Here is a 121,896-nt window from a genome sequence, read left to right as displayed (position 1 = left end):
AGCAACAGCTTGAATCATTACCTGCAGCTGCTCCAGGGCTCATTTATCCCCCACTCAGTTATTTAAAAAAAAAAAAAAAAAAAAAAAAGCATGTCCACAGACTTCTAGCTACAAATACCCCCACACTCCATTGAAAAAGAAGTAGCTTTAACTCCCCCCTCTCTCCCTCCCTTCCACCCGCACAGACTTCTAGTTACATGTACCTGATCCATCAACCCCAGAGGAGAACTCCTTCCCAGGGGGCTGTGCCTGTCTGCCTTTGCAGTTGCACAGTGAGCGCAGAGGGTCAAAGGTCATGCCCTGTGTCCAATCGCATTGCAGCACAGCCCCCTGGGAAGGAGTTCTCCTCTGGGGTTGATGGATCAGGTACATGTAACTAGAAGTCTGTGCGGGTGGAAGGGAGGGAGAGAGGGGGGAGTTAAAGTTACTTCTTTTTCAATGGAGTGCGGGGCTCCGATTGGGAGCAATAGGTGCAATCTCCCCCTGGGAGTTGGTGCCATAGGCAGACTGCGTAGTCTGTGTATAGGGAGCGGCAGCACTGAAAGCAGCCCTGACAGAAGCTCAGTACCCGCAGAGCAATGGAGTTACTTGTACACAGCTCTATACCCGCCTCCGCCCCCACCAAACCCCTTCTCTCTCTCTCTCTCTCCCTGGCTCCCACTAAACGTGTTACGGTACCGCCATAGCGGGTTCGCTTATCCCGGAATAAACCATACGCACAGTTATTCACTTGTTACCTGGGAGGGCCGGGAGCCGTAATGTTACAAGAAGCACACTCCGGCAGGTTGGTTTGTCCCGCCCAACTGCCCCCTCTCCTCCCCCCGCCCTGTCAGCGCCTCCCTGTCCCACATCGCTTCCATCCCAGAGCCCTGTTCCTTTCCCTCTAGGCTGTTCATGGAGTTTGACGTGCGAGTGTGGCCCCGGGTGGGTGGATTCGGCCGGTACACCCGGCTCCTTGCCGCTGCCACATGGCTGCCCAATGTTGCCCTGGCGATGGGCTTCTTCTCCGAGCTCATGTACACTGCTGTCCCCAGCTACCAGTGCCAGGGAGTATCCGGGGACCCCTGCCCTGGCAACAGCAGCTGGGAGAACTCGAGCAACCAGTCCCAGCACTGCCCTGGAGGCTGGCACTTCCAAGCTCAGGGCTGGCTGAACAGCAACATTGTAACCCAGGTGAGGGGTCGGGGTACCAGGAGGGCAGTACTAGGGGAGAGGGTACCAGGAGGGCAATACTAGGGGACAGGGTACCGGGAGGGCAGTACTAGGGGACAGGGTACCGGGAGGGCAGTACCAGGGGACAGGGTAACTGGAGGGCAGTACTAGGGGAGAGGGTACCAGGAGGGCAGTACCAAGGGACACTGTACCAGGAGGGCAGTACCAAGGGACACTGTACCGGGAGGGACAGGGTACCGGGAGGGCAATACTAGGGGAGAGGGTACCGGGAGGGCAATACTAGGGGAGAGGGTACCAGGAGGGTAGTACTAGGGGACAGGGTACCGGGAGGGTAGTACTAGGGGACAGGGTACCGGGAGGGCAGTACCAGGGGACAGGGTAACTGGAGGGCAGTACTAGGGGAGAGGGTACCAGGAGGGCAGTACTAGGGGAGAGGGTACCAGGAGGGTAGTACTAGGGGACAGGGTACCGGGAGGGCAGTACTAGGGGACAGGGTACCGGGAGGGCAGTACTAGGGGACAGGGTACCGGGAGGGCAGTACCAGGGGACAGGGTAACTGGAGGGCAGTACTAGGGGAGAGGGTACCAGGAGGGCAGTACCAAGGGACACTGTACCAGGAGGGCAGTACCAAGGGACACTGTACCGGGAGGGACAGGGTACCGGGAGGGCAGTACTAGGGGAGAGGGTACCGGGAGGGCAGTACCAGGGGACAGGGTACCGGGAGTGCGGTACCAGGGGACAGGGTACCGGGAGGGCGGTACCAGGAGACAGGGTACCGGGAGGGCAGTACTAGGGGAGAGGGTACCGGGAGGGCAATATCAGGGGATAACGACACGTAAGCTGTCATTGGGCACATTATATGCAGCGTGTGCCGCCCAGGTTGGAAACATATGGTGCAGCTGCCCGACTGCTTTATTCCCTCTGGGGTCTATTTTGCTGCGGATTGCTGTTGGCTGGCAAGAGAATGCAACCTGTTGTACATTTATGGGTACGGTATGTGCTGCTAGGGGCCCAGCAATGCCAGCACTGGCTTACAGCTTGGTGTCAGGAGTAGCACATTCCCCCAGCTCCCCCTCCATTGTAATGGAAACACTCATCTGCCTCTGTACATGAATTTGGCACTTGTATCACAAAGGTCCCACCCTGGAAAAGTGGGCAAATGGTTCTGCACCTGTCACATGCATTTGTTTATTCTTTATATCTTTTTTTCTCCTAATACAGCACTGCACATAACATGTGGCTACCTTTAATGGCCTGGCCATGGGACATTTGGTCCGCTTCTATCAGTCTACAATTTTTCTTTAGGCTGAGAGAAGCGGATTCACTCCCTTAAAGGAGAAGGAAAGTCATTTTGACTTTTTACTACCAATAGATTTGCCACATTAGTGCCACCTAAAACTATATATTTATTCTGCAGAAGGCATTACCGTACCTGAGTAGAGAGCCCTAGAAGCTTTCTCTGTTTGCTTAAGACAGCAGCTGCCATTTTAAGTAGCTTCCTGCTGCAGCTCTAGCCATTATAGCTTAGATCACACATTCCTAAGGGAGGGGGGAGGGAGTACTTAGCATTCTTATGGGAGGGGGAGCAGGAGAGAACTGAGCAGACTCTGGCCCAGGGAATTAAGGATTTCTCTGAGAGGAAGTCAGATACCTGGACAACATGTTTACAAAAAACGAAAGAAGAAATCTTGTGTTTCTTTTGATAGAGGACTCAGTGCAGCGTCTCTGTGAGTGATTATGACTGTATTTACATAGACCTTTCTGATAAAGCTTTTTACCTTTCCTTCTCCTTTAAGCAGTTCCATTTACGTGCACACAGCTTTGTGAAAGTACACAAAAGCAGATGTTCTTGGCCCGACCTCCACTCCTCAGGCAGAAGCTGTACTTTCTCATGGAGCCGATCCACTTCTCTCAGCCTGAAGAAAAAACACAGGTTGAAAGAAGAGGAGCAAATGCTCTGTGTGCCAAGGACCTAAGTCTATACTGCATACTTGGGGGACAGGGGAAGTATGGTATAGCTGGTATTTTACCGGCCTGACTAGTAAAATGATGCTTGATTCCAATGCTAGCAATAGGGAAAAAGATAAATATGTAGGAAGGCTGGTATTTTTTCCAGAAAAGGTGGCAACTATAAGGTCAGCAGTGACAAGTAGAACCACCTTTGCTTTTTCTCTCCCAAACCCTTGCCTGAGAGCAGAATAACAGAATTAAATGAGCACTAAAGCGTAACAGAATTAGGCAATTTACAATCCTTGTATTGTGAATTTTACTATATATATATATATATATATATATATATATATATATATATATATGGATAGATATATATATATATATATATATATAGTAAAATTCACAATACAAAGATATTTACCGATTCATCAGGGTAGATATCAGTATCAGCTTCTGTTATACACATGATCTCACATTCTGCTAATGTTTTGATAATTTCCTCCTGACTAATCATGTTACCCATTTGTGTTGCCCTTCTGACAGTGGGAACTGCTTTGTGACAGACAGTGGAAGGTGCCACTGGAAAAGATCTCCTACCTGGTTGGCTGGCTTCTTGGATACATTATCTTTGGGTGTATCTGTGACAGGTATTACAGCATGGAAATGTTAACATTAGAAAAACTGATTTGGTATTGTTTGTATGCTTGAATGTATTGGTATTTAAAAGATGATGCCTTTTTTTTCCTTATTATTATTGATCTGCTCCCACTAATACATTCCCCATCCGTTCCTGTGGAGCACCAGCACAATAAGGCCGTGTTTGTAGCTTGCACTCACATTACAAGGTGGCCAACATACTCTCATTATACACAACCCTTGGTGAAAGATGTGCACCATGACACTGTGTGCCGGGTGCTGTATAGTGGGCTCTTGCACATTCTTGAAAATAGGGCTTGGCCAAAATCTGTATGTGAATGGCATTAATGACTGAGAAAAAAAATGGTAGAGAGATGAAGTCTTGAAAATAAAATGTTTCACTTGCCTTCAAGAGGATGTTATAGATAGAGCTCTGTTGCACCTCTAATATTCACTAGTCTCAGGCTTGAGTCCTCCAAGACTCACTAAGCAAAGATGTGACAGCTCTAGGACTTGCCAGATTAGATATAACATGTCAAGTACGCACGTAAGGCAAGACCCCTTGGCCTGGGATATATTCAGTAGCATACCTGGCACCCCTATTAGAGTTTATTAGTGAAATATCACTTTTTGCCCATCAATATGAAACAAATAAACCGACAGGACAGCTGCTGTAGAATGAGCTACCATTACAGGTATACTGTATGGATATAATTGTGTGGCTACAGCTCCATGTACTCTGGCATTTCATTGAGCTATTTCCATCTTACAGATTGGGCCGACGTGCTGCCTTCATTGGGGCACTGGTGATGGCGCTGCCCCTCGGAGTAGCTGTAACCTTCACTTCCAGTTACTTCAGCTTCTTGCCCCTCAGGGCAGGATTTGGGGCAGCTCTTGCTGGCATGTTCCTATCCTTCTACATTTCAAGTAAGTGCAAGATATCAGTGTTTTGCTATTGGATTGTTTAGTGATATACACATTAGGAAGCAGGAAAATGTATGTAAATGTGAGCAGCTGTCCATGATATACTGGTCATGTATACAAAAAATGTTTAAGCATGGACTTATTTGTTATTCTTGTGTTGTGAAGCTTTAAAATAACACAAAAGAGGGTGGGAAACTCAGTAATGGAGCAGACTTCTTACAAGTTTCTCTTGAATTTCATCCTCTGATCTTACCCAGCTACCCCTCACCCCCAGGCAATATGTATTTTGGCTCTTTGACAATTATTGTTTGCTTTCCTCTCTAACCTTTCCCTGGCGGCTCTGGATTATTTGCTCTGGGAGGCTCCATCCCTGTGTGACGTTGCACTGTTTGTTGGCTTTTGGCAACAACTTTGTGACAAATATGTGAAATTGTGAGTGGTGGGAGCACTTCACTTGCCTGAACACTGTAGAGCACTTTCTGAAATCTTATAACAGCCTTTCAAGCCATGTCAAAGTTTCATCCTTCTTTGCAGTGTGTAGGTCCTAGGTTTTTTTAACCTCTTGCTTAGCAGCCACTCGGAACTAGCTCTCCCTGCCGGTACACTCTCTTAAAGGGCCTGTTCACCCAACAATTAACTTTTAGTATGAAGTTGAGAGCAATATTCCAAGACAAATTTGCAGTTGCCCTTCATTTTTTATTATTTTTCTTTTTGTATATATTTAGCTTCTTGTTCAACTCTCCAGTTTGGTATTTCAGCACCTATCTGGTTGCTTGGGTCTCATTTACCCTAGCAATCATGCAGTTGTTTTAAAGAGAGACTGTAATATGAAAAGAAGAGGGCCTAATTAGAAAGATAACTAATAAAAATTAACAATAAGAATAGTTTTTTGGCTGCCATGATCAGTGACCCCATTTGAAAGCTAAAAAGAGTCAGAAGTAGATAACTGAAATACTATACTTAATAAGAAATGAAGAACGATTGCTAAAAATTGGCCATTCTGTAACATACTAAAAGCTAAGTTACTACTAAGGTGAACTACTACTTTAATTCTTCAGACTATAGCTTTTTGTGCTTGGATATCATTTTATCCATATCTGTGTGAAGCTTTTTGTCATATCTGTTTTTGTCTTTTGTTTCCTCCAAGCTGGACATGCTATTGACTCACTGGTAGGTGGCACTGTTGCTTCTGCCTTTACATTGAAGTATTTTTTTGCAGGAGTGGGGCAGGTGTCCAGCCTATGGCATTCTAGCTGTTTGATGTAACAATAGCTAGAGGAAAGCAGATTCGACATTCCTGTTGAATTGTGCGCTGAAACATTTGCTCTGGGTCAGTCAAAATGATCTGAATCTCTCAAAAGACAGAACCAACTTTTAGATAATAACTTCTCTAATATCAAACTTTCCTTTTCTCAAGGGGTAGAACTGTGCAGTCCTAGTCAGCGCCTGATGGTGACAATGATTGGTGGCTTCTTTTGGGTGGCTGGAGAGCTGCTGTTACCAGGTATGGCGGTTTTGTGCTCAGACTGGAGGGTTCTACAAGGCTCCATCACTGGGACATTGATGCTGCTTGGAGTTTACTGGTGGTGAGTGTCTGTAGTTTTACTATACAGTCCTACTGCCAATGGAATTTATTTTCTAAAATTGCATCAGTGCAGACTGATCAAAACTAGTTGCTGATTGGTTAGTTATTAGTAATTGCACAGCCTTATTAACTAAGGCTTGTGCCACATTGGGCTGATTCTCAGCCTGTGCATAAATGCAGGGTAAGAATCCGCTCTGCTGGGCTCCACTTGCTGCTGTGTCTGCACCATGAGGCATTGCGTTTTCCTGGGTGCAGACACATGGAGCAGATTTTGGCATGGACATACATGAGTATGCATAATTGCAGCAAAATACCCTCTGACCGCACCCAGGCCAACCCAACACAGTGACTTTTGGTGGAGACACAGGAGCAAGTGCAGGCCAGTGGATCAGTTTATTCTCACCATGGGTTTATATGCGGGCCAAAAATCAGCCAATGTGGCATTAGCCAAAGGACATCTGTATATCCAGTAACCTTTTTAAAGGTATGACCACCTTTCTTTTTGTTCTGTTATTTTGAGCCAATGCCCTGAATTATCAGAACTGCAGCTCCTATTAACTTCTTTATCTCTGTGGCTAATTTGTCACATACAGGGGCATTTCAGAGCCCCAGACTGCCCGAGTTGACCCTCCCAATGCCGAACCCCTCACCCCACTGTGCTCAGAAAATCAGTGTTAGAAAGGGTCAAGGTGGGGCTGCATCATTAGTGCAGAGTCTTACACAGTTTCTAAAAGGAGATGTATTACTTGACCCCAGGATGTCAGGTCTACAATGCCAAACACACTCCAACATATTATCAAGCATTATGGGACATGTGGTGTATCTATATCAGGGTGGGTTGATGAAGCAATACTGTTAAACATTTGTCAAACTCCAGTTGTTGCACGTGGATCCTCCTATGATTATCCTGACTGTCTTTGGCATGCTTGGCTCTCTGTTCATACTGTCATTGCCAGAGGCATTCAACTATTATTTTCTAGCAATTTATGCTTAAACAGCACTAAACTTAATTTATAATGTATCATATTAAGCAACTGAACTGTAATCTGACAGCTCAATAACAAACATTTCACTGTTATGGTGATTATAACCTCTAGTTAAGGTTACACCACCTACTAGAGAGAGGTTTATGTCATCTTTAAATAGGTCCAGTTGTCTCTGCAACCATATGTGGTTAAGGCTAATGTCCCACAGAGAGATTTAGTCTCCCACAATAGATCTCTGCTACTGCAGGTGACTTATCTCTCAGAAATGCCTTTCCACTGGCAACAAAAGGAATCGCTGGTGGAAAGGCCTTTGCATCATTTAGGCTTTCCGAAATCAAATGGATTTGCCTGCAGGAGGAAACTTTGCGCGACTTTAGAAAGCTGAAGTGCAAAGGCATTTCAAAGAAATTAGTCGCCCTCAGTAGCAGAGATCTATCATGGGCGATTAATCTCTCGGGGGGACATTAGCCTTAATGTGCATCTTAATTTATACAGATGAAAAACATTTTGCCTGATATGCGTTTAAAAAAAAACTGTATTTTTCACAGTTTTGGATATATTTGTTTATATTTACATATTTGTCAGGGCCCCTAATACCATGCAGAGAAGAGGCTCAGCAAATGAACAATGAAATTTATCAAGTGCCTAGTTGTATATTTTCAAATAATTGTGAGAAAATATATTTTTGGCAGGATTGGGCTGTAAATTTACTACACTGTAAGCGTAGCTGATTATTATATCTATTCCCCCCTTTAGTGGACACACACTCTATCCAGAATCACCCCGCTGGCTCCTTGCCACTCAGCAGGTGGAACAATGCAAGTCTGAACTTCATATGTTTGCAAGGGCCAATGGGATAAACATAGGCGAAGATGCCTCTGGTCAGGACCATGTTTTTACAGGTATTACAACTCTGCACACAGCAGTATCATAATGGCTGCCCTTTCCTATTCATCATGTGTCACCACTTATGTTTCTCTGATTATCATAGAGATTGACTCTTTGTGTGAAGGCTTTCCTCGTCCGCAGTATTACAGCATTTGCAGCATATTTGGGACACGTTTAATCTGGAGAAATGCACTGATCCTTGGCTTTACAGCGTAAGCCTATAAATACATAATCTCAACATTTTTTAAGCACACTGTATATATTCTACCTTACTGTCCCACTTCTTAGATACACATTTATATGTAATAAAAGGCACAGAGTTTGCCTAGGTGAAGTAAACAAAGACATCTTTATTTTTAAACATGATGTAAACAGCGCGGTTAGGGGTCATTTACAACTGTAAGTGCAGTTCTCATTCACTTGAATCAAAGACACACTTTCTATGGCAGATGCTTATGCTGGTACCCCCAGTGGGAAAATAATAAGTCAGCATTACTTCCCATCATCAGCCAAAGAGCACATGTGTGATCCATATACAGAATGCCCTGTGTGCCATAGGCTTTGCATATTAGAACACCACACAACACTCTCTTCATATATATATATATATATATATATATATATATATTTATATACAGTGGAGGAAATAATTATTTGACCCCTCACTGATTTTGTAAGTTTGTCCAATGACAAAGAAATGAAAAGTCTCAGAACAGTATCATTTCAATGGTAGGTTTATTTTAACAGTGGCAGATAGCACATCAAAAGGAAAATCGAAAAAATAACTTTAAATAAAAGATAGCAACTGATTTGCATTTCATTGAGTGAAATAAGTTTTTGAACCCTCTAACAAAAAAAGACTTAATACTTAGTGGAAAAACCCTTGTTTGCAAGCACAGAGGTCAAACGTTTCTTGTAATTGATGACCAAGTTTGCGCACATTTTAGGAGGAATATTGGTCCACTCCTCTTTGCAGATCATCTCTAAATCCCTAAGGTTTCGAGGCTGTCTCTGTGCAACTCTGAGCTTGAGCTCCCTCCATAGGTTTTCTATTGGATTAAGGTCCGGAGACTGACTAGGCCACTCCATGACCTTAATGTGCTTCTTCTTGAGCCACTCCTTTGTTGCCTTTGCTGTATGTTTTTGGTCATTGTCGTGCTGGAACACCCATCCACGACCCATTTTCAGTTTCCTGGCAGAGGGAAGGAGGTTGTCGTTTAGGATTTCACGATACATGGCTCCGTCCATTTTCCCGTTAATGCGAATAAGTTGTCCTGTGCCCTTAGCAGAAAAACACCCCCAAAGCAAAATGTTTCCACCCCCCCATGCTTGACGGTGGGGACGGTGTTTTGGGGGTCATAGGCAGCATTTTTCTTCCTCCAAACACAGCGAGTTGAGTTAATGCCAAAGAGCTCTATTTTGGTCTCATCAGACCACAGCACCTTCTCCCAGTCACTCACAGAATCATTCAGGTGTTCATTGGCAAACTTCAGACGGGCCTGCACATGTGCCTTCTTGAGCAGGGGGACCTTGCGAGCCCTGCAGGATTTTAATCCATTGCGGTGTAATGTGTTTCCAATGGTTTTCTTGGTGACTGTGGTCCCTGCTAATTTGAGGTCATTAACTAACTCCTCCCGTGTAGTTCTAGGATGCTTTTTCACCTTTCTCAGAATCATTGACACCCCACGAGGTGAGATCTTGCGTGGAGCCCCAGAGCGAGGTCGATTGATGGTCATTTTGTGCTCCTTCCATTTTCGAACAATCGCACCAACAGTTGTCACCTTCTCTCCCAGCTTCTTGCTAATGGTTTTGTAGCCCATTCCAGCCTTGTGCAGGTCTACAATTTTAATGAGGTTGACTAATTGAGTAGAAGTGTCTAACCACTCTGTGGGAGCCAGAACTCCTAATGGTTGGTAGGGGTTCAAAAACTTATTTCACTCAATGAAATGCAAATCAGTTGCTATCTTTTATTTAAAGTTATTTTTTCGATTTTCCTTTTGATGTGCTATCTGCCACTGTTAAAATAAACCTACCATTGAAATGATACTGTTCTGAGACTTTTCATTTCTTTGTCATTGGACAAACTTACAAAATCAGTGAGGGGTCAAATAATTATTTCCTCCACTGTATATATACAGAATTAACCTTGATTATTTTAATTTTGGATGATTTTAGGTGCATTCCAACCACTTTTTCTGTCTACCTTTTCTGACTTTTCACTGCTGCATACCGTCAGCAGTGTATCTTCTCTCTAACTCTCATTCCCTTTGTAGGTTTATTGGGTGTGGTATCAGGCCATGCTTTGCTCGGAACCTACAGGTTTTTGGTCCCTACATTCCATATTTTCTACAGGCTGGAAGTGAGATTGTCGCATGCATATTGATTTGCATCTGTGTGAGCCACTGTGGGCGGCGATCTGTTCTCCTACTTTTTACCATCCTGACTGGGTTTTGCTCCCTGCTCCTTCTTGCTCTCACGCAATGTAAGACAACATGTTTTTTTATGCTTATTCTTTTTCTCCCTATATTATATGGGCTTTTTCCTGACACTATGTTTTTTTCAAGTAGATCTTTTTATTGAAGCTTCCATTGTGATATCAGTGGTGGGCTCCCTATGTTCCCATGCTGTGGTGATGCTGAGTGTTTTTTATGCTTGCGAGGTGCTTCCAACTGTTATTAGGTGAGTAAGTCTTTTTCTGAACTTACAGCATGTCTTTTTAGATATTGCTGCAACTTTTTCGTAGTTTGTCCTAATGTAATCTTTCATTTCCCATTTAATGTTCCCTTGTATAGCCAATAAAAATCTATCTCTGTTTTTCTCTGTACAGGGGTTCAGGCTTGGGTTTGATCATGGGAATAAATATGTTGGGCCGTGCTTCCCTTCCATTCATTGAACTTCAACACAAGTCAGGGTACTTCCTGTACCATGTTGTTCTGTCGTCCTTCTGTATTCTCTCAGTGCTCAGTCTCCTCCTATTGCCAGAGACCAAGAGAAAGAGCCTTCCCGAAACTTTAAGACATGGTGAGAACCTGCGCCGACCTCCTTTGCTCCTCCATCCTACTCAAGATACTTTGCCACTTCTTAAACATGGCAAAAAACGTGCTGACTACAACCCTGATAGCTATGCCCGACTGGCAAGCTCCACCAAGAAAATGATCAGGAGTGACACGACAGGTTCCACATGTGGAGAGGAAAACAAAGCTTTGAGCAGTGACTGAACAATAGAACCGGCAATGAGCCTAAGCCAGGCACTATGCACTAAAGACTGTAAAGCAGCTGAATGTAGTGAAGAAAGTGATGCTGCCCATAAGACCAATAGGGAGCAAATAATCCAAACATGGTGTCCTATTAGCACAGGGGTTATTCTTTTTCAAAGCCATCAGAGAAAACAAGGATTTCAAAAAGAAGATATTTTTCAGCAATAAAAACCTTTATTATAAGTATAAAACTTTAGATTATGATGGAGTGCTAAGCACTTTACATTCTACCACCAACGCTTGGGTACCAATCAGCTAGGAAGATGACTAGCTCACCCTGTCCATATTTGTGCCTATGTCTGTGCCGTAACACTTCTCCCTCACTAACTGATCCATACTGGGACCTTCCATACTTCTCCCACTCTCTGTCTCCTTCCTGCTCTTCCAGAAATTTGCTTTACATCATTTGTAATTTGGAGCTTAAATCGCTTCCTTCTCCATTTGTTTTGCACCGAGGCATCTTTGTCTCATTCTCACATCCTAATTTTATCCAATCTGTGTAATTTTTAACATTCTGCTCATTTTAACACTCAATGCCATAGCACAGACCATAAGGCATGACTAGATATAGTTCGCATTTCCAAGGAATACTAAGAGTTGGACCAAAGAAATTGCGGACAATCAGTGGTGACATATATCCAACTTACTGACAGATAATTACAGACCTGATTGGTTACACCAAATTTGTGTGACTAGAGTAAGCAAGGAAGACTTACATTGGCAAGGGCCATTAAAAGTTTGGACAATCCCTTCTATAATGCCTTTGGCACAGGCAGGAGTATCCTTTGGTGGACTAAGTCAATCCTTTTTTAATGCAATGTGATCACATGTGATGTGGTTTAGATTAGGAGGGGTTTATAGTGCTGCTGTAAATTGGGTTTCTAAAAGTAAACAGTTTGGTCCCTGTTTTTTGGACCATAAACTTCTACTGAAGTGTCCTTTTTTTACAGAGCCATCTTGTTCCTTCTTGGCTTGCAGATAATTTAAATCAAATGTATAAAATGTATAAAAATATGTCATAAAAGTCTTTATATAAACTGTATGTTAGGTATGAGAGAGATGTTACCAGTTGGCAAAGTGTTATATTACCCACTCACAAATCTTCTGTGTTAAAACTGAACATGTGACAAATTATGTCTTATAATGGCATTCTCTTCGGGATGCTAGAACAGTCATTGATGCCCATACATGTCTGCCAGCCGGCGGAAGCGTGGCCCCCATTCCTGCAGATAGTCATATTCCTGGTCACTGTCCTCTTCACTGGACAATATGGAGCTGAGAGTTCCAGCCACCGACCCCTCCCCTTCATAGTCATAAATGAGAGCTGTGTCATATGGGGGAACACTTGGGTCTGAGTCAGCAGCTTGCAGTCCCTGTATAGAGAACATTTAAGAACATGTTCTTATTATGTCCTGGTGGCATTTGTTTAATCATAAGGTAGTAGAGACACTTACGTCATGTATAAAGTCTGCTATATCCGAAGGCCGATCAGTTGGTCTGCGAGGATAGCGCGGTAGAGTCTGATTGTAGGGGGTATCCCTGCGGATTGGTGGTTTTAGCCTGGGGGATGGAGGAACTGACAACCCAGGGTTCCTCAGCCGGATTATGTCATAACCATCCTATAGGGGAAAAAAAAACTGGTTCATGGCCATCAGTCTGTGTAATGGGCCACTTATTCCTTGTGCCACAATAATAATATCATACAAAGAAGTCAGTGGAGCCCTTGGGCTGACTGTGGTCAATAATAGTCTCTTGGAGGAGCATATCTGGCATGCAGTGGTATATTCCTGACCCAAATACTGAAATTTAACAGCTGAATTGGTCATTTGGGGTTGAGGCAATGAGTAGCAATTATTTCCAAAGCCATTACACAAACCATACCTGGTCTTCTTCTCCTCCACCTTGTTCATCGTAGTTAAAAATATTATCTCTCACATCATCCTCAGAGTCAGCAAGTAGGCCTTTGTGTACATCTCCACTTCTGGAACAGCGGAACAGGAGCAGTAACAGAACCAACACTGAATGAGAGCAAGCAAAATATAATATGTATATAATATGCATATGGACTTAAAGGCACACAAAAATCTAACGGTACTCACATTCAAGTGCTATTAAAATGACTAGGCTATTAAGTTGCTTATGTGCAACATGATTAATTTTAATACATGTTAAAGTGCCTTATTGTAAAATAATATGGTGACTGGTTGGTTTGTCCATTGGTTGGGGGGTGGGGTTAATAGCAGTATCTCTGACTCCTGTATTTAGAATGTTTAGTGACTTATGGGGTTATGTAACTCACAACTCTTCTCTACCTTTAACTCTCTGCTGTCCCCTCCTCCGCCCCCTCCGTGTGCTTCGGTCACTGCTCAAGCTATTGCTGAGCACTTTAAAAATAAAATTAACACCATCCGAAGTGACATTGCACAACTAAATCCCCATAACCATTCCCCTCCCTCCCCACACGCTACCCAGTCTCTTCTTGGCTCCTTCTCCCCAGTGACTGAAGAGGAAGTCTCAAAACTGCTGTCTTCCTCTCACCTTACTACCTGCCCGCTTGATCCCATTCCTACCAAACTTCTATGCAATGCCAACCCCTGTCTTATCAAAGCCTTAACTCATCTATTCAATCTCTCGCTCTCTACTGGAATCTTTCCCTCCCAACTGAAACATGCACTGGTAACCCCTATTCTGAAAAAACCCTCCCTTGATCCCTCCAATACTACTACCTATCTCTATGCTCCCATTCATCTCCAAACTGCTTGAGCGCCTAGTATACAACCGACTGACGCTATTCCTCTCTGACAATAACCTCCTGGATCCCCTACAATCTGGTTTTAGACAACAACACTCCACCGAAACTGCTCTAACCCGACTAACAAATTACCTCCTTTCGGCTAAAGCCAAAAAACACTACTCGCTACTAATACTTCTCGATCTCTTTGCTGCTTTTGACATTGTGGATCACCCTCTTCTCCTCCAGACTCTCCGCTCTCTTGGCCTTCGTGACACTGCCTTATCCTGGTTTTCATCTTATCTCTCAGATCGATCCTTCAGTGTCTCTTACAATGGGGAATCATCTTCTCCCTTGCCTCTTTCTGTCGGGGTTCCCCAAGGCTCTGTCCTGGGCCGCTTACTATTATCTCTCTATACGTCCTCATCTGGCAAACTAATCAATTCTTTTGGCTTTCAGTACCACCTCTATGCTGATGATACTCAGATCTATCTTTCCTCTCCTGATCTCAACCCAGAGCTTCTAACTCGCGTCTCTTCCTGCCTGTCCGCTATCTCCACTTGGATGTCCCAACGTTACCTTAAATTAAACCTCTCTAAAACTGAACTGGTTCTCTTTTCCCCCATCCAACGCCCACATTGTTCCCGAGGTATCCCATCTTCCCAGGCCCGGTGCCTTGGGGTTATCCTTGATTCTGCCCTGTCCTTCACTCCTCATATCCAATCACTTATCAAATCATGTCACTTTCACCTAAGAAATATCTCCAAAATCCGATCATTTATCACCGAAGATGCTGCCAAAATTCTTATTCACTCTCTTATAATATCTCGCCTGGACTACTGTAACTCCCTATTAATTGGCCTTCCCCTCCAAAGACTGTCCCCTCTCCAGTCCATAATGAATACTGCTGCCAGGCTCATACACCTCTCCAACCGCTCCTCCTCTGCCATCCCACTCTGCCAATCCCTGCACTGGCTTCCCCTACCATCCAGGATAAAATTCAAACTATTGACCCTCACATTTAAAGCAGTCCATAACTCTGCCCCACCCTACATCTCTGAACTCATCTCTAGGTACCATCCAACCCGCTTGTTACGCTCCTCTACTGACCTGCTCCTCAACTCCTCTCTCATTCCCTCCTCACTCGCATTCAAGACTTTGCAAGGGCTGCCCCCCTTCTCTGGAATTCGCTCCCACAAACTGTCAGACTTTCTCCCAATCTCTCTGCCTTCAAGAGATCTCTAAAAACACATTTATTCAGAGAAGCTTACCCTAATCTAGTTTAGCAACACCCTGTGCCACACCTCTCACAACTCTGGTCATGCCCATTCCCACACCTTGTGTCTCAACCCTTCTCCTTGTAGATTGTAAGCTCTTTTGGGCAGGGCTCTCTTCACCTCTTGTATCGTTTATTGATTGCTTTATATGTTACTCTGTATGTCCAATGTATGAAACCCACTTATTGTACAGCGCTGCGGAATATGTTGGCGCTTTATAAATAAATGTTAATGTAATGTAATAAAAGGCACTAACTTTGCCCAGGAGCAGTAACCCAGTGCAACAAATCAGCAAGTAGCATTTACAGGTCACCTGTTTGAAAACAAACATCTTATTGTTTTCTATGGGTCACTGCTCCTGACCCTCATATAAAGGTGATATTGCTGTCTACCCATTTACTGTTTTGAGCAGGGCCCCTTCTGTAGCCCTTGTTGGCTAAATTATTGCAAGATCCCTGTTAATAAATTATTGTAAAGTGCTTTGCAACCTGCTGGCGCTATAAAAATAGATCTTGATGATACTTTGGAGTCAGAACAACTTTTCTAGAACTTCTGCCATAGAAAATGTTCTAGTAAATGGAATCAATGTGATATTAATGCTGTACTTACCCAACAGGAGGGCGATGCTGCTCATGATTATGATGAGAGCACTGAGGCTTATGCCTGTTCCAGAGCCAAACAGTGCCACAGCATTACCCTTGCAGGTACCCAAAGCATCACACATGCACACAGACACATTCAGGAACTGGACTTGAGCGAGAGGAGGGTTCCCAGAGTCTGACACCCAGAAGGGCAGGGTGTAAACCCCTTCTTGCACATCTGCGATAAGCTGGAGTAGCGCATGAGTATCTGAATAATGGAGATACAATTCATAGTGTATGACTGGAAGTGTGATGTTGATCCCTGCCCAGCAGAAGATAAATGAATAGCCTAGAACCAGGTTGGGGCTACCAAGTTACATGCATGCTACTGTATATTCGCTGCTTACTAGTAGATGACATAGTGTATACAGAGCTGCTCTACTATCTCTTCTTTGGTAATAAATACTTACCATTGACAGGGCTAAGACTCCAGTTACTTGTAAGCTCTGTGAATGATGTGTCCAACTGAAAGTGGAATGGATGGGCTTGTGGGGGCATATCCTCATCACTGGCAGTCAGCAGCATACCACTGCCTGGCTGGGAGTTCTTGCACATATCTCCCAAGTGTGGCAGGAGGACTGGGGCATGGTCATTCACTTCCTGCACTTCCACAGACAGAATCCCAGTAGAATTTAGTGGGGGAACAGCTGCAAATAATGAAGCCCATTTTATCACATGCGCACCAAAAGCAACCATAGCAAACAGCTACTGCATTTGTGTGTTATGTTTCCAGTAAGAGTAACATGAATATTACAGTAATTTGTGTGTCAAAACATTAATACAGTATATAAAGTCAACTGTTTCATAAAGATAATGAGCTAGGAAGAACCAGTAGAGCTAGTGGCATAATAATGTGACATTTGTACCCAGACAATAACCCACAATAACACATTTTTGTTACTAGACTCATGAAAGCTTATTGGTGGTTGGTTGTTCTGGCTTACTGCATTGATGCAAAAGGCACCCATGTTATCTAATGGGGATCAGTAGCTAGAATCATTTCAAAGTTACCATTGTCAGTAGCAGCAATAAGAGCTGTATACCATCCTCGCTGCAGGAAAGGAGATTTTCTATCTAGTGCGTATCTTGCACGGAGCTGCCCAGAATTTTCATCCAGACTTAACCAATTTGCTGGATCAGAAACCACAGAATATCTGCCAAGAAAAAAATAGTTTAGATCAGTTGCCTAGAACCAGTAAACAGAAATATTTATTAAACTGTATTTAAGCCTTAATATGTCAGTTTCATTATATAGAACTTACAAACTCTCATCTTACATCTTCCTGGTTAAAACATAAATTAAAATGCATAAGCTAAGCACATTATTGGTACCATCTAGTGTCCAATGGCCCCCTTGTGGCTGCTTCTAGGGTAGAACATAAATTACTCGACTCTTTACACTCAGTCTGGTATATACTGACCACTTGCAAGACAGATGCTGGGAGCCAGATGTACAAGCAATGTCTTTATTTAGCTGCCAGTTGACAGAATGCAATATCAAAATCAATGCATAGAGTGATCCCAAAAACACTGTCCTGGCCTAAAAGACCACTTATAAATGCTCCATATCCCCATATGTAATACAAGGAACTAAGTTTGCCCAGGTGCAGTAACCCATGGCAACCAAGATTTTTACTTTTAAACAGGTGAGCTCTTGGTTGCAAAAGGTTTAATGGCTTGTAGAAAACTTCAAACCTTTGATTACAGGAATCTCCTATGTGTAACTGTGTTAAGACCTTAGGGGGCCAATGCTGAGAAAGAGAAGAAATACTGTTTATAGTTATAGCTGTTGTTTTATGATGTTACATATATGAATATGTTTCATGGTAATTAGAATCTCTTATTTATTGATAACAAACTGGAAAACCCACAAGTTTGCATGCACACAACTCTCACCTGATTTTTTGTGTTTGCTTGCTATCTGGGTCAACTGCTGTATATACAGTGATATCACTCCCTGCAGCCAACCTCTCTTTCACTCTCACCACCTTGGGGTTCTCAGAGAAAACTGGCGGCTCATTTAGATTTTTCACAGTGATGTTAACCTGGGTCTGGGAGCGACTTGGGCGAGGGGCTGAGGGGCTGAGCTCTGCCTCGTTCTCAACAGATATAGTCAATTGGTAGAATTCTTGCTCCTCATGGTCCAATGGCTGCAAGCAGAGGTAAGTTTGGAAGGAGTTATTGGCTTAAAGTTTGTATTTATAGAACTGTTATGTGATATTCAGTTTGTTGATGGGAGGATTAGAACATTTCTAACCTGCATCTGACCCTAACCTTCTGCTTGCCAATCAAACCCTGAAGACTGCCTCCTCTTTTAATCTGCACCCAACCTGCTCCAGTAATGTCACAAATAGGCATGGTTGGAATGGTGACATTACTGGTGGGAAGGGAGCTGCATGCATGAATCATTTACTTAATGGTGCTGTATGCTAGCTCATCCCATCCAATGCACAACTGCATCAGTATTCCCTTTTTTACTTCTAGCCCTTCCTGATTTTCCCATGTTCTACTCTATGCATTTCTCTTCCAGAAAAAAATGCAGATTTGATTTAACATAGACCGCCCCTACTCATACAAATAATTTAGCTATATGGCCAAGGGGCTTGCATCTTTTGGCAGTTCAGTCTTGTAACCTTTGTATGATTTCATTTACCTTGACTAGAGACAATATTCCGTCATTTGTCTGGGGATCTGTTCGGATAGAGAATGCTCGCTTAATGTCTCCTTTGGTGATGAAGTACCGCACTTTCCAGTTGACGGAGCCTGGAAGGTCTTTGTCTGTAACATTCACCCTCCCAATGTCTAAATTGCTTCTGTTCTCTGGCACTTCCATGGAAAACTGAAAACGGAATATACAAGGGTTTAAAATACTTAATACATAGACATATTAAGGAATATTTATGTATAACATTTTGAAATGCATCCATTTATACAGTATATTAATCTATGAATGAAGTGACTGAAAAATGTGCCTGACATACATGGGAACTCATATATAAATAGGTGTCAAAAGGAAAAACAGTAACAGTAACATGTATTAAAACTTAATAATAATACACAAAGCAATAAACACTAGTACAGCCATGGACTTATCATGGCTTCCCATTAAACAAAGAATATCTTACAAACTCCTTCTCTTAACCTTCAACCCCTCCATTCCTCAGCTCCTCACTACATCTCTTCCCTTGTGTCTCCGTACGTTCCTGGCTGACTCTTTAGCTTTGCCCTGCACTGGTAAAAGTTGTGTGTGTGTTTCAGAAACACTACTACAATTTATAGAAATATCCTGGTGTGTAGCCATGGGGGCGGCCATTCAAAAGGAGAAAAGGCACAGGTTATATAGCAGATAACAGATAAACCCTGTAGAATACAATGGTGTCTTATCTGTTATCTGCTATGTAACCTGTGCCTTTTCTTCTTTTTCCAGCTTGAATGGCTGCCCCTGTGGATACACATAGTAACATAGTAACATAGTAAGTTGGGTTGAAAAAAGACATACGTCCATCAAGTTCAACCATAATGCCTATATATAACCTGCCTAACTACTAGTTGATCACAGCAGCTTATTTATATAAACTATAGTAGTGTTCCTGGAGCAAACACCCAAGTTTTACCAGTGCAGGGCAACAGTATATTATATTTGAATTACTTTAAAACACTTTAATTTTGTGGTGTTACTGTTCCTTTAAAGACTACCTTTTGGAGCACTCGCCCAGCACCTGAACTGGGAAGTGGCACATATATTGCAGTGTCCACCCACTGTAACCTACAGCACTTATATTTTCCTATTTGTGTCTGTAAGTTACCCTCCCATCTAGATTGTAAGCTCTATGGGGCAGAGACCCCCATCATCTTGTGTCTTTGACTTATTGTAACTGTACCTTATTTATTTGTATTTATTGTTACACTTACATAAGTACCGCTTTATAAATAAAGACATACATACTGACAAACAGCAATATATCATTACATTTTATTTGCATAAAGGTTTATGGATGACATTTTTACCTCCTGCATAAATTCTGGAGGATTGTCATTTATGTCCTCAATGGTGATTACAGCTCTGGCAGTGTTGGTTAACCCTTCACCTAACATATCAGCCACTTGGATAGTTAAATTATAGAATCCAACCACCTGGGGAAGACATAAAATTGGAAATATTGAGTGAAATTTTGCCACTCACTCCATAGAGACAATGACCGAGTATCCCAGATTTCTAAGGGCTTTAGAAAGGGACAGGCCACTTCTGCTTGAACCTTAACCAAATGCAGTACCTCTCTGTCCAGTCCCACTTGAACAGTTCTGATTTCCCCTGTATTCTGGTTTATGCTGAACATTTCTGGAGTATCCTGCTGGATTATGGAGTATTTAAGTTCTGCGTTGTCTGTCCTCGGGTCATCTGCATCTGTGGCTTCTACTTTTAGAACAAAGGTACCTTCAAAAAGAACATTTTAAAGTGTTACTACTTTGATTAGTCCTCTCCATTATTTAGTATTTTCTTGGATTTTGAATTTACCTGGTATAGCTCCCTCTGCCAAATGCCCAGTAAACACTTCTTGCACAAACACTGGCCGATTGTCATTCTGATCCAAGACTACAATCTCTAACTTAGTGGGGTCCTCAAGGGTTAACCCTACTTCATCCACTGCAAATGCTTGAAGCTTGGTGGTAAAAAAAGGAGGAAGAAACAGAAGAGGGTGTAACTATCAGGCTCTTAGGAAACCTTTCTTTATGTAGTAATTTCTAAATTAATAACTTCTGTTTCCCTTCACTGCACAGTGCCTCGGTGGGGTGGGGAGTCAAGATACAAATTATTGTGTGTCTTTTACTATCTCAGCATTATGGCCCTGCATGGTGCAATCATTTAATACAAACATACAACCGAAATCCATGAGCAAGGCACCATCAATACATTTGTGCTTCACTGCCCAAGATTGCTCTCATTCTATTTATGGTTTATGTAATAGCACCCAGGGCAGGCACTATGTAAATGATGCCCTCACTGTGTGCTTATATAAGGTTATTGTTCTGTTTAGCCAATCTTTCTGTAAATTCCTTTTTGTAACATTCCTTTAAAACACTGTGTACAATCCAACATAGAGGTTTGGTTGTTTTAGACTATAAATAGGTCTACTCTATTACAAAATAATGTCATATGTTAGGTCTTTCAACCACAAAACGTAACCGAGGTGGAATAGAATGTTTAGCAGACAGTAAAATTAGCAATGGATACCTTGAATCGTTCAGTCTTCTCACGGTCCAGAACGGCATTGAGGGATACCTCCCCTGTGTTTTTGTTGATAGTGAAGATTCCCCGAGGTTCTTCATCCACCCCTGGCCCTTTAATGCTGTATATTACTCTGCCGTGGTGCTGCTTGTCTGATTTCAACTGAGAGATGAGCACAAACATATCAGTGAATAAGTAAAGCATGGCTGCCTAATATAAAAGCATAAAGATATCAGCAATCGCATACTCTCCAGTTCCTTCTTCTCAGAAGCCACATTTAACTATCTTTTACAGGATATTTATGGTTGTTTGCTTATTATATGGCATTAACTATGTTCCAGTTGATGTAATTATTTAACCCTTTCTGTTCTGTTTGTGACTTTTGGAACAATGTAGTAGAAATCATTTCATTTAGGCCTATGAATCAGCTTCTGCTATGGGTAAAGGTGTAGTAGAGTGAAAAAGCCTTTAACTTTTTGTTTGGCTTTTCTACTGTGCATGCACAAGCGACGTGAAGAAGGAAGAGGATTGCTTGCACGCAGGTTCCCCTGGGCCGGTGCAGTTTTCTGCTAACAGAAGCACCAGCCCAGGGTACAATCACCCCCACTGGCACCTCCAGTTATTGTACCTTTCCTTCTCCTTTAATTTATGTTTTTTATATTAATAGCAGGTAAACAGGTAGCATTTACAGGCTAGTTGTTTGAAAGCAAACATTTGATTGGTTGCTGTATGTTGCTAACTCTGTAGCAAACTCTTGAGTCCATTTTTTTGCAGTACTTCTAAAGGTACACTAAACAACCTTATATTTGAAATATAGGCAGCAGATGTTAGTTACATACCTGTACGAGAAGCATAGGTAACCTCCTGAAGTTCTCTGGCACGCTTATTGGTGGAATCACCCAGGCTCTTTTAACCCGGTGCCCCTTGCCAGTTTCTCTGCCACGCTGTCTCCAGGGAAAGAACACAGGGGTTTCTGGAGCCTGCTTATCCAAAACCATTAAGCTATGCAACTGCAAGGGAAACACAGAGGAAATCATCAGTTGTGTGAGGACTTGAGTTGTTAGCATGGTAATATGAAAACTGGCTATGGAAGGTCAGTCAGTTTGGTTAATTCCTACCTAATTTGTCATCTGTTCAAGTCTTTGACCAAAATCACCTGCCTCTGATGCTCTGATCCTGAGGTGACTATTTGGTGGTCCATTTAGTCAATGCTTGAATTGTGTGTATACAAACAACGAAAGAATACACAACTGCTGAGTAATTGGATCATGGTGTGTATTTTCGATTTTGGATACTAGTGTGCATAGCTAAACCGCCCTCTGACCTGCACTTTTAGTTACTGAGTTAACAGCCAATCTGGTGGTGAGAAATAATATAAATATGAATTTTAATAGAATTCAGTTAAAAGTGAAGCCAAATGTATAGGATATTGGGAAACTCAGTTCTGCATCTGTTATTTCCAGTAGCCCTCCAAAAGGCATTGTACTAGGCTTATAACTCCCTAATAAGCTCCTCTGTATCAGGTTTCAGAGCCACCTGGCAGGGAAGTGACAGAAGCACATAGAAAAATCTTCACTGGGCCACTTAAAAACAGCATATGGAACAGCATACATCTTATGTTCACCAGACGTATGATGATTATTATATTAACATGAGTTTTATATATATTTCTGTGTTTAATGTGTCTGCATGTATGTCTGCTGAACTGAAGGGACAAGGGGAATTACACTACAACAACATTGTTATGGCAGATTACGCCACCCTGTCTCATGTTACATAACCATGTGCAGTTCTCAATGGACACTTGTGAGAACACCTGGGCCATGCCAATCACTCAGTCCTCACTGAGATGTCTAGCAGAGACCTGACAGGTGTGGCCAGTGCACAAATACTGGGACCAAGTCTCGGCTAAGCAATGTCCCGCCTTGGTAGGTATCTGGAGAATGATATTTGGGAGATGCACAAAGATATTTCTAACTGCATGTGTCGGACAGGCCTAATTACCCCTAATCCTGTGTTGGTTTCTGATGAAACAGTGAATGACAGTTGCCCTCCAAAAGGTTCCCCATCTCTGCCTCCTTTTTAGTAACTGGAAAATGATCCCCTGTTCACAAGTATTGCTTTTGGGGTACATACATTTAAAACAAATAAGGGTGTGCTTTTAGTGAAATTTAGAGAGATCACTTCTGCTAAGGCAAGTAAAATGGCAGACCCTACTTACATAAATACAACTATATCAGAGGGAAAGTCTTTGTTTCAAATACTAAAACATTTAGGGTAAGATAAATGAAAGATAAGCACTGTTTAATGGCCTAGGTACCGCACCACCACTAAACCCATGCCACGAGATGATGGATTTTATCTCTATAACAGAGATGAATATTAAAGAAAATACCTGTGTAGGGAACACAAGAATGAGCTCGTATTCACAGCAAGTGAGTAACTTAGCGTCTATAAAGTAAATGTGGCCTTGGAACTGCTCAAATAACTGCAGGATTGCTGAGAAAGGACTGAAATGCTGCAAGAAAGCCTGGCATTGCAAAATCTCCACTTCCTGTTTATGTTGATAAAAAAAATAAAGCAACTTTTGTATATTGGCATTACTGAGCCCTTTAATGCCACATAAAGGCATTTTTAGCATTCAAAGTATGACTACAACAAGGCTGAATTAGGCCTCTAGAACATGGAGCTGAAGCTGATGATTTCTTTCTCCACTCTTCAATACCTTTAAAGCACAGGGGTTCAAGTTCCCTTTCTTGGTCCATAACCATCATCATTAATGCCTTAATTCAGCACGAGCCTGATAACCAAGGGGTGCTGAGGTCTGCGAGTCGTTTGGGTAGATCACTGATGTAACCTAAAATTATATCCTGCATCTAACAAACATGCATTATTCTAGTGAGGGCCCTTATTGCAGGATAGAGAAAGTCTCCCCTGCCTCCCAGTGTAGTGCACTGTTCCAGCTCTGCCTCATTACTCTCATTACTAGACAACAGTTGTTTAAATTAACCGAGATTTGTTCACACAGAATACAATTTACAGCACTGACCCACGGAAATTCTGCATATTTTTTTGCCACAAGTGCTCTGTAAATGAGCATGAAGTGGTGTGACTTTGCTCATTTGGCAAATGCCCCCTATTATATATTATTATACTGAATTTACAAGCATGCAATGAGAGGGCATGCAAGATATATTTGTACATGTTTCCATATCTTAGTAGAATGCAAGCTATGTCACCCATTGAGGGAACTCGTTCATCGAGTAGCTGGTGCTAAAAATCTTAACAGGGACCCTTCCATTGACAGTTTTAGGGAACAGGATTCATTTGATGTGTGTGAACATGGCATGTACAGAAGTAGTACATGAGGTATGCACAAGTTTTGAGCTCAGAGGTTTGAGTATAACTATTATATACACAGCCACAAACATTAGTTCTGCCCGCAAAAAAAAGTAAGCTCAGCATAAAGGCAAGTTATAAAGAACGAATACCAATGGGTAAACAGGTGTTGGTATGCACAAGCTAACATGGGCTGTGTATGAGCATGGGTACTAAAGGCTGTGCAGTGACATGGCTGAGCCCCTTCAGGCGAGTGAGAGGAGTGTAGTTTTCCGAGTCACTGGGCTCTAAGTAGCTCTACTTATTACTACCCCTACTGATCATCCCATCAATGTGATTCGATGGCTTGAACCTCACGGTGGGCATATTGGGCAAAGATATGCTCGTTTGTTTAGAATCTTTAAGTGTATCATTACCTTTAGACTGTAAATTCCAGCAATGCTAGGAGTCTAAGCAATGTTTTGATATTTTTTATGGTCCAAATATAGTTATAAGTTATTTGTAAATGTAATTGTAATTTGAAGCAGTGTTAAAAGCACTTGAAACCATGCGTTAGAAGTCAGCGTTTCTGCATTTCTGCTACACTGTTTCAGCAGTCAAAATCAGCAGTGCAAAAATATCAGTGGTCAGATAGACACTGCTGACAACAGCAATTACATTAATAATGTTGTGATCATTGGGCATTTCTAATAAATATATACAGTGGAGGAAATAATTATTTGACCCCTCACTGATTTTGTAAGTTTGTCCAATGACAAAGAAATGAAAAGTCTCAGAACAGTATCATTTCAATGGTAGGTTTATTTTAACAGTGGCAGATAGCACATCAAAAGGAAAATCGAAAAAATAACTTTAAATAAAAGATAGCAACTGATTTGCATTTCATTGAGTGAAATAAGTTTTTGAACCCTCTAACAAAAAAAGACTTAATACTTAGTGGAAAAACCCTTGTTTGCAAGCACAGAGGTCAAACGTTTCTTGTAATTGATGACCAAGTTTGCGCACATTTTAGGAGGAATGTTGGTCCACTCCTCTTTGCAGATCATCTCTAAATCCCTAAGGTTTCGAGGCTGTCTCTGTGCAACTCTAAGCTTGAGCTCCCTCCATAGGTTTTCTATTGGATTAAGGTCCGGAGACTGACTAGGCCACTCCATGACCTTAATGTGCTTCTTCTTGAGCCACTCCTTTGTTGCCTTTGCTGTATGTTTTGGGTCATTGTCGTGCTGGAACACCCATCCACAACCCATTTTCAGTTTCCTGGCAGAGGGAAGGAGGTTGTCGTTCAGGATTTCACGATACATGGCTCCGTTCCATTTTCCCGTTAATGCGAATAAGTTGTCCTGTGCCCTTAGCAGAAAAACACCCCCAAAGCAAAATGTTTCCACCCCCATGCTTGACGGTGGGGACGGTGTTTTGGGGGTCATAGGCAGCATTTTTCTTCCTCCAAACACAGCGAGTTGAGTTAATGCCAAAGAGCTCTATTTTGGTCTCATCAGACCACAGCGCCTTCTCCCAGTCACTCACAGAATCATTCAGGTGTTCATTGGCAAACTTCAGACGGGCCTGCACATGTGCCTTCTTGAGCAGGGGGACCTTGCCCTGCAGGATTTTAATCCATTGCGGTGTAATGTGTTTCCAATGGTTTTCTTGGTGACTGTGGTCCCTGCTAACTTGAGGTCATTAACTAACTCCTCCCGTGTAGTTCTAGGATGCTTTTTCACCTTTCTCAGAATCATTGACACCCCACAAGGTGAGATCTTGCGTGGAGCCCCAGAGTGAGGTCGATTGATGGTCATTTTGTGCTCCTTCCATTTTCGAACGATCGCACCAACAGTTGTCACCTTCTCTCCCAGCTTCTTGCTAATGGTTTTGTAGCCCATTCCAGCCTTGTGCAGGTCTACAATTTTGTCTCTGACATCCTTGGACAGCTCTTTGGTCTTTCCCATGTTGGAGAGTTTGGAGTCTGCTTGATTGATTGATTCTGTGGACAGGTGTCTTTTATACAGGTGACTAGTTAAGACAGGTGTCCTTAATGAGGTTGACTAATTGAGTAGAAGTGTCTAACCACTCTGTGGGAGCCAGAACTCTTAATGGTTGGTAGGGGTTCAAAAACTTATTTCACTCAATGAAATGCAAATCAGTTGCTATCTTTTATTTAAAGTTATTTTTTCGATTTTCCTTTTGATGTGCTATCTGCCACTGTTAAAATAAACCTACCATTGAAATGATACTGTTCTGAGACTTTTAATTTCTTTGTCATTGGACAAACTTACAAAATCAGTGAGGGGTCAAATAATTATTTCCTCCACTGTATATTTCCAAGGTGCTAAGAATGATATTTTCTTCAATTAGGCAACATTGTATAAATGGGTTTACAACCTATTAAATAAACTTAATGCTATAAATATAAAGAATCATAGCAAGTGGAAAGTGTTTTTTTTTTACTGATGCCTTTTCCATATAGACAGCTGGAGCAGCCCCAGCAGTGCTAATACATTGGGCAGAGGCAGAGCTAATGTGCATTATGCAAATACTTCCCTGGATTGGAACATTTCACTCTTCGGTGACCAAGAAGTCTGCAGCCATGGGCAGGTGTTAAAGTGGAGTGCAGTAATTGATTATCCAGCTGCCCTGAGTGGGAGGTTTAACTTGCACTAAGCAGTCCCCTGTGACCCGGAATGTACCAGCTGCTGCTCCTCCCCACCCTCTATTCCCTTGGCATGGTCCTGTTACAGGAGTCAGAGGAATTTACCTCATTCCAAACAAGAAAGGTTCTGAGGAATGCACTGCGCCAAATGGCAGAACGGTGGGGGGGGAGTTATTTATACAAATGTAAACTGGCATTACTTACACAGAATTCAGTACACATCTTCCATAAACACACAGCGCATTCCCACATCTGCCATTGGAACAAAAACCTGCACGTCATGTTTATTTTTTATTGTATTCTTCTTTAAAGGGAAGCTACCACTTTGGTAAACAATAGTTTATGCCTTTTACTTACTGCAAATATTTATATTGCCTTTGCCATGGGGGTCATCCCTTATTGTGCATTGGGTCCTGACCAGTCCCTGCCCCATTCATGGGCAGTGTCTTTGATACAGAGCCTGTTGCAGGTTCCAAAAGGCTATGGCACACTTCATCATCATCATCATCATTTATTTATATGGATTATATTTAAACAAAAGGCTACTGCCACACGGGAAAGATTTATCGCTATGCTTTAAAAAGCTTATTGTTGTGCTTGCACCCGCGGTCAATGTGTCTACCTGTGCACAGGCACACAGAGTGGATTTCCATGCGTAACTGCATACGCCAGATGTTTTGCACAGAAATCCGCTCCATGTGTCGGCACCAGGGCTGATGAAATGACTCTGGATGCAGGCATAGCAATACGTTTTTTGAAGTGTACGGGACAAATTCTTGGCCCGTGTTTATCACCAGGCTGAGAATCCGCCATGTGTGGCAGGAGCCTAAGGGTTACAGAATAAAAAAGTAGGATTAGTGCTTTGACAACAGGACTCTCAGGGAGAATTACAGCGGTCAAAATGCCTCTCCCGACATGCTTCTTCTTCCTGTTCAGAAGAATGGGAGACACTGTGCCCATGGCGGTCCCTGGCAAACATCAGTGTCTGTCATTTGAATTCATTTGCATGGGAAGTGGTAAATGGGGTGGAAGAGAGTTCTCCTTGAGTGCACTGTAGTGTTTAAAATGCCAGGCGTGCCACAGCCCTTGGGTTTAGGGATATATTTCTTTATCTCCATCATGCTTGCCTCTGCCCTAATATGAAAGTGTAAAGTCTCTGCTAATGATTTACCTTTCTCAACACTCTCATTCTGCTAATGACTATATTAACATTTAAAGGGCCACTGTGCCTTCATTATGTATTTTCTTGTTGCATTTGTCTAACATTACAATTTGAATATTTTATTATTTACCTACAGAGGTTTCTCCTCTGGATTTGATAAAGTAGTTAATAGCTAATTGTGTATTGAATCATTGGCTTGCTAGCACTGACTGATCAAACTAGCTGGCCACAACTTTCTCTGTCGCTACCCTTAGCTCTCCTATTGCTTTTACCCTTCACCCTACAAAAAGCCAGAAGGGTAACATAACTGGTATGTACGGTGTGTGGCCAGCTAAACCGCTCCATACTGCGCTCTTGGTATTCCAAAACCTGAATAGAGTGTTACCATAAATCTATGCCAACATAGTTAATCTCTATAACTAAGCACAATTTTGCTCAAAAATCTAAGAATTCTTAGCTTTGTCCTGCTTGCGCTATTAAGCTTATGTCATGCAGAGCAAATCCAAGCTGTCCATCTACAGCTCATATCTGCTCACCTTCAAATGTGCACATTAATCTACTGTGATGGACTAGTTCAGCCGCTAACCTGTTACATGCTGGTATTCTAACAAACACCCAATGAGGAAACTGTGTTGATGTTATATCAGAAACAGCTATAGAAAAGTCTTTAGAGTGGTGAATAACTACTACGGTGAGTAGGCCACACTGATTCTGCGGGTAATACAACCACTAAGCAGGCAGTTAAAGGACAAGGTTAATATATATTAAAAGTAAGTATAAAGGCATTCTTTTTAAGTACTTACTGCATATCTAAATTCCCAGATCCCTGCTTGCTTCTCTGAGATATGGTGCTGGCAGCCTACAGCAGTGTGAAGACTACAGTGACATCACTGAAATCTATCTCCCCTTCCTGTAAGCTGCCAGCGGCAGCCTTCAGTAGCAATGCACATGTGTGTAACTTGATCCTGTCTCCTGTTCTGAGCTACACATGCCCACCAGCCAATCAGAAGCAGATCTGCCAGAGGGATGGGGGGAGGGAATGAAACACATGTGCAGTATGAAGCAAGGAGGGAAAGGAAGGGAGAATACCTTTTAAAAGATGGCCGCCTGTTCAAAAAAACAGATGGAAAATCTGTGTGACTGAGTAAATATTTGATTAGGAGACAATAGGAGGACTATTGGGCAGTATGCTGTTTAAATTTTGACTTGCATTCTCCTTTAATGCTCTATGTGGCACAGTTGGGGCACCTCTCACCTGAAAATGTATTTCTAACAGCCTGAATACATCTCATATGATATATAGCTGTCTTCCCCTATGAGTGCTTTCTCTGTCAGTGTGTCCCTGCTATGCTGTAACATACCATAAGTTACGGACTGCCCCATAGCACAAAACATACGGTAAGTAACAAGCTACATAATAAGATTCTGCATGCAATCCAGTAGAAGCAGGGCTGTGAACCTCTCCTGCAGTTGTTTTTAAATTGCAACTTCCAGCATCCTCCACCAGCTTTTGCTAAATTATATTGCTGATGAACACAACAACACAAGTTACTAAACATAAGTACAATCACTAGCAGCAGAGCATGACTGTTAGGAACAACACGTTGTTTGCACAAACACAAACATTTGCAATAAGGGCACATTACATATAGTAAAATATGGGCCCCTTGGAGGATCCATGTTTGATTTAACTGTCCAAGAGAGGATACCTCATTGCTGAGGCATTTCCTTGTCCATTTTCTACAACATTTTATGGTGGTGAGGGCAGGGTGGTGGGCAGTGGGAATGTTATTAGCTGAGGGATGATATTTTCCCAAGGCCGCTGCCAAGGAGTCTGGAATAGACTCAGTTCTGATATACAGTGCATAAGACGTGGTGTACGAATGTCTGGGAATGTGCACAGCTTCTTAACATTACACAGAGCTGCAGCACTCTGTAAATACTCTACATATGTAAATCCACCAGCACTGAGAATTTAGCTCTGTGGTTACAGGAGCAATATACACCTACGGTCAACAGCCCAGTAAATGTTTGTAAATAAAGTCTTATAGCATCTTATAAGCATCTGTCAATCAAATTCAAACAGTTAATCAAATGTTTCCAGTTAAGATTCTATCTGATACAGAGGATACTGACAAGATTCCATTTAAAGCCCTAAATTGTTCCAAAGAAGAAAAATTCTTTCTTACTGATTGCAGAAATGCAATTAGATCAGTCCCTGAAGTATTAATACTGTACCATTGTATCACTTGCTTAAAAGGCATTCCAGCCTTTCTTCAGACTCTCATTGTACCTGCGAGTACAACATTATAATAAAACCTCCTTTCTTTATCTCTAATTTTGAGGGACACCCTCTTGTCCTCTTGAAATATCTACTTGTGAATAAAAAAAGTAATTTTAAGGTACTGCTTCATATTTAAGCATAAAGTTATTCTTCTCCTTCAAGCAACTCTTTTCCAGTACTCATCTTGGCCAGCCTATTTTCACAAATAAAATATCATTTTAATTAAATTGATATAAAGTGTACATACAGTATGATTTTATTGAATACTAGTTGTCTCTTATTGAATGCAGGTGTAGTATGCTAGGGATGCAACAAATCCAGGATTCGGTTTGGGATTTGGCCATTTTCAGTTACATAAACACGCCTTGCCCTCGTTAAACCTCTAATTTGACATATGTAAATTAGGGTTCAGATTTGGTTCGGTATTTGGCAAAATTCTTTAGAAAGGATTCAGGTTCAGCCAAATCTGAAAAGCTTAGATTTTGGCTACAGCTGGCTACACACAAGCTAAGTAGCAGGATATTTGACTATTTATCTCTCAGGATATTTGGCTACGCAAAAGGATAGTTGAATCATTTGGCAGAATAGTGGGGACAACAGATCACAGTCTGCCAATGACCTATAACACAAAGCTAAACATCATGGAAAACAATTATGTTACTACAAGTGAACCACCATGTAACATCTATTATATTAATGGCTATGGAAGCCTGATTTTTTATACATTTTGAAACCTATAAAGCTACTCATGCATCTTCTAATTTGGATCACTGCATTTATTCTAGTCCTTACTAGGATTTAAGGGTCAAGTATTACCTTGTTCTGCAGACCTTAGCATAGTTGGCAACATCTGAAAACAATTTCAAGACAGACTCAAGGACATAAGGGGTCAGAGTGTGGTGTACACATCACACGGAATGATTCCTACAGTTGTTCAACCTTTATATTAACTTTTATTATGCTATAGAAGCTTCCTGCCTAAAACTGAAAATGCTGTTTGGTTGTTGGGGCTCACTGATCCCACTGTAAGGGTTTCAAACTTAATTGTCATTGCTATTTTTAATTGCTTATCTTTCTTATCCAGATGAGAATAAAATTTTAAGTCTGAGAAACCACCAAATAGCAAACTGCAAATTGTCAAGTGTCCGTACAGGCACAGATAAAATGGTGTAAAATAAACTGCTTGTTTGGTAGCCTGCTATTCCTGAATGCATAATGGTTGGTCTGGGCAGGTTATGAAAATATAATCTGCTGATTTGCCATGTCAGCCTGTGTGTGGTGCTTTGGCACATATGTAAGTAAAGAGGAGCTTCTCTTCATGTCTTGTTGTTCCAATCATTTGCGTTCTTTGAGCAAACAATTAGAATAATAGGAATGTGGCCATACCATGTGGGACCTCTCGTTTTCTCTCTGTCCATTTAGCGCATGGTCCGTTTAGGGGATCGGCCTGTAAATGGACACCCATAGAACACTGATGGCTATATCATTTACAAGTTGACAACAATGTTAAATACCTCTTTATTTTTACTAACAATGATGTAACAGAGGAAGCAGACCCCCTTGGCCCTCGTAGGGACCTGTGGGTGACGTGATGGTGTGGGCTAGGAGGGGCTGGGGGGGTGGACAGAAACATTTTACAGAGGGCCCAGGCCCACTTAGTTACACCACTGTTTACTATCTATAGGTTACAGAATGAAAGCTGAAAATGGAAATTCTTTTTTGGACAAATTGGCTTAAACACTTGTCTGCAATTTGTCAGTTTTATGAACTGAGGAAATGACAAAAATACCCTGGTACATACAGTGGGGAATATAAAATGGGCAGGCTTCTGCCGTGAGTTTTCTTAATTTGGGACAGCAAACAGGGTGTCATGTAGTCCTACATACAAATCAAGTGTAAAAAGCATAGCTAACATAACAGAGACTACATAGTTGCACCCAAAAGGCATTCATAAACTCCAAAATGTTTATTTTGGTATGATGAAGCAGGATTGCACCTGGCCAGTATTTTACCAACCTGTCTTCTAAAAATGATGCTTGCTGCCAATGTTATTAATAGGACAGAAAGTTAAAAATATAGGAAGGTCAGTATTTTTTCTCCAGAAAAGGTAGTAACCCTAAGTAGGAGCTCAGCAAAAGCATCTGTTGATCTTCTGTCTTTTTGCTGGTTACAGGATTCAGATTTTGGGTATTTCTAAAGTAAGGCAAATTGTTCCTGGTGGACTAATTACAAGTAGGAAATTTATTATTCAACATGCTTCGGGGGTGCAATGATTTCTATTTATGCCACTGACTAAAGTGTATTTTCTCATGCATAGTGCTAGTAATGTTGTTTTCCTGTTGGTCATACAAGACACAAAGTATAAGGTTGCAACTTCAGAGAAATATAAGAAAGGGTCTTCTCAGCATCATTTTAATGCATTATCATACCTTGGACCTCACCCCTAAGTACCAAATATTCTCAGTCTCACAAGTGAGTAGAGGATGTGGTTTCCAGCCCTCCTCCCAAAGGGGTATGCCAGAAATGTCCAGCTGTCAGCCTCTCATATTTATAAGGCTGAGTAGTATGGATGGTAAATGGGTGTGTGTGGGGGGGGGGGGGGGGGTTGGGCTGGAGTAAGTTGGGAGAATATAAAACAACAATAAACTATAATTATGATTAATGGTTATCCAGACAGCTCTAAAAGGTAGGGATGCCATTTGCTATAGTGCCCTGTGCATACAAACAATGTTTCTTATTTAAGGCACATCAGTTGTTTTGGACTAAAACTGACCTCATTCTTCCCCAAGTCACACCCTCCTGAACCCCCACTTAGTGATATATAGAATTGTTTAGCAGTGAGCACAACTTGCTATAATATTTCTTGCAGCAGTGTAATGGTTGTGTGCATGGGCGAATGCCATAAACAATAGTTCACCATAGCACAGTGCAAGAGACATTCCGCATGCAATAAAAAGATACATGGAACTGTGGTTTAGAACATTCTATAATAATTCAGCTCTGTGGGTTACTTGCTAAGGATCCATGGGCATATACTCTGCACCTGGTTGGTTGGCAAGCTAAGATTAACATGGGGCTTAAAGGGCTGTGGATTAATATGTGGCCGGGCTTTGCTTGACACATGCAGATAAGGTTTTTAGGAGTTGATATGTTAAAGGGACAATTAATGAGTAGGGCAAAGAAGGCATTTGGGTACAAATGATACCCATCCTGCAGCTGGGGTTGTGCAGGTTGGACATCCTTGAATTCCATTAACCCCATGCTGGGGGGCCCTATCTATACATTTGTGTTTCACTGCAGCTCTGCTTCATGGCAGTATCCCAGAGTTCATAGTGGAAAGGTCAGCTCTTGTTAGTCACAGACAAAAGTGTGTGGCATCCATCTCTCCCCATGTCTAAAAAGAGCCACATTGGGGCCTTGCTGAGTCACAAACAAAACATTCCTCACATTTCATGCCTGTCACACATTCCTCTTGACAGTGTGTGTGTATTTATTAGGGAGGCATGATGGGTACCATGAAATAAATAGAATTCTTATCTCTAGAAGCATCACTGCTCATGATCCAACCATGACCAACAGATTCACCCCTCCCTGTACCTAACATCTGAGCCTTAGTGCCTCTCCTGCTGCTATTCAGAGATGAAATCTCACAGGTAACACATAGTATGTGCCCTTATAAGCTGAGGGTAGCCTGGCTAATACATACAGGTTTTGCATTTTGTGAAATATTTTTACTAACTTATTAACACAGCACAATAACAAGTTAAACCATAAAGAATCAATTTGCAACTGAAACCCTTTTTCTGTAAAAATGCATAATATTAACATGCTTTGTAAAATCCATATCTCAGGCAAATTCAAGATCGCTCTTCCCAATGCTATATGCAGCAGAGTATTCAGGAAATCGGCCCTTGATTTGATAATTACACAGCAATGCATGTGTAGCCATTTACAGGTTACGTCTCTAGATTATCTGTATAAGCACCATGGGGATTGTTTCATTTGAAGTTCGGTTTTACACTGCAAAACTTGTTGTGAGTCCTCTCATTTATAAAACCTAATTCCTAAGACCATGTACTAGCCTTCTTTTTAAATTCTGTGACTACCTGTAGGAAATCCTTTGTCGTCTGCACCTGGTAGTCTGGAAAGCTGAGCTATGGGGAAATTTACAGAGTTGTCCATTAATGAGTGGCCATCAACAGCTACGTATCCTACAGACTAAAATTGCAATGTACAGAAATGCAACATGCTTGTACTGTAGGTAGGACAAGCCTGATAAACATTCTGGGGGATTTGAACAAACGGTTGTCTCTCTCTTTTTATTTTCATATCAAGTTAGCTGGGAGACATGAAAAAATATAATATTTACTTGATAGGAAATTTTCCGTTTTTAAATTTTGTATAGAGAAATAAGATTATCAGTGTGTTGCCACACCTACCCTTGTACAAGTCACTCTGCACTTGGGTTGCCTTACCTTTTCAGGAAAAAAAAGAAGTGCAATGCATGATGGGGATTGTGCCACTACCTAAGCCCGTGAGTAGCCTATTGCAGGACTGGAGCTACTAATGTTCAGAATCAGTGTGGACCATTGCTCAATAGCATAATGATGGCATCCCTGTGAATTTTCATTACATTTACCCAGAGAACTGGCCAGTAGCACATTCAGCAATAATTAGTATAGGGGAGGAAGGGCATGGGATTTAGGGCCATGTATTTATAAGCTGTGCTCTTTCCACACAGTTAATAAGTGAGTGTCTGTACCAGAACCACAGCAGCTGTAAACCAGGCTTTCAACTGTAACAAAACCCATACACTCTTCCCTGGCCGAGCTCTGATCTCATTGCATTTGTGCATTCTTTTACATCATCTTCTTTAGTCTCAGGCTCTAGGAGTGACAAGGAGAACACTTTGATCTCAGTAGTGAGGGGCAGTAAAGCTTCAGTAATTTGGCACTAGGCATAAGCAATACTGGGCCCCACAGCAAAAACCTTTTTACGGGCTACCCATCCCCAAACTTTAAGGAATATTATTTGTTCTGCACACATACAGAAAATAAGCATTAGTCAGGGCTCCCACTAGCACCCTGTATCTCACAACCCCCAAGCAGTTGATGAGACTGTTCTCTAATCCTAAATTTGGCCATACATGTACCCACCATGGGGTTTGGTCATTTAGTCTATCACTGGTGTCTGCCAAGGATTTCCCAGCACTCCCCGTGTGCGCGCACTTGCGTACATGTGAGGGCAGGGGGAAGCGGTAGGGGCGAGGTGGCCACCCGGGTCGCCTAGGGTGCCCGGCCGGCTTGGCCTGCCTCTGGGCTTTATCCTACAATTTCAGTCTGAATGTTAGTTTTAGATTGTTGCATTTAAACGTATGTTATCCAAACGTTCGTTGGATTAAGACTAAAATCTGAATGTATATGGCCAGCTTTAGTCCCTGAGTACTGGTTACTGTAATGCTACCTGACATTAAATAGGGAAGGTTCAGAAGGTTACTAGTCACTGCTCAACTGCCTAGAACCAAATGGGGCTGGTGTGTAACACCCTGGGAACTAATTGTCCTAAGATGACTTGCATCCTGATTATTGCATTTCAACATGGGAGAAAACAGGGCCGGTTCATATATTGCCAGACTTCTTGAAAAAAAACTGGACTGGCTATATCCATTATCATTATTATTATTATCCTTGCTGGGTGCTAACTATTGTTTGACGTCTTAAAAAAAAGGACTGGCAGGTTCAAAAGCCAGAGTTATTATCTGGCAAACAAACATGACTGGTGCAGACATTACTGGGGTAGAAAATATTCCTGGACTACCAGGAAACAAAAAATACCAGTTCAGAAAAATCTGGGGTACACCTTATTGGTGGATGACTTGGAAATAAACAGGGCAGGCTGTTGCTGTGTAGATGCACTAATGTAGGATGGCTTAACGGCAAATGATGATAAGAAGTATTTATGGTCAGTGGCACACTACGCACTTTCTCCACCTTTCTGGGCAGGCAAAGTAAAGGCTAAATACTCCCACTGGCCTGTGTACACACACAGAGTGGATTTTGGCACAAAAAACACATACTTTTCTGTTTTAACACCCACAAATCATTGCTGTGCCTGTTATCTGGGCTGGCTTTTTTGTTGTTTTTGTTTCCCCTCAAGCTGTACATTCATCATCATCCGCTGCATTATATTTAATATAAATTTGTGTGTGTATATATTGCCCAATGGATTTGTTTAAACTGTTTCTATAAATATCTGGCCGATCTCTGACAAAATATTGTTCAGGCTGGTTGTTGATTTGGACCAATACTCAGGCCAATAAACTGCATACTTGGTCTGGAGCAGAAGCCATGTCAACCCAGGTATAGCCAGATTTTAATTTATGAACCGAGTGGAGCGTATACATTCTCAAGCAGGCTCGTTTTTTATCTCCATTAGTGGCAGCTAACTCTTTTAAAGAACTACCAATGTGACATATTGCTCCTCTGAGATTATTTCTCTGGAAATAAGAGAGAGTTCTTTAAAAATGAAAATAGCAATAAAAAGTATATTCCACAACCTATTATATTATACAGGCATTTGGAGTTGTTGAGTTGGGGAAATAATGGAGAATTATCTGCTCACATTTCAGTACATTTTCATCCATGTATGCTCTCAATTCAAAATTCACTAACAACAGGCCAAAATAAAAAACTAGTTTCCAAGGATGATATTGATTACTTTCCAATGAAAAACATAGAGAACTGTATATCTGATGTTTTTAAAAGTAACCTTTTACCAGCAACGCAGTGCACACAGTTCTAAGCCACTTATGCCATCCACCCTTCAGTACTATGGGATGTGTTGCCCATAGAGAAATAATCAATAGAGAAAGATAAACAACAGCGCTGAGTGTGTAACAAATCTTAATTATCTGCCACCTTAAGTCTGTGAAGTTATAAAAAGAGCAAATGTTAGCACTTTCTGACACTGCCTGCGTCTGGGAAACATTTTACATTCCCCCTTTGTGTTTATGACTGACACTGTAGGTGTTAGAATTGACCCTATTTTATACAAACGGATCAGGATAAAAACAAACACTGGCACTTCCTCTAGACTGTTAGTGAAATCTTTCGTCCATAAAGAAAAGATCAGAAAGTATTGATTTGCAAGAGAAATTCAGATGATGGACAGCCATTCTACGGCTCACTGTAGCTAGGGGAGTTGGATGAGGGGATGAAGTTGACTGGATAATGTATTTATAATAATGATGACTAAATATGAAACTTGGGACAAGCCAGTATGTGCAGTGCCCCTCCAACTTTATGTCCCAGCATGTTTGAGAATAAACATCTGTCCTGGGATGGTGGGCATTGCCATTTACCAGCAGTTAGGAAGCCACATGTTAGAGAGCACTGCTTTACATATCAATAAGTGATATTAGTCATATAAATGGGAAAACGCCAGTATAGGTGAAAAATGTATTTGGTTATATTTTTTCGGAGGGATCATTATCAAAATATCTAATTCAATTTTTACCACCACAGCTGGCAGGCAGCTCAAATTCACCACAATGAATATTCCAAAGCTGAATAAAGTACAAAACAGCAATGCAAACATACATAATTCCCACTCTAATAAAGGTGCTTATTACACCTGGTGGCATATCCATTTGGCAAAGGAGGGGGGCCTTACCTGGCACAAGAAGGGCATCAGAAAGCACATGGCAAGCAGGCTCCTGCTCTCCATCCTGGCAGGGACGAGGGGCTCTCACTGGAAAAGGACAAGGGGTTGTGTGTCTCTCTATGTGTGCCACAAAGTCCCTCTCCTGGTGTGACTGACAGCACAAGTGTTCTGAGACTAAAGGAAACTTTACTCCACTGTTAGGGATGGGAGGGGGAACCACAGGGGAGCAGAGGGGGAGTAATCTGGGGGCAGGGAGTGCTGCAGCTGTGCCCAACAGGCTGCCTTCTCTGTTCAAGGTCACCTGTTTGCCTTGAATGTTGAGGTGATGCTGGGAGAGGTGACCGTACCTTCCACAGTCTCTGCAGCTGCTACCTGTCTCTAACTGCCCAGTAGAAATAGAATTAAAGTACCAGAAAAAGCTGTGTTCTGTTATGTGACATTATGTGCCTGTGTACATAGTGTCCCCAAAGTGCATATATTGGGGCTAACCTACATTATAAGTTATGGTTTAATGTACAGTGCTGCCTACACAAGTGGTGCTATATATATATATATATATACAGTAATCTGTTCCTCTCATTGTAGTGTCTTTGGCAATTTGTGATAAATATTGAACAAACCTTGAATTAGTACCCAGCAGGGCCCCCAACACACTAAGATGCCCTGTACTTTATTGCCCTGGACACATATAAAAAAATGATAAGTGGCATCTGAGTAACAGTCATTAGAGGATTTCCCCATCATTCAGTCTACCAAGCTTGAATCTCATTGCTATGGTCACAAGCCCTAGCAACAAAATAGCATGTTTAAAAGTTGACTGGTGAAGGGCAAAATAAATAGGTAAATAAAAAAAATTTACAATACAAAAGATATATAAAAATAACACATGCAGAATTAGTCCAACACAAAAGATTATTTTATGTGAGCTGGGGTTAACAGGCAGGGTATTCCCACTTTTAAAAGACATGGAGACCAAGTAAGTTAAAACACATCAAAAAAATGACCTGTTTCACCATTTAAGAAATACACTAATAAGTAAATCACAGTACGAGCCAATGATGTAGCCATCTTGCTGTTTGTTCTGGTATGATCATATACAGTACAGTATGTGGCCAAGTTGAAAAATATAGCCACACCCCCACACTAGAAAATAAATACAAAAGAGCATTAATTTATTCCAAAGGGGGGCAGGACATATAGGAAATGTTACTGTTATAAAAATAAAATGCAAACTACCTGAATACACAGTCATTTTCCTATACAGTAGGGTTTTAGCGGCTGAGGGAAGCCATGAGTGCATATTTAGAACTATCTGCATCCTGGCATTCTGGCTCTATGCACATTCTTCAGGACTCGTGGGAATTTGCGGGTCAGGTTTGGTTTACAGACTTGAAGGGGAACCTGTGACATGGCAGCTGTTGTTAAACTGCACTAAACAGCTGTTGATGATACTGAGAATTTGTAATCGAAATGGATTTGTTTTGCCTTTCCCTGGAATTATAGTAATGTGATCTGTTTAAGACAGAATGTGAGTTATGTGCCTTTTCTCAACCTCAGCTACTATGTGGTATTGCTACTGGATACTGTGATGAAGCAAATGAACTGCAAAAAGATTTTAAAAAGTCACCATTTTATAATATAAGTATATGATTTCTTACCTATAAACCCATTATCCAGAAGTCCATCTCCAAAAATGATTATTTATTTATTTACTAATCTCAACTAAGATATAATGAATCTATATAGGAAGCAACACATTCCTATTGGATTCACCTAGCCAAATGGCCCACAATAGGAGTGCCTGGATCCATTTTTGTCCTTAAACTAGGGTATTCCCACTTCTCCCTCCTATGAGTTAGTGTGCACAATCAAGTGTGTATGGCAAGCGAGCGCATGGGAGGAGGGGGCGGGAGAAGTGGCATTTTGCATCCTCCAGGCCCCAACTAGGGGAGTGCAGGCAGAAGAAGTATATGCCCAGCGCCCCACACCATTGCACCATAGGCACATGCCTCTTCTGCCTAGTTCCGTCCCTGTCAGCAGGGGGCAAGGACCTTCAGAACCCCTTTCTCATGCCTAGTGGCATGACAGTCGCGGGACAGTCCCGGTTTTTACAGAGCATCCTGCTGTCCCGGATAGTTCAATGAATGTCCCGCATTACGGAAATGCAGAACATTCATTGAACTATCCAGGACAGCGGGATGCGCTGGCTGGAGCCGGGAGCTTTGGCTCGTTCTGTGGCTCCTGCTTCTTATTCGTCTCCTCGTACGGCGGCAACAGGCCCTTTAGTAAGGTTGCGCCCGTGCGTACGTGTGACGTCATAAAAGGGCCTGTCACCGCTGTCTATGGGGGGGCACTGACTATTGGAGGTACTGTCCATGGGGGCAAATGGGGCGCTGTGTATGGGGGGTACCGTCTATTGGGCCATTGGGGGCACTATTTCAACTATATAAAAAATGAATAAAAAAATGGGGTGTGGTAATTGGGGCGTGGCCACAAAAGTGGGCATGGTCAAAAAAATTGCCAAATCTTTTTGTCCCTCTTTTCATTTTTCAAATGTTGGGAGGTATGCCTTTATCTTTTCATCTTCCTGCAGTTTATTCTCTACCACAATCCAGAAATACCATAAATTAGCTCATGGTAACGCCATTGAAGTCTAGGGGGAAAAATCTAGAATTAGGAGATATGTTTTCTCACGCTGAATTGGATCTGGGTCATTATGTGCCAATGGTTTTAAAGCATTTTCATTTCCAGTTGTTCCAGGCCCTTTAATAAATCTTGCCAACCATCTTCTGTGTAAACTTTAGATTATCAGGTGCTTTTAAGGGTTATTTTGAAATACCTTTCTTGCTTTCTCAACAAGGAGAATAGCAGCCTGAGGGACACAGGTGGAACCTTTCAGCTCATAAAATTTAGAAGACTTTTGTTTTGTTAAAGTACTGATTTTGTGGCTGATTTTAAGGCCCTCATGTTGAGCTACCTAGGTGTTCCTAGGTGATGTGTACCACATGTTACTGGGCCCCACAGCAAATTCAATGTAGGGCTTCAAAACATTGGTAAATTGATCTGTTCTACCAAGATATATTGAAATTGCTAATTACTAGTGCCTTATTGGGCCCCCTACACTTCTGGGCCCACCTGCAACCACAGGGTCTGCTTCCTCTGTAGTTACGCCCCCGCCCTTTCCTGTGCTGGAGGGGGTCCGAGGGAACATATCTCTAGTGCAGAGAGTGCAAATATCCAGTTTGAAAACAGGAAGTTTGGGTCTTAAAGTTACCAGAAGTGCCTTTTTGCCACCCCAGGTAACTTGCTGACGCCTGTGGAGAGTTTCTTAACTCGCCTCGTGGCAGCAGCATCCCCTGAACAGGATTTAGACATAAGTATGAAGTCTTTCTTCACAGATATCAGCTGCAGCTGTGTTATGTATAGTGCAACACACATTCTAATGATCTAACAGCAGCCCCGTTTGGTAGCAGTGGGCACCTTCCTGGGCTTTGCCAATAAAATGTATTTCCTACAAACCTGTCATTACCTTAGCACCTGTAAACATGCTAAGTCTACAAAAACAGCATACCTGTCAACTCTCCCAGGTTCCTCAGTTTGGTAAGATGTGCACATGCGCAGTGAGTTTTCAGTGAGGTGAGTAGGGTTGTCACCTGTCTGGTTTTGATTCCGGACAGCCTGTTTTTTTAAGGGACTGTGAGGTTCAAAACCCCTGCTCAGTATTCACAGGTTGCAAAACCGGGCACATTTCACCCCATTGCTTGAAGTGAGATGTCATTGCTATGTCTCCGAGCTGCACTGACCCTTCCTCAATATCACTGACCTGCAGTCCTGGACTGGCAACCTGTGGATTTTGGCAAATGCCAGAGGGGCTGCTGTAAGATTCCATAGACAGACATCATTTAGTGAGATGGTGGGGGCTGTTTGTGTATTTGAAATGCCAGAGCCTCTTTTGAATCTCAGTCCAGGCCAGCTGTCCTGACCCCTAATATCACCGGCCTGCCCCTTTGTTTGGCGTTTGAAGTGAACAAAGGTTGTATCCCTAGACATGAGAAGGGCCAGTTTAAAGACGTAGCAAGAAAAAAAAAAAAAATTTTGGTCCCAACACCAAGTAGGTCTGTCCCATACTTTAAAGTGACACACAGCGAGGGCCGCTGATCCTCCTGAGAGACTAGTTAGAAAGTTGGCTTTTGGTTGACGAATTTGTTTTCACTTAAAATTTTCTACAGATGCCAGTGGTCATTTTTTATGCTGACATTTTGATTGGGAGGATCATTTGACCCAAAAATCCCATGTGCCAGGACCCTAGTTAAATACACACAGAGTTTACCTACACAAGGGCTTCTAATTAATACAGACATTCCTACACAGACTAATTTTCTATATCATTAATGGAGAATTATACAAATATTGTAATACATCTACAGTGAAGTACAGAGAATGTTTAAATGAGGCCTGCTCCTAGAAATTATACTATAAATTCCTTTATGACAGATATGGATGCTTTATATGCAGGTAACTTAAAAAAGCACCAACAAACTCTACAATGGGAAGAGGCAAAAACAGCCTGGGAGATAATTATCTAATTAATATACAGAATATACTGTAATTGTTGCCAAATAGGTCTTTACCAATAAAGAGCAGAGAGCACACTGCAGTACCTGTTTGACTTCTTTTGCAGCCAGAATTGCCTATGCCATTATAATCTCTTCTATTCAGGCCATGATACAAAGTCTTACATATTACAGTCATCATATTTACATTGCTAACTAAGAATATAAAAGGCATATTAGCAAAATGATTGCCAAGATGCCCTAAACAAAAATTACCCTGGTCCTGCAGACATGCTGCTAAAGGATGAGCACAGTGCTGACAATATGGGATGTGTCAGAAAATCGTTGTGTTCTATTTAAACACATACAGGTGCAGGTTTGAACTGAGATTCTAAACAAACCCTGGCATTTCAAGTACACAGAGGCCCAAACAGCCCCCACCAGCCCAATAAATAGTCACTGTCTATGGCATCTTACAGCAGCCCCTCTGGCATTTGCCAAAATCCACAGATTGCAAGTCCAGGCCTGATAGGTATGGCAATAAGAAATTATTTATCTCAGTTGTTAATTAAATTACCAATATAGGGGTTCCCATTTTCAAACACTGGGCAAAATAATCTGCTGAGCATGTATTAGTAGAGGGCATTAGTCCCCACAAGGTAATCTATCCTCTTGGGTCCAAATCCAGCTGGACCTGCTGTCTCTTTTGTTATACTCTTGAGTTCTTTTATACTACTGTAGCTGCACATCTGGTTACAGAGTCACAGAATGGGTTAATGGAACATGCAATAACAAGGATGATATAGTTATTAGCAGCTGGTAAGGAAAGAATGGCATGTGTGTCCCTGCGCTGATGTATATATGCAACATTGAGAAACCCTTACATTTCTTCACTACCCCCCTAAAAAAAGGTATATGATGTATTTTCTTCATTGAAAAGAACATACAAACCTAAAGGGCAAAACATTTTTATGTTAACAGTTTTTCCATCTAAATTAATAAATGCAGACAATAAAAATGCTGCCAATAACTTGTAATAACATTTCGCAGCAGGGCTCCTGGCTCTCCCCACTACGGAAGCAATGAGTGAAAATGGCAGAGCCCAAGGTAGCCTAATAAAATGGATTAGCCCAGCATATGGAAGAAATTACATTTCAAACCTCAAAGGAATGGACTTCAAGCACAAAAAGTGTATCATATAGCATGTTATAGTGTTCTGGTCTTCAGGATCCAGGAACAGCTACCCCAAGACTGGAGAGCCACAGGAGAATTTCCTGCCAATTCCTATTATGACCACTAGGTGTCATAAGTATATTGTGTAATGACCTCCTTGTGCTCATTATACAGTCATCTGACATCACCAGATACTGTACAATTCTGTAATGCAAAGTACTGGATGATATTGAGTACATTTAACCAGTACACAGAATTACTTTCTTAGGTCAGGATTTAAATTTAAATAGTCTCATTTCACAAACACAGCCTGAAACCAAAGTCACAGCAATAATACCTAATTGAAAGGGGCACTCTCCTGGCAGCTTAGAATGCACATGGAGCTACAAGAGGGGGCTGAGCAGCTGCAGGCCATGTTGCTTTAGAGGGGCTCCTGGCTGTTTCTGTCATAGCTCATATAGTCAGAGGCAGTGTGCTATAGAGGATGCCCACAGGCCATGCCAGCTTGTCTTCCTGCATATGTTCAACTCATATGATAGGAGCTTGGGGTAACACAGGCAGAAAAAGGTAGTGTTGGCTGATTGTATAGCCTATAACCTGGCCCTACAGTGTCCTTTACGTGCCCTGTGTCCAGGTTCCACCATTGCTGTGATATACTAAGTGACAGGGCCCCATACAATACAACTGCATATCAGGGTTTTAATGACCACCAGTTCTAACAGCAATAAACTCAGGCCAGTTCCCAGGAGGGACATGTTTGTGTGGTGTTCCATAACATTTTTGTGGGAACCAGGGAGACCAAAATCCCTTGGCATTTCTTGGGCACTAGTAATGAAGCCTTCCAATTAGGGTTTCCACCTGTTCGGTTTTGACCCTAACAGTACAGGTTTTCTTAGTCCTGTTCAGGTCTTGACTGTCTGTCCAGTTTTCAGCCTTGTGAAACCTGAACAATAATCTGGCCAATAAATGAGAAACATCCTAAAATACTAAGATATTTGCTGTGATTTTTTTTTATCAGCATGTCTTAGTTATCATCAAGTAGTTCATTTTTTATTTTCACAGAAAGAAAAGCAAATCAGCCAGGGCCCACCATGGCTGCCCTCCACCCCAGTTGTGAATTTCCCAACCCGCTCCACCCCCACTACCCGCATCACATTCATTAGCCTCCATCCTATTTATAGGGGGTGTGGGTGGTGAGCTAATTTAGTGGGAGGGTTTGGGCTTGGGTTAGCAGGACCTACATGGCCAGCACCCACCAAATTTTTCCCAGTGCTCAAAACACCATGTTTGGTGGTCTGTTGGGTGTAGGTAAGAGGAGTTTGGTTTTGTGTGGGACACAACAACAATGACTTTTGATCTGCAGATAGGGACAGCTACTAAAATGTAGCATAGTTTCAGAAATCACGGGTTAGAGCATTGGGAATATAATGGGTGCAGTAATGTGCCTAAACAATGTATGTGTTGGTACAGTTTATTCAAAGTTTGTGACCCAGTAACTTGTAATGTAAGGACACATTTAGAGAATTAGTGCTTTTGAGGTAAGTTCACAAAATTAAGGCACTTTACAATTAAGCCAACTATTGTTGTTTGGTCCTCATATGGGATAACAGCTACACTTCTTGTGCCTCTCTTCATCCTCTACCCTGGAGGGCAGCAGACATGAAATGCCTGCTACATTCCCTCTAGACTGCAGTACTCCCTACCTCTGCTACCAGGTTGTATCACAATGAACAGAAGTATTCTGTTTCTATATTACACCATGTGTAGAACAAGTATTACTTTTTTTGCTGTTAAAGTATCTTTTATTTGTCTAAGGACTGTGACAGGATTGTGACTGTAACCACATGGTACAAGTCCGGCTTCCTATATGCGTTAGACATATGTAAATGTGTTTATTAATGGAATGGTGCATAAACATGTAGTAATATGTAATCATTGGCAATACTGATGAACATTAATGTCATACTGAATAAATACACATATACTAGGAAATAAATGTGTGTAAAGAATCACAGCTGACAACAGGATCCTGTGTGTAGGGTTAGGGCTATCCTATCCCTAAAATTCTATGTGTGCTAAGCTATGAGTACAGGCTTGTGTGTAATACATCTGAGTGCAGGTGGCTGTGTGTATGTGTGTACATATGGCAAGATACAGGATGCTATATATATGCAGAGTTATAGTCAATGGCAGGATTTCTGAGTCAGAATGTGCATTTCTGGCCCACTCTCACATTATATGTGTGCATAATTTTGGATTAGGACATGATCTGTGTGTATCCACAAAACTTGTGTGTGGAGGTATTTTATTGCTGAATAGTGGATGTAACATGTATAACCATAGTAAAGCATTCTGTTTGTGCTAAGTTACACTGTGTATATAGGACATATTGCCTAATACAGATAATACATACTGTATGAATACATATATACATATGCATACTGTATGAATACAGAGAGGTTGGAAGCTCATCAAGAGTAAGGTTCTTGGCAAAGATAACCAATGATGCACAACTCTAATCTAAATAGTATTTCACAAAAGGCACATATGTGATATTTTACTTTTTAGGCATTCTCTCCGGAGACTGGATCCTCTCTATAAATAATGCAATACGATAACAGTTGTACAATGAGAGAACATCACAGGCAGGCAAGTAACCCCCATGAGCATCATCTGGCCCTTGCTCTCCAGCTGAATAAGATCATCAAGGTGAAACATCAGGGTAGAGTCAGGCAAAGTCACCTTCCTATAAATATCTTTTCCCTTTTACCCTGGCATAAGACAGATAAAGGATTCAAAGATAGAGAAATAATTTCCTTTCCAATTGTTCATTTTTCCTGAGAGAAGTTTTCTATGTTTTAAATTTGCATTTATAGAATTTAACATTTTGTCCAAACTCCTAACTAAAATTAACTAAAATTGTGAAATAAACACTGGGATTAGATTTCTGTTCCATTCATGTATTATACTATCTGTGGCATTAAGCTACAAAGACTTACCCTAATAAAGAATAGTGAGCATTCAGGTACACATAGAAACATATAGGATGCTCAGAGCATTATGTGAGAAAAAATAAAGAATGCTGTATGCACATATGTGGATGGGAATGGAATGAATTCAGAGGAATGGATTCATACAGGGAAAAGTAATGAATCCTGTATGAAGGTGATATAAACAGAATGAATGAAGGCAGGGAAGCATGGGTGTGTGATGGCAGCTTTTCTACTCCCTACTATAACTAGGTATTATGAGAATTCCATGCTTGAGAGGTGATTTGTGGAAAGTAAATTTCTTGACAAAATTGCAGCACAGCCCTAATGTTTACATATTTAAAGGACTAGAGGTTTAAAGAACAACTAAGCATAAAAATACTGCCCTGTAATAATTATAATAATCCATGTCTCCAAAGTTGTCCACAGCAGCTTCCTATCATATGATCTTGTGAAGGTATGTTCCCAGTGTCAGTGACACTGCACATGCACAGTATGCTCTGGGCTGCTGGGATATTTTTGGAAATCATCAGTACAGCACTTTGAAGTTACATCTGTCACAGAAGCTGATGCCTTAGGGCTGGTTATTAATCAATTATGATGTGCTGGTTTCTATGCTGCCATGTAATGTAATACTGAATAAATTACTCATCAGCCTTGTATCATTAATTTTATAACATATATAGTTGGTATTGTGAATAAGCCCCTATGCTCATGTAACTGACAGCAGCAAAGAACAAGTTATGGGAATCAGCAGAATAAAAGATAGTGAGCTGCTGGGGGCATTTCCTATGGCACAGATGTTCCAGCCTTGGGCAGGTACAGAAGCCCAAAACATAAGATGTAGAACTTCTAGCAAGAGTCTTTGAGAATGTAATAAAGACGTATTATTCTATTTATAACATAATAGGTGATTCATCTGATTTCCCTGTACATTCTAATTCACAGTGTAAAACAGTGGCCCTAAAGCAGGGACGGTCTCTTTGAAAGGAAAAGCTTTGCCTATACACACATATATATCTAAATAATAACATTAATGATCTAATGCAGTGGTTCTCAAGAAAATGTTTTGGCTGCAGCCAACCTTTGGTGGGTGCCTAGTGAATTTCCAGGGGTGTAGCCACAGCAACACTGGTAGCCCCAGGAATAATACATAATTAACAAAACAACAGAAATCAGAATTATCAGTGCTGGGCCAAGTCAATGTATATTAAAGCCTGCCCAGTTGATTGGCATTCCTTAACCTTAAACTTCAAGTCCATTGACTTGACAGTTGGGCTTAATGATACACTATATGGGTACACTATGGGGCTGATTTACTAATCCACGAACGGTCCGAAGGCGTCCGAATGCGTAATGATCGGTATTTTGCGATTTTTTTCGTAAATTGTCACAACTTTTTTGTAGCCGTTACGACTGTTTCGCAAATTGTCGCGACTTTTTCGTAGCGTTACGACTTGCGCGAATTGCCGCGACTTTTTCGTAGCCTTCGCGCCGAGTACGAAAGTTTCGGATTCATTCAAGCTTCGGTATCGTGACTTTTCTTGGGCCAGGTTGGAGCTGCAGAGTGCCATTGAGTCCTATGGGAGGCTTCCAAAATCATGCTAAGTCTGAAAGTTTTGCCCGCAGTTTCCGAGCGCTCATTACAAAAAAGTCGCGATAAGATACGAGCAAATCGCAACGGCTACGAAAAAGTCGCGACAATTCGCGCAAGTCGGAATGGTTACGAAAAAGTCGCGACAATTTACGGAAAAGTCGTAACGGCGACGAAAAAATCGCAAAAAATACGAAAAAGTCACAAAATGTTCGTTTTCCAATCAGAATTTTTCCCATTCGGATTCGTGGGTTAGTAAATCAGCCCCTATGTGTTGGGGTATTTCTGGACAATGATAACAGCTTTAGTAGGGATCCCTCATATAAACAAGTGGCTGTCTCTCTCCAGTTGCAAATATTTATATGTTACCATGGTAATTATGCATCTTTTGCCTGGCATGCAGCTTTTGGATTTAATTTCTTTTGCATAAGACCTATAAACCCTAGAATTTTTTTAATGGTATATATACATGAGGCTTGTGGTCTTATATTCTTAACTGGAGTGCTTTTGCTGCTTTATATATATATGTGTGTGTATATATACATATCCACATTGGAAATGCATACACAATATACTACCAAATATGGTACAATTGGCACAGGTACAATCACAGGTCTCCAATAATCTACAAAAATGGGGGGGTGCTTCACATCCAATAATTAAATATAAATAAGAAATAGAACAGTGAATTGTTGGGCACAATATACATTTACATATAAACACTAGGGATGTACCAAATTTACTATTTTTGGGTGTGAGCAAACCCCAAAATGTAATTCTAATTTGCATATGCAAATGAGGCAGCTGAAGGGTTAAATAGAAGCACGTGCTTTATACTTACTTTACTTCCATGCTCACGCTCAAGTTTTTAAGGGTTTGTTTAGGCCAGGCATTTGGATTCAGACTGATCCAAATCCTGCCAAAAAAGGCGGAATCTTGGATGAATCCTGAATTCGGTGAATCCTTAATAAACACACACGTGCCCCAATACCCATATATGAGCACATATATCACGTACAGCACCACTATTAAAAGGTAAGCACTCAAGATATACATATGCACTATAGGTGATGTGCATAGGAGCCCATACACAATTTAATAACATCTAAGCCCATATAAACAGAGACCAATGAAAACATTTTAGCACACCATTTATACTTATAAAGAAGAATAGAAATAGAATTAGAAATAGTGGATCACTAGCAGTCATGTGCAGAGTCAGATCTACTCCGAGCTGGTCCCTTACTTTCCTCACAGCTGTCATGATGCCCCTACCTGTCACAGCAGCTGTCACTCTGCCCCTATACCTGTTACTACAGCTGTCACTCAAGCCTTCTGCGTGTCATCACTGCTGTCACTCTGCCCTTCTGCCTGTCGCCTTTCTGTGCCCTTGATGAATGTCAAGATTCTGATTATTCTGGTGAGAGATAAGCCAATTCTGTTTCCTCCCCCACCCCACAAACAGACACATTCTGTGCTTCGCATCACTGAGAATCCTCTGCCCAGAGGTGTCGCCCAGTGCCCTCCTTCTATTCACCGACCTTTTTACAACCCAACAGGATGGGGCAGCTCAGCAGATGTTGCCTGCCACTGGCATTCTTTGGTTCGGGCATGGCCAAATCACATTACATCACTTCAGTGCAGCACAAAGCATATTCTTTCTGTCCTCCACACCAGCTGAAGGATTTACATGACCCTGGGCCCATCACCCTGAGCTGAAGGAAGGCAGTGCCAGTAACCTACCACCTGCTTCTCATGATGTTGGGTGCAAGGATACTACTAAACACAGTTATGCCTTACGCAACTTGAATTACAAATGATTATCTAACATGTTAAGCTGAAACTATATATAATATATGAGTCAAGGAATGTGTGCACATTGTGTCCAAGCTCAGGAGGTAATTCTGTTTGCCTTTATTTGGAATTCTTGCATATATTCAGATAAGGGACTAGGCCAAGCTTGGCACTGCACCCGAAGTATCTAAAGGGAGTATAAAAATGTTTCTGGATATTTCTGCATTATCACTGGCCAGTCTTTTTAAATCATAGGAGGGAGGGTGTTATGGGCACGGAATGAAGGATGCTGGTGGGGGGGGGGTGAGGCCCCCCTCCCTTATGCAGAAGCGGCAGACGTATGCTGCGTGCTGTCAGGGGAAGGGATCCTGTGAGGATAGGATGAGCTGCACATATAGTAGCAATAAAACCAGCCGAGCCTGGAATTTTTATCTGGCAATAAAAGATAATGTCAGCCATAAAGCAACTTGGAAGCCCAGCACCCCCCGGGCACACATTCCACCGTCTGCTGAGCGCTGCAAACGCAGCACGGGCACGGCACTGGGTGCACAGGGAAAAACTAATGGAACACAAAAAGCAAAACATAGGACACAGGGAACACAAAAGTTACAGTACAGCTCTGTGTGCATAGGCACTGATGGCAGATTAGGTACAGCACTTGCCACACAAACTAGATTGCAAAGAAAGTAGGGTAATATAATCCATTACACAACACAAATGACATCACAACCCACAGAGCATGTGAGAGAACAGAACACAAAGAAGATGCACACAGCAAAACAATACAAAGTACACTACACAGTGAGTAACACAGCCCAGGATGCACAGAGCAACCAGAATAAATATAACTATATAAACAACTTATAGGCAGTACAGGCAGGGCACCACACCGCCAAACTACAGATATGCACAGCCCATAGGGAATAAAAACAGTAAGGGCAGCAAACACTTTAAAATTATACAGTGGCCATACTAGGATTTATAGGACAGAAACATAGGGCACACATTTAGGCAATGTTACCCATGTAACTAGTACTTTTAACTAGAATGGATTTGTGTAAAGGCCGCCATAAAAAGCTTCTGTCTCTGAAAGAAATGGCAATCCAGTAACCTTTGTATAGCACTAAATAATACCATTTAACAATCATTATCCATCATGATGGGCATAAAATCTGATTGTCTGATGGACTACATTAGGTGGTATATGTGGTTTTAAGGTAGCCACATTGCATAAGTGCCATGCTTGATTCGACTGTTGGCCCAAGGCCAGATCCTTTGGATTAGCTGAAACCACATTGGTGGCTAAATAAGGAAAAGGATGCATTGTGGTTCTTACATACTTAAGCTGGGTTTACAAAATTTTGATTACCTTTTATATCAGGGCCGGAACTAGGGGTAGGCAGAAGAGGGAGCTGCCTAGGGCGCAACGATTGGGGGGTGCCAGACAGGAACCTCTCCTGCCTACCCCTAGTTCCTTTGTAATTGCTCCCGCCGCTTGTGATTACGCGGTGGGGGCAATTAATTATCATGTCGCATTCCCCCGTTGCGCATGCGCGCCAAAACACAAGGGGGAGGTGCAGGGGCGAGGTGGACGACCGGGATGCCTAGGGCACCCAGTCGGCTTGGCCCGCCCCTGTTTTACATAGACTACAGACACAACATGGGTACAAAATTCTATAGTTTAAGCAGGACAGAAACAATAAAATAAATTATAAGGGTCATTGTTAATGTTGGTTATTAAATTCCCCAAGGACCTAATAGATTGTCAGTGTCTAGAATACCTACTCTTACCTAGGCCTGAAACAGGCACTGGACTGAATGTCACTGTTATTATGAATTATATGTATCAGTGACTAAGTGGATTATGAGTGCTATTTGCCTGGTGCATTATACGTGTAACTGACTAATCAGGTTTGTTAAATCTACTAGTATCAATGACCAGGGGTCAGTTGGTTTCCCCCCATGCCTGATCCATATATGATCAAGTTCAGCTATCAGGACTGCTTATTAGTTTGGATACTGTATTACCTTAACTATGAATGCAAAATCAACTTAAATTGAATTTTTCTCAAGAATTTTCTACATATGGATTTGGACTGGATTGCATTGTGTAAATATGGATTTGCACATATATCTAATTATAAGCAAACCAGTTTGCTCCATTATACTTTTTATAGTATTACACGGACCCCAAGGAAGGCTAGGGAACACCAAGGCAACCATCACCACACAAGGCGTATTACACACTTGGATGCCTAACACTGATCAGCCATGCAAAGGCTACTAAACTGTTTACAGGAAACAGAGGATGAGTTAACTCAATGCCTGGCCCTATACAAGCGGCTATAGTGTGGTTGTTACCATTTGCACACACGTATATATATCGCTTCAAAAACAAACAAAAAAACACTTCAGAGATAAGAGTTAAAACCCCCTTTGGTATCAGGATGGATAAATCGCCTAGCTAAACCAAGAACTACAGTGATTGCAATACACACTTTGATGTTAACGGGCTAAACGCATCCATTATAGCTGCCCTAAAACAGGAATTCATTTTTTTCCAGCCTGTGTGTGTGGATTATGCATATTTGGATCTATGCAATTTGAGTGTCAGTGTCTCTATGGGTGGGTCACAAGGTTAATTGCAGTGAGGGAGGCCACACACTTCCATTTTAAGTCCCATTTATCAAATGGATTCTGGAATTTTATTAATGACTGGACACCCCCTCCCTCTTTCTCAAATATACTCTCCCTTGTTACCTACGCCTGATCTGGTCCAGAGATGGATCGTTAGCGGCTGGCCTGTTATTTATTCCCTGCTGGGCTCAGCCTGTCACAGAAAGAGTTATGAATGAGGCCGTGCTCTGTATTGATCAGGTACCCAAGTCCAGTGGATGTGTCACTGAACAGAGGGGGTACACCAGGGAGGACAGGCCAAGCATTAACTCTTCACAAGGGCTTGCTGTATCATTTCTATGCACAAAATAAATTATACTAATATGTACAGTGTTCCTCCAAGTAATCAATACAGCAATAACAGATTATAGCTCTAACAAGTAATATTTGTGTATCAGAGAGATAAGGAATTTCACTACACGTTAAACAGTTTAGAGAATGAAACCTCAGTTTTACTAAGCCTGATGGCACTGACAGTGGTCCATTTTACAGGCCTTCAATAGTCAAAGAGAAAAGTTAAAGATAACATTATCACTGCAATAATTTTATAGTTTCCATCTATGATCAAAATCATTCATACACAGGATATCTTGCACTGTGCTTAGAAAGAGGGGGGATGGTAGCCCCAGAAAAGACTGGTGTACATTCATAAGTTAGGTTGTGTGGGTGGGGATACTTTTTCCAAGATAAATTTGTCTCTTTTGGTGTAAAATGTGGGATGCTAGAGAGTCCTGCTTACACGCCAATACAGAGTGCCTTCGTGCCCTATTTCTTCCATAATTACCTTCTCACTACAATACAAATAGGCAAGTGAAACTTTGTTGAAGACAGGTATGGTAACATTATACAGAAAGAATAACATTTCAGCCCAGTAGGGTTCTATGTGTGCATGATTTACTAGGCTGATAAAAGCATAGGTGTAATAGTGGATCATTTTAGTGTTATCAAGAAGAGCTCTCTGTATATGCAGGGGGCTACTCTGGCTCCACTCCATACTCCAGTCCTCTCCTTACTGGGGATAGAAATGAACCAGCAGCTGCTTTTTATTGATTTTTCCCATCTGGTTTCGGGGAATTTCTTCCACTCGGATGAGCTCAGCAGGAATGCAGTACGGGGCCATGACTGCCCTAAATAAGAGAAATAGGCTTGATTTAGTCGATTACTTTGTGTAGGCACGGGTTTCTAATGTGGCACAGATAGCCTCGGGATATGAAGCACCAAACCAACCCGATTATTTGGAGGAGACAGACAAATATAAACATTATGCATTTAAACCAGTTGGCTGAAAAATCCATAAGAAGCATCAATGTCTTTTTCTCTTCCATCTTTATACAAAGCAGTGGCATTTTAACATGGTCAACACTAGTAAGGGATCCAGAACACAACCTACTCTCCCAAATGCATACAACTGTGGATAACCTCAAACCCCATGTTAAGCTTTTAAAATATACAAACCATGCATATTCATATAGCACTGCAATACAACGTAAATATGTGAAAATCTGGGTGGTAATGTAAAAGGGAAGAGGGAACAGTGGCAGACAATGCCCCCACGAGTCAGGTGTAAATACTGGATATTTTAATTAAAACAAAATATTCAAATAGTCCTTGTAGAAAAAGACATGACTGGTACTTCAGCAACAACTAGAGGAATATAAGTAGGGTTTTTCTTGTAGATATTGTAGGGCTTTTATTTAGAAACACTTGCTGCCTTTACCTGCTTCACCTTACCTGGCCCATTCCTTCAGTTCCTGCAATGACAATGCATGTCCATCTCGCAGTTTAACAATAGCTGCTACACGCTGCCCCCATGTCACATCTGGAGCTCCGATCACAGCCACATCTTGGGATAAAGAGCAATTAGAGTCCAGCGCATTGAATCTACAATGTGTAGGTACTATAGCATTACTGCAAATAAATATCTAACAATAATCTATTTACTCCCCATTAGTCACTTCATGCTCTAATTCAAGAAGCCAACCAACTTATTCAAATCTGATCACATGATAATTGCAATTCATGGTATTGCACAGGGATCCCCAACATTTTATACCTGTGAGCCATATTTAAATGGAAAATGTGTTGGGGAGCAACACACGCATGGAAATGGTTCCTGGGGGTGCCAATAAGAGCTAGAATTGGCTACTTAATAGCCCCTATGTTGATTGGCAGGCTACAGAAGGCTCTGTTTGGCATTATACTGGGTTTTTATGCAACCAAAACTTGCCCAAAAGCCAGGAATTTAAAAATAAGCACCTGCTTTGAGGCCACTGGGAGCAACATCCAAGGGGTTGGAGAGCAACATGTTGCTCACGAGCCACTGGTTGGGGATCAGTGGTATTGCATGATACTGACTAGGGATGCACTCAATTTATAATTATTGGATTTGTCCAAACAGTAGCTCCTTGGCAAAATATCTGGCTGAATACTAAACTGAACATGTACCCTAATTGCATATTCAACTTAAGCAAAATACCCAAAAAGTGAAAAAATGCATTTATCTTGTCCTGTACTTTAAAGACCCCTGACATTGAGGGTTTGCATTTTGTTTGGATAAATTAAAACCCTTGCTATGATTTGGCTAATTCCCAAACTGAATCCTCTATTTGGTGCATCCCAAGTGCTGACCCAATGACATCATAGACTGACTGGACTACAAATTGAAAAAAAAACCTCATTATTTCAATACATTTTCTTGTGTGCACAAATCAGGTAGGTTTGTCATATCATACCAGTAATGCTGGGATGTCCCAGGAGATGGCGCTCTACCTCTAAGGCGCTGACCTTATATCCGCCACTTTTAATAATGTCCACAGATGTCCGGCCCAGTATCCAGTATGTGCCGTCCTTATACACAGCTGTATCCCCTAGGGATATACATAAAATTACAAAGGACACATTATACAACAATTGTCACATAAAGGCTAAGGTATTGCTCACTTTGATCTCTGATATTCAGAGGCAACAGAAAAAGAAACAATTAATTAAATACACGTCTATGTCATGTATATGTAAGGCACATATGTCTGTGTTGTGTATATGCAGGGCAGTCATGTCTGTTACATGTATATGCAGGGTAATTATGTCTGTCTCCAGTATACTGTATGTGCAATAGTCAGGTCTTTTTTAGGTATATGCATGGCAATCATGTCCATCATGTCCCGCATATCCCAGAGATAGATTTGTACATGTATATATGTTGGAATAATATAATTGTGATAGAGGGCAATACTCCTCCTCTGAAACATGCTACTTGTTACTTTGCAAGTTTGACACTTTTATTTTTCTCTTATCTTGTCTCTTTTAGACAAACATAGTAGATACTATACCCAGTTACTGCTGGTCTCTGTCTTGATTCTATTTATTAATCAATTCATGATCATTTGTGCGCACCTGCAAATAGCCCAGAAGTCTCAGAAAGAGTTTATCCAGCAATTCTGCCTCTGGGACTCTGTGATGCTTTAGGGCTCTGGCACACGGGGAGATTAGTCGCCCGCGTCAAAACTCCCTGTTCGCGGGCGACTAATCTCCCCGAGTTGCCTTCCCCTGCCATCCCACCGGCAACAATGTAAGTCGCCGGAGGGATGGCACACGTGGCGGCGCGATTTCGAGAAATCGCCGAAAAATACTCGCGAGGCTTTCACCTGTCCCATGAGCTCCATTTTGTCACCAAGGGCATCGGAAAAAAGCCCAGTTCCGGAAATAGGATTAGCAGAAAAGGCACAAGCCTAGGGTGCATCAGTGTGGGGGCAGAGCGCTAGGCACGTACCCCTTCTATCTGCCTATCCCTAATTCAGTGCCCTGGAGCATTGTCAGATATTGTCAGATGCCAGTGTGAGGGGTCTGGACTTTTTGTCTATGCCATCACCTAGTCATACTCTCAGGGCAGGAGATCAAGGACACTAGCTTTATCTACAACATGACCATGAAGTAACATTATGATAGATGGTTAAGCAATGATAGCATTGTGGCCCCGGATATTACATTATCCAATTTCGGGTAAAATGAAAAAAAGATTTAAAAAAAAAAAAACCTGATATTGCTACCTTCCCAGACCCCTACTTTTTCAGGTAACTGTGGGTATCCAACCTGCTGCAGGACCCTAATGCAAGCCAAAAAAAAGTCAGTACATGTGTTATTTAATCATAATACACACAGCTCTTTTTCATAATAAGAGTCACAGGTGTCTCTAAGAGTAACATCCACAATATGTTAGTAAGGAACCTATAATAAAGTCATTCAGTAAAGTGCACAGGTATCTCTTTAACTGTAACAAACACTGACCTCTTTAGTAAAGTGCATAGCTGTTTATTTAACAGTTTGCAACGTGCCCAGTGATCTGTCATTTGCTACATGAAGCACAGCTATCCATCATCGCTTGTAAGATGTACTGCTACTGCTTCAGCTAATTCATGCCTGACCCTAGAATGCAGTCTCTTGGGTAATAAACACGACAGCACTCCCCAGGGAAGGTTCAGGATGAATTAGGAGACTTCTTCTCATCTGTTTCCATAAGCAGTGTGCATGATCTGCCAACTCAGTCTCAGGCAGCAACTCCAGCAGATGTATTTGGGCAATACAAAGCAGATTTCCTGCTCAGGAAGGTGCACGTTACTGAACCAAGCAACATTTGCTATATGGGCTATAATCCTGTACCCTACAATATAAAACAATTGCAGTTACTGCTTATCTGCTGCTTCAAAATACTAAAACAATGGAATGCAGATCTATCAATCTGCTTTGGTTTTCTTTGCAGTTCTACACATCTGAACTCAATGGTATGATCAGTCAGTGACATTTTTTCAGGACTATTATGGAAGCCACCACTTTGTACCTTAGTTAATTTAAGAACCACCGATGAGATCATTCATTAAGAGGGCATAATAAAACTGGACCAGTGTCCTGCCTTTCTCCCACAGAGAGAAAAGGGAGATTTCAAAGGGCAAATAAAACAAAACCAACATTAATATGGTGTTCTTAATGGTGGATCAAAGTGGTTACTAGCTTAGAACTGTCTGCACTATCTACTAAATGTCATCCTGGCTTAGAACTATACACTGAATGTCATCCCAACAAGGAGCGAGGGCCCTGTATACCCTTGGGCAAAGGTAAGTATGAGACGAGACAAACTCAGAGCTAGCATCCCTGAGCAGTCCAAAAGTGAGAGAACAAATGGTGGTAGAGGAGGAGGAGAGGAAGCATTTGGAAATGCAGAGAATAAGAAGAATAAGCTTTAACCAAAAAGCGTTAGCCACTAAGCATTTAGTGGAATACAGCCATAGACTGACCATGGTCTCTTGTTATTGCCAAGGTGATTCCTTGCCAGATTTTAATAACTATGCATTAGGACTACAGTAATGAATATGATTGTCTTGTAATCTTTACGTTAGTTTAATATGCCATCCTATACAAGCCAATGCTATAGTTCTGAAGTCACTGTCATACTTTACCTCATATTTACAAAGTATTTGTTGGGGAGTCTCAGAAAAAGAATATATCTACTTCCTCTATATCGATCTTTATTATAATGCACTAATCAGAAAACCAAATTTCCACCACATTAACAACCAGAAAGCCACCTGCAGCTTTTTGCCATTTGGGAGATAGGCTAAACTCTCAATTTAGCTGTGTCCCTATGGGAGATTGCATTATAGATGGTTTAGTGACCTTATCATTAATCATTATAAAGAACGTAAGCAGGTGCAAAACCACACTGCATGTATATATTCTGCTCAGTTAAATACCTCCCTTTTATAAGATTTCACAATATAGGACTGTTCTCCAAATATATCTTCTCAAGAGAACCTAAATTCTTCTGGAAGTTTGTGTGTGTGTGTGTGTTATCCCCCATCTCTTGCCCCCCCTTTACACATGGAACTGCATCAATAGTCCTCCATCTGTTCGCATACATCACACTCTTCGTTTCAGTTTATTAGCTGAAATAAATCATAAATATTTCATTGTACATCAGCTCGGCCGGCAGGGGAAGCCAAGTCATCCATCTCAAGCCCTGCTCCCTGAGACCTGCCACCCGCCAATAACCCTTCCAGTCTATTAAACAAGATTGATACAGTGCTGGAATCCGCTTACTGAGTGTCAGGGGGACACAGAAGGGCAGAAGGCGCAGGGAACCCACACAGATGAGTGCTGCACTGGAACCCTTTGTTAGTGAAGTTGCTTTCCATTGGATATACTTTAAACTAGTGATCCCCAACCAGTGGCTCATGAGCAACATGTTACTCACCAGCCTCTCTGATGTTGCTCCCAGTGGCCTCAAAGTAGATGCCCATTTTTAAATTTCTGGCTTGGTGGCAAGTTTTAGAAGCACAAAGACACAGTTTTACTCCAAGCAGAGCCTCCTGTAGGCCAGCAGTCTACATGGGGCAATCACAGCCCTTATTTGGCATCCCCGCAGAATTTTTTCCTGCTTGTGTGGTACACCAACACTTTTTACATCTGAATGTGGCTCATGAGTACAAAAGGTTGGGGATCCCTACTTTAAATCCTAGCAATATTGTTATTATATGAAAGCATGGTCTTAACAGTAACCAAATTACTTCCAATTCTCACTCTCAGTGGCTATAAGGCTGAGTGTGCCACCCATCCACAGCACTGGGCCTCTCTTAGGAAGGCCCTCAGATTGACTGATATAAAGCAAATTAAAGTTGCTGCATATGTTGCGTGTGTACACACCCAGATAGGTTTATGAAGAAGCATACACAGCAGTATGTTAAATTGCCATCTCCCTTTCTGGAATTTTCCTTACCTGTTTTAAACCAGCCATCTGAGGTAAAAGCTTCCTGCGTCTCATGTGGTTTGTTCCAATATTCTTTGAACACTGCAGGCCCCTGAACCTGAAGCTCCCCTTCTCTATTCTCCAAACCAACAGAGACCTGGAAAAAACACCTGGAGTTAACCCCTTATGGGACATTCAATAACCAATCCCCTTTGGCGCAGATGGTGTTGACCTCACGCTATTACTTCAGCTTGTATAACGCACCCAAATCTTTAGGAAAACATCTGCTGCGCACGGCATCTGCCAGTTGGGAATCTTGGCACAGGCTGGTGCCAGTTGGCAGCGATAAGAGGGGAAAAGAAAACAATAACACAAAACAAAGCACAAATCCCTGGTCTGTTTGTAATACGGATGGTTTCCTGCATTAACTGTATTAACTACTTTCTTGCCAAGTAAAAGATGCTGAAGGAGAGCCAGGTGTTGTCGCGTATGGACTATTGGCCGCTAGGTGGACATCTTGGATTTTAAAATTTCTTATGCTTTATGAAATAACTGTTCCAAAAAGCCAGCTGAGTTCTCAGGTGCCTTTTCCTTCAAGTGATAGTAATGCTATTATTTTACAAAGGGTTTACTGAAATCTGCTGGAATTAACAATAGCAACAAACTGAATATGGCACCATTATTCCTTTAAAGAATTTGGCAACTTCTAGATACTTGTGCTGCCAATCCCCTAGAAAGCAGGCTAGTTATACCCACAATTTGATTTCCTATCCTGAAAACATAAAATACATTTTTAAAATTGTCTGACTTGTATTTTCTCTCTTGTGCCAGACAAAAGCAGTTCATACCATGGTGCCTGTAGAATCTCCATGAGCATGGACAGTGTAGGAGGTGCCCTCTTTCCGTGGGTTCTGGGTAACAGTACGTACTTCCACCCCCGGCAGAGGGTTACCAACTGCACCTAGCAAAGGAAAGATAAAGACAACTTCACCTCTGCAATATATCTTTTCTCTTTTGCTGTTACCATTGTATCCTACTCCTAAACTAGATCAGTTTTAACCGCAATGGCTCTTTACAATCAGTACCACAATTTTTACCATTTCATTTGAAGACGCAAAATATTTTTTGTGAGACAAAAAAAAAAAAGCAGACATTTTTCTTGGTTGCATAAGTACGCAACCCCTTGCACCCCCTGCAATTCTTTACAACTATAAAGGAAACAGACTCCACGGTCTGTCCTCCACACATCCCCAACCAGTGACTCATGAGCAACATGGTGCTCAAAAGCCCCTTGGCTGTTGCTCTCAGTGCCCCCAAACCAGGTAGTTATTTCTGAATTCCTGACTTGGAGGCAAGTTTTGGTTGAATAAAACAAGATTTACTACTAAATAAAGCCTCCTGTAAGCTGATGTGTGCACAGAGGCTACCTGATAGCCAATCTTAGCCCTTATTTGGCACCTCCATGAACTTTTATGATGCTTGTGTTGCTCTCCAAGTCCTTTTACATTTGACTGTGGCTCACAAGTAAGAAAGGTTGGGGACCCCTGCTCTATATTTACACCAGTGCTTGCAGCTGTATTAGCAACCAAAGATGGTTCTACCAAGTGCATTAACTCTGGAATACACAAGCTAACTGTAAGAGAATTCAGACACCACCGCTGCCACCTTATTTCAACTGTAGAAAACATTAGCAAAATTAAATACAAACACCCACCTCAAGACACACTATTATTATTAATAATCTAATAATCATTATGGTCAAACTTTATTGCTAGTCTATGGCGAGCAAAGAATATAGCTAGCCAAGTATTTCCTCAGCTTAATGTGTTGTCTTACATGACCTCCATTTGCAAAAGATTGGTGCAAAACAAATAAATTAGGGTGTGGGTACAGGGCACACTAGAAACCCTGGACTTAAAACATCAGCAATGGCAAATGTAAGATAAAGGTTTCCCTTGCATTTATAATAATGTGATCTGTAACTTGTCCTTAGATCACAATTAACAGGAGCAAAGGAAGAAACAACACAGAAGTGACAAGACACAAGCAAATCTGCACTATTCCTGCTCTACACAAATAAGGCTCAATACATGCAAATAAAACACAGGTACACTTAGCAATTATACTGTATACTGGACCTACCTATAAAACACATCATACCCACAACATTCACCCAATACACCCACCCCATATATTTAATACCACACTTACAAGCCTCAAACCATAATCAAAAGACAATATAAAATAAAATCAATTACAAAGATCACACAAACGACTGAACAGAGATGCTCACCTAATGAATTCTAAAGCCCATTCACTGCTAATATACTATGCTTTATAAAAGCATACTCTAGGCAAACAATTGGAGCTTGAAGGATAACAGATTTTTATTGAATGGGTTATACAAGTCACAGGCGAAACAGGGCATATTATATAAAAGGACGCATATGTATAGCTTATATACGCTAAATGAACAGAACACACATACGCCCTGGATGCACATAGCCCCCCTGCACAGCTCTGGTTTGGGAGTGCAGGGCTGTGTAATTGGCAATGCGATGCATGCACCAAGCTTTGGGGGGTCCACATGCTGCTGTGTACGGAGGGGCCCTGCGAGGATTGAGACAGGCCAGTGATAAGACACACTGCGATCCGCCTGTCACAATGCACCAGGTCCCTGCTGGAGCAGCTATTAGCCAACTGTGATCTAAACCTCCAATTAAAGCGCTGATTAGACCCGGCGAGGCGTGATCTGCCCATGAATAATTCATAGTTTTGTGCATGAAGAGTAGAGAGAGAAACTCAGAAAAGGCAGCATCATTAACCCCTTTAGAGCTAAAAGTGTCTGCATTCAGTATATGTAACAGCAAGGAGACAAACATTAGACTCTAATATTTTCTTAGTTCTAGTTGTACTGCAACAGGGAAGATAATGTCATTTGTTTAAAGCCCCAAAATGCTGCCAGTAAAAATGCAAAAGACTTTCAAGATTAATGTCATTGTTGTGCAGTGTTTGTGCTTTTACTTACTGCGCCCCTCCCTCTAACAGATTGTGAGCTGATAGGAACAATCTGGCTGTACTGCTATAAGCTTGCATATATACATATAAAATGGTACATGCCCAAATCCAATCTAAAAAAGGGACAACAAGAGACTGATAGAAGGACAGACGAAGGACTTTAACAGCAACTCAAATGGGGGCACTTGTCAGTCACTGCAGGTATTCAGCAAATCCTTCAGAGGGGGCAAAACCTCAAGAGAACCATAACTGTCAGTCTCCCCTCTCCAGTTTTCTTGTGCTGGAGTCTGTTTCCTGTGCAATAAATGAGGATAGGCAGCACCCAAGACCTTACTAAAAACAGTCTGTTTATAAAAATCTATTTGGTCATGTAAAGAGGAATGTGATGCTACAAAATATAAAATTAACTTAATTATAAAAGTGATTTTACAAAAGAAAAGAAAAAACTTTCAGCTTCATATTACCTCTGCATAGAGGCTGAGCCAGGTGGGTCAAAGGCATGTTAGGACAACAGCTAACAGTTGGCAAACCTCTATGCAATAGATGCATTATAGCCTTTACACTCAGAATGACCAAACCTTATTGCTATTCTATGGCCAGCAAAGGATACTGCCAGCTCAGTATTGCTGCAGTGACAACTCAATGTCACCTGCATTCTGCATCTATTATTAATGAGTGTCTCTGGTGACACTCCTTGTATTGTTACATGATGGCTGCCCCCCCAAAAATAGCATTCTTGTGGGCCCTAAATGCAACAAAAAAGCAATAGTAAATCAGAATCCATTTGTACCTTCAGAGGAACAGTCTGATTTACATTAATTTGTGGGTTCCAGACAAATTTTGTAAGATTAGGAGATCTTCGGGTAGCCAAACATTAAATCTGAAGACCATCTACATGTGAGCTATACACTGGAGAGAACGAGTACCCACTGGGTTGAATGAATATTTAAATACCATACACATATACCAGGCACACGGGGTCCATGGAGTGGATTGGTCAAAGCCATCCCGATTTCAGTCATGCCATATCTTTCCAACAGGGTATGCCCAGTGATCTCTTGCCAACGTTCCAAAATCGGCACAGGGAGGGCCGAGGAGCCTGACACCATTAATCTGGATAAACACAATATGTTTAGCAAACAGCAATCAAGTTGCAGAAGCTCCATGACACCTCTTATATCATGTTTTATACATGAAAGGTTTGTATTACCTCTGCAAAAAATCGACTTTTGTAGAACTGCAGGGAGCAAAGATTCATGGCTATTTCTCACTGACCTCCCATAACTCACCCAAATCTGCCACCTTTCATTGTGGGGATATAACAAACATTGAGCACCTGATTCTCTCCTGACATGCTGCCCGCACAAACTCTCGCACATTGGAATGGGTAAAATGCTGCTCATAGTAAGAAATCAGCTTGCTGTAGATGGTTGGCACTGCCATGAAAATGTTGATAGAGGGTGCATCTCTCCTGAGAAAGTGCTGCCAGACCTGAAGGAAAAAGGGCAGGAGTATTGCAGGGCGCATGACAACCAGAAGCCAGGGCAAAAGAAATTCATAACAAGTTACATGAGGCATCTGTGCTATAAGAAAATAGGGCAGAGTGGCAACCTTTGTCAATTTAATTTGCTTTCTAATCCAGTCAATATCCAATACAGGAAATCTACCTCTCCCAAGGGATTCCACAGCAATGCAGATACAAAAAGTAAGATGGCCATACACATGCAGATTTCAGCACCCTGTAATAATTTCAAACTATTTTCTATCAAGTTAGTTTAGCAAAATAAACTTATTTAGACTGTATAAATGATTTCATTTTTGTTTTCTTCTTGAATGATTAAAGCAAGTGTTGTATAACCCTACAATCATGTGTATGCACCATATAGGCAACATCTAGAAATTGCTAGAAATCTGAGCTGTCAATTATATACTGCCTGCCCCGCCTCTGTGATTTAATTTAAAAAAGAATTTTGGTTTCATAATTTGCAAAGGACTTTTATTATACAGCTTTTTATTTGTAGGTGATAGGTTCCCTTTAATTTCAGAGGATAGAAAAATATTTTGGGGAGCATGTCTGGTGGACAACTTGTACCCCAATCCCAACAATGTGTATATATGATTATTTGTACATAGAGATTATGCAGTTAAAGAATCTGAAGCTTCCTCTCACGTGCCTATATGCACCTGCCTCTTGCACACTGTTGATTTATGCCCTTCCTAACAAACTCTGACAAGCCGATCCTCTCCATGACTCTGCCTAGAGCAAGAGACTCTGCAAGAAGAGAAGCATGGACAGATTAAAGGTCTCAGCCTAAGAACACTGGCGCCCTTGGAACTCTTGCATAGAACTCTGGCTTTATATTCCCGTGAGCTGTTTAAAACCTGCTCTCCTCCCCCTCCTCCTTCTCACACTGCTGCTCCAGAACAATTCTCTCCCAAACACTGCGAGTATTAACGTGCTTTAGTACAGCTGAGAGAGACATCAAACCCATAGAGCAAGCTCTAATTCAGCACAGCAAGACCAAGAGAAAGGGATGCTGGTATCTAACACTGAGATATAGCTGCTAATAGCACATATCTCACAGCTCAGTGAAGCTTTAAATATTTTTACAGTATAATGATGGACGCATACATAGTGGCAGTAACCAGCAGGTTGCACGGCTGCTTTAGATATATGGGATGCAATTATATACTGTTGGAGCTACTGACATTATTCCACCACTTAATCAGCTTCTACAGTGGGTCATGCAGTTGCCCCTTCACAGTCATTTGTTTCCTGAAACCTGCAGCAGTTGAGACATTCTATATACCATTGGCTCATTTTACAGCTGTTTTTCTGTTCACTTTACATCAAATATTTTTCACTTCACAAGTGTTTTTCCATTACAAATTGATAAAAATCAACTGTTCTCTATCATGCTCTCTACAGTCTATTACTGGAGAGCTTGCCTTACATGTGTCTCATTGGCTCTTGTGATTCAATCATGCCAATAATATTGCATTCTAGTTAAGCTCACAGTATAAGTGATAGAAACAAATCCAGAAACTGTGTCTGCAGACTAAAGAACAGGGGTCCCCAACCTTTCTTACTCGTGAGCCACAGCCAAATGTAAAAAGACTTGGAGAGCAACACAAACATCATAAACGTTCATGGTGGTGCCAAATAAGGGCTAATATACACACAACCTCTCAGCTGATCTGACATGTAGACACTATTACTGGCAACTGTTGCAGAGACTCTTAGTTACAATAACCCCTGTTACTTACAATGACTTAATAATATTTGTATGAAACAAACATGAAAATGCTTCTGCACATGCACATCAAGAACTATAACTACCCTCCCTGCCTTCTCTGTCTTCAGTGTGACTTTAGGATAGAAATATCAATTATTTGTGGATTTATTCTACCTACCTTTTGTGGGCAAAAATCTGGTAGCATCACACAGGTTGCTCCTACCCACAAGGGGCACATCAACTTGTTTACCACCCCATGAACATGGTGAAGGGGCAGTACATGAAGGATGCTGTCTTCTTTTGTCCAACCCCACTCAGTGACCAGAGCTGAAACCTGTGTGCAGTACCAAAGAAAGTGCAACATATCAGTTCTGATTGGATTACAATAGTAGCTTAAAGAATAAGTAAACCTTTTTCTGCCTCCAAAATAACTCTAAATAGAATAACATATTTGTTGAGCTGCTTATGGTACAGAATCTGCATGACACTGAGTGCAGGGAGAAAGGTATGTTTTTCTGTACAGAGCATTTTTATGGGATTTTATGATTACAGGCATATTATCATTAAAAAGTCATTTAAACAGCAAATGCAATACTGAAGCACTAAAACACAAAAATCTAGAAGAGAGGTAGTGGTATCACAATGGTAATTGATTACAAAGAATATGTTTAGATTATATGTGTGGATTACTAATTTTAGTCAATAAACTTGCTAACAGTGGCATAATGAGAAAGCAGCAATAAAAAAAAATCTTTGGGGGGGATAGGCCTAGATTTCACAGTGCCTCTTGTGGACAACCCCGAGGTAGGAGCGAGGACTACAATACAGCAGAACTTGCAGCACAAGTTCGCCTGATACCCCCCAACCTTGGAGTCTGCTGTATTGCAGTTAAACCACTGCTTGCCAAAAAGACATTCTTTACACATCAGATAACATAACAAGCATGGTAAGACAAGTTAAATGTCATTTATGGCTCTCTACAGAACATTAGACCAAAACCTATATAAAATAAGACATTTGGTTGCTAAGAAATACTTGTAGGTGCTTGAACAACAGATACAAATTTTCAGGCTAATAGAACACAAGGCTGTCTCCGCCTGTGTAGAAACATGGGGGGGGGGGGGGGGGGGAGGGGAATCTGCTCCCATCCACACCTTGCTGTAAGTGCCCTGACATGCACCTCATCAGCTTGTGTGCACAGAACAGATTTTGACACAAAAATGCATACTTCCCCGGCGAAATCCACTTGTGTGCACACAAGCCGGCACCATTTATGGTGCAGATGGGAGTGGATCTGCCTAGATCTGTTTTTTCTCTGCATAGTAACAACCTAGTGTTCCATTAGCCTAAATGTAAAAAGATATTTACACTTGCACTGTTACTGATACTAAAAGGACTAAATCACAGTAGGTTAAGGCAAATGTATTCTAAAACAGTTTTAATTAGTGTTCACTGTTTTTAAATGTTTACTTTTAAAATTATGGAAAGACCCCTTATCCGGAATACCCTTGGTCCCGAGCATTCTGGATAATGGGTCCTATACCTGTACCTTTTATTACATAACCCCAATGGCGGTTTGGCATGAAAAAAAATCCAGCAGAAAATGTCTTGCCATATTGGATGCTGAGAATAAATCATTTAATATGCAGCATGGCATTTTCGCCCAATTAGGTGTTTTGAGTGTTTTACCTGCAGTAATTTCCTCAATACCCACTTTGGCAGAGTGTTTTCTGCTGTTTTGTTGCTACATGTTTCATTGCCCTAAGTTGAAAATATAAACTGCTATCTGCTTGCTAGGGCTTTTACCCTAGAAACAAGGCAGCAGTTTGGAATTCAGAAAAGAGGCCTTAATAGGGCCTAAACAAGTAAATAAATATAATGAAACACACACATTTGTTTTTTGGGTTGCTTAGAATTAGTTATCAGTTGCTGGGAATAAGTCCATCTATAATGTATTATTTTTAAGGTGAACCTTCCTCTTTTTAAATTAAACAACTTAATAAATATGGGGGAAGGGGGCTCTGTAGGTATCTGCACCAAAAGATACAATATTTAAACTCATATGAATAAAATAAATAATGCTTTAATGAAAAAAATCAACCCTTGTTGGGTCTAGAACAATATTTTTAATTTAATAAACACACATTTATATGAGTTCTGTGTGGCTGGCCTTAAACATTCTCAGCACAATGCAAGCTAAATGTTCTTACCATAGAATATAGGTTGTAATGTTCTTACCATAGAATATAGGTTGTAATGGGTGCTGAGAACACCCTTTGGTCTTCCAGTGGTTCCACTTGTGTAAATTATCATGGCTCCTCTGTCTTTCCAGTCCAACTCAAGTTTTGATACTTCGATTTCTTGCAGCAGTTCTGAAGGGTGAAGGTTCTGAGACCCAGACATTGTCAGCACTGGAATTCCCAACTGCTCTGCTAATGGGTTCATTACATTTGCATAACTTTCCTCTGCCACAACCAGAGCACTCTGGGAATCCTGCAAAATATACTTTAGCTCAGAAGGTGGATGACTCTTGTAGAGAGGCACAGCAATGGCACCACTCATCCATACTGCCCATTGGCACACTACATATGACGAGTTGTTTGGACAGAGAAAAGAGACCCTTTCTGGTGGATTATTACGACTTGGATGACCCAAGAGCTGGATGATCATTTTAGATAAAGCTTGGCTCCTGATATATAACTCCTTGTATGTATGCTTCCCATGCTGGTCCACCATAGCTGTTCTTTCACTAAAAAAAGGTGCTCTGGAAAAAACTGGAACCACATGAGATGAAGTGCTAGATTTTGAAACATGAAAGTAGCAAGAATGCAGTGGGGTCCTTGTTCTCACCTGCACCCCACGGACACATGAAGTATAAAGAAATCTCCCCAGAAAGGATCCGACCCGCATCTGTGAAACAAAATGGCAGCTCCCTCCTGCCATGGCTCAGTCTAGGATGCCTCTATAATCCTCAGGCTGCGAAAAGCAAATAATTTCATTTATGAATCCTAAAGTACAGTTAGCTGATGTCATCGGTGAGTCATGCCATGGGGCTGTAATAAAAAAACAAATATTACATTAAGCTGCAGTCATAAACATTGTAATAACTACCTTAATTAAACGTATTTTGGTGTTTGCACAGGTATATTAATGGGAACACATCTTCCTTTACTTATTAGTTTTTTTCTTATCAGAGCAATGTACTAAATTGCTCAGCGGCTGTCCCTATTCATAGAGACCAACCAGACGCCTTTGTATGCCTTGTTTACATGCACATAAGTTAAAAAATAAAATTGACATTGCTGTATTCACTAAAATCTCAGAGCAAATCATTCAGGAAGTTTCTGCACAACCCACCATAGGCACATTCATTATATACTATTGCACCCAAAAAACCAAAGTGTATATTTTTTGTATTTAAATGTATTGTATTGCACCATCACCAAAATGAACTATGTGTGGCTCTTCTTTGGTCAGAGGCCACATTTAAGACCCATTGCAGTTGTCCCAAAACATAAATGTTTGCTTAGCTTACTGGAAATATGAAATGTAACAATAGAATTACCCCTTCTTCCCCTGCTAATATATTTTATGCTACATGCTGAAGTTCTCCCCAACATACAAATTGCCATCTAATGAGCTGAGGCTCATATGGCCCAGATAATTTATCCAGTGCAATATATTAGAACACTCTAAGAGACTGTCCTCAGCCTTAAAAGATTGTGGTTTTTGCTTTATATAGTCATTATATTCACAGCAGGGTTCTGCAATTAAATTACAAATCAAGAATAAAACAATGAACTGCAACCAAGTTCCCACTTTTGAAAATGACTAGCGATGATACCAAGGGAGCAATATCCAATCAGAAACCCTTACCCACATATGTAATGAAAGGCACTAAATTTGCCCAGGAGTAGCAATCCATAGCAACCAGTAAGACATTTGCTTTTAAACAGGTGACTAGTAAATGCCTCCTGCTGATTGGTTGCTATGGGTTACTGCTCCTTGGCAAACTCAGTGTCCTTTATTACATAACCCCTTTAAACACTTTAGTCATGCATTGTAAAATCAATATTTCAGATAAATGATACTAAAATTACTAGCAAAATAAAGGAAACATCTGAAAGCAGGTGCTGCGACATGGGTGTGGTACAGTTGCTCAATATTTATTCTATTTGGGCCTCCCCCCACAAAAAACTTTGGAGGGCCCAGGCACGGAGTTTGCTTTACCCCAGCAGAGCTAATGGCAACTCACAGCAGAAGGGCATAGGGAGAGGAACTACCATACAGCAGACCGTTTCTCCTGTGGGCATGTCTGCAGTATGGTAGTTAGATCACTGTGTTATTTCCATCAACTATGTGTAATTATAAAAGAGTAATGATCTTAGATAATCATATAAATGCATCAAAATGTTATGGCACATGGATTGCTTTGTGCTCTGTGGGAAATTGCCCTCTCCGTGGGCAGCAACATTTCCAAAAATATCTTTCGGTATCTTTTTGGCAACAAATTGGAATTACTGCAAGTGACACTTGCAAGAAAAGGTGTCACAGACAACCAGTGTAAATACACTCAACGGGTCAAATAGGTGGTCAAGGTGCACCAGCCACAGACCCTCAGCTCAGGAAGAATAAAACCAACAAAAGTAGAAAAGGGTTCACAAAAATAAGAGCATAATCTGAAAGTCACATTAAAAAGATGAACATCTCCATTTGCCCTAGACATTTTGTGTCCAAATGGCACTTACTCATAGGCTTAATAAAGATTTTAATTTTAGTTATGTGGCCCTTGTGGAACCCTTGAATGCCTGGATGCTTCCTCTTTTATTGCAATCACTGCAGGTAAAACAACTGAATCGCTTAACCTCAAGAAAATTCCTTTGAAGATATTTTAGCAAGATTACATAATTCAAATGTATTACCCTTTTGGCAATGCCCATTGATGATTGCCACGGAAGGGTAATTTTAGGTGTTGTTTTGATGTATGAGGAGAGTGCAATTTCACAAAGACAACAAATCCTCTCTGCTTTTATACAGTTTAAATGCTTTAGAAATGTACAATGACTAGCTGCACACAAACAGATACTGTCTATTTATTTATGCCCACTTTAATCCTGCTGTAGGGCTGTCAATCTGCCTGCTGATCAGTGGCCTCCTGCTGCTGTCAGTTCTGTTCTTTGCACTGCTGGTTCTAAAGTCAGTCCAATAAAAGACCTATAAAAAAGTATGCAGAGCAGAGTTGGAATTTTATTTTTCACTGGAGGAAAACTGGTTTCTGTTATATTTTTCAGTCAGAACCAGCAGTAAATAAAAATACCAATACAGGTACCCCTTATCCGGAAACCCATTTTGCAGAAAGTTCCAAATTACGGAAAGCCCATCTCCCATAGACTCCATTACAAGCAAATAATTCTAATTTTTCAACATGATTTTTTTCTTTTTCTCTGTAATAATAAAACAGTACCTTGTACTTGATCCCAACTAAGATATAATTAATACTTTTTGGAGACAAAACAATCTTATTGGGTTTAATTGCTGTTTAAATAATTTTTTTTAGTAGATTTAAGGTAGGAGATCCGAATTACTTTAAGACCCCTTATCCAGAAAAACCCCAGGTCCCAAACATCCTGGATAACGGGTCCCATACCTGTACTGCTTTTGATGGCAAATACAAGGGGCATACTGACCTTTGATGGTCAGGATTCCTCTGCATCAACAGACACACTTATGTACAATTTTCTGTACAAACAGGCATTCAGCAGAGTGCAAGTGGCTTTATGCACAAGTACTTTTAATGAATGACATTTTTTTTTCGCTACCGCAACTGCACTTTGCAGGTCCACTTACGTCATTTAAGTAAATTAAAAATGGTTATGTACTAATCTGAACCACACTGTTATTAGGGTCCCAAGAATGAAATAAGATGTGAGGTATGGGACCTGTTATCCAGAATGCTCGGGACCTGGGGTTTTCCGGATAAGGGGTCTTTTTGTAATTTGGATCTCCATACCATAAGTCTGCTAAAAATAATTTAAATATTGAATAAACCCAATAGGATTGTTTTGCATCCAATAAGGATTAATTATATCTTAGCTGGGATCAAGTACAATGTAGTGTTTTATTATTACAGAAAAAAAGCAAAAATTAGAATTATTTGCTTATAATGGAGTCAATGGGAGCTAGCCTTTCCGTAATTCGGAACTTTCTGGATAACGGGTTTCCGGATAAGAGATCCTATACCTGTACTGTCATTGAGTAAGCACTGCACCAGCTGCACTGGTTTCCTTTAAGAAAACACAAAATAGCTGATAATGTAAATACTGACAGGTACACATGTTGTTCTACAATATGTCAATCTACTCACATGTGTTCTTATATTCAAGAGCAGCAGAGCCACAAGTTACTGCTTCAAAGTCACTACAGACCTTCCAGGACTCACTAAAATAAAAAACAAGTACACTGCACCACTATATATAGCTGCTACATATAGATTGCCACAAGTGGCTGTTCACCTCACTTGAGATATATTAGCTTTCACTCGTCAGTCTGGTCTGGTAGCTGCTGACTGGCTTTCTCGTTCAACTAGCCCAGCACTCTTCTCAGCAACATTTCCTCTGTCCTTCCTGACTAATGTGGAGAACTACGACAAGCACTGAGGGTCAAAAAGGATAACGCAAAACACAGTGAAGAACGAGAGCTCGGGCTGACAGAAGCTGTTTCTTGCTCCCCCGTTTCGCCTGCAGAATGTCACATTTCATTTGCACAAGGTGCTGGCTGTTTTTAAGCTTTCTGTCTTATTATGGGCATTTCTTGAGGAGAAACTTTTAGTTGACTTAGGAAAAGCTTTACATGACATTTCTGTATCAAGAATGAGGGCTCATTTTTTAAAATGATATATTTTTCATAATGAAAGCTATGAAAATGTTTTTTTGATTTTAGGTATGAACATTTACATGATATATGAAGCATCTAAATGGAGATTTCCAACATGTATAAATAAAAGCCCCTAGCCCCCACTTTAGCAAAGTTAACATGATAAAACTAAAACGGGCAGATATATTGTTCTACCTAAAACTACCAAACTCCAAAGCCCTGCTAAAGCTGGTGTTTTTTTCACAGTGAAAACTAAAAATTAGTGATTTTTTTCTATTTATGACAATATTCCATTTGAAGGTGGATTTCCACATAAAACTAATAATAACAACACATTTCATTCTGTATCTAGTTTTATTTCTTTTTGCAACAAGTATGTTGTTGACACTGACAACCTCTTGCAATGTACAAAATTATTTCTGTTAATCAAGGGGTTAATATAATTAAAGGATCATGATAGAAATAATGGAGGATTTTTGATTCAACACACAGTTGTCATGGAGCATGCTAGCAAATGGTATTGTCTATGGATACTTATTGTGCTTGACCACGTGTGCTTATATAACTCTGGTTGGATCCTCCAGGGACTTTAGGGTTTCCCCTGCCCCTGTGTGTGACAATATGAAAACCAATTGTAAGAAAGCGTTTGAGTGCCAAGGCATGTGTCAGCAGCAGATGAGCAAGCACTTGGCACAGGTTTTGAATTTCAAGATGTCGATCTGCTTGGCACACAGAACACGTCAGGCACATCTGCCTCCTCCGATAGCAGCTGTGCCATGTGTTGGCACACAATGATATGTGCTATGTTATTATCCCAGCATGAGTGGATGTGTCACCTACCTGTAGCTACAGAGTACTCTCTCCATAAGTAAACACTGCAAATGCGTAAATGCCAAGGCTTTGTGTGTGTGATGTGTGGCAAGGATAACAATGTTTGGCTGTTTGTAAAGAGAGCTTGGTGCCACTGAGGTTTCTGCTGTTTCACTTAACATTTATTTGTTTGCACTAAAGAATATATTATTGTAGATATGTGGCAGTGTTTGTAAATGCTACTCAATGTACATAAACCTCTGTGGCTGAAAAACTAGCTTTTATATACCTATGTTAGAGAAAAACTAAGCTGAAACTGAAGGCTAACAATGACTGTTATAAAGGCTATAAAAAAAGAAAACAATATCAATGGGAACTCACCTTTATAGAAAACATATTTAAATGGGATAAAACCCTAAAATATGAAAACTAAGAGTGCCTGTCTGTGCATGTGTTAGTATCAGAGTATCAGTGATCCGTTTAGATAATTTACTATGCAGGCAATATGTCAGTTAGGGTCATTGACACAATGATCACTATGATTTTCAAAGGCTGCTGTTAAGCTGAACTGGAATTCTGGTATTAGCAGTCTTCCCCCATATGCAATAACACAAAAATAAAGTAACAAAAGTAAATAACAAGTTTTCTAATTCCAGGCAGTGTCATTCTGTGGCTACTAAAGCAAATAAAGTGCTGTCTTGTATAAAAAAAGGGCATTGACTCAAGGGATGAGAACATAATTTTGCCCCTTTATAGGTCCCTGGTAAGGCCTCACCTTGAGTATGCAGTGCAGTTTTGGGCTCCAGTCCTTAAGAAGGATATTAATGAGCTGGAGAGAGTGCAGAGACGTGCAACTAAACTGGTTAAGGGGATGGAAGATTTAAACTATGAGGTGAGACTGTCGAGGTTGGGGTTGTTTTCTCTGGAAAAGAGGCGCTTGCGAGGGGACATGATTACTCTGTACAAGTACATTAGAGGGGATTATAGGCAGATGGGGGATGTTGTTTTTTCCCATAAAAACAATCAACGCACCAGAGGTCACCCCTTTAGATTAGAGGAACGGAGCTTCCATTTGAAGCAGCGTAGGTGGTTTTGCACGGTGAGGGCAGTGAGGTTGTGGAATGCCCTTCCTAGAGATGTGGTAATGGCAGATTCTGTTAATGCCTTTAAGAGAGGCCTGTATGAGTTCTTGAACAATCAGAATATCCAAGGCTATAGTGATACTAATATCTACAGTTAGTATTAGTGGTTGTATATATAGTTTATGTATGTGAGTGTATAGATTGGTAGGTGTGGGTTGTGTGTGCTGGGTTTACTTGGATGGGTTGAACTTGATGGACTCTGGTCTTTTTTCAACCCTATGTAACTAACTATGTAACTAACTAACTAAAGAAAAACAAAATTTGCCCAGTTCCAGTTGCCCATATATATTTGCTTCCAAACAGCTAACCATAAAATACCTGCTAAATGGTTGCTATAGGTGCTTGGAACTGTGGCAAGCTTTGCATATAACATATCTCATTGTATATGGCTAGCTCTACATGAAGGTTTACATCTGAGATTGTACTATCACTGTTCTTTAACTATGCAATGAATTATCCAGAACCTTCCACCAATGCTCAGCAATAATTGCCCTATTGATGGATTCGTTTCTCTTGTTCTTTGTTTCACTTATATCCCCATTACCGCTCATTCTGTGACATAATATGTGGTGTTAAGTTTGCTGCTTGCCTAGTTACCTATAGCAAACAATCAGCAGGTAGTACTTACTGATCAGTTGTTTGAAAACTCACATCTCATTGGTTGTAAAGGGTTACTAGGTGTGGGCAAACGTAAGTCTTGATTCATTTGCAGCATGGTATTGGTCCAGGGGGACAAAATCAGCAAATGGCCCCTTAGCAGAAATGGTGCAAGGTCCATCTCCTAAGCGTGATGGCCCACAAGGAGATTAGTCCTAAAGGCTCTGGCACACGAGGGAGATCTGGCATCCCACCGGCGATTTACATTTTCACCGGTGGGATGTCATACCGGGGAGATTAGTCGCCTGCAACAAGGGAGATTTGTCACGGGCAACTAATCTCCCTCGTGTGCGAGAGCCCTAAGAGGGGTGGGTGTTGGTTAGATAATAGTATCCTTTTATATTGAAGGTAAACCATGTGTTCTGTACCAAGATCAGTAAACAGGCAAGACTATTAGCATAAATGCAGACTCCATTGTCTGCATCAAGACAAAGCATCCAGAAATACCTTGCAATTTGTAAACATGTAATAAAACATTTGCTTTTTTATAGCAAATCATTATAAAGCAGCATTTTATACAAAATATTATAAGCTCACTATAAAAACTTAAAAATATTAAGGCTTTACACTAGTAATCCAAAAAAGTTGATATGTAATCTTTTTAAGTGTAAATTTGCCCTAATCATATTATTTGACACATTGTAAATTGTATTTTATTAAATAACTCCATTTGCCTTTAATTTTGCAACGTTTGTTAAACAGTGGACATATATTATATAAAAAATTATATAAAAAAAAGTCTTAAAAATAAAGATTTGGATTAATGTATGTTGTGGGCTAATACATCTCTACCCATAATTCTCTAATGTGGAGTTAATTTGAAAGGGAGTTCTTTAATCAAGAGCCAGTGCCTTTTTCATCATTTCACACCTTTACTTTAAACAGGTTTCTTAACATTTTCACAAAGGACTCATCACACTGTTTTTTATGAGGTGATTGTGTGTGAATGGCTTCATTATGGTCAGCGATGTACTCCTAATACCAAATTATTAGCCAATTAGTGCTGAGAAAACCTTAATTCTAATATTATATGCCTTTTTGCAGGGCCCAGAGATGTAAAAGGCACAATATTAGATAAGAACCTTCCTGTGTTCTTTACCAGAATGCAGAAAGGACATACATGCACAACAATTTTTGATTTGTGAATCATCTATGATTTAACCTTGTACAATATGAGAGGGGTAATTCGATAAACCACCCACTGCTATCATTATAGTGTTCTCTTTTGCAATAGTGCACTGAACATGAACAAGACAGGTAACTCCTAAATGTATTCAAATTATTTCCATTATTTCCATAAGTTATTTCCAGCATAGTGGAATAATAAGTTTTTAGACTGTTGGTTTTAAGCCCCCTCTTTGTAGAACAGGGTTCACACCCTCTATTATAGCAAGATAAATATAAAAGCATGAACAGCCATGCTGCCCATGACCATGCAGGACCACAAATAACATAAATCTCACTTTAATAGACCATAAAGCTGCTAAGCCCACCTAATTAGTTATTTGGGCTCTCCTCTCATAAAGGTGGCCATACACGTAGCAATTTTCAATCGTTGATGAAAGATCGTACCCACCCTCCTCTGATGTTCAGATCTGAATCATCAGATATGGAGGTAGAAACAATAGAAATTCTACCTCCTTCTGCCGATTTAGCCCTGAACGTAGATTTTGCTCGGGCGCCATCAAAATCTTTTAACCTGGCCGACCGACGAGTCAACCAATATCAGTAGCCTTTTGTGATATTGGTCACCTTGTCAAGCCACCATACACACACCGAATATTGAACAAAATGAGGTTTCGTACGATATTACCGGTGCATGTATTGTTGTTTTAGGGGCAGTAACTAGTTTGCCCCTACAGCAAAATCATTTTAGGCCTTTTTTAAACATTTGTGAGAAAGAAATTATTCACATATTTAAACTGATTATCAGTAAGCTTCACACTGGGTCCTCTATACTACACCACATAATTGTTATCCTTTATTTATCTAGCACCTAAATATTCTGCTGTGGTTAATAAGTCACTTACAGTACATCATTCCAAGCTTCAGTGGAGCTTACAGTCTAAGGATGATGACACACGGTAAGATGTGTTAACTCTGCACTACCGTGGGTGACAAATCTCCCAAAAATGCCAACTCCTTCACTAACATTAAACATTATTACAAGTAAATGACATTACTCGTGCCGATTTAGCTTTATTGCGGCAAAATGCAAAAGAAGGAGACTTGCCGCCCACAATACCGCAGATTTAGCGGTGGGCAACAGATCTTACCTTGTGCCATCGCCCTTAGGCCTTTATCACAATCACACTGCCTGAATGTTTATGGGATGTCGGATGATTAAATAATAGCAAACAGTGGCATAACTAGAAGTTACTGGAACCAGATCAAAATAATTTTAAGGCCCTCAAAAATTTTTTTTTTAACTTTTATAATACTAAAACTATTTATCAGTCAGTGCCCCACTGGATTCCCTATATCGTTTAGCCCTTCAGCAGGAGATCGCTGAATGAACAGATTGAGACCTGACTTCAACTGCACATGCTCTGTGTTTCCAGTCAAAGAGGAACCAAAGTTGCAGGAAGTGGCTCCTTCCAACCCCTCCTTATTAAAGAGGTACACACAGAGAGACACTTTTGTTACTAACTGATGGAACGGAGAGGGAATGGTCAGGGGGCATGGAAGTGACTTTCTTTGTGCATTGCAATACGATGACTGTCACTTGTAGATGCAGAAACAAAAACACTCCATCCAACTTTATATGATATGACTTTACATTACTTGCTGATTTGGATATTTTTAGTTGTAATATTTGTGTGTAGGCAGCCATCTTAGTGCATTGTGCCTGATTCTGAGCTTTCAGAAAGAGGCAGCATTTCACAATGTAACTACCTTTGATAAGCTATTGTAGATATACAGGTGTCAGAGAGTTGTAATCTTGTTACCTTCCCATTGTTCTGCTGATCTTCTACCTGGGGGGGTAGGGGGTGACATCACTCCAACTTGCAGTGCAGTAGTTAAGGGCTCTGGCACACGGGGAGATTAGTCGCCCGCGGCAAAACTCCCTGTTCGCGGGCGACTAATCTCCCCGAGTTGCCTTCCCCTGCCATCCCACTGGCGAACATGTAAGTCGCCGGTGGGATGGCAGACGCGTAGGGGCGATTTCGGGAAATCGAGTCTTTTTCGGCGATTTGCGCAAAATCACACCGCCGCGTCTGCCATCCCGCCGGCGACTTACATGTTCGCCAGTGGGATGGCAGGGGAAGGCAACTCGGGGAGATTAGTCACCCGCGAACAGGGAGTTTTGCCGCGGGCAACTAATCTCCCCGTGTGCCAGAGCCCTAAGAGTGACTGAAGTTTATCAGAGCACAAGTCATGGCTGAGGGCACCTGGGAAACTAAGATCATGTCCAGCCCCATGTCAAATTTCAAAGTTAAAAAATCTGTTTGCTCTCTTAAGCAACGTTGCCAAGTGAGCGGATCTTGTCCTGATATGCCCACCTACAGGTTGAACAGTTGAATTAAAATGGCAGGTATAGGCGCTGTCGGTCCGGGAACTGCATCAACAAGCTGGGCCAGTCCGACACTGTTCCGTTCTGTTCTGGTTTTGTATGTCCTTCTTAAGCATCCGTGGGCTGATTGAACAATTAGGTTTGGCACATGTATGACCTTAATCATGCAGACAGTTTATTTATATTATTTTTATATATTTATAAAAGATCTTTGTTTTAAAACTTAACAATAGCCACTAGAACAGGGATGCCATTTGTCCTTTTTTTAATTTTAAAAACAATCTAAAACTAGTTCTCTTAGCTGGGGGGCAGCTTTTTCCTTAATAGACATCTTAGCTGATTGTGGTAGAAGTGCTGATGTATCACACTTCCGCCCTTCTCCAGTTTGCAGCCACTTCTGTTGGGGACTTTGGATAATTGCCCGCTGTGTGCTGATCACTGACAAGGTGTCCCAAACTCTTGAGGGGTGTTAATCCCTAATTGGCATGTCCTCCCTGCAGCAGGATCTTGATTGAAGTACCCCAGGGACTCTGGTTCTGGAATATTTATGTACCAGCTTGAATAGTTAACCCACTGAATACAGAAAATTGGCATAAATTGAAAGCCCATTTTTGCTATGACTATAGCACTTGTCTTTTTTGTAGGACTGTAGTAACTCCCTTGTGCCAGACAGGAGTATAATGGGATCAGCCTGGCGCTAAGGTGGACTATTTTTATTACTATAATTAACTTTATTTAACTAACAAAGTGGTTGATTTACATAGAAATAAGTGTATCAAAAGATTGACTGTTTTATGGCATTTATATACAGTGGTGTGAAAAATTATTTGCCCCCTTCCTGATTTCTTATTCTTTTGCATGTTTGTCACACTTAAATGTTTCTGCTCATCAAAAACCGTTAACTATTAGTCAAAGATAACATAATTGAACACAAAATGCAGTTTTTAAATGAAGGTTTACGTTATTAAGGGAGAAAAAAAACTCCAAATCAACATGGCCCTGTGTGAAAAAGTGATTGCCCCCCTTGTTAAAAAATACCTTAACTGTGGTTTATCACACCTGAGTTCAATTTCTGTAGTCACCCCCAGGCCTGATTACTGCCACACCTGTTTCAATCAAGAAATCACTTAAATAGGAGCTACCTGACACAGAGAAGTAGACCAAAAGCACCTCAAAAGCTAGACATCATGCCAAGATCCAAAGAAATTCAGGAACAAATGAGAACAAAAGTAATTGAGATCTATCAGTCTGGTAAAGGTTATAAAGCCATTTCTAAAGCTTTGGGACTCCAGCAAACCACAGTGAGAGCCATTATCCACAAATGGCAAAAACATGGAACAGTGGTGAACCTTCCCAGGAGTGGCCAGCCAACCAAAATTACCCCAAGAGCGCAGAGACAACTCATCCGAGAGGCCACAAAAGACCCCAGAACAACATCTAAAGAACTGCAGGCCTCACTTGCCTCAATTAAGGTCAGTGTTCACGACTCCACCATAAGAAAGAGACTGGGCAAAAACGGCCTGCATGGCAGATTTCCAAGGCGCAAACCACTTTTAAGCAAAAAGAACATTAAGGCTCGTCTCAATTTTACAAAAAAACATCTCAATGATTGCCAAGACTTTTGGGAAAATACCTTGTGGACCGACGAGACAAAAGTTGAACTTTTTGGAAGGTGCGTGTCCCGTTACATCTGGTGTAAAAGTAACACAGCATTTCAGAAAAAGAACATCATACCAACAGTAAAATATGGTGGTGGTAGTGTGATGGTCTGGGGTTGTTTTGCTGCTTCAGGACCTGGAAGGCTTGCTGTGATAGATGGAACCATGAATTCTACTGTCTACCAAAAACTCCTGAAGGAGAATGTCCGGCCATCTGTTCATCAACTCAAGCTGAAGCGATCTTGGGTGCTGCAGCAGGACAATGACCCAAAACACACCAGCAAATCCACCTCTGAATGGCTGAAGAAAAACAAAATGAAGACTTTGGAGTGGCCTAGTCAAAGTCCTGACCTGAATCCTATTGAGATGTTGTGGCATGACCTTAAAAAGGCGGTTCATGCTAGAAAACCCTCAAATAAAGCTGAATTACAACAATTCTGCAAAGATGAGTGGGCCAAAATTCCTCCAAACCGCTGTAAAAGACTCGTTGCAAGTTATCGCAAACGCTTGATTGCAGTTATTGCTGCTAAGGGTGGCCCAACCAGTTATTAGGTTCAGGGGGCAATTACTTTTTCACACAGGGCCATGTAGGTTTGGATTTTTTTTCTCCCTAAATAATAAAAACCCTCATTTAAAAACTGCATTTTGTGTTTACTTGTGTTATCTTTGACTAATAGTTAAATGTGTTTGATGATCAGAAACATTTTGTGTGACAAACATGCAAAAGAATAAGAAATCAGGAAGGGGGCAAATAGTTTTTCACACCACTGTATGTATAACATGAGCTATGCTGAAATTTGTTGGGAAGCTACACATCATAAAGGGGATTTGGTAGGTGTATGAGCTATTAAGCAGCAAAGAAGATAAAAGTAAAGTAGTCAAAAAGGAAGTGCTTGTAATATGAGATCTAATTCATACAACTGTTATATTTAAAAGAGTGGTTTTTTGGCATTACCAAAAAAATAAGGGGGTGATTTATCAACGGTCATGTTTGATTTTTTTTTCTCGATTCAAGCTTTTATGCATTTAAAAACCTCAAACTAGAGTTGAAAAACTTGAATGTAAAAAATTGCCATCTAAAAGCTTGTGAGTTTCTGTAGAAGTCAATGGGAGTTGTCATAGGCAAAGTCAAGCCATATTCTCAAGTTCCTAGCAGGCAAAAAGCCGCTCCTGGTAACTTTAAGAGCCGAATTTCCGGTTTTTAAACCGGAAATTCGGCTCTTCTAGTGCAGAGAGCGCAATTGCGCTCTCTGCACTAGCGATCTCAACGCCCCTGGACCCGCTCCTGCACTCAGAAGGTAAGCGCTGGGGAGCGGGGGGGGGGGGGGCGGCATCCTGGAGCCGCCTCAGGCGGCGATGTGTCCCGAATCGCCCCTGGTTCCTAGAGCTCGTAAACTCGAGTTTTCTAACGAGTTTTTCAATGTCTTTCGATGCAAGCTTTTTAGCTTTAGAAAAACAAACTCAAATTCATAAACTCAAAAATTGATAAACAAGTCTCACCTTGCTAATATCCTAGTGAACCACTGTTGCAATGCAGTGGGATCACCAACACCCTTTCTCTGTTCTTCTTAGCGGGTTCTTGTCGTACATTGGTTGGGCACAGCCCACTGCAATCACTGTCCAATGATTTGGCGCATATATAACAGAAACGGCACAGGAACGTGCGCATCAGTGCTCAACCTGCTTGTGACAGAAACCTTGCTGTGGATTACAGATCACTTATCACCGCTTATTGCATTTCACTGGAAATTAGAAAGGTAAATATATTGTGTATTATATGTATATTTATGTCCAGTCGCATCTCATCTTTTTATGTCCCTGAAGCTCTTAAGGTCCCCATACACGGGCCAATTGTAGCTGCCGATATCGGTCCCTTGGACCGATTAAGGGCAGAAACGAGGGGCCTGCCCGACCGATATATGGGCTGAAATTGGGCAGATATCGATCGGCCAGGTTAGAAAATTCAGTCGGATCGGGGACCGCATTGGCTCGTTGATGCGGTCCCCGAACTGACTGCCCCATTGCCGCCAATATAATTTGATCGTTTGGCCCCATGGCTGAAATTTGGCAGATATCGATCGGCCAGGTTAGAAAATTCAGTCGGATCGGGGACAGCATTGGCTCGTTGATGCAGTCCCCGAACCGACTGCCCCATTGCCGCCAATATAATTCGATCGTTTGGCCCCAGGGCCAAACAATCGAATAAGCCTACACGCTCCCCAATATCACCCACCCGTATCGGATGAAGATCGCCAAGCGAGCGAATCTCAACGTGTATGGGGACCTTTATGGTGTTGCCATAGATGCCATTGATAAGATGTTATAGGATAGTGTGCTATACAGTCATGTAACAAAGGGGTCCTGTGTCCCAAAGTTTTTTTTTGTTTCCCTCACTTTTCTGACCTCTTATGTTGCAGAAGTTTTTTTATAATTCCAGTCCTTGTATCAACATGGGTCCTGTTATGGCTAGCCAGCACAAAGACCCAACATTTTTCTAATAAAACACTTAATACTAACCACAATGTTTCTACCACACCAAGTAGACAAGTCTTGTATAAGGTTTGTGGATTTTGGAAGGTATGTTTTTATTCATCAAATACCCATTTAATGACTTTAATGGTCATACCTGAACCTATCGACATTTTTTCCACAACATTCTGTTTTGGCAGAGATATTTTGGCATAAAAAAAAGGTTGTACACAATAGCCACGCCTACTTTTTAACAATGTTTTTTTGAATAAATCGACGCACAAAGAACATTTTTATACAACAGTTTTACAACAATGGCATCCTTTACCAATATATTTTTTTACTTTGTGCTTGTTGCTGAAAACAGTGTGTAATTTTTAGTAAAGGCATTTACTAAATGCATAATAAATATACATTTACTTATATTTTGTAATAGTTATAGTACCTTTTCATCTTGATAGAAAGTATAATTAAAATGACTGAAGCGAGAGAGGGGCAGCCACTGTGGGTAACTTTTATTAGATAATGCTACACAAGTAAGTCACACAGGAGCTGTATTATTGTGTTAGGTACTTGAGTGTTTTGCCTTACTGTCTATTATAATACACAAGCAAACAGACAAATTGTAACTCAACTGTAAATAATTGACACATTTGCAGAATATAGCAGGGTGGCTGTGCTAATATTTTTATATATTATCACTATTGAATATTGTGATCCTGGGGGTAATCAAATTTTGGAAATTACAGAGTGGGATGTGAATGCTAAAATTCAAAACATCTCCTCATGCCAAAGAAGTGGAACATGCAATGGACAATACTGTACATACCTTCGAACTGTCCTGCAGGACATTCCCGATTTTGACAGCTCAGTCCGCAGCGTAATATAGTTGCACCTACATACAATTGTAACCTTTTTTAGGAAAACTGTAATAACACATAAAACAATACCCCAAACCCCCAGAAATGTGTTCAAACTTTAAATAACCTGCCAAATTTTGTAAAATTGGAGTGGTATTTAGGGGGTGTTTTTTGTCCCTCTTTGCATCTTTCAAATGTTGGGAGGTATGCATTTAAAAAGGGCACATTTTATGTGCACCAGGCATTGATATTAAATAAAATAGTGGGAAAACAATTAGCTATCAACTGAAATATATCCAACTACACTTGCACAACTGTCTTTCAATAAGTAAATTGGTGAACCTGACTGTGTTCATTTCAAGCCTATCTGAAACAAATATGTACATTTAGTATGCAAGTAAACTAACCTTTTCAGCACTCTCAGTATGATTAGAGAACACACAACACTGCTCATACTCGACTGGCATACAGATTTTGTTCAGTGTAACCTTGTATCTGAGATATATGCACTGGCAATTCTTCATTGAGACCTTTGGGAAAAGGTATATTAGGCAACAGAAAACATTGATTTTCTCTGTGTAAGGGGTATGTTCAGTATTGTGCTGGTTAATCCGAGTTCAATATACATGTAATAAGCTCAACAATATCCCAAAAATGTGGCACCCTTGCAAAATTTTAAATGTGTGTATTGTTGATGGGTTGAGTTATGTTATTATTTTCTCACCATTAAATTATATGCAGTCTGAAACTGTATATTGCCCATCTTTGTATGTAAGGTATAAATACATTTACATTTTCCCAAGGCCTGTTTCTCAATACTCTAGTCTTGCGGTAAATTGTTTAAGAATGAAGGGGTTGCTAAGAATTTTAACAGAAAAAAGGCAACGTTATAAACATGGCTGGCCTGCAACTACAAAAACTAAGTTGGGTGCACTGGGTCCCACAGCAAAATCTATTGTAACTCCGTCCCCAAGTCCTTTAAAAAGGTAATCTGTTTTGCCTAGACATTAACTAACTAAAATTGCATATCAGTCAGGACATTTATTAGGTCTTTTATACTCCTTCAACCCACGGCTAGTTCTGCTGACTTATTGGTTGCGCCCCAGAGTAGATGCTTGTGCCCTCTTGTTTTTTGCCTCATTGTCTATGTGATGAGGGAGAATCCAGTGCCGTCTCTTGGGACAATAGTTTATGTTCCCTGGCTCTCAGGCTTCCTCATCCATTTTTATATCCAAAGATTACTAAGATTCTCTTACCTCCACCCTGTGCAATGGGCTGAGCAACTGGAGGGCCCTGGCCCCTGGTTTTCTTTGGTTACAGAGTGAATATATTACTCGTGCTTTAATAGTATTCTTTAGCTGGCCACATGAGTACATTAAGCACATTTATAGAGCTCTGTTTCTGCCACATATGTTAAAAGTGACAGAATGTAATTCACTGGAAAGAATCTTCCTCCACTGAATCCAAGTTTCTTCTGCTTTAAATACTTGCAGCCATTATGTGTTTTTGGTGTACTCTGTGGACTATAAAGTGCATTGTAAAGACCCCGGGTTAGTTATTTGATACTCTATGGGGCTGATTTACTAATCCACAAATTCGAATCCGAATGGGAAAAATTCAGATTGGAAACGAACATTTTGTGACTTTTTCATATTTTTGGCGATTTTTTCGGTGCCGTTACGACTTTATCATAAATTGTTGCGACTTTTTCGTAGCCGTTACGATTTGCGTGAAAAGTCACGACTTTTTCGTAGCCGTTACGATTTGCTCGTATATTGTCGTGACTTTTTCGTATTTAGCACTCGTAAACGGCGGGCAAAACTTTCAGACTTTGCATGATTTTGGAAGCCTCCCATAGGACTCAATGGCACTCTGCAGCTCCAACCTGGCCCAAGAAAAGTCACGATACTGAAGCTTGAATGAATCCGAAACTTTCGTACTCTGCGCGAAGGCTACGAAAAAGTCGCGACAATTCGCGCAAGTCATAACGCTACGAAAAAGTTGCAACAATTTGCGAAAAAATCGCAAAATACCGATCATTAGGAAAAAAACAGTTGTCGTGGTTTACTTCAAATTTATACCATAAGTATTTATTCTGGGGGTATAGTTTTCCTTTAAGTGGGAACTCAACTGCCCTTAATCTTAATGGATCCAGTGCAACTGCATCCCCTGGTGACCACAACAACACTGAACAATGCTGCATTGTGAGAAACAAACTTGTTTGTTTATGCACAAAATTGTACTAAACAGGTGTTTACAGGTTCAAATGTTTTTTTCCAGCTAAAAATGTTTTAGTTATTTTTTCTACCCATTTTCATCTTTTTTTTATTGAAGTGGCAAAACATGAAGTATAAATGAATAGTAAATGACTTTTACAACCTAAATAGTTTAAATATTTTAGTTATGTTATTGCTGCCTTGCAAGCCATAGAACAATACACTTCTGACTTTAGCCTTTGAATTATATATTTGTTTTTTCCTTCTTTTTTTCAGTCTATACTTACTGTTAAATAGATTGTTTTTTTACCAGTTTAGATTGATTGTTTTTTCTTACCAGTCTAGAGTATGCCAACCATAGCTGTTATGCTCTCTAATACAGTAAAAACCCCATTTTACATTTTTTAGGGGACCAGAACAATAGTGTAAATTCAGCGATTTTGTGTGTTCAAGCTACTTTTTTTTTGTGTGTTCAAGGACTCCATTTTCCTCTAAAATAGTACTTTACAATATAAATGGCAAGCTTTAAGCAGAAGTTTTGTTACCCTTAATTCAGACAGCCTCTAAGTTTTTGGCTAGCTAAGTGGGTCCTAATTTTCAGTTAAGAGGTGAAGCTGTTTCCTTATCCTAGGTTAAAGTATTTTACTGGCAGTTTAGTAACTGGCCAGGAGGTGCCATTGTTATATTCTTTAAAAGGAGAAACCAACATTTGCTCTGCCTCTTTCTTTGGATTCCACCTTCCTAGTTGGTTGGTTCAGGTTAGGGCTTTGGTGAAGGTAGGCCAAGTAGTTGAAGTTAGTGTCAGGATAGTTCTGTAATAGCTTACTCCAGGAGTGAGAGTTAGGATCAAATTATCTAGTGAGCAGTCTGAAGCTCCGCCGAGGAGAATTTGAAGGAATAGAGTCCTGGGTATACCACCTTCAAGATAGGGACAAGTATATAGAATTTGGGACTAAGATAGCTTTCCTATGTTCCACTTCAATTTTACTTAATCCACCGTTCAGTTATTGATCCCTGATGGGTAAATGCTTATGGGAAGCTTTGTATTCGAGCAAATGCTGAATGAACTGTACTGCATCTATCTGTGACTGTCCTCCAAGAGATTTGTTTAAAAGAATCCTGCCTGATTGAATCAATTGATTTATTGACTTCTGCTTATCCCTATGTGCGCACTGACATCATCAGCCTACTCCCAGATGTCACTGTGCAGATTTGACATCATCAGCTCCATCCCCGACATCGACTTTCCCCACCCCCTGTCTGGACCTTCATCGAAAAAATGTGCCAACCCTATTAAAGTCAGATGCACAACCTAATGCAATGAGTGATTTGCAGACATCTATAGGAGATCATTGATTACATAAGGATCAAGGACAAGATATGCATGTGTCTATATTATAAGAAAAAACATTCACAGTTGACAAACAGTTATTTTTAGGAAACACAATATTACATTTTGGTGTAAAATGTGTAATATATATATATATATATATATATATATATATATATATATAAAATAATAAATATATTGTAAAATCAAGGAAAAGCACCCACAAAAATGCATTAGTATTGATGGGACCACAAAAATACATCAGAAATGGTGGGACCACAGCAAAGAAAAACTTAAAATGTAAAATTAAATTTGACTGGATTTGTTTCACGTTGCTTATAATGAAGTGACGTGTGTCAGCCTAACCTCACTGACAGCTGTCACTCTGCAGCATTTGTTTTCGGTGTATATGCCATGTGTCGCCAAGCCACTTATGCTTGGAGCAGTATGCATGGGGAGGGGTGGCAGTTGCCTGCTGTGTGTTGAGGAGGGATAAAGGAAAGGGAGAGTGGGGGTTATTCATTGACTGATTGTGAAGTGACACAATATGATAGACGAGGTTATAAGTTAGGAGTGTGCCCTCTACTGCACATCATGAACCAATGTTTTGTAACTTTAAAGGAGGAGGAAAGTCATTTGGGGGTGCCAAAATGTTAGGCACCCCCAAGTGATTTTAATCAATACCTTGTACCCCAGGCTGGTGCACCTGTTAGGAGAGAACCGCACCAGCCCGGGGTAGCAGCGAGAGCTTCCTTCTTCTGCATTGGCGCGCATGCGCATTAGAGTGAAAAGCCAAACTTTAACAAGAAAGTTGGCTTTTAACTCTAATGCACATGCGCCGGCCCAGGGCTGGTGCAGTTTTCTCCTAACAGGGGCAACAGCCCGGGGTACAAGGTAAGGGATTAAAGTCACTTGGGGGTGCCTACCATTTTGGCACCCCCAAGTGACTTAGCCTTTCCTTCTCCTTTAAGGGACTCTTTTCTCTAGGAAAAGAGTGCATTGTCACACTTTAGTGTATGCACATAGATATGTTCATAGCTAACATATATACCATTAAAAGTTCATAAAACATTCATGTTAAATCATAGTCACATGGTATTTACTTATGTCTAATACAAGGTCAGAGTTGTCAACTGCCAAGTTCTGCCTCTAGGGGGACCCTTGCTGCGCGTGCTGCCAAACATTTTCAGCTATTACTAGAAATGACTCGCATATGCATGCCACCGGAAGTGATGTCATGCCAAAATGCTCTCCTGAAGCCGCCAAATTCCACCCACGCATGCGCATTTGCTCCATATAACATCACCAAATGCTTACTGCGCATGTGCTCCTGGAATTTCATGAGAAACCTTTTTAAAAATTGGGAGAATGCAATAGGACAATGGGAGACTGGGGAGAGAGAGCCAAACTCCCAAAGAAGTAGACAGTTCTGCTAGGTTACCTGATGGATTGGAGGGCTTATTTACTAAATCAGTACAATGTATTTTTTTACCCACATTGCAACAGTTTGTACCCAGGATTCCAGCAAATCAGTGCTTTGGTAAATCACATACAAACTGCAGCACAGTTTTGCACTTTCACCTGCATTCATAAATGAGCCTTTATGTGCAAAACTGGGGTCCTGCCTAGAAAATCCAGTTAGAAGGGCTGCAATGATCTTTCTTAAAAGCACTCAGTTTACTATTAGTGCAGTGCACTAGCTTGCATTTATTAGGAGGGTCCTTGTTTTTTCCAATGATATGGTGGTTTTGTAAGTAATCTTCTCCCCCATATATAAATGCAGGGATATATAGGACAAGCTGTAGCTATTGTTTCATGTTTCTCATGTGTAAAATTTCTATTGTATTTTCTATTTAGTAGATATATAGGTTGTATAGATGGATAAAAATGCTACATTTTCTGCATTGGGGTAGACGTTGTTCTGAGCTATTCTCTATTGCTATTGCTATTCTCTTGTTGCTTTCTGGCCAGTCTAGAAGCCAAAAACCATGCAGCTGTAGGGTTACAAGGTATAGGCAGCAATTGGTTCTGTACTACATTATCTATTATATTTATATGCAACAAAAACTACTAATAATTATACCAGCTGGGTTTTATAGCATTAGTTCCAAGGGGGTGGGAAGGGTCTGCAATCAGTTCTTTTCATTCACCCCAAGAAGGAGTCAAAAAGATTTCCTGTCACAAGATCATCTTGAGGCATTATTTTGGCTCTTTAATGCCATGAATACTTGTCTAGCTGTAGCAGTCAGGAGTTAAAGCAATGGAGAGGGCTCTGTGGCTTAGCCGCCCATGTAGCAGATGTCCAGTCTAGTCCCCCCTCCCAGTGCAACTGTCCATAGTATTATCCCTAGATGTACTTGTAGTTAGCAGCCATCTGCAGTAGTTCCTCCCCCCAAACCCTCGTCTCACTTCTAGTTAACCCTTTAAATGTCAGAATGACCTGAATTGTCCTTTCATACCTGCTTAACCAGGGACAACAGAAGGACAGTATTCTCTCGATGTCTGTTCTGTAATCCAACCTTCTTGTGTCAAATCTGCAGGATACATTTCTTTTCATAAATCTTTGAGACATAGAGAATCATGCCAGAAACATTAGGGAAAGCATTGCCATATATATTGCTATCAGGCTTTCATGTTCAGAGCTCATGTGCTTTGCTCAGACCCACCAGAGTCACTTGGACAGATGAGAATGATATGTACTATTGTTACTAGAGGTCTGCAGTACAGCTGCCTTAACTTTCATAGTCTTTGTGCAGTATGTCCACCTCACATTCCACACTGATTCAGAAACTCATGATTTGCTCCAGGGCTCTCTACATTGTAGGGCAGAACCTTGGATATCAATCAAAGCATAAGACTCTCCTAATCTGTAGCATGTTTACTGCAATGAAGGAGTTAAGGATTAACTCCTTGGTGACTAAGGCCCGTCTGCTTTGGCTTTGTGCCATATGGATCTTCCCACCCCCTCCCCTTACTTCCCACACCTAATCCCTTGCTTAGTAACTCGGTTGCACTTTTAATGATGATAATGAAGCGTCTGGGGTGTGAACACAGGGCTTCTTGCTGGGGGGTATTTGACTGCCCTGTGCTTCCAAACTTCTAATCTTCCACCGCCTCTCAGTTACAGCTCTCTGTCTGCAAGTGTGCCTGTGATTCTTAAACTGCTTTCCTTTTTTGCTGTCCCTCTTGCACAGGGGTCATTTAGGAACAGCAGTTAGATGAAGAGGTGGCTATAATATCTGTTATGTGCCCACGGCAAATTACATTTATAGCTACTATTTACCTTACTATAATGTAAGGTATATGGTCTGTCCCACAAATCATTTTTTTGTGAAGATGTTCTCTGGCACTGCCCTCTGGCCAGCAGTCAAGATCTGAGCTTCAGGACCTTCCTTTGAACAAATAGCTGTCACAGGGGTTACACTGACGCTTGTGTCTGAAATTCACAATTTTCCTTTTGTACTATGCTGCCAATGTGTCAAGCATGAAATAAACAGGCATAAATACTAAATACATCACTGATTCTTTAGTAAAAGGTGTTTCTTTACAGCTCAGTGATATAATTTCATCAAGATTGATGGTCCATTTTCTTTGTACCATGAATAGCTTACATGAGCCAGGACTCTGTATGTAACATTGTTCCATAAGTAAAGTATGATCATGACTACACTTGACCTAATAGTGGGAAAAATTAGTCAATAATTCAGTGAGACATCTCACTAAATCTAGACAATCGTCTTCCACCCAAAACTTTTTTATTTCATTCTTATGAAAAGGAACCAATAGAAAACTGTTAAATATAAATATAAATAAAATATATCCTTATAAATGGTGCTTGGTGATGTCATCAGTTTTAATTGGTGCTTAGGGATTGAATTTCTGTCACATGACTCACTGAAACTTGTGTATTATAATAAATTATATTATTTTTAAAATGTCAAGATATTAGAAGTCTACAGTATATGGTCATAGAACTTAACAGTGTCTTATAATATCTTTAGATTTTACAATTGTGGGTACCATGTTCACTATCTAAATTTTTTCACTTTTTAGAGATGTCAGCTAACCCCATGTCACCAGGCAGATAATCATCCAGATTTGGATTTTTTAAAACTCTTATGAATGGTAAAATGAAATAAGGCCAGGAAAATGATCACCATATTGACATGGGGTTTGTTGATATCTCTGCTTTTTACTGTTTTCAAAGGCAAACCTATTATAAATGCGTTACAGGATACAATGTGGCTGTCTCACTGATAAAGGGGTTAAACAAAATCCCTGGCTAGTCATTCATAAAGCAGAGATTAGTATATAACTCATTATTAGTGTCCAAAAAGGTTGTATTATTGATATCTGGATTTTGGAGAGCCAGGATGAAAGACGCCCGCTTTACAAAAGCTCACGTTATTGCCTTCTTACATAGCCTGACGTGGAGTCATTTGCAAGTTAGTGTGTGAGTGAGTACAGCTTTGAGCTGCTTAATGGTGACCAGGATGTTTAAAGCTCGATTTGTGAAAATGTGTTTCTTGGCTGCCAGGAGAACAATTAGGATAATGGGAGTTGATGCAGCAGAGATCACCTCCAATAGAGTTATATCATAAGAAAGTGGCACCCAGAGGTCAGATATGTTTCTAGTTATGGTGAATATATGGGGATGGTTTTCCATCAGAATTATGGGGGGGGGGGGTTTGGGAAGGTTGCAAGGCTTTCTAGAGAAGCCATCGCACATTAAAAAATGTGTGCACACTCACAATGCAGATTTAGGATGGATTCATATCAGACTGACTGTTATTTAAATTGGATGTTAAATCTAGTTTGTTACTAGTTTCATCTATTAATTTCATTGATGACGGATGGAGTATGATCCAATTCAGCCACCTGTTCTAAAACATGTCGTAACTTTGGTCTGCCTTCTTGTGACCCATTGCACTCTTTGGGCTCGCATCTTAATTTGATATTCGTGCTTATGAATGACCCAGTACCAATCCAAGCACTCAGTTCAGATTTACAATGCAGACAGTATTAACAGCAATCCAACCAAAATCTGCAGAGGGAGCCTAATTGGGCAAATATTTTTCAATAAAAGCATTAACATTTGTTTTTTTTATTTTGGAAAATGAAATCTGTGTGAAATGTTAAATGCAGTACTTTCATTCTAGTTCAAACCTCTCATACATTCTATTTACAATGATTTTTTTTCCTGTGTGTCACTAGATATGAGTTTGGATCAGTAACTAGTTCTGTGTTCCAGCATGGTTTTCCTTACGACTCTGAAGCCAGAGCAGTAATGGGCTTAACAAGCAGGAAGCTGCCCTCTGCTTAATGATTGTAAATATAAACTTCTTTACACAATGTAAACCCCAGCACTAACAGATCTAAAAGCATAGATAAAACAACCTCAAAATAGATTTATTTCTGCATTTGGTAATGATGTGCATTTCACATCAACATGTGTCAGCTGGTGTTTTAATGCATGTTAAAATAGCATTACTAATTACTATCAATTATATGCATTTGCGGTGCATCTTCTGGTAGCCTATTAAATATATTGCCTTAACCAACAAAAGTAGTATGTGTAATGAACATAAAAACATTGAATCAACACAATGCCCTGAGACATAAAGGACTCTTTCAAGAGTAGTCTATGTACATCACTGCCTCACTGTGGAAACCTTTTATCTATGTGTAGATTATATATATATATATATATATTCTATAATATGTGTGTCTTTGTGTGTGTATATACATATATATGTATATATGTATATATATATATATATATATAAACACTTGTTTTATGTAATAGTCTATTCTTGAACTTATATATATATATATATATCGAGAGAGAGAGAGAAATGTATGAGTATTCTCTAAATATATCTTAGAAGCAGTGCTTTGTTGTGTCATCAGTTTTAACTGGTGCTTAGTGATGTCATTTGTGCCACATGACTCACTGAATGTACCCCATTGTAAAATAAAAGGCTATTCAAAGTCCCCTTGGCGTTCCATGACCTGTATAAAAGCGTTTTATATGGTTATCGAACTTCTCAATAACTTCTAATGCTTATATTTTACAACAGGGGTACATTATTTCACATACATATGTAACAACTGCACCACCGTATAATAAAAAAACCAAAAACGCAAAAGTCGGATGTCTACACAAACCCAGAGTGTGGGCCTACTTAGGTGCAGTGGCACCCACCCCAATTCTGGGTGTTTTGTCTTTCTAGGCAATTAACAGCGGCAAAATAAACTCAATCACTCCATATTATTTTCAAGGGTAGTCACTTAGGCTGATGCCAAACCAGGCACATGTGCCATATTTTCAGCAAGCGTTTTTCAGCTTGCCAAAAATATACACCATGCGCCTGGTGTGGCATCAGCCTTAGATTTGCAGCTAATTTTTGCTCCAATTAGTGTCTCATGAATTATGAGTATACTTGTATGTCCTATCAATTGCTATTAAAAATGATAGGGATGATTTTGTCACTTACCCACAGAGCTGCCAATCACCTGGGCAACGGAAACCATTGCCCATACTTGTTGGATCTGGCAGCTAGGTATGTTCAGTACTGAGAAGTGGGTGGCTCTTGTTGGGTTTTTTATACATATAAACTTTTATTTTTGTATAGTATTCTTATGAGGTTTTTTTGTTACCCATGATTTGATTTATAATTATCTTAACAACCTTAACACTTTAAAGCTAGACACAGATTAAAGCAATCATCCTGCATTGTCAGAAATACATTTAGAAGTATGCTGCAGACTGCAGTGGTTTTTGGGGAGCAATGTACTAACAACTAGTCATGCAGAATATGAATTTAATATGCATTTTAAAGTGGTGAGCACCAACCCTATTGTAACTCTTTTTAATGACCCACCCAAAACAAAGTGTTGCCATACTTTGTTACCCAAGCTAGAGTTTTAGAAAGCCGTGCCCTGTGGACACAGCATGCAACAATACATACTGGATTGGAAAGAAAGGGCTGCGTGTAAGGGTAGGCTGGGTCACTCAGTGCCACATGTCACACCAATAGCCCATGCAGTGCTTCACCCGTTGCTTTCCAGACTGGTGACCAATGCTGTGCAAAGAAGCAAGAACGCAAGCCCACATCAGCAAGCAAAGAGTTAAACAGACTGGCAGGTGCTTGGTCCGCAAAGAAGAACTTTGTAACTTATTACTATGTTAGACTCACTTGGCATCTGAGCGTTAATTAACGCTGAATTCCACCAGAAGGGCTCCTGGAAACCCATTAATACTCAATGCATTTATAGTCATTAGTGCTGCAGTATGAATTAATAATGAGGCAACATCAAAAGCCACTTAAAAGAATACCTGTTAAAGGCAGCAGCCTGTTAACGACTCTGCCACCTCGCACTCACTGAATTACAAGAAAGACAATTTAAGTGAATAATTAATAATGAAATAAAAGGAGCTAACGGCTTGAGCAGCCTGAAACCTAGAAATGGGGCAGTAACTCTTGCCCTGCTGAAACAACCACAAACAGGGCAGATATGTGCAATAAAGACTGTTCCTCTAAAGCCTTGGGTTTCTGCCATAGAGTATAGAATGTAATATGCAAAACTAAGCCACTTATCCTATGGCATTTACTAGCATCAGTCCACTGGTGCATTTACAGGGTTTATATTTCGGCTGATAGTTTTAGGCATAATCTGCCTGCAATGCATTGTAAGTGACCCACAAGGAATAAGCAGGGCTCCTTTCATTCTATTTGAGCACTGGGATAAACCCATTTTAAGCCGTGCCTATTAATTAAGTGACTCCCGTGCCAGCACAGAAATCTGAAGGACTTCCCTCTAACAGGGGGTCTCAGCTGCTGACTTGCCAAGAGGATGCTTTGCAATTTTCCTCCTTTCAGATATATCAAGGGGAATCCCCATCTCAGACAAGAGGCGCAGGTGTAGGGATCTGAAGAAGAAAGGCCCCTCCTCCCCTCTCTCATGTGCAACAGTTGCTCCCCCTGTGGTTAACAAGAAGCCACAGAGTTGCATTATGGGAGGCAGCCCTGCTCAGGTGCACTCTCAGAATGAGCTGGCAGCTACAGTGCACTGCAGGGAGCCCGAGAGGCTGCTGCCCCTAGCAGATTGCTTCCCCACCTTACCTTGGTCTGCACCATATGTTACACTGGCACTGCCCCCTTATTTTGGTCAGCCATAGTTCTGGATTCTATTCACATTACCAGCTCTTAGTTCTCACTTCTTTGATGTGGGTAATCTGCAATAATCACCAGCAGTAGAACTTCTTTAGCTGGATATAGGAAATCCTTGCTAGTCTATATGTACTATTTTATAATTCCACAATGCTTTTAGGTATTCTGAGAGCTAGAGGCCAAAATAAAAGAGAGTGATAATATATTCTGAGGTTATGGGTTTGTGGATATGCATTTTTCTTTGGTTCAGATATTTGTTCATGGGAATCTTTTAGCGTGGAAGGTGTGTGTACAATAAATTGCATTGACATAGATCAGTGGCACTTCTGCTCAGCGTTTGCTTCAAGCATTGAGAAACATACTTGGCACCTGGCATATATATATTCAAATATACATAGAAGCCTGCTGCCAGTCAAAGCGGCATCTCCCTTGTTGGCTTGGAGAATTCGCTCACCTTTTTCTGCCCGTTCTGTTCTTCTGTTGATGGGATCCAAGGCTCAGCAGCTGCGGAAACATGTTGGCTTCATTGCTGCCAATTGTGCAGATAGCTGGCACGGGCACCACAGGTCCGGAGGCGACAGGGAGGAGGATGGGAGATTACAGAAGAAAGATGGACAGATGCCACAGAATCTGAAGCTGAGAAGATGCCAATTCTGGCAGCATGGGGCCAGGGAAGCTGGCACCGCATACCCAGGCAGGCGGGAGGTGGTTTGGCACAGGCGCCATTGAGGATGACACAACATGCAACGTGAGCGAGACAGACAGTGAAGAGGAGAGGGAGATAGTGTAAAAGGGAGGAAGAGATAGTGGCACAGACAGGAAGAGTGTGACAGAGGAAAGGATCAGGTATAGAATGGAGTAATCAGCAGGTAGCTGTGTTCCCAAGGCAGATGATTTTGCATAGAGATGGATTGCACTGGATTTGTTTACTGCAGCTGTATACTGGAACATGGGCACCCTTTACTGCAGTGGATTTCAGTGGCGCCACCACTTCTGGATTTGGGGTGTCTCTTTCCCGTGACCGTTCAAACATCCGGACAGAGGGACATCAAGGATTGGGCATTTTTCCCAGAAATTCCCATCTGCCACTTTGCTTGCCATATCTTTACATTGTTATTGTATCGGCGCTCTGCGACTCGGTAGAAGTGGCCGCTGGCTTGCTACAATTCCTGCATTGGGATTCCTGGTGCTTCTTATGCTTTTCATACTGATTGTGTGGATAATCACATGGATGTACAGATATCCTCTCCATACCTGGAATCATTGGAGATCTTAAAATGGATGCCCTGCTCTCCCTCTCTGCTAGATGCTATAATGGCGGAAACGCCATACAGCTGAGCACATCATGTTCATTGCATAGGAGCTTGGAATTTCATTCTGTGTTTTGTTAACCTGTGCACAAAAATAATTTACTGAAGCAAGGCCATTAGCCATATATTGGATTTTACTTCTTTAGGCTATGTCCAAGGACCTAGGAGGAATGTTTATGTAATGTGTATGTAATGCTTTTTAACCTTTATGTGGCAATGGCGCCAGCAGTGGTAATCAGGGTTGACAAAATGCTAATAATTGTTCTCAATCTATTAATTACCAGAAGTTAGTACCTCATTTGAAATAATTTCTTCACTTTATTAATTACAAGAAGTTGATGACTTGCCCAAGCTCCTCCAAACTGGAATGGCCTACAGCCGAGCTAAAGGGTCATTGGTTCTGAGTTTGAAGTCTTAAAATAGAGGCTAGCAGTTTGCTAACAAAGTTTTCCTTCCCCTATGCACCTCAGCATTCATTCTCTGTAGATAGACTGGCCCTGGTAGCCCTGGCTCATGGCCAGATCTTACAGATTTCATTAGCCTTTCCTCTCTCTCCTGTCAGTTACGGAATCCATTTAAATTGTATTTTCATTCCAGTGATAGGCAATGCTCTACTCTTTGGCAACAGTTTTTAATATGGAGTCTTATAAATCTGCAGACCATAGCACAACCATAGTCTGACAGATCAGGAATAACCCTTTCAATCCTCAAGGGCCACAAGTAGAGCCAGACAGGTATCTTAGACCTCATGGCAGATCTATACAGAACCATTTTCTGATATCCTTTTCCACATATCACTGTGTATATATTTCAATATCCCTATGTATTTTCCTTGTCAGCCTTTACAGCTTATACCTGTTCTGCATTAACAAATTCTTTCACTCTTTTCACCCCTCTTTTATTTCATGCCCTGCTGTTCTTCTCTTCTTTCTCTCTCTCCATCTTTTTCTTTTCCCTATTTTCACAGTTTCTCTCCATCTCTCTGATTCCCTCACCCCTCTCTCTCTCTCTCTTGCATTCTCTCTTCACGCTCTCCCTTCTTCTCTTTCATACTTCACAGTTTCTGCCTTGCTGCACAGAGCTGAGTTCCCCCTGAGACCCGCCAGATGTTCTAAACTCCCCAGCACATCTTCCCCCTCCCCATCTCATGAAATATTCATAAACCTGCCTGAGTGATCTGCCAGCGGCTGCTGGGACCCAACACCAGGGCACGTGCCTTTCACCGCACACCTGCCATCACCCAGTCAGTCCGTGTTATAGACACTGACATCACAGGCACCTAGAGATTGGGCAGTCTCCTGCACTTAAACAGGGACACTTATAAGATTCCTGATTCTGCTATAGAATGTTGCGGTTTATAGGTATCGCTACTAAATTATCAGATGATTGTGTACATCCGCATAAAATAATAACATTATCAGCAGAAAAGATTGTGAATTGTTTACGGTATATTTCAGTGCATCTCAGCTGCACAAATTCATACAACTCCATGTGTCATTTGATGCTCAGTGATCTATTATCCCTACTTATACACAGGGTTATCGAACAGAGTGCATATTTAAAAAAAAATTTTAAAAGTCTAAACTAAAACACTCTGCAGTTTTAAGGTAGTAATTTTTCCACATTTTTTTAGTGCCATGGGTGCTGTCTATAAGCATATGTAAGCAGAGAACACCCCACTAGGCAATTTTAGTAAGGCAACATGGTCTTAGTTATAGTTTATATCTGGGCTGTCCACTTTGCACCCTAAAGCTGGGCACACACATTTAGATTTTAGTCTTCTTCTGACGAATGTTCGGATATCGATCATATGTTTAAATGCAACAATCTAAAACTAACATCCAGAGTTGTAGAATAAATTCGGAGGATGTTCTGAACATAAAATAGTTGGCAGACAACAATCATACGAAAGTGACTTTCTGGAAATGCATTGTAGCTCCCCCAAGGATATTGTCAGATACACAATACATGTGCAGATTATATGTCAAAATGTTCTAATCTGTCAAATGGACTTAACGATCGATCACCATGGAGTCCACACACATCCTGAAAATTGTATAGAGCTATGCTTATACGCTATACACTAATACAATTATATCGGTACTTGTATGCCCAGCTTTAGGGTGAAGAGCTACTAAATGCCAGAAAATACCCTGCCATAGACAGTACCGAGAATTGCCTCTGCTTAAACACATGAGACAGTTATCAGTAAATGATCAGTATTGTCTATTTTTGTAGCAATGAGAAGTAGCTGCTACTAGTAGCCCTGTCAGCAAGAGGTGATATTATATATGAAAGGAAGTCTGCAAGTGATTTATTGGTACTCTGCTTTTAGTATCAGTGGGGCCCCATACAGACCAAAGGTGTTGTTAAACTACATTTAGAGTGGGCGGTGGGATGCAAGTTAGAGGGCCATAGGTTATTTGAAAATGTAATGGCCATTAAAAGTAGTTTCTATCTGACTGATTATATTCTGTGCACTGCTGGTTCTGACACCTAAAACCATAATTCAAGCTGATCCAAAGACCTAGAGGAGAACCAACTCCTGTTACATTTTTTAAGAGTTTTAGTGAGGAACATAAGTATTTGAACACCCTGCGATTTTGCAAGTTCTCCCACTTAGAAATCATGCAGGGGTCTGAAATTCACATTGTAGGAATTCAGGAAATCACATTGTATGATTTTTAAAGAATGTATTTGTATTGCACTGCTGCAAATAAGTATTTGAACACCTGAGAAAATCAGTGTTAATATTTGGTACAGAAGCCTTTGTTTGCAATTACAGAGGTCAGACGGTTCCTGTAGTTCTTGAACAGGTTTGCACACACTGCAACAGGGATTTTCGCCTACTCCTCCACACAGATCTCCTCTAGATCTGTCAGGTTTCGGGGCTGTCGCTGAGCAACGCAGAGTTTTAGCTACCTCCAAAGATTTTCTATTGGATTTAGGTCTGGAGACTGGCTAGCCCACTCCAGACCCTTGATATGCCTCTTACGGAGCCACGCCTTGGTTATCCTGGCTGTGTGCTTTGGGTTATCGTCATGTTGGAAGACCTAGCCACGACCCATCTTCAATGCTCTGACTGAGGGAAGGAGGTTGTTGCTCAAAATCTCACAATACATGGCCCCATTCATCCTCTCCTTAATACAGTGCAGTCGTCCTGTCCCCTTCGCACCCCAAAAGCATGATGTTACCACCCCCATGCTTCACAGTAAGGATGGTGTTTTTGGGATGCAACTCATCTTTATTTTTCCTCCAAACACAGCAAGTAAAGTTTAGTTCAAAAAGTTCTACTTTGGTCTAATCTGACCACATGAATTTCTCCCATGCCTCCTCTGGATCATCCAGTTGGTCATTGGCAAACTTTAGATGGGCCTGGACATGTGATGACTTGAGCAGGGGAACCTTCCATGCAATGCATGATTTGAAACCATGATGGCGTAGTGTTCTACCGACAATGACCTTTAAAACTGTGGTCCCAGCTCTCTTCATGTCATTGACCAGCTCCTCACTTGTAGTTCTGCTCACCTTTCTTATCATCAGTGATACCCCATGAAGTGAGATCTTGCATGGAGCCCCAGTCCTAGGGAGACTGACAGTCGTCTTTAGCCTCTTCTATTTTCTAACAATTGCTCCAACAGTTGATCTATTTTCATCTATTTTCATCTACATGTGCCTGCACCCGAATGAATGGAATACGCTCGGGTGCAGGCACATGTAGCCGCAATATGCATAAAAACACGAGACTTTCAAACTCTCACATTTTTATGCGCATTTCTGCTACATATGCCTGCACAAGTGTATTCTATTCATTTGGGTGCAGGCACAAGTAGAAGGCGTAGGGCGGAATTTTCGGCAAGCGTTTTTTCCGCTTGCCGAAAATATCTGCCCTACACCTCGTCTGACATCAGCCTTAAAGGCAGAGTAACAGGTCTTTGAGAGCCAGAATTCTTGCTGATTGCCAGGTGTTCAAATACTTACAGTATATGCAGCAGTGCAACACAAATACATTCTTTAAAAATCATACAAGGCGATTTTCTGAATTTTTTTTTTAAATGCTGTCTGTCACAGTGGGAATGCACCTATAATGTGAATTTCAGACTCCTCCATGATTTCTAAGTAGGAGAACTTGCAAAATCACAGGGTGTTCAAATACTTATGTTCCTCACTGTAGCTCCAGAGGATAGAAAGTGGTAAATAAACACTGCTTTCAACTGCAATTACATCTACAAATAGCTTTAAACCCGTTGAGAATCTTTAATGAATGCATGTTAGAAAGTTGCTTAGAGTTATATTTTCTTTATGCCAAAAACAATGTTTTTGGTAGAAGACAGCTCTGTCAAGCTTAACAACACATTAGTGTTAAATTCTTAGATTTGTACACTGCTTTAAACTGAATGGGTGGGGAATAATGAAAATAGGTTCAGCTGTGTAATATTGCAATAAACAATAGCAGCAAACCTTTTCCTCAAGGGACTCAAATTAACATGGAATCAGCTTTGCAACCCAAAAATTACTTACTATTTTCTGTTGAAGCACGAAAGCAATTTCATTCTACTAAGAAGGGTCATGCAGAACCACTTAAAAAACCACGGGGAACCATATTGGGTATTAAGCCAAAGGTTAAAAGTTATAGTAATGAAAACAAATGCTATGAGTTACTGCATTGGTACTTGTATAGCATTTCATTGAGGAGGAAGAAATTCAGGGAGATATAGACAAAACAATAGTTAAAAATTGTCTTAACAAATCCCTGTCTGTTCATTTGTGTTCCCAGGCACCCCATGAGTGGCAGGTTAAAATGTAATTTTACATGTAAAAATATATTTTCTCGGCCAAATTTACATCCCCATATTTACATTTTAGCATAAATTGATTTACACAATATTGCCAAGAGGTTAATTACCCAGAAGGTAAGACCCACACCAGAGCAGATTTTACTGTCCTCACATGAACTAGGGTTTGATGTTCAACATGCAAGTCATTATTCATGAGACAGAATGCACCAAATCAATAGTTTTTATATTGTGACAATTACCGATTTTTCTGAGATTTAAACATTGTTGTCAAAATCGTAAATTCTATGAGAAATATACAGTATGCCTTTTCTTGTTGTTATGTTCAACATAACATTGTGGTTTCTTATTTAGTCTAGGGATGCAACAAATTCACTTTTGGATTCAGCCAAACCCCAAATCCTGCATGAATACAGAATCGAATCAGACTCCTAATATGCAAATTAGGCCACAGAAGGGTTAAAGGAAACCATGCGCATGGTAAAAGAATATTTGTAACTTCCATGTTTATATGAGGAAAAGTCATGTCATTTTAGGGTTTGGCCCCAACTAAATCCTGGATTTGGTGCATCCCAAATCTGGTCATAGCAAATTCTAAGAATAGAATGAATATTTATAATATCATAATATTTGGCAAAATGGCTAACAGAATCTTGCATTCATTGCATATTGGAATAATATTGCACAATGGTGTGATGTTGAGACTGAATTGGCTTATAGGCCCAAAATACTGCTGCAGTTCTCAGCCACATTACTGTAATTTGTGTTTGAAATCAGTTTTATAGAAACAAAACATTGAATTCTTTAATTTCCCGCAATTTCCTTGAACTGTGTGAACTGGAGATTAGACTTATATATATATATATATAATTTGATGTGTGTTTTCAGATGCAAGGTTCCACTCACATATCAATACAGCATCTAAACTGCAGGTACAAATCATGGAGGGTGATTTAATAGTTTTGCAGCTCTGGCAATGTTTCATTCCCTAATGCGAGTGGACAGGCCTGCATGAATGAAACAGAATCCGGCAGCAAACGCTCAGGGGGACTGAACAGCACTTATTTAGTGTTACTGAGGGTGAGTTCAATTTAATCAATCATTTGTTCCATAGAAAATGGGAGCTATAATATCCCCTGCCTATGAATATTATATAAATATATCATGCTTATAAAACTCTTGGAATTGACCCTATAACTGCAGCCTCCTATACCACTTACTGTAACACTTGTGTTCCATCAACTACTCTTGCCCAAGATAATAATAATACATATAAATGAGAGACAGTAGGTCTAGCTGTGACAATGCGAGGATGGGGACACAGGACGGATCTAGAGATATACACATGCTATTCTGTAAAACAGATGGGGCCTATAGCAGGCAGCCTTCTGGTTTCTCTAATTAGGATTTTGTACTCTTGTGCCCAGCTGGGCCATGACCCTTTGTCACCCCTATTCCTCGGGCACCAATTTCTGTAGGAAATCAATAAATGCTAAATTTACTCACACACTTCTTTCCCCCCCTTCCCCCAGAACAAGTTATTTTTACAGCCTCCATGTTAGCCATTGTTCAGATGCTGTCATTCTGCTTTCATTGCAGGTACATTGGCTATTAAATAATGGTAAATTGTTAATTGTCACTTCAGTACCCTCATTTCTGATATCTGAGCACCAGCTTTAGGCTGCTGTATCACTCTCATTCTCCTTCATTAACCCAGAGTTGTCTGCCGCAGCAGCCATTTCTACTGTTCTTATTTAGACCCCAGATTGCTCCATCACCATTTCTGCTGTTCTAATACTTATGATAATCATGTATAAACTAGCAATTACATGCAATTACTAATAGCACCAAACTAGTTAATTTAACAATTGCTGATTTGTTGCTATTGTTAATGGCATTTGTACAAGTTAGGACCTATGTTTCTAACTCAGACCAGTTGTGTTTTTACAACAGTGAGGGTTTATATAAAAACCAAAGTCATAGATTGGTTATAGACTCATATGAGGAGAATGGTGTATTTTCACTGGTTGTTAGTGGAGTATCGCAGGGGTCTGTCCTTGGTCCATTGCTGTTTAATTGATTAATGTCCTGGAGGTGGGCATTGTAATTCCTGTTGTTGATTTTTCTCATGATACTTAATTTTGTAAAATTATAAGTTTAATGCAGCATATGCTCTTTGCAGAGAGATTTGACTACAGTGGAGAACTGAGCAGCAAATTGGCAAATTAGGTTCAGTGTTGATAAGTGCAAGACTACGCATTTTGGTAGATATAACAAATACTAGTAATACTAGAATTAGTGTGTTAGACCTGCATAAATAAGAAGGAATTGGGGATTTTTGTGCAAGTCTATGCATTAACAAACGGTGTCTAATGAAGTGAATAAAAAAATGAAGGGATTAAACTATAAGGAACTATTAGGGTTTTCTCTAAAGAAAAAGCCCCTCACATAAGGGACTCTTCACTAGTACATTGCAAGACATGATAGACAGATGATGGGGGAATCCCTGCTGGCTGATGGCAGATTCTATTAATACCTTTAAGTGTGGTTTGGATGACTTTATAGACAAGTATAATATCATATACTAGTTTGATATAGGCATATGTTTATAAATATATTTTATATATGTGAATGCATCAATTGTTCTGTCAGGTATGTTTGTATATATATATATATATATATATATATCCACAACACCTAGGTGCACACCATGCAATGTAAAAAACAACTGCCCGGGTGCCAGAAAGATGAAAAATAAGCAAAACAATTTCTGCACTCACTGGTCTTCGCCACATAAATCAAAAAAAATAATTTACAGGAATGCAAAGTCCAACGTTTCAGTCACTACAGTGTGACCTTTCTCAAGGGCCTGTGTGTCCACAAACAAACAGTGGGCCACCCAATGTGTGTGTGGATACATAGACCCTTGAGAAAGGTCACACTGTAGTGACCAAAACATTGGATTTTGCATTTGAGTAAATAAATATTTTTTATTTATTTGCCAAAGTATTGTAAGTTGGAGAGGTTGAACTTAATGAACTATTATCTTCTTTCAGCTCATATTAACTAGATAACTACGTCAAGTCCTATCAGGAATATGCAAGGCCTTTTGGTCACCAGTGCTCAAAAGGAATGTAAAAAATCTAAGCTGATATAGGGAATGGAGTATCTTAGTAATGGAGGCAGGCCAGCTATGTTGGCATTGTTAATATTGTAGAAGAGTCACTCAAGGGGAATGGTATCACAATATATAAATAAACTGTATAATCTAAGCTGTATTTAGGTCCAGTGCCATTGGACTTAAATGTAACCCTAAAAAAAAATCTATCAAATGGGGTCACCCCCCAAAAGCTGGCACCCTAGGCACAGTCCCTCGGGTGCCTATAAATAAATATGCCCGTGTATAATGTAAACATAAATAAATTATTTGGTTTCTTTGTTATTGCTATATTTCCAATAACATGCCTTGATATTTAAAGAAATACTATGGCTTTTTACAAGGACTTTTTACAGCTAGACAAAATGTGCTAAAGGAGATTCTGAGGAGGTTCTTGTATAGCAGTAATGAGTTTACAGGGAAACACTGATGGAATCTTGCAGCAAGTTCTTCAATGGATTTGGGTTGTCCCTCTCAAGGCCATCTAGAACTTTGCTCACATCCTCTGTGCCATTATGATGCTAAAAGGTCATGTTTTACCCCAGTTTCAGCAGTTTGGTATAAGGCAGCAGCTCAGTAAGATCATGAAGAAAGAGAAAGGAAGAAGATCGCTTGCTTGGAAGTACCCCCCAGTGATTGTAATCACTTGTCTGTTACCCCAGGCTGGTGCCCCTGTTAGCAGAAAACTGCACTGGCCTGGGATATCGGGTAAGTGATTACAGTTACTGGGGGGTGCCTAACATTTAACACCCCCCAGTGTACCTTTCCTTCTCCTTTAAGGGATACTATGACTAAGTTATAGTGAATTAAGGCACTTGAATTATAAATATTAACATTGTAAAATAAAAACTGTTTTTGGGGGTGGGATTTGCGCGGAATTTTCTCTTCTCTTTTTGATAAATGTCACTCTTATACCAGTGTTTGAATTAATATTGTAGTTGTCTGTGTCCTTTTAGGGCTCTTACACAAGGGCATTTTTGTATGTGTTTAGAAATGCCTGCTGAGTGCATAAATGCAACCCTCTATGTATGTGGCGTCTAAAAGAACACAAATGCTGTACAATGCAACACTGAACACTCATAAGTATGACCAGGCCAAATATAATGGAATCAGTTAGCTGATGCGTTTAGGTGAGCTCAAATGTGTGCAAGAGCCCCAAAGTTGTTTATCTTCATTGTGTTCAGAATTTGGGGCTGTTGGCAATCCTTTAATTTTTTTTGTGTCTCTAGAGAGCAGGGGACTGTGAGTATTCCTTGATCTAGGGAGTAACGGTGGCAATACATGGGCAGATTTTAGTTGCCAATTCGAGTCATTCAGACTGATTCGCCAGCTTACCTGCCCATGTATGGGCACCATTGACAGGCCTACCTGACTGATATCTGGCCTAAAATTGGCCAGATCTCGATCAGGCAGGCCCATATACCCGCCGTTTTAATTTGAACATTTGGCCCTAGGCCGTAGATGGTGATTTATTAGCTAGGCCGTTCAAATAATGGCCAAGTGGCAACCCTAATGTCCAGGCATGTTTAGGACTACAACATGTTGCCTTGTGCCTTCAGGGCAAAGTGCCAAGGTACTGAGCATTTCCCCTTCATGCATCTGCATGGTACATTCTTGTATTTTGCTCTGTAAGCATCTGTCTGTGCTATGTATTTATTGTACTATTTATTAGGACCTGTTAAGCTGCTTAACGTCTTTTCATCCCTATTGATTACTCTGTAACTCTGCAGGCTCTGACCGATCTCACCCAGCAACTCATACATCACATGCTGACAGATATTACCTGCTCGACAGGAGCTCCCTAGAGCTTCTGTTCTGCTCAGGCTCCAGTGATGGGATTCCACCCTGATCTGCTGGGATAATAGCAATGTATAAGGAAGGATAATTCCAACTCTCGTATTATATTGTGCAGCTGAAGGGCCTGTACATCCAGTACTGTTGGGCACTGAAGAGAAATTTAGGAAGCAGTGGTCATAAACAGTTCACTTTAGTAATTCTATAATAGTTAGAAGCAGAAAGTGCAAATACTGCATTCTATACTGCTACTGGGAGTGGCAATTTTAGAAGGATACTACTATCTAGAGACAATATAAAATGTTTAGTTAATTGAATTGTCATGTTAAAAATATATATAGATTGATTTTAAAAAGATATAATGACTTTTTCTGGTTAATTAAATAAAAATTGCCCTGCAACATTCCCCAGTGGCTGCAGGGAGATGGGCAACAACACCAGTGCCACCAGGGAAAGTTGCAGGCAGCATATTTCAAACATTACCCACTAGGTGCTTTTAATATGTAAGCGCTCTTTCTTTGTGGCCAATGTTGTGCCCAATAACACAGGTATTTTACAATACTTGGCAGTGCAAATAATCCTGTGGGGGTCATTTATCAATACTGGGCAAATGTGTCCATGGGTAGTAACCAATGTCAACCAATCAAATTGTTGGATTCATTGTTCTACCTGCAGCTGGCTAAAAAAGCCAATCACTGATTGGTTGCTATGGGTTACTGCTCATTGGCAAATTTTCTCAGTGTTAATAAGTGAACCCCATATCTTGAGCCTTCCTACATTATCAGGGCTGTGACAGACGGGGAGATTAATCGGCGTGACAAATCTCCCCGAAATGCCATCCCACCGGTGAGAATGTAAATCGCCGGTGGGATGGTATATGCGGTGTGGCGATTTACCGAAAGCGCTGAAGTTGCCTTGCGAGGAAACTTTGGAGATTTCGGCGCATATGCCATCCCACCGGCGATTTACATTCTCGCCGGTGGGATGGCATTTTGGGAAGATTAGTCGCCCGTGACAAGGGAGATTTGTCATGCAGCAACAAATCTCCCTGTCTGTCACAGCACTTAGGGTAAAGACACATGAAGCTACTAGTAGGACCTACTTTTTCAAGGCTAATAAACTCCAGAAAATCCCCTGCCATAGACAGTACTGAATTGGCTCTGCTAAAACACACGTAGAGACAGTTATCAGTAAATTAGCATTTTTTTTTTATTTATATAAACTTTAGTAGTCTTTCTGAAGCAAACCAGTTTTACCAGTGCTGGGCAACAGTACATTATATGTTATTTAACACACACTTTTATGTTTTGGTGTACCTGTTCCATTAAATGCAGAGTCAAATGCATGTAATATCCCCAGTAACCTCCAGCTGTGCTCAAGTTCTGCCATTTTCTGGTGGTTGTTAAACTAAAATTGTTCTCTGGAATGTTTGCAGGTGAAAGTCTCCTGAATGTGCTAGTCAGGCACAAGACTAATGGATGTCATTCATCAGATGTGCTCCTTGCATTTCTGTATAGTTGAGCTCAGCTTGCGGTGTGTCTGTTCCACCTCCTGTTCCGAATCACAAGCAATTGCACTTATAAAAGCAAGAAAACCGAGGAGTTTTGAGATGGCAGTAGCTCTAGGGTACATACAGCAAGTTGCATTAATACCCAGAGCGCCCATGTGCCTGAAGAATTGTGTGCAGATGTCATTTTAATGTTGGAGGCTGAAAAGTATTAATTTATGCTTGTTTTGACATGTTGGCCACAAATGGGTTAGATGCAATCTTGTGGCTGCAATTGCTGGAATTATGAGGGAAAACACTGTATATATATACACTCACCTAAAGGTTTATTAGGAACACCTGTTCAATTTCTCTTTAATGCAATTATCTAATCAACCAATCACATGGCAGTTGCTTCAATGCATTTAGGGGTGTGGTCCTGGTCAAGACAATCTCCTGAACTCCAAACTGAATGTCAGAATGGGAAAGAAAGGTGATTTAAGCAATTTTGAGCGTGGCATGGTTGTTGGTGCACATTCCATTTGTTCATGCACAACCATTTCTAGGGTTTACAAAGAATGGTGTGAAAAGGGAAAAACATCCAGTATGCAGCAGTCCTGTGGGCGAAAATGCCATGTTGATGCTAGAGGTCAGAGAAGGGTATTAGTATGGTGTTCCTAATAATCCTTTAGGTGTGTATATATATATATATATATATATATATATATATATATATATATATATGGTACTACACTGAGCATATTCGCTCTCTATCCATAGGATCTTTTTTTTTTTTAAAAAAAAAGGGGACAACCATTTTTATATGAATAATATCAAAGGGGTGACCAACTGAGGCGTTGCTAGTGTGGCTTTTAGGCTATAGGGTATGGAAAAGCCTCTGGTTTTCCATTATATTATATAGCACTAAGCCACCTGCCTTTATGCATAATACATGTACAGTTATAGTACCTTTACATACAGCCTTTGTCCTGTTTATATAGTTCATGTTCCAGGCTAAAATTATCCAGTACTACATGGGCTACCCCTAAAAGAGCAGGGATACCGAGCTTACATAGTACATAGCTGGGACACATAGAGCATCCATCATTCAATTCCCCTACATGTCTCATCCTCACCTCCCAATGTTACCTCATGTTTTTCCACACCTACCCCACAATTCGTCCCCCACTATCGTTTATTCCCTTCCCCCAAACCTAAGCCTCATTTCCAGCATTCCTCTTAATACCACATTAACGAAGGCTGCTCATTTGAATACATAATCAGCTCTAACATTCTGCCTGGCTAATTTCGAGGTGGGGAAGAAAATGCGCTGGGTGGGGGGGCTGTGGGGACTTGCAGCATTTGCATATTAATTTTCCAGAAAGAAAGAAAATGTTTACAGCATTCTTACATGGGTATCCAATAGGTTTTAAACCCTCCCTTTCTGAGCAAGAAGTCTCTCATTAACCCTTTTGCTGCCTAAAGGACAAGAAATGCATTTAAAGTCAGTGCATCTCTGGTCTGTTTGGAAGCGCACATGTTAAGGATATCACTTGAGATTTTGAGCACACAGAAATTACCGAGCATCTGTTAACCTCCTCTGCGTGAGCGTGCAGCCAGAGTATTGCGCTAGGATACCCTCCATTCAAAATCTGCATTGTGCGGCATATCCCATAGATCTGCAGAGCCATGTTTAACCCATCTGCCCAAGGATGTATATGTGGGTTCATTAACAGCATTGCAGGTAGAAAGGCCAGATACTGCCAGCCACCTTTTTACAAAGAATAAGATGCGTAAAAGGGTCTGGATAATTTGTTCACCCCAGGATCACCCTGGTGATTAGCATGATTTTAGTCTTTACTATTATTGTGCTACAAGCATACTTTATTACTTACCAAGATATAGCAAGCTATAGGCCCACTGTTGTTGTGAGTTTATCTAATGTCTGAGGATGTTGGGAGATGTAGTTTCTAACAGATGTAAGACCATGAGCGTTATATCTATGCCTCAGATTCTCAGATTCAGATTCCAGAAGGCATTCTCTGTGTAGAGATTCCATCAAATAGTTAATGGTTCTTAATCCTCTGTGTCTGCTTGAAAATGTTCCGCTCCTAATTTGCATACTGCAGTGTGCGCGCAATTAAATTGAACTTTTAATTTCTTCAGAGTAAATGACTACGTGTCCTACACTGCACACTGAAATACCAGGGGACTGTCATGAGACAGACAAAGGGGAGATTCACTTCTGCCATGTTGCTTTTGTATCTGTAATGGAGACCAGAGGACATATGGTATGAAGCAATCCTAGAGCAAAATCCAATTGGTACTGACATATTTTACAGTATATAAACACTGGCATTACATTTCAATTCTATAGAATCTTTTTGGGTTGCAGAAAGATCTGTAGACTGCTTGCTTCTATATTAGACATTTAACTTATAGGAGAGTGCTATATCCTATTTAATTGTACAGGGCAAATGTTCCAAATCAGGCCCATATTCACTAGCCCTATTCCTAGCCCTAGCCTTGTCATTTAATGCAGTTGCCAGTCCACCATTATGTTATGGGGTGGTTTCCCCTTGCCACATGAACAACATATAGCCAGCTATGCAGTATCTAGTACTGGGATTGCTTGTCTGGACACTTGTTATCAAGAACACTCCAAATTATGGTAAACCCATCTCCCACAAAGTTCATTTTAAGGAAATAATTTTCATTTTTAAAAATGATTCTCCTTTTCTCTCTAATGATAAAACTGTACCTTGTACTTGATCCTAGCTAAGCTGCATGAATCCATGCTGATGGCAAAACAATCCTGTTGGTTTCAATGATTTTTAGCAAACTGAAGGTATGGAGATCCAAATTACAGAAAGATCCCTTCTCTGGAAAACCCAGGTCCCAAGCTTTCCAGATAATAGATCTTATTATCTGGAATAGTATTAAGGACCTGCTAAAATGTATAACAATTTAACTAAATAAGCCACTGATTTAAGGCAGTTGTTTTCTTAAATTTTCTGTTCAAGCCTCATTTGAGCATTTGGTTTTGGACAGTGGTGTTACCACCAGGATTGCCAATCTTTAGATTCTGGTAAATGCCAGAATGGCTCCTGTAAGATACCATAGGCACCTACTACTTATTTGGTGTGTGGTGGGGGTTGTTTATGCCTCTGTGTACTTGAAATCTCAGTCCAGGCCTGGGAACCACCATACAGTAGACTTCTGCCATATAATAGTACCCTTCCCCAGTCACAAAATAGTGCTGCAAACTAACGGCAGCCAGGTGGCAAGTAAGCAAGAATATCTGTAGTGGGGGACACAGCATTTTTAAAGGGATACTTTTTATGGTATACTTTTTATTTCTAAATTACACTGTAATAATAAGTGGGACCTGGATTTCTTACTATTGAGTGCTTTACTGATACCCACTGGGAGCTGCTATCTTGCTACCTTCCCATTGTTCTGCTGATCAGCTGCTGGGAGGGGGGTGATATCACTTTAACTTGCAGTTTAGCAGTAAAGCTGGCCATACACGGGCAGATCCGCTCGCTTGGCGATGTCGCCAAGCGAGCAGATCTTCACCCGATATCCCCACCTACGGGTGGGCGATTTTGGGGAGGCGTGTAGGCCAAACGATCGAATTCTACACGCGGCAATTAGGCAGTCGGTTCGGGGACTGCATCAACAAGCCGATGCCGTCCCCGATCTGACTGGATTTTCTAACCTGGCAGATCGATATCTGGCCAATTTCAGGCCAGATATCGGTCGGCCAGGCCCCTCGGTTCTGCCTCTACATGGGCCGATAAGCTGCCGAATCGGTCCAAGGAACCGATATCGGCAGCTATAATCGGCCCGTGTATGGGGACCTTAAAGTGTGACTGAAGTTTATCAGAACACGGGTCACATGGCTGTGGCACCCCTGGGAAATGAAGAATATGGCTAGCCCCATGTGAAATTTCAAAATTAAATATTAAAAAAACTTTGTGTTTTCAATGCAGGAATCTGCTGGACAAGCTCTGTTAACTGAGGTGTTTTGAATAAAACATGTTTTCCCTTGACAGTATTCCTTTAAGTTACACCAATATGTATTTTCCATAAATAGCCTTCAGACTATTACCCAACTTCTACTGCTCCAGATTTTGCCATAAATGATATCAGCACTCTCATTGTTCCTAGGACTAAAATCTAGATAAACTACAGTAGCCTGGATTCAATCCCTTCTGCGGGTGTCTGGCAGAGAACCATGGGAACCATGCTGGTCACAACAGCCAAAATCATGTCACTGCTTCCTATGGCAAAGCATAAAAACACCCTGCTCATGTCAGAAATGGGTGCATACTGGTCAGAAATGCTTGCTTTGGGACTTCTTTGTAGGACCAGTGGCCTTTTCCATTGGTAAATGTGGACTTCGACATATTTCTCCTTTTTGTTCTACAAAGCATGCATAAGCTTATATTTGGAATCAAGTATGTAGTGATTTTGTCCACAATAATATGTTTAGATCATTTCCAGTGTCAATTATTTGAATTTACTAACAATATTTACCACATAAGTTCCTTCAAACATTTAGTGCCCAATGCATTATGTCTGCATTATTAGGAACTAAAGCCCAAATAAGATTATGCCCAGAAATAAGGTACCTCAAGACTTGGGATTCTTTAGTAACATGGTAATACAGGAGCCACTTACAAATAAACTTACCCATATAGAAGGAATATACTGTATACTGTAGATATAGTTGTTGAAGATTCAAGATGTAATGTTTGAAACCAATATCCTTTTTAACACTGTGAATTTGAAGTATCACTTGGTGTTTTGTCCATTGGAAAATGATGACATAACAAAAGTGCTGGCGCTTTTACATGTATGGCTTATCTGCTGACCAATCTTTCCCATGAATGCACATATTTCCAGGCAGCCTTCATGTTTATGATTCATCATTCCATATTCCAAATGATTGCTTTAAAGCTCAATGTAGATGTAACTCTATACGCCTTGTGTTTGCACCTCACACACAATTGAAGCGCTGGCACAGGGTGCAAACTGAAAGCAGCACAAGTACCTTTACAAATAGCCGTAAAGCATTCATACTTTGCATTTGGGATTCTGTTTGGAAATTAGCCACTTTGCACATGTGCCATAACCCTAAGGGGCTGATTTACTAATCCACGAATCCGAATCCGAATGAGAAAAATTCGGATTGGAAAACGAACATTTTGCGACTTTTTCGTATTTTTTGCGATTTTTTCGTCGCCGTTACGACTTTCCCGTAAATTGTCGCGACTTTTTCGTAACCGGTACGACTTGCGCGAATTGTCGCGACTTTTTCATAGCCATTACAGATTTCGTGAATTGTCGCGACTTTTTCATTGCCATTATGACTTTCGAGAATTGTCGCGACTTTTTCATTGCCATTATAACTTTTGTGAATTGTCGCGACTTTTTCATAGCCATTATGACTTTCGCGAATTGTCGCAACTTTCGTATTGAGAGCTCGAAAAAGTCGCGACAATTTGCGAAAAAGTACCGATCATTACAAAAAAAACGCATTCGGACGCTTTTCGGACGTTAGTGGATTAGTAAATGTGCCCCTAAGTGTAAGGAGGTGAAGCAGAAAAGTTTTTGAGGCTAATATACAACAGCAACTTGGGATCATTAACTAACCCCCATATATAATAGAAGGCACTAAGTCTTCCCAGTAGCACTAACCCATATCATCCAATCAGCTGTTTGCTTTTAAACAGGTGACTAGTAAATTCTACTTGCTGCTTGGTTGCTATGGGTTACTGCTGCTGGGTAAACTTAGTGCCTATTATTATATAACCCCCTAAAAGTATGCAGTCACATTGACTCTGATAAACATGTTTATGAACTTTTATGCAATTAAGTTGCTGAATCCTCTATATCAGTGCTGTCCAACTTCTACGGTGCCGAGGGCCGAAATTTCTCTACCATACGTGGTGGAGGGCCACTAATGGAAGCCAGTTTTGACCACTCCCCTTTCTGAAACCACACCCACTTCAAACCACACCTATTTTATCACAATGGTGGTAGCACAGCAAAATCCCAAATGCTTGGTCCTTACTGTGGGGATATCAACCATCATTCATATGTGAAAGAATTATGTCATATTAAGATATACCCTTAAATTCCATATGCCTCCTCCTTCCCTGTGGATAGCAGAGCAACCCCCAGTACATAATTACACACCTTAGGGACCATTTAATGGCTATTTCCAACTGCTAACAAACTCCCACAACAAACCCCTGCCAGGTTCACCTCCCACAAGCAGCATAGGGCATGCAGAGTATGGCACACACAGGCAGCACTCTGCCTGTCCTATGCTGTCTGTGTGTGCGCCATACTCTGCCTGTCCTACCCTGCCTGTGTGTGCCATACTCTGCCTTCCCTATGCTGCCTCTGTGTGCCATACTCTGCCTGCCCTACCCTGCCTGTGTGTGCCATACTCTACCTGCCCTATGCTGGCTGTGTGTGCCATACTCTGCCTGCCCTACCCTGACTGTGTGTGCCATACTCTGCCTGCCCTACCCTGCCTGTGTGTGCCATACTCTGCCTGCCATACCCTTCCTGTGTGTGCCATACCCTCCCTGACCTATGCTGCCTATGTGTGCCATACTCTACCTGCCCTATGCTGGCTGTATGTGCCATACTCTGCCTACAGTACCTATGTCTGAGGTGTGAAGAAGTGAACAATGTGGATGATTACAGCCTGAGCCTGAGGTGTGAAGAAGTGAACAATGTGGTTGATTACAGCCTGAGCCTGAGGTGTGAAGAAGTGAACAATGTGGTTGATTACAGCCTGAGCCTGAGGTGTGAACACTGCAGGGGTTGAACAATGCAGAGATTAAAAGGTGTGAAAAACACAGGGGATTACATTTTTAAACAATACAGAGGGATTACAGCCTGAATCTGAGGTGAGAACCATGCAGGGGGGCAGGTATCAGTGATACTGATACAATTTAATGCTTACTCAAAGGTAAGCCATCAAAGCAGCCAGACAGGTGGGGGGCCACACAGAGGGGGGTCGCGGGCCGCATGCGGCCCGCGGGCCGCCAGTTGGACAGCACTGCTCTATATGGTGCCATACCCAAGAAAAGGCAGCACAAGATTGCAGTCAGTGGGAGGGCACAGTGGAAGGGCCTTTGTCAAATAGCTAATTTAAAATGATAGCAATAAAAATATGCTATACTTTCAGTAATGTTGGCTAATATCAGTGAAAATTTAACCCTGACAGCTATCCATCATATGCATTGTATGAGAGCCAGTTGTCTTCTCTTCCCACCATTGTTTTACAGGAGAAGCAGCCAGTCCATCTGCTTGATGAATGTGTTTATGGGCTATTACTGAGCATATCACTGCTGTTTATATTGATCAGCTATGTCGTTAAACTACTTAAGAACTATGGTGTTAAAGTAAAGAGATCTGAAGTGCTAGAGAGAGGGCAGTTGGATGTGGCCCTGGCAGCTTCTTTAATATAACTAAATTGATTAGCTGGAACCTTCCTTTGCTTTTTAGGCCTTAAGTACTGTGTATATAACTATATGAAGGCAAAATGCAGCAAAGGAAAATCTCACTGATCACAAAGGTACATTTTCTATTGTATGTGACCAAGGGATTGTTATTAACTGGCCAATTTGTTTAGGGACTGGAGAACATTAATTAAACAAAGGCAATTAAACAAAGACAACATTACACAATCATTTTGCCTGTTGGTTTTGTATACTCAACAGAGACCTTATGTGGTGTTGCTTTTTCAACTGCAGTGTGGTTCATTTGCCTCCCAGCTCAATCTTTACAAAGTGATCCTACGGGTAAGCTATCAATACTATCCTACTAATGTTAGAGCTTTGGAATGGAGCACCTCCAAAATTGTCAGGTGGTCCACTAGAACAACTGGTTAAAGAATATCAGATGTGGAGGAAATATTTCCACTTGAAAGAGGAATATTGTTATATGTGTCATTATATTTTCCAAGTGTTTGTATGATTAAAGGGGAAGTACACATACTAGGCTTTTAAGCAACTATGAATAAAAGTGATCCTAGAGAGTGGTTTGAATAATACCCAGAGAGATGCAGAACAAAGTGAAAATGTTACTACATGCACGTATTGCCATTTTGTGTAGTTTGGCCATGCTTGAGAATCAGTTTCCAAAAGTATGTTTCATTAATTTGCCAGATTAACTAAAGGCCACTCAATACATGCTGTTGATCATCCCCTTTAACTTAGTTTGATTTAAGAACACAAAGACCAATCTTACCAATCAGCTAGAAATCACTATGTTGTATTACATCAACTTATGTGCATTCAGCTTAAGAATAATACTTTAGATAAAATGGCCCCTTTAAGTCATTCAATAACTTTGCTGCTATCACTTCTGAGTGAATAGTTCCATGGGATTTTGTTCTAACCAGAGCCAGGTACAGGTACAATGGCTAATCAAAGTCTTTAGTATAGTGTGGGTTTGAATTACTGAAATTTATAACTTTCGGTTTAGAAGTCTAAAGTTCTAGGGTAACAAAGCATATGCATGTTTATGGATATACTGCTTTTGTATAGAAACCTGAGAAATATGTTTTAAGGGAGTTTTTTTCTTTTTTTTTGTAAAGTCCCTATGATGTGAGTCTTATCAAAATTGTACATTATGCTGTACATGATTGAAAATATATCCCTTTATTTCTCTGAATGGAGTTTCTCAGTTGCCCTTAAATTGCAACCCAAAAGTTATATAAAGGCAAAAGGCTTCCATCACCAAGGGCAAAAGGGATTCTCTTTAAACACTGTTAAACTGAACTGTTGGCGCTTTAGAAATAAATGTTAATAATAATAATCATTATAGTGTTGCAGGTTCATTCTCAATAGTGTATTACAGTTATTCAGCATGAAATAGAACATTGATCCTTTTCAAGTCTCCAAGCAAATCTGCACTTAAATGGGCAATACATAAACTAAACAAAAGTTTCCTGTACTATCATTATGTTTATGGGATATTGCTGTACAGCAGTGATCCCCAACCAGTGATTCGTGAGCAACATGTTGCTCCTCAACCCCTTGGCTGTTGCTCCCAGTGGCTGCAAAGTAGTTTGCTATTTTTGAATTTCTGTCTTGGGGGGCAAGTTTTGGTTGCATAAAACCCAGTGTAAAGCCAAACAGAGCCTTCTACAGGCTGTCAGTCCACATAGGGGCTACCAAATAGCCAATTATAGCTCTTATTTGCATCCACAGGAACTTTTTCCATGCTTGTGTTGCTCCCCAACACTTTTTCCATTTGAATGTGGCTCACAGGTATAAAAGGTTGGGGATCCCTGCTGTACAGGTTAGTTGGAAAGTAGAGAGTTTACCCTTCTAGAGTAATATTACCCCTCTAAAGCTTTTATTGGATGTTGGTTCCCCCTAATAGTGCCTTACCACATTCCTAGATTCTCTACTTATGCCCTTTGCTAGCCTTTTTAAGGGGTGTCACAACAGAAGTAATATTGGAATTGATAAGGGTGGTTGTGGCAGACAGTATGAGACAGCTCAGGGAAGGTTACAATTGCCAGATGATTTGGTGACAACTTTGCAGAGGCTAGGGAGGAAAAATAATAAAAGGGGGAATGCATTTAACGCTTCGTATGTGTTTGTAAATTATGCGAGGTAAATAACGCATGCGTTTTTTGCGCATGCGATATGCGTCTTAACGCATGCGAAATTACTTTGATGAATCGGTACTTATTTATCGCACGATTTTTAACGCAAAAAAGCATGCGATAAGCATTATCGCACTTTATTGAATCGCCCCCATATTGCTTTTGTGTATGACTAAAACCTATTATGACCAAAAATGTGGTATCCAAGCAGTGCAAAGTAGGCACTAAACACATGTGTACAAGGCAAGTTCCTTTTACTGACTGCACTGCCTACTGGGTTTGTTCTAGTGCAGAGTGATACCTGTGAGTGAAAGGGATGTAGTCTTCTTCTGCTAACCTCTAGCTTTCCAGTGGAATTAATTACAGGGTCCCATTGAGCACCTCCATTTGTCCACATTCTAATGTTGATGATCCACAAAGCTCTGCAAACAGCCTCCAATAGTCAATAATGGGTACAGCCAGGTGCAGAATGGTAAAATCCATGCACTTCCATCCCATGCTGTCTAACCTTGGTCCTCCAGAGATGCCTCCTCCAGCTGTTAATAAATCACATTTAGCATTCACATTATATTTATGTTGTCAACAGGTGGGGGTGTCAAGCCAGTGGCTGAGGAGGACAGCTGAACTTTTGAGGTTGGGCATCTCTGCTGTAAAGGATGCCCAAATGTACCTCCTACTCTGTGGCAACAATGAAAATATTTCCTCAATCCTTTGCAGTGCTATGTTCTTTTGCACAAAGCTCCCATTTCACCAGTCTGCACCTTTAAGTGGATGAATAATACATGGTAATATTTTATGCCAGGCTCTCTCTTCCCTTCTCTCCCCCTGGATATCTTCTGACAATTACCGCTTCCCTGGCAGCTGGTAAGTGTGTGCGTACGTGTGTCTGTATGTGTGTGCGCTGCCTCCCCGGTGCCACACTCTCTGTATACATGAGCAGAGCTCCCCTCTTCTCCCCCAGCGCTGAAATTTACACTGAACCAGAAATTAATTTCATAATTTTTTCCTCTCTAATTATACCAACATCTGCTGCAGCACCAAGCTGTGCACATGAATTTTAATAACTCCGTTCTCTCCCTCTCTGCTCCCTCCTGATAATTATTGAAAAGTTTAGACAGAGCAGGCTCTTCTCAAGAATGAGTAATCTGGCTGTGTCTGCCATAAGGACCACTGGTTAACTCCTCTCTGCCTGACTCCTCATGGAACATTTCTGCATGGCTGCATGGTTCATAGGGACAACCTGTGCAACAGCCTAAAATAGGATAATAAAAAAGGACAAGTATGCACATGAAATGAATAATATAACAGTGTAAGACTGGATTCTGTTCACTATTTTTTGTGTGATACCAGTTACAGAAACAGAAAGGCCCAGCATGGCCCACCCTGTCCAAGTGTGCTGGCTGTGTTGTTAGTGCACTTGGAGATCCCACTGTGTTCCAGAAATGAAGTCTAGAGACTGATTTACAACATAGTGCACTTTGCATTTCAATTCGTGGGAAAAGCAGAGTCACTCCAACATTTTCCATTGCTGCCTCTGCTGCTCTGTGTTGCTCGCTCTGGCACTTTCACATCACTAATTCTAATGCATATTTGCTTTTTAGGTATAATCTAACTTAGTTGGATGGCATTGTGTTACGTGTCAGATAACATTCATACACATACCTTCTTTTCCAAGCCAAACAGAGATGAACTCCCTTGCGTATATTAGTTTGCCATAGTCTCCCTATCTTACAGTACATATCTATTTTTCAGCCATTTTTATTGCCTATCTATATCTATTACTTTTGACCTCTATCAATTGTTAATATTGGCTGGTATCTGATCTGAAATCTTTTTTCAGTCTTTCGTGATATTTCACTCAGGGTAGTGTATCCATATCTTTGGATCTATCTCTTAAGGCGGTGGTCCTCAAGCTTTCGTACTCGTGAGCCAGAGTCAAATGTAAAAAGACTTGGAGAGCAACACAAGCCTCATAAAAGTTCATGGAGGTACAAAATAAGAGCTGAGATTGGCTATTAGGCAGCTTCTATGCACAGTGCTTACAGGAGGCTTTATTTGGTAGTAAATCTTGTTTTTATTCAACCAAAAGTTGCCACCAATTCAGGAATTTAAAAATAACCTGGTTTGGGGGCACTGAGAGCAACATCCAAGGGGTTGGTGAGCAACATGTTACTCATGAGCCACTGGTTGGGGATCACTGTCTTCACAGTTTATTGCTAAATAAAAAGTACTTTAACCATCTGCAGTAGTTCCTTTCATGACAAGAATCAGTCAGTCAGGGTAATTCATTATGATATAGTGCAATAATTAAAGTAGCCATTCACAACTAACTTTAGGGCGTTATCTTGCTAACCACCATGAGTCAAACACTTGAATATTGTCTGCTATCTCCAAATAATATTGATCCACAGAGTCAGCTGGGAGGACTTGGGAGGGGAATCTTGTCAAGTTACATCATAAAGCTGGTAAAGAGATATTGCCATATGAGATTGTCGGGCCAGACAGACTGATTGCAATACAATGAGATGTTAATTTTCTGGCTGGAAGGTGTTTGCTTGAATACTATATAGCAGCTGCAGCCTAAATACTACCTGCGACAATAATAAAGCTGTCTCTCCGTCGCATGGCAACAGTCGTTGTCATCTATGTATCCAGCTTCCTGTCATCCAGATGTCTCAGGAGTGAGAGGGAGGAGGGAGGATCATCCGTCAGATTTGAAGAGCTGGTGGTAATATATTTGGTGCTCTCTGCTCTGTGTCAACAGGTGCAAGATATTAGCAAGTTTCTATCACTGTGTATTTTAAACACTCGCAAATCTGTTCCACAGGGGTTCAGTTTGTTAATGTTATATTGTTTTTTGGTTTATTATTCTTAATTATACTGAATTAAAGCTTACTAGTTGTTTTAGTTTAATTTGTTAACTGTGACTCCAATTACCTAAAATGTACCAATATATCCAAGATATTTCATTTACAATATATATCACTTTTATACTTTCCATAACACCAGTAAATAATATCACAGACAATGCAAATTAGATAAGATCCATACAAATAAAACAGTAGTGGTTGAATATGGGTTGGTAAAGTGAATGGACATATATTAGTTTTTAATCTGATCCAGTACAGAATACACCTGCTATGTCTTTCCACCTTGCCTTATTAAAAATGTTTTAAATAAAACATTTAAAGTAGAATATTTAAAGCCTTATATCATGCCTGCCAGCATTCCTGAAATATTAGGACTGTTACAGGGCAATTAAGACCACTTATGCCATGCCTAGTTTCACCCATCCATTTGCTTGATCTACAAAAATCAACAACTGATAGATTGTGAGCTACAAATAGATCCTGAGCTGGTAACAACTAGATCACACTAACTGATTATTGGCCAAATTGGTCTACAACTTCAGTAGACAAATTATTAGATATTTTCCATTCAGATTTATAAAACACAGACTTTTGATTATTTATTTTCAATTCAGGTAGTTTTTATTAAGAAAAAAGAAAGCATTACATAATGGTATTGTTCACAATGTCAGTAACACTAAGACATTTTACATAATAACAGTAACAGTACAAACTAAGTATTGACAATTTATGTTGTATTCAAATGGTATACCGCATATATATATAGAAAATATGTAAATAAACTATTATTGCCCATCATTGTTGTCAGTTTTGATGTGTATTGTATCTATAGGGTATATATCCACCCAGGGGCCCCAGATCTTATAGGATGTCGTGGGGACTCCTCTCTTAGTGTACAGCAGCTGTTCCACCCAGCAGACGTCCTGCCAAGTAGGGAAGCCAGGAGGCTCTACTTTTCTTAAATGTTTTCTTAAATTTTGCTAGCAGCAGTT

General features: G+C 40.8%; 3 protein-coding genes across 15 annotated transcripts; 1 reads left to right on the top strand and 2 right to left on the bottom strand.

The window, feature by feature from the left end:
- The first annotated feature begins 283 nt into the window (after window positions 1-283).
- Window positions 284-12,330, top strand: slc22a31 (solute carrier family 22 member 31). Of its 3 annotated transcripts, none has more exons than XM_012962291.3 (9): window positions 284-366; window positions 3,670-3,773; window positions 4,535-4,689; window positions 6,104-6,272; window positions 8,014-8,159; window positions 8,249-8,357; window positions 10,419-10,627; window positions 10,710-10,824; window positions 10,973-12,330. In XM_012962291.3, exons 1-9 carry the CDS (start codon window positions 358-360, stop codon window positions 11,361-11,363), a joined length of 1,407 nt encoding a protein of 468 aa, XP_012817745.1. In that variant the 5' UTR covers window positions 284-357; the 3' UTR covers window positions 11,364-12,330. The 3 variants fall into 3 exon arrangements, with proteins under 3 accessions (XP_012817745.1, XP_012817743.1, XP_004913636.1); XM_012962289.3 differs by lacking the exon at window positions 284-366 and adding an exon at window positions 419-1,173; XM_004913579.4 differs by lacking the exon at window positions 284-366 and adding an exon at window positions 421-1,173 and having other exon boundaries at window positions 10,713-10,824.
- An 11-nt stretch (window positions 12,331-12,341) lies between these two features.
- On the bottom strand, window positions 12,342-38,536 carry cdh15 (cadherin 15). Its single transcript, XM_002933676.4, has 14 exons — window positions 38,382-38,536; window positions 22,118-22,288; window positions 21,285-21,440; window positions 20,568-20,712; window positions 20,326-20,486; window positions 20,060-20,185; window positions 18,705-18,890; window positions 17,948-18,201; window positions 17,063-17,205; window positions 16,462-16,698; window positions 16,020-16,259; window positions 13,284-13,420; window positions 12,857-13,021; window positions 12,342-12,775 (listed from the first exon to the last, which is right to left on the bottom strand). Exons 1-14 carry the CDS (start codon window positions 38,433-38,435, stop codon window positions 12,575-12,577), a joined length of 2,376 nt encoding a protein of 791 aa, XP_002933722.3. The 5' UTR covers window positions 38,436-38,536; the 3' UTR covers window positions 12,342-12,574.
- A 15,041-nt stretch (window positions 38,537-53,577) lies between these two features.
- acsf3 (acyl-CoA synthetase family member 3) lies at window positions 53,578-96,602 on the bottom strand. Of its 11 annotated transcripts, none has more exons than XM_031899872.1 (11): window positions 72,660-72,835; window positions 71,250-71,356; window positions 68,381-69,195; window positions 66,321-66,476; window positions 64,243-64,397; window positions 63,874-64,019; window positions 60,737-60,849; window positions 59,919-60,045; window positions 55,885-56,019; window positions 54,884-54,995; window positions 53,578-54,279 (listed from the first exon to the last, which is right to left on the bottom strand). In XM_031899872.1, exons 3-11 carry the CDS (start codon window positions 69,083-69,085, stop codon window positions 54,162-54,164), a joined length of 1,767 nt encoding a protein of 588 aa, XP_031755732.1. In that variant the 5' UTR covers window positions 69,086-69,195; window positions 71,250-71,356; window positions 72,660-72,835; the 3' UTR covers window positions 53,578-54,161.
- Window positions 96,603-121,896: the final 25,294 nt, after the last annotated feature.

This window comes from Xenopus tropicalis, chromosome 4 (genome assembly GCF_000004195.4).
Source record: "Xenopus tropicalis strain Nigerian chromosome 4, UCB_Xtro_10.0, whole genome shotgun sequence".
Classification (NCBI taxonomy): domain Eukaryota; kingdom Metazoa; phylum Chordata; class Amphibia; order Anura; family Pipidae; genus Xenopus; species Xenopus tropicalis.
This window is presented reverse-complemented; position numbering and strand designations above follow the sequence as displayed.

Bases quoted from the DNA above. Each gene is read 5' to 3' on its own strand.
- slc22a31 (XM_012962289.3), top strand. From the start codon at position 895: ATGGAGTTTGACGTGCGAGTGTGGCCCCGGGTGGGTGGATTCGGCCGG. The intron at 1,174-3,669 runs GTGAGGGGTCGG...CCCTTCTGACAG, and splicing joins ACAGCAACATTGTAACCCAG to TGGGAACTGCTTTGTGACAG. The intron at 6,273-8,013 runs GTGAGTGTCTGT...TCCCCCCTTTAG, and splicing joins CTGCTTGGAGTTTACTGGTG to TGGACACACACTCTATCCAG.
- cdh15 (XM_002933676.4), bottom strand. From the start codon at position 38,435: ATGGAGAGCAGGAGCCTGCTTGCCATGTGCTTTCTGATGCCCTTCTTG. The intron at 18,202-18,704 runs GTAAATGAAATC...CTCTGCTTGCAG, and splicing joins GAATATTGTCTCTAGTCAAG to CCATTGGACCATGAGGAGCA. The intron at 13,421-16,019 runs GTAAGTACAGCA...GCTCTCATTCAG, and splicing joins CAGCATCGCCCTCCTGTTGG to TGTTGGTTCTGTTACTGCTC.
- acsf3 (XM_031899876.1), bottom strand. From the start codon at position 69,085: ATGGCAGGAGGGAGCTGCCATTTTGTTTCACAGATGCGGGTCGGATCC. The intron at 60,850-63,873 runs GTATATGTGTAT...TTCCTTTGCTAG, and splicing joins CCATGGACCCCGTGTGCCTG to GTGCAGTTGGTAACCCTCTG. The intron at 54,280-54,883 runs GTAAGGTGAAGC...TCTCTTATTTAG, and splicing joins GAACTGAAGGAATGGGCCAG to GGCAGTCATGGCCCCGTACT.